General features: G+C 38.8%; 2 protein-coding genes across 2 annotated transcripts; both read right to left on the bottom strand.

The window, feature by feature from the left end:
- Window positions 1-36,768: 36,768 nt before the first annotated feature.
- On the bottom strand, window positions 36,769-52,527 carry LOC128640466 (uncharacterized protein K02A2.6-like). The gene is made up of 4 exons (XM_053692945.1): window positions 52,395-52,527; window positions 45,467-45,644; window positions 39,083-41,278; window positions 36,769-36,895 (listed from the first exon to the last, which is right to left on the bottom strand). The coding sequence occupies exons 1-4, from the start codon at window positions 52,525-52,527 to the stop codon at window positions 36,769-36,771; spliced, it is 2,634 nt and encodes an 877-aa protein (XP_053548920.1).
- Window positions 52,528-61,980: 9,453 nt separating this feature from the next.
- LOC128639581 (putative nuclease HARBI1) lies at window positions 61,981-119,187 on the bottom strand. Its single transcript, XM_053691716.1, has 3 exons — window positions 119,057-119,187; window positions 62,582-63,146; window positions 61,981-62,405 (listed from the first exon to the last, which is right to left on the bottom strand). The coding sequence occupies exons 2-3, from the start codon at window positions 62,838-62,840 to the stop codon at window positions 62,299-62,301; spliced, it is 366 nt and encodes a 121-aa protein (XP_053547691.1). The 5' UTR covers window positions 62,841-63,146; window positions 119,057-119,187; the 3' UTR covers window positions 61,981-62,298.
- Window positions 119,188-144,179: the final 24,992 nt, after the last annotated feature.

Raw genomic sequence — 144,179 nt, 5'->3', positions numbered from 1 at the left:
TTGGCTGATGGAATCAGCCAATCAGAATCTAGTTCAATCCGATTGGCCGATCCAATCAGCCAATCAGATTGAGCTCGCATTCTATTGGCTGATCGGAACAGCCAATAGAATGCGAGCTCAATCTGATTGGCTGATTGGATCAGCCAATCGGATTGAACTAGATTCTGATTGGCTGATTCCATCAGCCAATCAGAAAATTCCTACCTTAATTCCGATTGGCTGATAGAATCCTATCAGCCAATCGGAATTCGAGGGACGCCATCTTGGATGACGTCCCTTAAAGGAACCGTCATTCGTCGGGAGACATCGGAAGAAGAGGATGGATCCGCGTCGCCTGCTTCAAGATGGACCCGCTCCGCACCGGATGGAAGAAGATCGAAGATGCCGCTTGGAGAAGATGTTTGCCGGTCCGGATGTCCTCTTCTTGCCGGAGAGGAGGAAGACTTTGGACCCTCTTCTGGACTTCTTCAGTGGATGTCTAGCCCCCGCTTGGGTTGGATGAAGATATCGGAGCCAGGACCGATCGGTGATACCTGGATGGTGAAGACAAGGTAGGAAGATCTTCAGGGGATTAGTGTTAGGTTTATTTAAGGGGGGTTTGGGTTAGATTAGGGGTATGTGGGTGGTGGGTTGTAATGTTGGGGGGGGGGGGGGGTATTGTATGTTTTTTTTTACAGGCAAAAGAGCTGAACTTCTTGGGGCATGCCCCGCAAAGGGCCCTGTTCAGGGCTGGTAAGGTAAAAGAGCTTGTAACTTTTTTAATTTAGAATAGGGTAGGGAATTTTTTATTTTGGGGGGCTTTGTTATTTTATTAGGGGGCTTAGAGTAGGTGTAATTAGTTTAAAATTGTTGTAATATTTTTCTTATGTTTGTAAATATTTTTTTATTTTCTGTAACTTAGTTCTTTTTTATTTTTTGTACTTTAGCTAGTTTATTTAATTGTATTTATTTGTAGCAATTGTGTTTATTGAATTTATTGATAGTGTAGTGTTAGGTTAATTGTAGGTAATTGTAGGTAGTTTATTTAATTATTTTATTGATAGGGTAGTGTTAGGTTTAATAATATCTTAGGTTAGGATTTATTTTACAGGTAAATTTGTAATTATTTTAACTAGGTAACTATTAAATAGTTCTTAACTATTTAATAGCTATTGTACCTAGTTAAAATAAATACCAAGTTGCCTGTAAAATAAATATTAATCCTAAAATAGCTATAATATAATTATAATTTATATTGTAGCTATATTAGGATTTATTTTACAGGTAAGTATTTAGCTTTAAATAGGATTAATTTATTTAATAAGAGTTAATTTATTTCGTTATATGTAAATTATATTTAAGTTAGGGGGGTGTTAGTGTTAGGGTTAGACTTAGCTTTAGGGGTTAATACATTTATTAGAATAGCGGTGAGCTCCGATCGGAAGATTAGGGGTTAATAATTGAAGGTAGGTGTCGGCGATGTTAGGGAGGGCAGATTAGGGGTTAATACCATTTATGATAGGGTTAGTGAGGCGGATTAGGGGTTAATAACTTTATTATAGTAGCGCTCAGGTCCGCTCGGCAGATTAGGGGTTAATAAGTGTAGGTAGGTGTCGGCGACGTTGTGGGGGGCAGATTAGGGGTTAATAAATGTAATACAGGGGTCGGCGGTGTTAGGGGCAGCAGATTAGGGGTACATAAGTATAACGTAGGTGGCGGTCGGCAGATTAGGGGTTAAAATTTTTAATCGAGTGGCGGCGATGTGGGGGGAGCTCGGTTTAGGGGTACATAGGTAGTTTATGGGTGTTAGTGTACTTTAGGGTACAGTAGTTAAGAGCTTTATAAACCGGCGTTAGCCAGAAAGCTCTTAACTCCTGCTATTTTCAGGCGGCTGGAATCTTGTCGTTAGAGCTCTAACGCTCACTGCAGAAACGACTCTAAATACCGGCGTTAGAAAGATCCCATTGAAAAGATAGGCTACGCAAATGGCGTAGGGGGATCTGCGGTATGGAAAAGTCGCGGCTGCAAAGTGAGCGTTAGACCCTTTAATCACTGACTCCAAATACCAGCGGGCGGCCAAAACCAGCGTTAGGAGCCTCTAACGCTGGTTTTGACGGCTACCGCCTTTGTGTTTACCACCTTAAATGGACGTTTATTCCATGAATCCACCACCCTTTCTGTAAAAAAATGCTTCCTCAAATTTCTCCTGAATCTGCTACCCTCTAACTTTAGATTGTGACCCCTTGTTTTGGCATTTATTTTTTGGTGAAACATGCTTTCAGCTTCTATTTTATTAAGTCCCTTCATATATTTGAAGGTTTCTATCATGTCACCTCTTTCCCTTCTATCCTCTAAACTATACATATTTAGATCATAGTTTCTTTCTTTGTACATTTAAATTTTAGACCATGTACCATTTTAGTAGCCCTCCTTTGGACAACTTCTAGTTTATTTATATCTTTCTGAAGAAATGGTCTACAGTATTCCAGATTTGGTCTAACTAATGATCTGTAAAAAGGCATAAGAACCTTGCTATTTCTGCTACTAATACCTCTTCCAATGCAACCAAGTATTTGACTGGCCTTACTGGCTGCACTGCTGCATTGTGTATCAAAATTTAATCTTCTGAAATAATAATTCCCAAGTCCATTTCTTCTTTAGTTACAGTCAGTAATGTACCATTGAAACTATAATTGGCCTTTGGATTTTTGGATCATATATGCATAATTTTGCTCTTGGTAATATTAAATTTCAGATCCCATTTATTTGACCAGTCCTCTTACAGTTCATTTGATCAACCCCTCCTGGAACATCTACCCTGTTAAAAAAATTCTATCATCAGCAAACAAGCAAACCTTCCCCTAAGTCCACTCTGGAAAAGAAGAACAAAGATGATATGGACAAGGATAGATTGGTTTTGTCCACTACCTTTACACTAGAAAAAAATGTTTTTCCGAAGGCGATATGAGATCATTGGAAAATGATCTCCTCTGACCCAACATTACCCTTTGCGGGCATGGATGCCCCCATAGTGGGTTAAAAGAGAGGAAGATCGTTGATGGAGATGCTGATGTGTCCAGATGATAAACAGAGCTACACCACCCAACATGATTAAACACTACCAAGATGGGGTGCTTCCGATGCAGTGGATGCACTACCTGTAGTGGTATGACCCAGAGTAAATTTTTTGTACACCCATGGAAAAACAAAAGATTTGAGATTTGGTATAGGGTTACTTGTACTACCAAATATATTGTATATAAGCTACATTACACATGTGGAAAATGTTATATAGGGAAAACCCAAGCCGATTTGTGCACTAGGATGGCAAATCATAGGTCTGCAATACGACAGGCCCTGAAAGAGGGTAGTTCAAATCAACCAGTGGCCAGGCATTTTGTGTAAAATCAGCACAAGGTAGTAGATTTATGGTATATTATTATTGATCATGGAGGGGGGGGTAGGAGTAGGCTCTTGTTACAAAGAGAATCTAAGTGGATTTACATGCTCGACACCTTGAGCCCTAAAGGACTTAATGTGCTTCTGGACATGCATTGCTTCATCTAAACAGGGAGATAACATATCCTATTAATATTATAGGTACAACTATTATGATAATAAAAAGGTAGCAAAGTGACTAGGGTCAAAGAATTAATTATAGTTTCGAAGAAGAATTGTATATAGCATTGAAAGGGATAGATTAGGATAGGTGAGAATAGATTTTATGTAACAGTATGAAGTAAGTTGATATTATATGTCTTTTTTACAGAATCATGCTGCAGTATTAGAAGCTCAATTTTGAGAAAGGCTTAGAAGGGTTGTAGGATATTCGATCGGTGAGGTGAGTGAGAACGGATGTATTTAGTTTTATTGGGGTGAAGCCTCAGTAATTTTCTGTAGTAATATTAGATTGTTCTATGCCAAGCCTTTTTAAGTTTGACACGGTTTTGTTTTTGTCCAGTCCGGGATAACATACGCACCTACGCGCATGTGCAGTTGCGATGTGAGGACGCCGGAGCACCTAAGAGCTGATGGTGAAGGGAACATTATATTTAGAAGGTATTTATGTGTTTTATTTTAGTCAGAGGACAGACTCCAAAAACGTTCACTTATTAAAAGAAATTTGGATTTTGATACAGAGAAAGCATTGGTATATAATTATGTTGGAGTGCACCCCGGAGGCTGTTGATATTAAAGTGAGTGCTGGCTCTTTGTACAATATTTATTTATTATATCCCTAAATAACATATTGACACACTATACAATTATATCCACATGTAGAAAAGCTGTACCTGCTATGAAACTGAAGCAAGGCTCAAGGCATAAAATCGCAAAATAACCTTTAACAATAGTGTTAATAAAAGCTGTAGCTTGGATTTACCGTTAAAAACACATCAACAAGAGGAGTCAGCCCTTAGCAATAATAGACATGTTGACATGAATGATGTCCCTTGAAAATGAAGAGGGTCTAGTTTATTAATCAAAGAAGGAGAATCTAAAAGACCTATCTACCCAACAGCTATGTACAGTTCACCCTTCCTACCATAAGCCGTTATTTCTTAATATAGGAGTCACATAGGATCTTTATCATTTGGGGGACACATAGTGTATTGGCACACTGAACAGACATAAACAGTCTTAGATATGGACAGCCTTCCACACCACAGTTAGTCAGGTCTAGATGCTTGCTTATCTGAATCCTGTTTTATATTAAAAGGACACTCAAGTCAAAATGAAACTTTCATGATTCAGATAGAGCATGCAACTTTCCAATTTGCTTCCATTAACAAAATGTGCACGGTCTTTTTATATTTACACTTTTTGAGTCACCAGCTCCTACTGAGCATGTGCAAGAATTCATAGAATATACATATATGCATTTGTGATTTGCTGATGGCTGTCACATGATACAGTAGAAGTGGAAATACACATAACTGAAATAAAAAAAATAAAAAATCTAGTACTTATTTAAAGTTCAGACTAAGGGGTAGATTTATCAAGGGCCTTCAGGCTTGCCGGAAACAGCAATTATGAAGCAACGGTCTAAAGACCGCTGCTCCATAACTTGTCCGCTACCTCTGAGGCTGCGGTCTTCAATCCGCCCAATCATATATGCAAATCTGCAGGGGGCGGCATTGCACAAGCAGTTCACAAGAACTGCTTGTGCAATGATAAATGCCAACAGCGTATGTTGTCAGCATTTATTGATGTGCGGCGGACATGATACGCTACATTGTATCATGTCCACTCGCACTTCAATAAATCGGCCCCTAAGGGGCCGATTTATCAATGTCTGTCTGACATGATACGTTATAGTTAGGGATGGGCGAATGTTTCTAAAAATTCATAATTGAAAAATAATTTTTATACATTCGTTCATTCGAATCGAATTTCGAATGTTTTATATAACATTTTAACATTCTATTTTAGAATTTTTGCTTTAGAATTTTTCAATAACATTCGAAAATATTCGTTTGAGTAATAGAATGCTTAGCTATGTGTATTCATTCAATTTCGAAATGTAATATCCGAATTCGAATGTAACATTCAAATTCGAAATAGTATTTCTAGTCTACAACTGTGTTTAATAAATGTAATATTCGAATTTGAATGCTATATTCAAATTTGAATGTAACATTCAAATTCGAAATAGTATTTCTAGTCTACAACTGTGTTTAATAAATGTAATATTCAAATTTGAATGCTATATTCGAATTTGAATGTAACATTCAAATTCGAAATAGTATTTCTAGTCTACAACTGTGTTTAATAAATGTAATATTCAAATTCGAATGTCACATTTGAATTCAAAATAGTATTTCTAGTCTAATACTGTGTTTTATAAATGTAATATTTGAATTTGAATGTGACATTCGAATTCAAAATAGTATTTCTAGTCTAATACTGTTTCATAAATGTAATATTTTCAAATTTGAATGTGAAATTCGAATTCAAAATAGTATTTCTATTCTACAACTGTGTTTTATAAATGTAATATTTGAATTCGAATGTGACATTCGAATTCGAATGTGACATTCGAATTCGAAAAAGTGACATTCGAAATAGAATTTGTAAGAATATTAATTCTTATCAACATTCTATTATGTAAATTGAATTTCTACAATAACATTCGTTCTAACATTAGAATTAGAATATAAACACATTAGCCCATCCCTAGCTGTAGTGTATCATGTCCAACAGACATCACTGTCTGCATTTAATATTGCACAAGCAATTCACCAGAACTGCTTGTGCAATGCCGCCCCCCTAAAGATTTGCGGCGTGACTTAAGACAGCTGCTTCATAACTGCAGAAACAGATAATTCAGCCCCTCTGTGTTATTGCATTATCTTTTTATCATGTATATGTTGATTATGCAAATCTACTGTATTTACTGGTCCTTTAAAAAAGTGGTCGGGTATGATCAATTTCCACCAGACTCATATGTCACACATACGTTTGTCCCATGCCCTCTAAAGACTGTACTCAGTCTTCTTTTGGAGTAAGGCTTTCAAGGTTAGAAATTCATCCAGACGGAATGCATAACATAATTTCAACTTGTATACGTCCCAACCACTTATGTAGAGCTTGCTACTGCCATGATAGGAACATGGTCTGCCAGTTGTCGTCCACATGGGTTTCTTTTTCAAAGGTTTCCATCAGATTCATAGGAGATCAATGTTCCATCTCCGGGGTCCGACAGACTTTTGTACACGAAAAATGGCAAAAAAACTAACATGCTTACTTGTGTGCAAACCCGATTGTATTTTATCAAATGCCCTAACCCAACATGAAATATTAATATTTCACATTCCAATGTTCGTCACATTGGTAAAATATATAGCTATACCTATATATATATATATATATATATATATATATATATATATATATATATATATATATATATATATATATATATATATATATATATATATATATATGATTGATGCACCTGTCTAATTTTGTTTTGATGCATATTGCACATTTTCTGTTAATCTAATAAACCTAATTTCACTATTGAAATATTACTGTGTCCTTCAGTTATTTGATAGATCAAAATGAAATTGCTGATCCAAACACCCAATTATTTATAAATGAAAATCATGGAAATTGTCAGGGGTGCCTAAACTTTTGCATACAACTGTTTATCTATGTATGTATGTATCCATATTGCATTCCATTTTTCTAACACTTTTTTTATGCAATTTTTTAAAAATATATTTTTATTACATGGTGTTATTATAAATGCAACTTACTTTTAATGCAATTTTTATGTTTGTGCATTTTTTAGTTGACCTTAACAGTTAACCAGAGCTCTGAAGTTGCGCTATCCTGAAGCGCGTTAAATTAAATTGTGCTTGAGAGAACATGTTTACTTTCAACCTGTAATACGCGCACTACTTCTGATGTGCACAAAGAGCCATGTTAAACCCCCTTTTTGCTTGCTCGCAACTGTTAAAATGCCACTTGTAATCAAGCTCTCTATAGGGTATAGCTGTTTAGTGCTGAGTACACTATGCAAACTATATATATATTTTTAGAATAGCCCAAAAATCCAGACTAAAACCGGGAGTTGTCTCTGCCCCACATTTTTTTTCTTTTTAATATTGGTGTTTATGTAGTGTAGGTACCAATTTTATAGTGACTTGGGACATAAACTCTATTATAGCCTGTTACAGCCACCACTGAAGTAAGTCCTCTTTCCCTTCTCCCTCTGTATTTTTGCTGTATTTTTGTTGTTCTCTGTTTTTTTTAGCATCTACCCCCGCTCCAGCTTGCCAGCTAACTAGCCCGCCCACCTTCCTGCTGTATTTAATGGTGCTCCCAGCACCACTGAAGTAAGTCCTCTCTCCCTTCTCCCTCTGTATTTTTGCTGCTCTCTGGGTTTTTTTTAGCACCTATCCCCACTCCAGCTTGCCAGCTAACCAGCCCGCCCACCTTCCTGCTGTATTTAATGGTGCTCGCTGCACGACCATGCCACTGGCGTGCCAAAGGCAAGCCTGTCAGTGCCCGTCCGCGCCCAATGCCATGAACCTTGGCTCCAGAAACCTGCCACCATTATGACGCCAGCACCCTCCACACGCTCAACACCGGTAGATTATCCGCCTGCCACCACGCATCCCCGACCAACACCTTCGGACCCTTCACCTGCTGCAACTGCTCCTTCCCCTCCCTTCGGACCTCAACCCAGCCAACTAACCCACCCAAAAACAGCCGCAACTACCTCACCTGTATCCTTCTCAACACCCACTCCATCCACAAGCACAGCCTCAAAATCTGGAACCTGCTAGGCTCCACCTCCCCAGACGTCGCCTTCCTCACCGAGACATGGCTGAACCCCGCATCAACACCAGACATCGCCACTGCAATACCCAACGGCTACAAGATCTGCCACAAAAAACGCAGCAACAGACCTGGAGGAGGCATCGCCATCATCACAAACAGACCATCCAAGTCACAACCAGCTCCGATGACCACTCACCAGGCCTGGAACACCTAAACTTCAAGATCCAGGTCAGCCCCAACACCACCCTCCGCAGCACCCTCATCTACAGACCTCCCGGACCTCATCCTGCCTTCTGCGACTCCATCACCAACCACATCGCACCCCATGCCTTCGCGTCAATGGACTACATCCTCCTCGGTGACCTCAACTTCCATCTTGACAACCCCAACGATCACAACACCTCCACCCTCCTGGAAAACCTTGGAACCATTGGACTGAAGCAACTTGTAAACTACCCAACCCTTGCAGCCAGCCACACCCTTGACCCAAACCCCTCTGGACTGATCACCACTGCATACACTTCTCCTTTAACAAACCCACCACCCACATCCGGCAGTACCACCGCACCGCAGAAACTGGAACAACATCACCCAAGACCAAATGCACTTCACCCTAAACAAATCCTCCCCACCTACCTCCACAGATGCCAAATCCTCCGCCCGCAACCTCCACTGCTGGATCACAGACTGCTCCAACACACTCGCCCCCCCCTCAAGAAACTGTCCAGCCGCCAAACCATCAACAAGGCCAGCTGGTTCACCCTGGCCCTTCAGGACTCCAAACGCCACTGCAGATGATTGGAAAGAACCTGGAGATCCAGCAAGACCCTTCTGGAAAAAGCTGCCTTTAAGGAAGCATTAACCACCTACAACCACCTCATAAAAACCACCAAAAAACAGCTATCCAAGACAGAATCAACTCAATGCACACAACAGCAAGAAGTTGGTCTTAGTCATCAAGGAATTCTCTAAATAGCATCACTGCTGACATCCCACCCTCCCAGGACCTCTGTGATACCCTCGCTGCACACTTCCACCGCAAGATCTTCATAACTCAACCTCCACCACCCACCCCCCTAAACCCACCGACACCCCACCCAAATTCACCCCCCCCATACCCAACACGGACTATCTGGAGCCTCCTCACCACAGAGGACATGCTCAGAATCATGAAATCCATCCACTCTGGTGCACCCTCAGACCCATGCCCACATCACATATTCAACAAAGCAAGCGACACCATTGCCCCTGAACTCCGCCACACCTTCAACTGCTCCATCAAAACCGGCACCTTCCTGGATGTCTGAAAGCACGCAGAACTGAAACCCTAGCTGAAGAAACCCTCGATAGACCCCACGGATCCAAATAACTACCGCTCCATCTCTCTACTCCCCTTCCTAGCCAAAATCATAGAGAAGTCCATAAACTTGCAACTTATTGACCACATTGAGGCCAACCACACCCGGAACCACTCCCAATCTAGTTTCAGAAGCAAACACAGCACCAAGACCGCTCTCCTCGCCACCACAGACAATATCCGCGCCATGCTCGACCAAGGAGACACTGTCAACCACAACACTCTCTGCACTCGTCTACACAACGCTGGCATTCAAAGCAAAGCACTGGAATGGACCCAGAAAGTCATACTCCCACCCTTCTCCTCCAAACCCGCACCAGTCAACTGCAGTGTACCGCAAGGCTCTTCGCTGAGCCCCACCCTCTTCAAATCTACATGGCCTCTCTTGCCGCTATTGTCAGACACCACGACCTCAACATCGTCTCCTACACTGACAACACCCAGTTAATCATCTCACTCACCCGTGATTCCCCCACAGCCAAAAAGAATGTTCACGAAGGCCAGACAGCAGTCGCCACCTGGATGAATAACAACCGGCTCAAACTGAATACAGACAAAACTAAAGTTCTCCTCCTCTGACCCAATAAATCCGCATGGGACGACTCCTGGTGGCCCACAGCCCTCGGTCACCCTCCAATCCCAACCGACCAAGCACAACATCTAGGCTTCATTCTGGACTCCTCACTCTCCATGGACCGACAAATCAATGCCATCACCTCAACATGCTTCCACATTCTCCGCCTGCTACGGAAAATTTTCAAGTAGATCCCTACCGAAACCAAGAAAACTGTCACCCACACCCTCGTCAGCAGCCGGTTGGAATATGGCAGTGCACTCTACGCCGGCTCCACCATCAAACTCCAAAAGAGACTCCAACGTTTCCCGAACGCCTCAGCCAGACTAATCCTTGACATCCCTCACCAATGCCACATCACCGAACACCTAAGGAACCTTCACTGGCTCCCCATCAACAAGAAAATTACCTTCAAGCTCCTTACCCACGCGTTCAAGGCCATACACAACATTGGACCCGAATACATCAACCACGGCGTAAATTTCTACACACCCGTCAGACAACTCCGATCGGCCGACCAAGCACTCGCAGTCATCCCCCGCATCAGCAAATCCACAGTGGGCAGAAGATCCTTCTCCCACATGGCAGTAAAGACAAGGAACACCCTTCTGCTACACCTCAGACAATCCACCTCCCTTACAAAGTTCAGAAAGGACCTCAAAACCTGGCTTTTCGACTGAACGCCCATCTCCTCCCCCCCCTCCTCCTATCTGCTTCCCTTAGCGCCTTGAGACCTTCATGAGTGATTAGTTTGCTCTCTATAAGTACCCAATAGATAGATAGATAGTTATTAGTTAGTGATCCTCTAATATTGCCTGTCTCTAAATCATTGAGGGTCAAATATAATCCAGTAACCAAAAAGGAGCCACTATGAAAAATCTGGTGTCAAAAGAATTTTTCATGGTGTCTCCATTATTGCGACTTGCATAGGCTAGCACAATCGAAGACTTCTCGTAACTGGTTAGGGCTAAAATTAAAGTTGCACTAAACACAACATAAATACATTAAAATAAAGTGTTGCACTTATACAGTATAAAAATGTTCTAATAAAATGATTTGCTATAAATATTAATAAAAAAATATTAATATAATTTTAAAATGGTATATGGTATATGGTAAGGTGTTTGACTGGAAATGGCTATAGTGTGTATACATATCTAAATATGTGTATGCTGTATATATATATATATATATATATATATATATATATATATATATATATATATATATATATATATACAGGGAGTGCAGAATTATTAGGCAAGTTGTATTTTTGAGGATTAATTTTATTATTGAACAACAACCATGTTCTCAATGAACCCAAAAAACTCATTAATATCAAAGCTGAATATTTTTGGAAGTAGTTTTTAGTTTGTTTTTAGTTTTAGCTATTTTAGGGGGATATCTGTGTGTGCAGGTGACTATTACTGTGCATAATTATTAGGCAACTTAACAAAAAACAAATATATACCCATTTCAATTATTTATTTTTACCAGTGAAACCAATATAACATCTCAACATTCACAAATATACATTTCTGACATTCAAAAACAAAACAAAAACAAATCAGTGACCAATATAGCCACCTTTCTTTGCAAGGACACTCAAAAGCCTGCCATCCATGGATTCTGTCAGTGTTTTGATCTGTTCACCATCAACATTGCGTGCAGCAGCAACCACAGCCTCCCAGACACTGTTCAGAGAGGTGTACTGTTTTCCCTCCTTGTAAATCTCACATTTGATGATGGACCACAGGTTCTCAATGGGGTTCAGATCAGGTGAACAAGGAGGCCATGTCATTAGATTTTCTTCTTTTATACCCTTTCTTGCCAGCCACGCTGTGGAGTACTTGGACGCGTGTGATGGAGCATTGTCCTGCATGAAAATCATGTTTTTCTTGAAGGATGCAGACTTCTTCCTGTACCACTGCTTGAAGAAGGTGTCTTCCAGAAACTGGCAGTAGGACTGGGAGTTGAGCTTGACTCCATCCTCAACCCGAAAAGGCCCCACAAGCTCATCTTTGATGATACCAGCCCAAACCAGTACTCCACCTCCACCTTGCTGGCGTCTGAGTCGGACTGGAGCTCTCTGCCCTTTACCAATCCAGCCACGGGCCCATCCATCTGGCCCATCAAGACTCACTCTCATTTCATCAGTCCATAAAACCTTAGAAAAATCAGTCTTGAGATATTTCTTGGCCCAGTCTTGACGTTTCAGCTTGTGTGTCTTGTTCAGTGGTGGTCGTCTTTCAGCCTTTCTTACCTTGGCCATGTCTCTGAGTATTGCACACCTTGTGCTTTTGGGCACTCCAGTGATGTTGCAGCTCTGAAATATGGCCAAACTGGTGGCAAGTGGCATCTTGGCAGCTGCACGCTTGACTTTTCTCAGTTCATGGGCAGTTATTTTGCGCCTTGGTTTTTCCACACGCTTCTTGCGACCCTGTTGACTATTTTGAATGAAACGCTTGATTGTTCGATGATCACGCTTCAGAAGCTTTGCAATTTTAAGAGTGCTGCATCCCTCTGCAAGATATCTCACTATTTTTGACTTTTCTGAGCCTGTCAAGTCCTTCTTTTGACCCATTTTGCCAAAGGAAAGGAAGTTGCCTAATAATTATGCACACCTGATATAGGGTGTTGATGTCATTAGACCACACCCCTTCTCATTACAGAGATGCACATCACCTAATATGCTTAATTGGTAGTAGGCTTTCAAGCCTATACAGCTTCGAGTAAGACAACATGCATAAAGAGGATGATGTGGTCAAAATACTAATTTGCCTAATAATTCTGCACTCCCTGTATATATATATATATATATATATATATATATATATATATATATATATATATATATATATATATATATATATATATATATATATATATATATACAGGGAGTGCAGAATTATTAGGCAAGTTGTATTTTTGAGGATTAATTTTATTATTGAACAACAACCATGTTCTCAGTGAACCCAAAAAACTCATTAATATCAAAGCTGAATAGTTTTGGAAGTAGTTTTTAGTTTGTTTTTATTATAGCTATTTTAGGGGGATATCTGTGTGTGCAGGTGACTATTACTGTGCATAATTATTAGGCAACTTAACAAAAAACAAATATATACCCATTTCAATTATTTATTTTTACCAGTGAAACCAATATAACATCTCAACATTCACAAATATACATTTCTGACATTCAAAAACAAAACAAAAACAAATTAGTGACCAATATAGCCACCTTTCTTTGCAAGGACACTCAAAAGCCTGCCATCCATGGATTCTGTCAGTGTTTTGATCTGTTCACCATCAACATTGCGTGCAGCAGCAACCACAGCCTCCCAGACACTGTTCAGAGAGGTGTACTGTTTTCCCTCCTTGTAAATCTCACATTTGATGATGGACCACAGGTTCTCAATGGGGTTCAGATCAGGTGAACAAGGAGGCCATGTCATTAGATTTTCTTCTTTTATACCCTTTCTTGCCAGCCACGCTGTGGAGTACTTGGACGCGTGTGATGGAGCATTGTCCTGCATGAAAATCATGTTTTTCTTGAAGGATGCAAACTTCTTCCTGTACCACTGCTTGAAGAAGGTGTCTTCCAGAAACTGGCAGTAGGACTGGGAGTTGAGCTTGACTCCATCCTCAACCTGAAAAGGCCCCACAAGCTCATCTTTGATGATTCCAGCCCAAACCAGTACTCCACCTCCACCTTGCTGGCGTCTGAGTCGGACTGGAGCTCTCTGCCCTTTACCAATCCAGCCACGGCCCATCCATCTGGCCCATCAAGACTCACTCTCATTTTCATCAGTCTTGAGATATTTCTTGGCCCAGTCTTGACATTTCAGCTTGTGTGTCTTGTTCAGTGGTGGTTGTCTTTCAGCCTTTCTTACCTTGGCCATGTCTCTGAGTATTGCACACCTTGTGCTTTTGGGCACTCCAGTGATGTTGCAGCTCTGAAATATGGCCAAACTGGTGGCAAGTGGCATCTTGGCAGCTACACGCTTGACCTTTCTCAGTTCATGGGCAGTTATTTTGCGCCTTGGTTTTTCCACACACTTCTTGCGACCCTGTTGACTATTTTGAATGAAACGCTTGATTGTTCGATGATCACACTTCAGAAGCTTTGCAATTTTAAGAGTGCTGCATCCCTCTGCAAGATATCTCACTATTTTTGACTTTTCTGAGCCTGTCAAGTCCTTCTTTTGACCCATTTTGCCAAAGGAAAGGAAGTTGCCTAATAATTATGCACACCTGATATAGGGTGTTGATGTCATTAGACCACACCCCTTCTCATTACAGAGATGCACATCACCTAATATGCTTAATTGGTAGTAGGCTTTCGAGCCTATACAGCTTGGAGTAAGACAACATGCATAAAGAGGATGATGTGGTCAAAATACTCATTTGCCTAATAATTCTGCACTCCCTGTATACATATATATGTGTGTGTGTATGGTATATTTATATATATATATATATATATATATATATATATATATATATATATATATATATATATATGTGTGTGTGTGTGTGTGTATATGTGTATACCTGTGTATTTATGTGTTTATATATGTATATGCATACAAATATTCACATGCATACATATATACTGTATGTATACACTTTGGAGCTATTTCCAGTCAAATATCTGAACATATGAAAAACATTTTTATTAAATATAAATAATATTTATGCGTTTTACATGTACATATTTTATATTCGAATGTTCTTCGCATAGGAGAAATTTTTCTTTTTATTTCTATATATTTATTTCTACATATCTATATCTATCTATCCCTATACCTGTATATATTCATATAGATATATAGGCATAGATATATATTACAATAAATAAATAAATATATATAAATAAATAAGTATTTAAAAACAAAACATGTTCTTCTATGTGAAGAACATTGGGATGTAAAATATTAATAACTACCTTTGGGTTAGCACTGTAGGTCACGCAGGACACGCGGTGTCAGGTCAAACCATTAACTTTAAACTTGTAGCATGCGTGCTAACCCGAGCGTGTGAAAAAGTTTACTACTGGCTGTGTTTGCACACAAGCAAAATCGCTAAATGATGTGCCACTTGTAATCTGGCCCATAGCTGGGTAAGGTGGCCAATACATGATATTTTGCACATTAAACAAGAACTGCTAGCAATGTTTTTTTTTTTTTTTTTTTTTTAACAATGTCTACATTCTATAAACTTGATTCTAAAATCATGTCTCTTATAGGAAAGTAGTTTCAATGGAAATAATGGAACGTAACTCCAAGGGCTGGTCGTAGGCATTCTGGGGAGTTCTTGAGGTGTGGTTAGTATTTTTTACCTAATGTGAAATATCTCATCTCACGGTCATGTCTTGCTATTTCAAAGCTGACAAAGTTGTCTCTGTTGTATTTTTCTTTCTCTTTAATTTTTTTTTTAATTGCATTAGCAATTAGCGCTCCGAAAATTAACCAGAGATCTGATATAAAAAGTCAGATATAAAGTCATATATAAAGTAAGGCATTTTACTGTACTGTAACTAAATACCATGATATTTTACTGTATAAAACAACCTTAAAGTGACAGTAAACACCAAAAATAAAAAATAAATAAAAAGATAATCCCTTTATTTACCATTTCCCAGTTTTGCAAAACCAACACTGTTATAGAAATGTACTTTTTACCTCTGTAATTACCTTGTATCCAAGCTTCAGCAGATTGCCTCCTTATCCCAGATCTTTTGACAGAGTTGCATTTCAGGCAATTAGTGCTGACTCTTAAATAACTCCATGTGTGTCAGCACAATGTTATTTATATGAAACACATGAACTAATGCCCTCTAGCTGTGAAAAACAGTTAAAGACATTAAGATAAGAGGCAGCTTTCAAGGGTTTAGAAATTAGCATAGCAACCTACCTAGGTTTAGCTTTCAAGAGAACAAAGCAAATTTGATGATAAAAGTAAATTGGAAAGTTGTTTAAAATCACATGACCTATTTAAATCATGACAGTTTAATATGGACTTTACTATTCCTTTAAGATGTGAACAAAAACCCCATTTAAAAGTGTGACTCCTTTCTGAGATTTTTCCTGGGGTATGGAAACCTACTTGATAAATAGGAATGCACTATAGAATTCTAGGCGTTAGTGCAGAAAGTTAAAACTGCTACTCCCATTGTAATTTATGTACATAATCCTCCACTGTATGCCCACTGGGTCTAGGTAAAATCTGGGTAACAGATACTCAAATCATTCTTTTAAAACCCTACAATGTCTTAAGGTTAGCCTATAATTATTGCTGGTTATTCATAAACCTCTGGGTGAAGTAATAGTAGCGAGCTAATGGAAACTCTTAAAATAAGTTGACAAAAGATGAAGTTACTGTAAAAGTTACTCTTGTCACGCATTATTAGGTACTAATACAGATTACCAGAAGGGAAGCTCACACTATAAATCTGTTCTCCCATAATACATGCAATAATACTTAAGAAAAGAAAATGTAACACAATCGGGAACAGAAGATAGCTTGAGACTTAATAGTCACAATAATTGTTCACCCTGTGGAAATCACACAGTTCAGAAAGGACCTCAAAACCTGGCTTTTCGACTGAATGCCCATCTCCTCCCCCCCTCCTCTTATACGCTTCCCTTAGCGCCTTGAGACCTTCATGGGTGATTAGTTTGCTCTCTATAAGTACCCAATAGATAGATAGATAGTTATTAGTTAGTGATCCCCTAATATTGCCTGTCTCTAAATCATTGAGGGTCAAATATAATCCAGTAACCAAAAAGGAGCCACTATGAGAAATCTGGTGTCAATAGAATTTTTCATGGTGTCTCCATTATTGCGACTTGCATAGGCTAGCACAATCGAAGACCTCTCGTAACTGGTTAGGGCTAAAATTAAAGTTGCACTAAACACAACATAAATACATAAAAATAAAGTGTTGCACTTATACAGTATAAAAACGTTCTAATAAAATGATTTGCTATAAATATTAAAAAAAAAAAAATAATTTTAAAAAGGTATATGGTAAGGTGTTTGACTGGAAATGGCTATAATGTGTATATACATGTTTAAATATGTGTATGGTGTATATATATATATATATGTGTGTGTATGGTGTATATATACAGTATAAAAACGTTCTAATAAAATGATTTGCTATAAATATTAAAAAAAAATATTTAATTTTAAAAAGGTATATGGTATATGGTATATGGTAAGGTGTTTGACTGGAAATGGCTATAATGTGTATATACATGTTTAAATATGTGTATGGTGTATATATATATATATATATATGTGTGTGTATGGTGTGTGTATATATATATATATATATATACAGTATATATATATATATATATATATATATATATATATATATATATATATATATATATATATATATATATATATATATATATGTGTGTATATGTGTATACCTGTGTATTTATGTGTTTATATATGTACATACATACAAATATACACATGCATACATATATACTGTATGTATACACTTTCCAGTCAAATACCTGAAAATATGAAAAACATTTTTATTAAATATAAATAATTTTTATCTGTTTTACATGTACATATTTTATACTCGAATGTTCTTCGCATAGGAGAAATTTTTCTTTTTATTTCTATAGATTTATTTCTATATATATATATCTATATTTATCTATCCCTATACCTGTATATATTCATATAGATATATAGGTATAAATAAATAAGTATTTAAAAACAAAACATGTTCTTCTATGTGAAGAACATTGGGATGTAAAATATTCATAACTACCTTTGGGTGAGCACTGTAGGTCTAACGCGGTGTCAGGTCAAACCATTTATTTTAAACTTGTAACATGCGTGCTAACCCGAGCGTGTGAAAAAGTTTACTACTGGCTGTGTTTGCACACAAGCAAAAGCGCTAAATGGTGTGCCACTTGGAATCTGGCCCATAGCTGGGTAGCTAATACAGATTACCAGAAGGGAAGCTCAAACTATAAATCTGTTCTCCCATAATACATGCAATAATACTTAAGAAAAGAAAATGTAACACAATCGGGAACAGAAGATAGCTTGAGACTTAATAGTCACAATAATTGTTCACCCTGTGGAAATCATTTTATATGGTATGGTAGAGCAATATAATAGAATTACTCTCACATACCTAGCAACAAGCACTAAGGGTAATTTAAGGCAAAAATACTGAACATTCTCTCTAAATGGAAAAGTACAGAGGGTATCATAAGTGAAGTCTAAGAGGAATTTGTGATAACACTGCTATATGAGTGTGTATGACTATAGGTATATACATAGGTATAGTTAAACAATATACTAAAAATTACACTTATGGTAGTGACTGTCAAGAGCAGAAGTTATAGGAGCAAAATTAATTATCTGCAGATCCCAAAAGCATACACAATCAGTTGTAGGCTATTTTATTGTTCCCTAACAGATAACCACTAAAACTGATTATACAAGTAACTCTAAATTATATTGTACACCAACTATTTATTGAGGTCCTCAAATGTCACATTCAAGGCATCTGATCCTAAATTAGTATACTAGGAATCCTCCATGTCGACTGTAGGGTGATAACACAAGCAAAAGATGTTTAACTCACTCAAAGTACTTAAAATGTCCCATTCAGAAAATCTTTAACTGTACTAGGTAAGCTGGAAACACAATTAGCCCACTCCAGGCCTGGTAAATGGCATCAAAGTGAGGCACGGCTGGTATTTTTCAATCCTGTGTGGCTTTCTCTGGGGCCCAAAACAGAGGAAGAAAGGAAAGGGTCTCCAGCTCTGCATTTTAGGGAAATTTCCTGGAGGTCTAGAGCAATGGAAGATTAGGAAGGAACTGCGATATATGTATTTTCTTTGTTGGTATCTTGCAGGCATGCTAGAGTAGAACATAACTTGCAAGCTGTGCATTTCCTTTTTCCTCAGTCATCCCACATATGACAAAGTCCATTCTGCAGGGAGTCAGCCACACTACCCTGAGCGGCAACCTGGAGGCCGGAGACCGGAGGTTTAAGGGTTAATAGGTTTATTTAGTGGCGGCGATGTGGGAGGCTGGAGGTTTAGGAGTTAAAGGACCAGTAAACACAGCAGATTTGCATAATCAACAAATGCAAGATAACAAGACAATACGATAGCATTTACTCTGAATTTCAAATGAGTAGTAGATTCTTTTCTAACACATTTCAAAGTTATGTATATTTCCACTCCCCCTGTACTATGTGATAGCAATCAGCCAATCACAAATGCATATACGTATAGTCTGAGTTCTTGCACATGCTCAGTAGGAACTGGTGACTCAAAAAAAGTGTAAATATAAAAGACTGTGCACATTTTTTTAATGGAAGTAAATTGGAAAGTTGTTTAAAATGACATGCTGTATCTGAATCATTAAAATTTAATAAAACCTGAGTGTCCCTTTAATAACTTTATTATAGTGGCGGGGATGTGGGAGGCCAGATGTTTAGGGGTTAATAACTTTATTATAGTGGCGGCGATGTCGGGGAGCGGCAGATTAGGGGCTACTATATTTAAATAGTGCTGGCAATGTGGGTGGGCGGCATATTAGGGGTTATTAGGTTTATTTAATGGTTGCAATGTGGGTGGGTGGCAGATTAGGTGTTAATAAGTTTTAAATAGTGTTTGCAATGCAGGAGGGTGGCTGTTTAAGGGTTAATATGTAGTTTATGGGTGTTAGTGTACTTTGTAACATTTTAGTTATGAGTTTGGTGAAACAGTTTTGTTTTGCAAAATCCATAACTACTGCCCTCAGATGGCGGTAATACTCAAGACCTGTAATACCGGCGCTATGAAAATCCCACACAAAAACATCATTTGTGGAATGGATGTTGCGTTACAGGCTAAAATACTTGCGGTATAGCTATTCAGACACGACTCGTAATATGCGTTCCTGGCCATTACGCTGGAATAGCCATTTTTTCAGAGTTAAAAGCCGTACCGCAACAATTGTAATCTAGCCATCTGTTTGGTTTGGGAGGCATTTTGTGTGCCATTATCCTTAACAGTGACTCTTTCTATTCTCCAGGAGGTGAACAGTTATGAAATAGATTTACCTCCATTGATTATAAAAGAGCTTAATTTTCGACTGAGAACAGTATATAGGCTGCTATAAATTATTTTGAATCTAGGTCAATGAGTATGTAGATAATCAGAGTAATATATCTTTACCCATATGTTTATCTTTAATACCACATACTGTATATTTAGTGCTGATAATATATAATCTGCTAAAATTTGTATTTATTTCTCTATATGCCTTCAGTATGGTAAAGTAAAAGGGAGAATAGCTTACAATTAACTGTAATACCATATTTATTACTGGCCCAATACTTTTAATGTGAATAAATATAATCACTCATATTTCTATATTAATCAGTTATTTTTTACTTCATAACGTAACTTCACAGAATATTCTTTTTTCTCTCTCTGCAGGAGTTTGAATGGTGACGGAAATAATTTATTTTAGTCCCTGTGGATAACTGAGTCATTAAGATTTCTTAAAGGTGTGATTTTGCCTTGATAGAAACTAGGACCGGAACCATTTCATTGACCATAAATGGAAACATTAAAAACTTCAGATTAAATTTATCTTTAAGAACCTCTGGTATCAATTCTTTTGGCATTAAGTTCTATTAAATACTAATTAGCTTTCACAGAAATTATATATATATATATGTGTGTGTGTGCAAAGTAAAATTACAAAGAACTAAAAGTCTACCAATATTTATGTAGTCTAGTATAGAGTCTACTAAAAAAAAGGCAGAAGGGGGTTTTCTAATCTATTTTTCTAAGCAGGACCACATTGTGCTGTTTCTAGAATTAATTAACAACCTTTACCTCTGGAATTCAGTGCACAGACAACACATTATGACAGCACAGATGCCTCTTCTGCGGCTTTATAGTTCTTTAGTTACTTGGCGCACTGCCCAGCATTGTATTGTTCACTTGAAACACAGCTCACACTATTTAAGGAAATGTAAGCATCATTTTAAACTTAGTTGTTCTCCCCTACATGCTGCAAGCAGTTTCTGCTCCTTTCCCTTCTAACCTGCTAGCCATAATCTACATATTGTACCTGCTTGCCATTACTTACATATTGTACCTACTAGCCAATACTTGCATAGTGTACCTACCAGCCATTACTTGAATATTGTACCTACTAGCCATTGCTTGCATATTGTACCTACTAGCTATTACTTGTATAATATACCTACTAGCAATTACTTGCATATTGTACCTACTAGCCATTACTTGCATATTGTACCTACTAGCCAATACTTTCATATTGTACCTACTAGCCATTACTTGCATATTGTAACTACTAGCCATAACTTGCAAATTGTACCTACTGACTATTACTTGCATAATGTACCTACTGACTATTACTTGCGTAATGTACCTACTGACTATTACTTGCATAATGTACCTATTAGCTATTACTTACATAATATACCTACTAGCTGTTACTTGCATAATGTACCTACTAGCTGTTACTTGCATAATATACCTACTAGCTATTACTTGCATAATGCACCTACTAGCTGTTACTTGCATAATGTACATACTAGCTATTACTTACATAATATACCTACTAGCTATTACTTATATAATATACCTACTAGCTATTACTTACATAATATACCAACTAGCTATTACTTGCATAATGTACCTACTAGCTATTACTTACATAATATACCTACTAGCTATTACTTGCATAATATACCAACTAGTTATTACTTGCATAATATACCAACTAGTTATTACTTGCATAATGTACCTACTGGCTATTACTTACATAATGTATCTACTAGCTATTAGTTGTATAATGTATCTACTAGCTGTTACTTGCATAATGTACCTACTAACTATTACTTGTATAATGTACCTACTAGATGTTACTTGCATAATGTACCTACTATTACTTGTATAATGTACCTACTTGCTATTACTTACATAATGTACCTTACTAGCTATTACTTGTATAATGTACCTATTAGCTATTACTTTTATAATATACCTACTAGCTATTAGTTGTATAATGTACCTACTAGCTATTACTTGTATAATGTACCTACTAGCCATTACTTGCATATTGTACCTACTAGCCATTACTTTCATATTGTACCTACTAGCCATTACTTGCATATTGTAACTACTAGCCATAACTTTCATATTGTACTTACTAGCTATTACTTGCATAATGTACCTACTAGCTATTACTTACATAATATACCAACTGGCTATTATTTGCATAATGTACCTACTGGCTATAACTTACATAATATACCTACTAGCTGTTGCTTGCATAATATACCAACTAGCTATTACTTGCATAATGTACCTACTAGCTATTACTTACATAATATACCTACTAGCTGTTACTTGCATAATATACCAACTAGCTATTACTTGCATAATGTACCTACTAGCTGTTACTTGTATAATGTACCTACTAACTATTACTTACATAATGTACCTTATCAGCTATTAGTTGTATAATGCACCTACTAGCTATTACTTGTATAATGTACCTACTAGCTATTACTTGTATAATGTACCTACTAGCTATTACTTGCATAATGTACCTACTAGCCATTACTTTCATATTGTACCTACTAGCCAGTACTTGCATATTGTAACTACTAGCCATAACTTTCATATTGTACCTACTAGCTATTACTTGCATAATGTACCTACTAGCTATTACTTACATAATATACCAACTGGCTATTATTTGCATAATGTACCTACTGGCTATAACTTACATAATATACCTACTAGCTGTTGCTTGCATAATATACCAACTAGCTATTACTTGCATAATGTACCTACTAGCTATTACTTACATAATATACCTACTAGCTGTTACTTGCATAATATACCAACTAGCTATTACTTGCATAATGTACCTACTAGCTGTTACTTGTATAATGTACCTACTATTACTTACATAATGTACCTTATCAGCTATTACTTGTATAATGTACCTACTAGCTATTACTTGTATAATGTACCTACTAGCTATTACTTGTATAATGTACCTACTAGCTATTACTTGCATAATGTACCTACTAGCCATTACTTTCATATTGTACCTACTAGCCAGTACTTGCATATTGTAACTACTAGCCATAACTTTCATATTGTACCTACTAGCTATTACTTGCATAATGTACCTACTAGCTATTACTTACATAATATACCAACTGGCTATTATTTGCATAATGTACCTACTGGCTATAACTTACATAATATACCTACTAGCTGTTGCTTGCATAATATACCAACTAGCTATTACTTGCATAATGTACCTACTAGCTATTACTTACATAATATACCTACTAGCTGTTACTTGCATAATATACAAACTAGCTATTACTTGCATAATGTACCTACTAGCTGTTACTTGTATAATGTACCTACTAACTATTACTTACATAATGTACCTTATCAGCTATTTTTTTTTTTTTTTTTTAAATTTTTATTTATTATTTTATACAAACATGCCACACATCTGAATATTGAAACAGAAATTATGTTTAAAAATTAAAACAATACAAAAACATTACACATTTCAAATGATATGGTATACCTTTGCGCAGAGGCAATAATATATAAATACAAATATGAGACGGGCAAACACCTTAAAATAATACATTCCTAGGCCAGTCCGTCGAACACCCAAAAATACAACAAGTAGATTGATAGACATAAAAAAGCCAAAGACAAAACAATACAAAACACTCATACAGATACACAAAAAAACAACAAAAAAAAAAAAAAAAAAAAAAAAAAAAAAAAAGGGAGGTCCCCCCCACAACCCAGATAGTCCCCCGAGCTAAGCGCATTAGCTATTATCTAGGATAGTTCCGTGAATTTCCCCTCTCAAAACGGCATTTTGGATCCATAAAGAATTTTTGAAAGGTGAGATAAGTCTCCTTTGCAACTCTATTGATTTTGAAAATATATAATCGCACCACTTGTTAAAAAAACGTTCAATCTCATTTTCAGACCCTGATGGAATATCATACTGTTCCAGGATTAATTTATTATCTAACATATTTAGTACCGACGCTAGTGCCGGTCTCTTCTTGGATTTCCAAGAAGAGAATATTACATTTCTAGCACACAGTATTATGAAATTGATAAAATCAGTATTCTCACCCCTGTCATATTTTTTCAAGAAGATAATATCTACTGTGTCCAAAACCAGTTCCTGCTTTAAGACTTTGGCGATCCAATATCTTACTTTATGCCAAAACTGAATTACCTTGGGGCAAGCCCATATGCAATGCATCAAATTTGCATTAGGAGCATTACACCGAGAGCATACATAAATTTGAGCCTTATTCCATCTGCCTAAGTCGGCAGGGGTAATATATACTCTATTAATTAGCTTTATATGAGATTCCCTCCAAGAAAGTTGCGGGGTGGCTGCCCATGCTCTGGAAACACTTTTTTCTATTATCTTGATTTCTATACCAGGGATATCGATAGACCATTTTTCGCATAGACGTTCCATAGCCATATGTCCTTCTTTAAATAATGACAAATTATACCATTGCGATATAGAGGTTTTACCCTGAAGGAAAATATGCATGCCAGCATAAACTCTTTCCCAATTTTTGTGATAGCCAGTTAAGGGCTGAGCATTTAAAAAGTGTCTAATTTGAAAATAACCAAACATATCTCTATTAGAGAGATCAAATTTTTCCTTTAAGGTACTAAAAGAGTGAATAAGATTCCTATCTAAGTCTAAACATTGATAAAAAAATTCCAATCCCTTAGATTTCCATCTTTTAAAGATTTCTGAGTCAGTCCCTGCGGGAAATTCTGGATTGTTTTGTATAGGCTGAAATTTAGAACAGTGGTAATTAATATTTTGAGCCCGGCAAAATTTTTGCCACGCTATTATCGGATTTTTAAAGGTATACATTTTTTTAAGCAATAGAGGCCAGTCTTTGTGATTCATATGTACAAGTGCCTTGAGTGAACAAGGTTTAAAAAAGTCAGCTTCAATATCTCGCAGTGCTAATGCCCATTTATCCGTTAACCAGTCTGGAACGATCTTTAAAAGACATACAATATTATACTTTTGTATTGATGGAAGACTTAATCCAGCCTGCTCTTTTGGCTGGCTAAGTCTTTTTAATGAGAGCTTTGATTTAGAATTTCCCCATAGAAAACTACTAAGAGCCGTATTTAACTGTTTTATGTCCCCTTTTTTTAGGAAAAGTGGGATATTTTGCATAACATATAGCAATTTAGGCAATGCGATCATTTTAATTAAGTTTATTTTGGCCGCAAGTGTTAATGGAAAAAGTGACCATTTAGCCATATCTTGTAGAATTTTTTCAATTACTCCAGAATAATTTGACTTATACCACTCCTCCGGAGAGGTTGACACAAATATACCTAAATATTTTATATTTTTAACTTCTTTAAAAAGCGGAGTCGCGAAGGAGTCATTGGTGCGATTTAACCATATGATTTCCGATTTTTTGGAGTTAATTGCATAACCTGAAAAGGTTCCAAACATATCCAACAAATTCAATAACAACGGTACATTTTCCCCCGTATTAGACAGAAATACGAGTAGATCGTCCGCGTAAAGAGAGATTTGGGCAGCGGAGTTCCCTACTTTAATCCCCTTGATTGTCTTGCGGAGAGCAATTGCGAGAGGCTCGATGTAGAGATTAAACAAGAGCGGGGACAACGGACATCCCTGACGCGTGCCTCTAAATAATTGGAAAAACTCTGTACATTCACCGTTAACTATTAATGCGGATCTCGGATTCTTATATAGCGCCTGAATAAAAGATAGAAAAGGGCCTTTAAAGCCAAACTGTTCCAGGGTAAAACTTAGGTGTTCCCAGCTAATAGAATCAAAGGCCTTTTCGGCGTCTAAGGCGATAATTGCCTTATCCTCAGTTTCTAAAACCTTTAATTGCTTTCTTGCATTATAATACTCCACCGTCAACAATAATTTCCGCAAATTTAGGAATGATGATCTGCCTTTTAGAAAGCCTGTTTGATCCGTATGTATTAAGCTAGGGAGAACTTTCTGAAGCCTTGTTGCCAAGATACTGGAGAGAAGCTTATAGTCCGTATTCAATAACGAAATCGGACGATATGAGTCTACTTTTTCTGCATTCTTGCCCTTTTTCGGCACTAAAACAATTAATGAGGCGCTAAAATTAACCGATATTGGCTGATCCTGAACAAAATATGCATTAAATAAACCATGTAAGGGTTCTATCACTTGATCTGACAAGATTTTATAATATTCTGCTGGCAAGGTATCAGGGCCCGCCGCTTTATTAAGACTACATTCCTTGATCGCCTGGCTAATTTCTTCTTTATCAATTGGCGCCTGCATGGCTCCAACTGCCTCCGGTTCTATACGTGGTACCTTACAGGTATTCCAAAATGCTGTTTTATTAGTTTCATTGGTATCTCGCGCAAGGAAGATCTGTTTATAATATTCTAAGAATTCCGCACTATCTTTAGTATTAGTGAGCCTTCTGTCCTTAGACGTTATTACTGGAATATAATTCAGGCCCCGATTCTGTCTCACTAAATTAGCTAAATTCTTCCCTATCTTACCCCCATATTTATACATCCGTGCATGAGACCGAGTAAGATCACTTGCCGCTTTTTGTTGAAGAAAGATCTCTCTTTCCCTTTTAGATTGCAGATATTTTTGCCAGTTAGTCGGGGATGCCTCTTGTATATATGTACTATAAGCGTTAGATAACTGGTTTGAAAGCTGGACGTCCCGAATCTGATTTTTTCTCCATATTTTATGTAGATAAGCTTTTACTTCTCCGTGTAATACCACCTTTGAGGCTTCCCAATATGTTTCAGGACTGGAGACAGATCCAACATTAGTATATTCGAATTTCTTCCATGCTTCAATCAGCCAATTCTTAAATCAGCTATTAGTTGTATAATGCACCTACTAGCTATTAATTGTATAATGTACCTACTAGCTATTACTTGTATAATGTACCTACTAGCTATTACTTGTATAATGTACCTACTAGCTATTACTTGCATAATGTACCTACTAGCTATTACTTACATAATGTACCTACTAGCTATTAGTTGTATAATGTACCTACTAGCTATTATTTGTATAATGTACCTACTAGCTGTTACTTGGATAATGTACCTACTAACTATTACTTGTATAATGTACCTATTAGCTGTTACTTACATAATGTACCTTACTATCTATTACTTGTATACTGCACATACTAGCTATTACTTGTATAATGTACCTACTATCAATAACTTGTATAATATACCTACTAGCAGTTACTTGCATAATATACTAACTAGCTGTTACTTGCATAATGTACCTACTGGCTATTACTTACATAATGTATCTACTAGCTATTAGTTGTATAAGGTACCTACTAGCTATTATTTGTATAATGTTCCTACTAGCTGTTACTTGCATAATGTACCAACTAACTATTTCTTGTATAATGTACCTACTAGCTGTTACATGCATAATGTACCTACTATTACTTGTATAATGTACCTACTATTACTTGTATAATGTACCTACTAGCTATTACTTACATAATGTACCTTACTAGCTATTACTTGTATGATATATATACTAGCTATTAGTTGTATAATGTACATACTAGCTATTACTTGTATAATGTACCTACTAGCTGTTACTTGTATAAAGTACCTACTAGCTATTACTTACATAATGTACCTTACTAGCTATTAATTGTATAATGTACCTACTAGTTATTACTTGCATAATGTATCTACTAGCTATTACTTACATAATATATCTACTAGCTGTTACTTGCATAATATACCAACTAGCTATTACTTGCATAATGTACCTACTGGCTATAACTTACATAATATACCTACTAGCTGTTACTTGCATAATATACCAACTAGCTATTACTTGCATAATGTACCTACTAGCTATTACTTACATAATATACCTACTAGCTGTTACTTGCATAATATACCAACTAGCTATTACTTGCATAATGTACCTACTGGCTATTACTTATATAATGTACCTACTAGCTATTAGTTGTATAAGGTACCTACTAGCTATTATTTGTATAATGTACCTACTAACTATTACTTATATAATGTACCTACTAGCTATTACTTGCATAATGTACCTACTAAGCCGTGACTTGCATAATGTACCTAATAACTATTACTTACATAATGTACCTACTAGCTATTACTTGTATAATGTACCTACTAGATATTACTTGTATTATGTACTTACTAGCTATTACTTGTATAATGTAACTACTAGCTATTACTTGCATAACGTACCTACTAGCAATTACTTACATAATGTACCTACTAGCTATTACTTGCATAGTGTACCTACTAGCTATTACTTGTATAATGTACCTACTAGCTATTACTTATATAATGTACCTACTAGCTATTACTTGTATAATGTAACTACTAGCTATTACTTACATAATGTACCTACTAGCTATTACTTGTATAATGTACCTACTAGCTATTACTTATATAATGTACCTACTAGCTATTACTTGTATAATGTACCTACTAGCTATTACTTACATAATGTACCTACTAGCTATTACTTACATAATGTACCTACTAGCTATTACTTACATAATATACCTACTAGCTATTACTTACATACGGCTAGATTTAGAGTTTTGTCGGTAACGACCCGCGTAGCTAACGCATGCTTTTTTTTCCCCGCACCTTTTAAATACCGCTGGTATTTAGAGTTCACAGAATGGCTGCGTTTTCAGTGCGTTAGGCTCCAAAAAGGGAGCGTAGAGGCATATTTACCGCCACTGCAACTCTCGATACCAGCGGTGCTTACGGACGCGGCCAGCTTCAAAAACGTGCTCGTGCACGATATCCCCATAGGAAACAATGGGGCAATTTGAGCTGAAAAAAAAACCTAACACCTGCAAAAAAGCAGCGTTAAGCTCCTAATGCAGCCCCATTGTTTCCTATGGGGAAACACTTCCTAAGTCTGCACCTAACGCTCTAACATGTACCCCGAGTCTAAACACCCCTAACCTTACACTTATTAACCCCTAATCTGCCACCCCCGCTATCGCTGACACCTGCATATTTTTTTTAACCCTTAATCTGCCGCTCCGTACACCGCTGCAACCTACATTATACCTATGTACCCCTAATCTGCTGCCCCTAACATCGCCAACCCCTATATTATATTTATTAACCCCTAATATGCCGCCCCCAACGTCGCCTCCACCTACCTACAATAATTAACCCCTAATCTGCTGACCGGACCTCACCGCTACTATAATAAATGTATTAACCCCTAAAGCTAATTCTAACCCAAACCCTAACACCCCCCTAAGTTAAATATAATTTAAATCTAACGAAATAAATTAACTCTTATTAAATAACTTATTCCTATTTAAAGCTAAATACTTACCTGTAAAATAAACCCTAATATAGCTACAATATAAATTATAATTATATTGTAGCTATTTTAGGATTAATATTTATTTTACAGGCAACTTTGTAATTATTTTAACCAGGTACAATAGCTATTAAATAGTTAATAACTATTTAATAGCTACCTAGTTAAAATAATTACAAAATTACCTGTAAAATAAATCCTAACCTAAGTTACAATTAAACCTAACACTACACTAGCAATAAATTAATTAAATAAAATACCTACAATTATCTACAATTAAACCTAACACTACACTATCAATAAATTAATTAAATACAATACCTACAAATAAATACAATGAAATAAACTAACTAAAGTACAAAAAATAAAAAAGAACTAAGTTACAAAAAATAAAAAAATATTTACAAACATTAGAAAAATATTACAACAATTTTAAACTAATTACACCTACTCTAAGCCCCCTAATAAAATAACAAAGACCCCCAAAATAAAAAAATGCCCTACCCTATTCTAAAATTAAAATAGAAAAGCTCTTTTACCTTACCAGCCCTGAAAAGGGCCCTTTGCGGGGCATGCCCCAAAGAATTCAGCTCTTTTGCCTGTAAAAAAAAACATACAATACCCCCCAACATTACAACCCACCACCCACATACCCCTAATCTAACCCAAACCCCCCTTAAATAAACCTAACACTAAGCCCCTGAAGATCTCCCTACCTTGTCTTCACCCCGCCGGGTTCACCGATCGATCCAGAAGAGCCTCCGATGTTTTGATCCAAGCCCAAGCGGGGGGCTGAAGATGTCCATGATCCGACTGAAGTCTTCATCCAAGCGGGAGCTGAAGAGGTCCATGATCGGGCTGAAGTCTTCTATCAAGCGGCATCTTCATTCTTCTTTCTTCCGGATCCATGGTCATCCGGCCGACGCGGAACATCCATCTTCACCGACGACTTCCCGACGAATGACGGTTCCTTTAAGGGACGTCATCCAAGATGGCGTCCCTCGAATTCTGATTGGCTGATAGGATTCTATCAGCCAATCGGAATTAAGTTAGGAAAATTCTGATTGGCTGATGGAATCAGCCAATCAGATTCAAGTTCAATCCGATTGGCTGTTCCGATCAGCCAATAGAATGCAAGCTCAATCTGATTGGCTGATCGGATCAGCCAATCGGATTGAACTTGAATCTGATTGGCTGATTCCATCAGCCAATCAGAATTTTCCTACCTTAATTCCGATTGGCTGATAGAATCCTATCAGCCAATCAGAATTTTCCTACCTTAATTCCGATTGGCTGATAGAATCCTATCAGCCAATCAGAATTCGAGGGACGCCATCTTGGATGACGTCCCTTAAAGGAACCGTCATTCGTCGGGAAGTCGTTGGTGAAGATGGATGTTCCGCGTCGGCGGGATGACCATGGATCCGGAAGAAAGAAGATTGAAGATGCCGCTTGATAGAAGACTTCAGCCCGATCATGGACCTCTTCAGCTCCCGCTTGGATGAAGACTTCAGTCGGATCATGGACATCTTCAGCCCCCCGCTTGGGCTTGGATCAAGACATCGGAGGCTCTTCTGGATCGATCGGTGAACCCGGTGTGGTGAAGACAAGGTAGGGAGATCTTCAGGGGCTTAGTGTTAGGTTTATTTAAGGGGGGGTTGGGTTAGATTAGGGGTATGTGGGTGGTGGGTTGTAATATTGGGGGGGGTATTGTATGTTTTTTTTTAACAGGCAAAAGAGCTGAATTTTTTGGGGCATGCCCCGCAAAGGGCCCTTTTCAGGGCTGGTAAGGTAAAAGAGCTTTTCTATTTTAATTTTAGAATAGGGTAGGGCATTTTTTTTATTTTGGGGGTCTTTGTTATTTTATTAGGGGGCTTAGAGTAGGTGTAATTAGTTTAAAATTGTTGTAATATTTTTCTAATGTTTGTAAATATTTTTTTATTTTTTGTAACTTAGTTCTTTTTTATTTTTGTACTTTAGTTAGTTTATTTAATTGTATTTATTTGTAGGTATTGTATTTAATTAATTTATTGATAGTGTAGTGTTAGGTTTAATTGTAGATAATTGTAGGTATTTTATTTAATTAATTTATTGATAGTGTAGTGTTAGGTTTAATTGTAACTTAGGTTAGGATTTATTTTACAGGTAATTTTGTAATTATTTTAACTAGGTAGCTATTAAATAGTTATTAACTATTTAATAGCTATTGTACCTGGTTAAAATAAATACAAAGTTGGCTGTAAAATAAATATTAATCCTAAAATAGCTACAATATAATTATAATTTATATTGTAGCTATATTAGGGTTTATTTTACAGGTAAGTATTTAGTTTTAAATAGGAATAATTTATTTAATAAGAGTTAATTTATTTCGTTAGATAAAAATTATATTTAACTTAGGGGGTGTTAGGGTTAGGGTTAGAATTAGCTTTAGGGGTTAAAAAATTTATTAGAGTAGCGGTGAGGTCCGGTCGGCAGATTAGGGGTTAATAAGTGTAGGTAGGTGGAGGCGACGTTGGGGGCGGCAGATTAGGGGTTAATAAATATTATGTAGGTGTCGGCGGTATTAGGGGCAGCAGATTAGGGGTACATAGGGATAACGTAGGTGGCGGCGGTGTGCGGTCGGCAGATTAGGGGTTAAAAATTTTTAATAGAGTGGCGGCGATGTGGGGGGGCCTCGGTTTAGGGGTACATAGGTAGTTTATGGGTGTTAGTGTACTTTAGAGCACAGTAGTTAAGAGCTTTATGAACCGGCGTTAGCCCAGAAAGCTCTTAACTCCTGACTTTTTTCTGCGGCTGGAGTTTTGTCGCTAGATTTCTAACGCTCACTTCAGCCACGACTCTAAATACTGGCGTTAGAAAGATCCCATTGAAAAGATAGGATACGCAAATGACGTAAGGGGATCTGCGGTATGGAAAAGTCGCGGCTGGAAAGTGAGCGTTAGACCCTTTCCTGACTGACTCCAAATACCAGCGGGCGGTAAAAACCAGCATTAGGAGCCTCTAACGCTGGTTTTGACGGCTACCGCCAAACTCTAAATCTAGGCATATGTAAGTAATAGCTAGTTTGTACATTATCGCCTAGATTTAGATTTTGGCGGTAGTATCGCAGATTGAGCTCGCATTCTATTGGCTGATCGGAACAGCCAATCGGATTGAACTTGAATCTGATTGGCTGATTCCATCAGCCAATCAGAATTTTCCTACCTTAATTCCGATTGGCTGATAGAATCCTATCAGCCAATCGGAATTCGAGGGACGCCATCTTGGATGACGTCCCTTAAAGGAACCGTCATTCGTCGGGAAGTCGTCGGTGAAGATGGATGTTCCGCGTTGGCGGGATGACCATGGATCCGGAAGAAAGAAGATTGAAGATGCCGCTTGATAGAAGACTTCAGCCCGATCATGGACCTCTTCAGCTCCCGCTTGGATGAAGACTTCAGTCGGATCATGGACATCTTCAGCCCCCCGCTTGGGCTTGGATCAAGACATCGGAGGCTCTTCTGGATCGATTGGTGAACCCGGCGTGGTGAAGACAAGGTAGGGAGATCTTCAGGGGCTTAGTGTTAGGTTTATTTAAGGGGGGTTTGGGTTAGATTAGGGGTATGTGGGAGGTGGGTTGTAATGTTGGGGGGGGGTATTGTATGTTTTTTTTACAGGCAAAAGAGCTGAATTCTTTGGGGCATGCCCCGCAAAGGGCCCTTTTCAGGGCTGGTAAGGTAAAAGAGCTTTTCTATTTTAATTTTAGAATAGGGTAGGGCATTTTTTTATTTTGGTGGTCTTTGTTATTTTATTAGGGGGCTTAGAGTAGGTGTAATTAGTTTAAAATTGTTGTAATATTTTTCTAATGTTTGTAAATATTTTTTTATTTTTTGTAACTTAGTTCTTTTTTATTTTTTGTACTTTAGTTAGTTTATTTCATTGTATTTATTTGTAGGTATTGTATTTAATTAATTTATTGATAGTGTAGTGTTAGGTTTAATTGTAGATAATTGTAGGTATTTTATTTAATTAATTTATTGCTAGTGTAGTGTTAGGTTTAATTGTAACTTAGGTTAGGATTTATTTTACAGGTAATTTTGTAATTATTTTAACTAGGTAGCTATTAAATAGTTATTAACTATTTAATAGCTATTGTACCTGGTTAAAATAATTACAAAGTTGCCTGTAAAATAAATATTAATCCTAAAATAGCTACAATATAATTATAATTTATATTGTAGCTATATTAGGGTTTATTTTACAGGTAAGTATTTAGCTTTAAATAGGAATAAGTTATTTAATAAGAGTTCATTTATTTCGTTAGATTTAAATTATATTTAACTTAGGGGGGTGTTAGGGTTAGGGTTAGAATTAGCTTTAGGGGTTAATACATTTATTATAGTAGCGGTGAGGTCCGGTCGGCAGATTAGGGGTTAATTATTGTAGGTAGGTGAAGGCGACGTTGGGGGCGGCATATTAGGGGTTAATAAATATAATATATTGGTCGGCGGTGTTAGGGGCAGCAGATTAGGGGTACATAGGTATAATGTAGGTTGCTGCGGTGTACGGAGTGGCAGATTAGGGGTTAAAAAAAATATACAGGTGTCAGCGATAGCGGGGGTGGCAGATTAGGGGTTAATAAGTGTAAGGTTAGGGGTGTTTAGATTCGGGGTACATGTTAGAGTGTTAGGTGCAGACTTAGGAAGTGTTTCCCCATAGGAAACAATGGGGCTGCGTTAGGAGCTTAACGCTGCTTTTTTGCAGGTGTTAGGTTTTTTTTTCAGCTCAAACTGCCCCATTGTTTCCTATGGGGATATCGTGTACAAGCACGTTTTTGAAGCTGGCCGAGTCCGTAAGCACCGCTGGTATCGAGAGTTGCAGTGGCGGTAAATATGCCTCTACGCTCCCTTTTTGGAGCCTAATGCACTGAAAACGCAGCCATTCTGTGAACTCTAAAAACCAGCGGTATTTAAAAGGTGCGGGGAAAAAAAAGCATGCGTTAGCTATGCGGGTCGTTACCGACAAAACTCTAAATCTAGCCGATAATGTACCTACTAGCTATTACTTATATAATGTACCTACTATCTATTACTTACATAATGTACCTACTAGCTATTACTTACATAATGTACCTACTAGCTATTCCTTGTATAATGTAACTACTACCTATTACTTATATAATGTACCTACTAGCTATTACTTATATAATGTACCTATTAGCTATTACTTGTATAATGTACCTACTAGCTATTACTTATATAATGTACCTACTAGCTATTACTTGTATAATGTACCTACTAGCTATTACTTGTATAATGTACCTACTAGCTATTACTTGTATAATGTACCTACTAGATGTTACTAACATAATGTACCTACTAGCTATTACTTACATAATATACCTACTAGCTATTACTTATATAATGCACCTACTAGCTATTACTTGTATAATATACCTACTAGGTATTACTTATATAATTTCACATATTTAAACTTTTTTACTTTTTTTCTTATTTGTCTTTATACTGCAAAAATTGCCTTCTTAATATTTCAACATATTTTAAAATAAAGATGGGATCTTAGTCACACAATATGGCCATATTCTGCTCAGCCAGTCACCACTTTCAAGGTGTCCCATAAAAGACTGGTCCTAACTATATGAAATTAGCCAAACTAAGCTGAATAATGTAATTTTTAATATATCAAAACAAAATTTCAAACCTCTCATCCAGACTGCATGGGATGAGGCTTCCTGGCTACATATAATTTCACATATATCAAACATATCTCTTAATATTGCAAAAAATTGCTTTACAAATATATCCTAAAACTATAAAATTAGCCAAAACAAAGAGAAATTCCAAAATTACAATACTATACCACTCACCCAGACTGCATGGGATGAGGCTTCCTGGCTTTATATACACAATAGTATGGAACACACCTGAACTGGGTGGAGTACTTTAAATCAAAGGGCTTTGGTCAGTACCCTAGTGATAAATCAGTAAGAAATTATGATCAAGCACATCTAATGAAAGCATATGTTTTTAAATGAACATATGGTGGGAGTGCTGCCAAAGTGACCAAAATAAATATAAGCAATTTTTTGCAATATTAAGAGATATGTTTGAAATATGTGAAATGATATGTAGCCAGGAAGCCTCATCCCATGCAGTCTGGATGAGAGGTTTGAAATTTTGTTTTGATATATTAAAAATTACATTATTCAGCTTAGTTTGGCTAATTTCATATAGTTAGGACCAGTCTTTTATGGGACACCTTGTAAGTGGTGACTGGCTGAGCAGAATATGGCCATATTGTGTGACTAAGATCCCATCTTTATTTTAAAAAATATTGAAATATTAAGAAGGCAATTGTTTGCAGCATAAAGACAAATAAGAAAAAAAGTAAAAATGTTTAAATATGTGAAATAATATGTGGTCTCATGCGTTTGGATGTGCGCCAATTCCTGTGTCTAATTATATTTATTTTGGTCACTTTGGCAGCACTCCCACAATATGTTCATTTAAAAACATATGCTTTCATTAGATGTGCTTGATCATAATTTCTTACTAATTTATTACTTATATAATGTAACTACTAGCTATTACTTACATAATGTACCTACTAGCTATTACTTGCATAATGTACCTACTAGCTATTACTTACATAATGTACCTACTAGCTATTACTTGTATAATGCACCTACTAGCTATTACTTACATAATGTACCTACTAGCTATTACTTACATAATGTACCTACTAGCTATTACTTGCATAATGTACCTACTAGCTATTACTTACATAATGTACCTACTAGCTATTACTTGTATAATGCACCTACTAGCTATTACTTATATAATGTAACTACTAGCTATTACTTACATAATGTACCTACTAGCTATTACTTATATAATGTAACTACTAGCTATTACTTACATAATGTACCTACTAGCTATTACTTGCATAATGTACCTACTAGCTATTCTCTAAAGACATCTCATCTGCTTCGGCACCATACTCTTGAAGAGTATTGGTTGGAAAGGCTATCATTGGCTACAGCCCTTGCACTCCACTCTTCCACTTCCCCAGCTCAACTTCAGCTGTTTGTCCCAACTTCAAGGTGGTAGGTGAGTATTGAACAAACAGCTCCCTGTAGGTCCACAGCAGTTTCTTTTAACGCCATGTGAGATTGTGAATCATCTTGTACTCCATCCACTAAAAAGCTGCATAAAACACATCAAAAATACATTACAAAGTATAGTTACACTCATAACACCATCTAATAAAAATGATTCAAAAAGAACATTGCACACAAAAGTTATAAGGGATCAAAAATATAAAGTCTAAGGTGTTAGAAAAAAAGGTGCTTTAACAATGAGATACATATATATACATGTCTAAAGATGGATATATATGTATATTTATATGTGTATATATGTATTTATAGACATATGTACACATATACATTTTGCAGTATTCATTTAATAAAGTTTTATACTGTGTATATACTGTAAATATTTCACATTCCGATGTTCTGCACATAGCATAATAGGTTCTAAGTATTGTTCAATAGATATTCCTATATATAGGGCTCCATGTACTAAGCCGTCAATTAATCCGACATTGTAGACGTGGATAAACTCGCTGTTACTCGCCACGGGCAAAATGGTGTCCACTGTCACAATGTACAAAAAATTCACCCAGAAATAGACACGTCTAGCCTGCCGCGAGCAGTGGCGGATTATTGATAAAGTTGACGCCTCACTCGCCGCGACTAAGCTAATGTACTTAAATGTCAGTAGAATTGTATGGACAATTATTAACACGTGACATGCAAGGTGTCAGAATCGTCATAGTAGTCACGAGAACAGAATTTGGCTACTAAAAAAGTGCAACTTTTCTAAACAACTATTATTGTTCAAAATTTTGATCAGTACAGTGCGTTATTTTTGTAATATTTTTGTAATATTTATTTACAAATTTGATATGGCTTCATCTGGATCTGATATGACTTCAAAATCCAAGAATCCTCACTTTTCTCATCAGCTAAACATAGTTTTGATTGATATGATTATTGACTCTTATGATTATTTATTTGGATGTCGTGTCTGTAATGTCTTTACATAGCAAACATTAACTCTTTATATGAATGATGCACTTGCAACTTCTAAATGTAAACTGGCACTTTATTTACTGCATGACATAGCAAGGTGCTCCTGTAGATTTGCACACAGTAATATGGATATTTACACATATATAGTCCTTTATAATGAATGGCTGCTGCACTCCTTATATTAGCAGTCCTGTACACTGTGTATGCAGCACTATAGTAAACCAGGGTAACTGATGACTGTATAACTGTTAACTGTATAACTGCAATATAACTTATAATGTGTAACTGACAGTTCTTACTCTTCCTGACTGGCTGATGCTGTATCCTCTGCAGTGATCTGTAGCTGACATTACATTTATTAGTATAAGCAATTGTCCAAGCTCAGGTTCAATCCTTGTACTTTATAACTGCATCACAAACTGTCACAAGATGGCTTCTCTGAACTGTACTGATTCTAAGCACAGCCCACTTGATGACATCATCTTTGTATGGAAGCCTCAATGTGCCCTTTGACCAAACCAGGAAGTAAGCACAACACTACATCTCCTTTCCTACTTATTTTTTTTTTTATTTTTTTTTTAAATAAACTTAACTGCACAACAACAACCGTAAGATAAATCAGTCTTCTCCAGCATCCTCTTGTATTGTGGACGTGAAAGCTGCTTCTTGTTTCTTACGTTGATGAAAGTTTCTCTGATATGTTGCATGTTGTCTCCGGCGAGTGTCTCTGAGATTAACTTCAGGAGACCAACGAACAACAGGTGTTCGTTGCCTGGGAGTACAAGCATGACTATTGTGGTCCTGGATAGAATTTCCTGACTCATCATTACAAGGTTCTTCTACTGAGGCTGGTATTTCTGAGTCATCTTCTGTAGTTGAGTCGGAGCCTGTGTTTGGATCATGCCAAACACCACCCCAGATATCAAAGTCATTGTCTGATTGCATTTTTATGTGATGGTCCTCACCAGCCTGTTCTCTCCTCTCTAGCTGTGGTCGTAGTTGGTTCACATGGCGGCGACACACACCTGATGGAGTGGTTATAACATACATCTTTGGGCCCTCAACCTGGGCAACAACACCTGGTGCCCATTTTTCCTCTGTATGGTACACCCTATACCAAACCAAGTCTCCTTCTGTATAGGTCCGTGAAGGTTTTCCCACTCTCATTTTATCTTGCATGATGCGGACTGTTTCTGCTACATCTGGTGTGATTAAATCCAGCTTTGTACGGATCTTCCTGCCAAACAATAGTTGAGCTGGGGCATCTCCCGTGGTGGGGTGTTGAGTAACCCTATATTGTTGCAAAAATTGTAAAATGTTTTTAGTATTAACCTGCTTCTCTGCTTTTAGCGCTTTCAGTGCCCTTTTAAAGGTTTGGACAAATCTCTCTGCTTGCCCGTTGGTGGCTGGGTGATATGGTGCCGTCCGATGATGGTGAATTCCATTCGTATGTAAAAAATTCTGGAAGTCTTGTGACACAAACTGGGGACCATTGTCTGTGACCAGTTTTCTTGGCAACCCAAATACTGAAAACAGTCTTTCTAATACTGATATGACTTCAGTAGTTGTAGTCCTTGTCATTGGAATTACTTCTGGCCACTTAGAGTGTGCATCAATTATGATTAAGTATGAGATTCCTTCAATAGGACCGGCAAAGTCCAAATGTAGTCTCTCCCAAGGAGTAGTAGGCCAGTCCCATGGTTGTACAGCTCCTCGTGGAAGCTGTCCTTGAGCTTGAACACACCCTTTGCATGCCATAACATAGTTCTCAATGTCCTTATCAATGGCCGGCCACCAAACATGACCTCTAGCCTTCTGTTTCATTCTGACAATGCCTGGGTGTCCTTCATGAAGGAGTTTTAACGTAGCTTGCCATAGCCCATTAGGAACCAGAACTCTCTCACCCCATAAAATACATCCATTTCTGAGTGTGAGTTCTTTTGCTCGTAGTATGTATGCTCGCTGCACATCACAGCCAGTTCTTGGCCAGCCATCTCTCAAATACTTTGCCAGAAGTTGTAATTCAGTATCACAAGCTGTCTCCTTTGCAATTTGTTTGGCATGTACTATACCCGTAAAACACACACTTGGAAGGCTTTCTTGAACAACTGGTAAGGAATTCATTAGTGGAAGCCTGGACATGGCATCAGCATTGCCATGGAAATCATGGGCCCGGTATTTGATGCAGTAATGATATGCCCCCAAAGTTAGAGCATACCTTTGCAATCTAGCCGCTGTAGTGGTTGAAATTCCTTTCCTTGGATTAAAGATGGTCAGCAGTGGCTTATGGTCAGTTAAAAGAGTAAATTGTCTCCCATAAATATAGTTATGGAACTTCTTAACAGCCCATACAATGGCCAATGCTTCCTTGTCTAATTGGGAATAGTTCTTCTCTGCCGTCGTTAGAGAACGGGAAGCAAAGGCTACCGGTCGGTCTGTCCCATCTGGCATTGTGTGTGACAATACAGCCCCTAAACCATAAGGCGAAGCATCACATGCTATCATGAGTGGTTTCTGAAGATCATAGTGCATTAACATGCGGGAACACAGGAGTAGGTTCTTGGATTCCTGGAAGGCTTTATTGCATTCACTGCTCCACAACCAGGATCGATTTGTCTCAAGAAGCTGATGTAGTGGGTGTAACGTATGGGCTAGCTGGGGAAGAAAACAGTGGTAATAGTTAAGGAGACCAAGGTATGATCGTAGTTGTGATGCATTCTGTGGTATAGGAGCTTCTTGCAAGGCCTTGACTTTGTCATCAGCAGTGTGTAGACCATGACAATCTATAACATGGCCACAAAATTCTAATTTGTCACGCATGAAAGCACACTTCTCCAAGTTGACCTTCAACCCGTAGGTCATTAGCCGCTGCAGTACCCTCTCTACATTGTGTCGATGTTCTTCCTCCGTCCTGCCCGTGATTAACATGTCATCTAAAAGGCATTGGACATAGGGTAGTCCATTTAACAGTTCTTCCATGGTGCGTTGCCAGATGGCTGGTGCAGGAGCAATGCCAAAGACCATACGATTATATTGAAATAAACCACGGTGAGTATTGATGGTGAGTAACCTGCGGGAATCTGGATGTACTTCAAGTTGAAGGTAAGCATTTTTTAAATCAATCTTAGTGAAATGTTGTCCCCCAGCTAAGTTAGCAAAAATCTCTTCTGTTCTTGGTAATGGATACTTATCCACTGCTAACTGTTCATTCAACACCATCTTAATGTCTCCACATATTCGGATCTGTCCATCTTTCTTTCTTACCGGTACAATAGGAGAAGCCCACTCACTACGATGCACTGGGGTTATAATCTTTAACTCTTCTAACCTCCTCAGTTCAGCATCAACTCCTGCCCTTAAAGCGAATGGCACAGTTCGTGCTTTGAAAAACTTTGGCCTTGCTCCAGGTTTTAACTGTAACCGTACCCTTTTGTTCTTAACTTTTCCCAGAACACTTTCAAACACTGGGGCATATTTGGTCTTAATGTTCTGAATCCACTGGGCACGATCAACTCCAATATGATGAACTTCACTGTTTTTGAGTCTCTCAGGCATGCCAAGGGCCCGTATCCAGTCCCTTCCATAAAGAGGTGGGCCACATGATTTTAGTATATATAGTGTAAGATTGGCAGTTTTACTGTTTGTACACACAGATACAGATGCACACCCCAGTGGCGTCAAGACTTCTCTGAAGTATGTTTGTAGCTTCAAGGTAGTGGGCTGCAGCAATACTGGAATTTTCAGCTGTTTCCAATCTTTAATTGTCATAACTGAAACTGCAGCCCCAGTATCTAAGTCCATGGTCAAATCTTTTCCTTCAATATTAACATGAACGGTCAAAGGCTCAGACCCTGCTGTCATGGTGTATACAGTCAAACTCTGAACATTCATTTCCTCTTCTGAATCTGATGTGGCTCCCTTATAAGCCAGGTGGTAATTTCCCTTCTTATGAGTTTTGCTTGAGACACTCTGCTGAGATCCTCTGCAAGCCTTCTTTAAGTGTCCTATTTTACCACAGCCATGACAACGAGCATTTTTAAATCTGCATTCAGAAGCTACATGATTCTGTGCTCCACATCTGTAACAGTTAATAGGCGATGCTGCTTTTGCTGAATATTTACTGGCTGGTTTAGTCTGTTGCTTCACATTAGAGAAAAATACCTGTTCTTCCTTAGTGTGAGAATGCGTCTGCAGTAAACTAGTGTCTCGTGTGGCCTGTTCCAAAACAGAAGCAATCTCTAGTGCTTTATGGAAGGTCAGGCTCTCCTCTGTCAAAAGTCGCCTTTGAATAGATTCTGTACTGATACCGATAACAAACTGATCTCTAAGGGCAATATTCAGATACTCCCCAAAAGCACAGGTGCTGGCCAATTTCTTTAAACTGATTGCAAATGTAGATACAGTCTCTTGTACCCCTTGGCGCCTGCTATAAAACTTGAACCGCTCAGCAATCTCTAATGGCAGTGGTTGTAAATGTTGTGTTAAGATCTGTATTATTTCAGACAAAGACTTGGTGGCTGGCTTTTCTGGGTGTAGCAGATCTTTTAGAATCTCATATGTTTTAGCACCAATAGTTGTCAGACAGACAGCAACAGACTTAGTATCTCCAATGTCATTGGCAAGTAAATACTGCTGTAGCCTTTCAGTCCAGGAAACCCAGTTATCTGTGTCAGGGTCAAATTCTTTCAATGCTCCAAATACAGCCATTATAGCGTGAGTTTGTGGTAGTATACTCGTCGCCAGATGTAATGTCCTTACATAGCAAACATTAACTCTTTATATGAATGATGCACTTGCAACTTCTAAATGTAAACTGGCACTTTATTTACTGCATGACATAGCAAGGTGCTCCTGTAGATTTGCACACAGTAATATGGATATTTACACATATATAGTCCTTTATAATGAATGGCTGCTGCACTCCTTATATTAGCAGTCCTGTACACTGTGTATGCAGCACTATAGTAAACCAGGGTAACTGATAACTGTATAACTGTTAACTGTATAACTGCAATATAACTTATAATGTGTAACTGACAGTTCTTACTCTTCCTGACTGGCTGATGCTGTATCCTCTGCAGTGATCTGTAGCTGACATTACATTTATTAGTATAAGCAATTGTCCAAGCTCAGGTTCAATCCTTGTACTTTATAACTGCATCACAAACTGTCACAAGATGGCTTCTCTGAACTGTACTGATTCTAAGCACAGCCCACTTGATGACATCATCTTTGTATGGAAGCCTCAATGTGCCCTTTGACCAAACCAGGAAGTAAGCACAACACTACAGTGTCAAACAGACCCATTTTTCAAGGAGGAAGATGATCTGGCAACGGATAAGCGATGCAGTTAGTGCCCAGGGTCCCGGAAAAAAGGATGTTGAAGAGCTCAAGAAACGTTATAACGACATCAAACGTTTTGCCAAAGCAAAATTGGCCAGAAAAAAAAATTCTTCACGTGCTACCGGGGGTGGACCAGCATATGTGGCTGACTTGTTTAGCATCTAGGGCCTGAGATCATCACCGGCATAACGGACAACTGTGACAGTGATTTGAGAGGTAAATGTATTATAGTAATAATTGACGACAAATGCTTGTAAAATATCGATAGTTCTATTTGACCAATATTATGGATGACAAATAACTTTGTCTTCTTACAAAATAAATTAGCTACTTACAAGTCGCACATAGGCCCCAACGATTTGGATTAATAGAAATTATGACGCATTATTAAAAAAATTGTCATTACTTTCTAATTTTGAACTAAATATATATATTTTATAAATAAATTTAAAAAATTTAAAAAAAGGGATTATAAAATAATCTGGTTTCTCTAATTATCTGTTGTATGAAGCTATAACGGGAATATAAGAAAAAATTGGATATATATCTACTGTATTGTTCATGCATACAATAGTGTATTCAAAATCTAAACATTAAATTCTTACTCAATAGTAAAAGACCTTTTTATGACGCATATAAACCTTTTTTTATTAGTTTATTATAAATTACTATGTAATGTGATCCCTATAGATAACATTATGCTCACGCCGTGCCTTTGTAATAAAAATGTAACTAATAGGCCCAATTTAATTGTAATTGTTATGTAATTAAATGCCATGTGACCATGTTTATTTTAGAATATGCTTAGATACAAGTAAATAATATAATAACTTTGATCTCAGCATATCTCGACCGCCCCCTGATCACATGCCGTTTTATTTATTATCTTTTGACTTTCATTTTACACAATTAAAGGTACACTTATCCCAAAAAAATTCTTGCAGGATTCAAGTATAGAATACAATTTTAAACAACATTCCAATTTAGTTCTAATATCTAATTTGCTTCATTCTATAGATATCCTTTGTTGGAGAAATAGCAATGCACATGGGTGACGCAATGACACGTTATTGCATCACAGTTACTGAGTCTATCTAGATATGCTTTTCAGCAAAGTATATCAATTTAATGAAGCAAAATAGATAATAGAAGTAAATTAAAAAAGTTATTTAAAATGGCATGTTCTTTCTAAATCATGAAAGAAAAGAGTTTGGTCTCATGTCCCTTTAATGATTGTGCCAGCAGCCACTGGCGTCATCAGAGTATTACCAGTATTATCTCTCTTATTGAACTGTAAATTTAAAAAAAAAAAATTGTAATTGATGAATCACAATATTCTATTTTTTTGTTTTAATTTTCAAGCTACACCTACACCACAACCACAGGTTAGGAGGGGTACCAATGAAGCACCCACTACTTCAAAATCTTCTGCAGCTGTTTCGAGACCATCTACAAGTGCAGCTCATGGTCAAATTATAAGGTCGACATCTACTGTCACACACAGTTCTTCATCTGCGGATACACTCCTTGATGTAAGGACCAGCACTCCAGATACAGGTGTTGGAAGAGGAGCTGGTAAGTAAAGGATTCTTTCTAACAGAATTTCAAATTAGCACTATCATTTATCTATTTAAAAAAAAATGGCATTGGTCTTTCATCTATCAAATCCAAAAATTTAGATCAAAAATAATATATATTTTTTTCCAAAAAGAATTAAAAATGTAAAACAATGATAGTATTGACATTACATTGAATCTAGTTCTATATATCGTTTAGAGATAGGAATGGCAGGTGAATGACATATACTGATGAGCTGAACCTGACATTAATGTCAAATTTATTTTAATTTTAAAATTAATTTAAAGGGAATAATATCACATTATAATATGTCATTTATTAAAATTAACTCAATTTTTATTATACAATTTTTTTTATAGCTGATTTGGGACATTTGTTCGATTGTTTAACCGGACATTCATCGCCATTATTTGATGGTATGTATCAATGATACATCTTTGATTTCTCATTTACCTTTTTTTTGTGTTTTTTATTTACATGGGTTAATATATAAATTTTTTGTGATGACTGTATTATAATCTCTCTCTTTCAATTCCATCTATTAAACTGTCTGTTAATGCTTTTATTTAAAAAAAAATCTTACATTTTATATTGTTTGATCTAGAAGAAGAAAACTCATCAAGGGAGATAACCATAAATCTAGTACCAATAAGAGATGAAAATCCAAATTCAGAAGAAAATACAGGCCGTCAGGATGGCAGTCAGACTCCAGATTTTCTAGATAAATTTTTGAAGATGCCCAACAAATTGAAATACATACCCCAGAGAATCAGGAGGAACAAGTGGAATCACAGGCACCACCACCACAGGAACAGGGGATGTAAATCTTGCAAATCCACCAGCTGATGGACTATTGGCCGATGTTGCCTTAACTGAAATGTTGTCACTTGCCAGGCAATATAGAGAGGACCACAAGGAGATGCAGAATGTAATTAATACTAATATTGAACATTGGGCAGCAATATCAGAAAAAAGAAATGTTTCAGTGGCAGAGGCAGATGGACGAAGAAAAAACCCAGCAAATACATAGAGCCATAAGCCTCACTGAAAGGACACTCCAATCACTATTAGCTATTATAAGTGAAAGAGAGGGTACAACAGACCCAAAAAGACCAAGGCTACAATTAACTTTTTTTTTATACCCCCAAAATTTCAAAGGTTATATTTTATTTTGCTTTTTTGATACATATATATTTGCTATATAAAGTTTTATTTATTTATTTATTTATCCTTTATTTTTTATTTTTTTTATTTTAATTTTGTTAGTAAATAAATACAAATTTTGTTGAAAAAAAATATCCTTTATTCATAAAAACTCAAAATTTTCAATTATTTATTGATCAAAACAAAAAATATGAGTTGGCATTTTTTTAGCCTTTCTTAGGAAAATTATAATCAATACTTTTTTATAAACAAAATAACAGAATAAAATCAAATAACATATTTTCGGTACAGTACATCAACTTGCTCCAATAACATTCCCAAACTTGCCCTAATTTTAGAGATTTTTAGTTTAACATTATCTTCAAGACAACTCTGAGTGCTTTTGTCTTCAGTTTCAGTAGTTGATGTTGAAGATACATCTGTAGAATAACAAAAACAAAACAATGAGTATTTAACTTTACATATCCATATTCAATTTAAAATATGATTATCTGTTCAAAATTATTACCTCCTGCTGGTGTATTATCTATATCAAGGACTTTATTGGCTTCTACACTTTCTTTCATGTAATTAGCTAGAGTCCATGAGCTAGTGACGTATGGGATATACATTCCTACCAGGAGGGGCAAAGTTTCCCAAACCTCAAAATGCCTATAAATATACCCCTCACCACACCCACAATTCAGTTTTACAAACTTTGCCTCCGATGGAGGTGGTGAAGTAAGTTTGTGCTAGATTCTACGTTGATATGCGCTCCGCAGCAAGTTGGAGCCCGGTTTTCCTCTCAGCTTGCAGTGAATGTCAGAGGGATGTGAGGAGAGTATTGCCTATTTGAATGCAGTGATCTCCTTCTACGGGGTCTATTTCATAGGTTCTCTGTTATCGGTCGTAGAGATTCATCTCTTACCTCCCTTTTCAGATCGACGATATACTCTTATATATACCATTACCTCTGCTGATTCTCGTTTCAGTACTGGTTTGGCTTTCTACAAACATGTAGATGAGTGTCCTGGGGTAAGTAAATCTTATTTTCTGTGACACTCTAAGCTATGGTTGGGCACTTTGTTTATAAAGTTCTAAATATATGTATTCAAACATTTATTTGCCTTGACTCAGAATATTCAACATTCCTTATTTTTCAGACAGTCAGTTTCATATTTGGGATAATGCATTTGAATTAATCATTTTTTCTTACCTTCAAAAATTTGACTCTTTTTCCCTGTGGGCTGTTAGGCTCGCGGGGGCTGAAAATGCTTCATTTTATTGCGTCATTCTTGGCGAGGACTTTTTGGCGCAAAAAATCTTTTCCGTTTCCGGCGTCATACGTGTCACCGGAAGTTGCGTCATTTTTTGACGTTATTTTGCGCCAAAAGTGTCGGCGTTCCGGATGTGGCGTCATTTTTGACGCCAAAAGCATTTAGGCGCCAAATAATGTGGGCGTCTTTTTTGGCGCTAAAAAATATGGGCGTCGCTTTTGTCTCCACATTATTTAAGTCTCATTTTTCATTGCTTCTGGTTGCTAGAAGCTTGTTCTTTGGCATTTTTTCCCATTCCTGAAACTGTCATTTAAGGAATTTGATCAATTTTGCTTTATATGTTGTTTTTTCTCTTACATATTGCAAGATGTCTCACGTTGCATCTGAGTCAGAAGATACTACAGGAAAATCGCTGTCTAGTGCTGGATCTACCAAAGCTAAGTGTATCTGCTGTAAACTTTTGGTAGCTATTCCTCCGGCTGTTGTTTGTATTAATTGTCATGACAAACTTGTTAATGCAGATAATATTTCCTTTAGTAAAGTACCATTGTCTGTTGCAGTTCCTTCAACATCTAAGGTGCAGAATGTTCCTGATAACATAAGAGATTTTGTTTCTGAATCCATAAAGAAGGCTATGTCTGTTATTTCTCCTTCTAGTAAACGTAAAAAATCTTTTAAAACTTCTCTCCCTACAGATGAATTTTTAAATGAACATCATCATTTTGATTCTGATGACTCTTCTGGTTCAGAGGATTCTGTCTCAGAGATTGATGCTGATAAATCTTCATATTTATTTAAAATGGAATTTATTTGTTCTTTACTTAAAGAAGTACTAATTGCTTTAGAAATAGAGGATTCTGGTCCTCTTGATACTAATTCTAAACGTTTGGATAAGGTATTTAAATCTCCTGTGGTTATTCCAGAAGTTTTTCCTGTTCCTAATGCTATTTCTGCAGTAATTTCCAAAGAATGGGATTAATTGGGTAATTCATTTACTCCTTCTAAACGTTTTAAGCAATTATATCCTGTGCCGTCTGACAGATTAGAATTTTGGGACAAAATCCCTAAAGTTGATGGGGCTATTTCTACCCTTGCTAAACGTACTACTATTCCTACGTCAGATGGTACTTCGTTTAAGGATCCTTTAGATAGGAAAATTGAATCCTTTCTAAGAAAAGCTTATCTGTGTTCAGGTAATCTTCTTAGACCTACTATATCTTTGTCTGATGTTGCTGCAGCTTCAACTTTTTGGTTGGAAACGTTAGCGCAACAAGTAACAGATCATGATTCTCATGATATTATTATTCTTCTTCAGCATGCTAATAATTTTATCTGTGATGCCATTTTTGATATTATCAGAGTTGATGTCAGGTTTATGTCTCTAGCTATTTTAGCTAGAAGAGCTTTATGGCTTAAGACTTGGAATGCTGATATGGCTTCTAAATCAACTCTACTTTCCATTTCTTTCCAGGGTAACAAATTATTTGGTTCTCAGTTGGATTCTATTATCTCAACTGTTCCTGGTGGGAAAGGAACTTTTTTACCACAGGATAAAAAATCTAAAGGTAAAAACAGGGCTAATAATCGTTTTCGTTCCTTTCGTTTCAACAAAGAACAAAAGCCTAATCCTTCATCCTCAGGAGCAGTTTCAGTTTGGAAACCATCTCCAGTCTGGAATAAATCCAAGCCTGCTAGAAAGGCAAAGCCTGCTTCTAAGTCCTCATGAAGGTGCGGCCCTCATTCCAGCTCAGCTGGTAGGGGGCAGGTTACGTTTTTTCAAAGAAATTTGGATCAATTCTGTTCACAATCTTTGGATTCAGAACATTGTTTCAGAAGGGTACAGAATTGGTTTCAAGATGAGACCTCCTGCAAAGAGATTTTTTCTTTCCCATGTCCCAGTAAATCCAGTGAAAGCTCAAGCATTTCTGAATTGTGTTTCAGATCTAGAGTTGGCTGGAGTAATTATGCCAGTTCCAGTTCCGGAACAGGGGATGGGGTTTTATTCAAATCTCTTCATTGTACCAAAGAAGGAGAATTCCTTCAGACCAGTTCTGGATCTAAAAATATTGAATCGTTATGTAAGGATACCAACGTTCAAGATGGTAACTGTAAGGACTATCTTGCCTTTTGTTCAGCAAGGGCATTATATGTCCACAATAGATTTACAGGATGCATATCTGCATATTCCGATTCATCCAGATCATTATCAGTTCCTGAGATTCTCTTTTCTGGACAAGCATTACCAGTTTGTGGCTCTGCCGTTTGGCCTAACTACAGCTCCAAGAATTTTTACAAAGGTTCTCGGTGCCCTTCTGTCTGTAATCAGAGAACAGGGTATTGTGGTATTTCCTTATTTGGACGATATCTTGGTACTTGCTCAGTCTTTACATTTAGCAGAATCTCATACGAATCGACTTGTGTTGTTTCTTCAAGATCATGGTTGGAGGATCAATTTACCAAAACGTTCATTGATTCCTCAGACAAGGGTAACCTTTCTGGGTTTCCAGATCGATTCAGTGTCCATGACTCTATCTTTAACAGACAAGAGACGTCTAAAATTGATTTCAGCTTGTCGAAACCTTCAGTCACAATCATTCCCTTCAGTAGCCTTATGCATGGAAATTCTAGGTCTTATGACTGCTGCATCATACGCGATCCCCTTTGCTCGTTTTCACATGCGACCTCTTCAGCTCTGTATGCTGAATCAATGGTGGAAGGATTACACAAAGATATCTCAATTAATATCTTTAAAACCGATTGTTCGACACTCTCTAACATGGTGGACAGATCACCATCGTTTAATTCAGGGGGCTTCTTTTGTGCTTCCGACCTGGACTGTAATTTCAACAGATGCAAGTCTCACAGGTTGGGGAGCTGTGTGGGGATCTCTGACGGCACAAGGAGTTTGGGAATCTCAGGAGGTGAGATTACCGATCAATATTTTGGAACTCCGTGCAATTTTCAGAGCTCTTCAGTTTTGGCCTCTTCTGAAGAGAGAATCGTTCATTTGTTTTCAGACAGACAATGTCACAACTGTGGCATACATCAATCATCAATGAGGGACTCACAGTCCTCTGGCTATGAAAGAAGTATCTCGAATTTTGGTTTGGGCGGAATCCAGCTCCTGTCTAATCTCTGCGGTTCATATCCCAGGTGTAGACAATTGGGAAGCGGATTATCTCAGTCGCCAAACGTTGCATCCGGGCGAATGGTCTCTTCACCCAGAGGTATTTCTTCAGATTGTTCAAATGTGGGAACTTCCAGAAATAGATCTGATGGCGTCTCATCTAAACAAGAAACTTCCCAGATATCTGTCCAGATCCCGGGATCCTCAGGCGGAGGCAGTGGATGCATTATCACTTCCTTGGAAGTATCATCCTGCCTATATCTTTCCGCCTCTAGTTCTTCTTCCAAGAGTAATCTCCAAGATTCTGAAGGAATGCTCGTTTGTTCTGCTGGTAGCTCCGGCATGGCCTCACAGGTTTTGGTATGCGGATCTTGTCCGGATGGCCTCTTGCCAACCGTGGACTCTTCCGTTAAGACCAGACCTTCTGTCATAAGGTCCTTTTTTCCATCAGGATCTGAAATCCTTAAATTTAAAGGTATGGAGATTGAACGCTTGATTCTTGGTCAAAGAGGTTTCTCTGACTCTGTGATTAATACTATGTTACAGGCTCGTAAATCTGTATCTAGAGAGATATATTATAGAGTCTGGAAGACTTATATTTCTTGATGTCTTTCTCATCATTTTTCTTGGCATTCTTTTAGAATACCGAGAATTTTACAGTTTCTTCAGGATGGTTTAGATAAGGGTTTGTCTGCAAGTTCCTTGAAAGGACAAATCTCTGCTCTTTCTGTTCTTTTTCACAGAAAGATTGCTATTCTTCCTGATATTCATTGTTTTGTACAAGCTTTGGTTCGTATAAAACCTGTCATTAAGTCAATTTCTCCTCCTTGGAGTTTGAATTTGGTTCTGGGAGCTCTTCAAGCTCCTCCTTTTGAACCTATGCATTCATTGGACATTAAATTACTTTCTTGGAAAGTTTTGTTCCTTTTGGCCATCTCTTCTGCCAGAAGAGTTTCTGAATTATCTGCTCTTTCTTGTGAGTCTCCTTTTCTGATTTTTCATCAGGATAAGGCGGTGTTGCGAACTTCTTTTGAATTTTTACCTAAAGTTGTGAATTCCAACAACATTAGTAGAGAAATTGTGGTTCCTTCATTATGTCCTAATCCTAAGAATTCTAAGGAGAAATCATTGCATTCTTTGGATGTTGTTAGAGCTTTGAAATATTATGTTGAAGCTACTAAGTCTTTCCGAAAGACTTCTAGTCTATTTGTTATCTTTTCCGGTTCTAGAAAGGCCAGAAAGCTTCTGCCATTTCTTTGGCATCTTGGTTGAAATCTTTAATTCATCTTGCCTATGTTGAGTCGGGTAAGACTCCGCCTCAGAGGATTACAGCTCATTCTACCAGGTCAGTTTCTACTTCCTGGGCGTTTAGGAATGAAGCTTCGGTTGATCAGATTTGCAAAGCAGCAACTTGGTCCTCTTTGCATACTTTTACTAAATTCTACCATTTTGATGTATTTTCTTCTTCTGAAGCAGTTTTTGGTAGAAAAGTACTTCAGGCAGCGGTTTCAGTCTGAATCTTCTGCTTATGTTTTTCATTAAACTTTATTTTGGGTGTGGATTATTTTCAGCAGTAATTGGCTGTCTTTATTTTATCCCTCTCTCTCTAGTGACTCTTGTGTGGAAAGATCCACATCTTGGGTAATCATTATCCCATACGTCACTAGCTCATGGACTCTTGCTAATTACATGAAAGAAAACATAATTTATGTAAGAACTTACCTGATAAATTCATTTCTTTCATATTAGCAAGAGTCCATGAGGCCCGCCCTTTTTTGTGGTGGTTATGATTTTTGTATAAAGCACAATTATTCCAATTCCTTATTTTATATGCTTTCACACTTTTTTATCACCCCACTTCTTGGCTATTCGTTAAACTGAATTGTGGGTGTGGTGAGGAATGTATTTATAGGCATTTTGAGGTTTGGGAAACTTTGCCCCTCCTGGTAGGAATGTATATCCCATACGTCACTAGCTCATGGACTCTTGCTAATATGAAAGAAATGAATTTATCAGGTAAGTTCTTACATAAATTATGTTTTTGTCCACTCCATTAAAGCTTTCATCAGACCCAATTCCTAAAAATATGCAATATTTATTTTTTTCAAACAATATTTTTTTTAAAAGAGTATGAAACATACATTTATCTTCCATAACTTTTCTTAAAAATTCAATTCTTGACTGACTATCATCTGAACTTAACTCTTCACCTAATGGCACCCTAGCAGGAGTTTGAAAATCATCTATTTCAGCCATATTTTCTAGGTCTTCCATGGTAATATCTATGTTACAGTAATAAAAAAGATATACATAAACAACTATGAAGCCAAAAACTATTTTAAAGATATTAATTAGATGTCATCTAACCATTACCTGTCTGGGTGTTTACACTCATTTGTTGAAAACCTTGATATGGATTGGGAGATAATTCAATATCCAATAGTGTTAGTGACATAGGTGGAGATACAGCTTCACTCCTGGGTGTTTCCACCAACATTGACCGAAGGTAGTGTGGTGGCTGTTTACCCTTTAATTTCTTACTTGCTTAAAATTGAATGCTGTTTCTGATTCAGGAAATACATTTTTTTGGTTTAGTTTCCCTTTAAAGCATGTTCCTTTTTTCTGACTAACTAAAATTTTAATCTAAGAACATAGTTGTGCATGTATTTAGTTAACAAAAACAAAAGATATTTCCATCTACTAACACTGTTAAGCATGCTTACATTATTAGATAGTTATGATCTATACATTTATGTTTAGTGTTCTATGACAGTAAATTATTTATATTCTGTTCATTATAAATTAAATGAAAGGGACACTAAACACAAATTTATTATGTAATGATTCCGATGGAGCATGCAACTATAACCATCTATACAATTTGATACTACTAACATAATGTCAGTGTTTTTCCCCTGTTTTGTTTGCCATGTGCTGCTGGCAGCCATTTTACTCACCTCTCTTGCTGACTATGGTGCATTGTGGGGGATGCTGCTCATTGCCTGCACTTCCTTTTATGGCCAGACTGGTGTGCATCATCCGTGTGAGACAGAATGCAGTCTCAGAATTGTGATGTCATCACTTATTATTTAAAGGGCCTCTGTTCAGTATGCTTTGCCTTTGCGTTGTCTCAGACCCATTTGTGAGAGTTCCTGTGTATTACCTGGCTGCCTGACGTCCTTCCTGGTTCCTGATCCCTAACTTGTTCCTGACTCTGCTGTTTTCCTTGTTCCTGATTCCGGCTTGTCTGACTATTCGCTTTGGCTCCTAACTCGGCTCGTCTGACTACCAGCTCTGGTTTTGACTCCTGGCTTGTTATTTGACTTGTGGACTTTTTATTATTTTTTGCTATTAATAAAGGTGTGATTATTTTTGCACTTCTCGTCTCAGTCTGAATCCTGGCACCCTGACATTACGCTGATGGTGCTAATAATCCACCTTTACCTGCCATCATTTCCAGGATGGATGTATAGGATCACCTCTTGGATCAATTTGCACTAGCCCTGCAAACCCAGCTGACTCGCACTGCACATTTGGACCAAAGTGTCCTGCAAGTTATGGCTGCTCCTGTTTTCGCTGCTGCACCTATGCCTACCAGGAGCATGTCCGGTTCTGCATCTCTACCTCAGCGATATGGAGGTGATCCTATTCAGTGCAGAGTGTTTTTGAACCAGGTGGGCATTTACTTTGAGATGTTACCTCAGGTGTTTCCCTCTGACAGAGCTAAGGTGGGATTTCTCATCTCGTTACTCTCTGACACAGCTCTTGCCTGGGCTAATCCCTTATGGCCCATAAGGGATTAGCCCAGGCAAGAGCTGTGTCAGAGAGTAAGTTATGGGAGACTAATAAACCTGTGATTTCAAGTTACCCTGAATTTGTGGTCTCCTTTCGAAGGATATTTGATGTTCCAGCTCGCTCCTCCTCTGCTGCTAAACGACTTATGTCCATTCAGCAAGGTACAAGATCTGCTGCTCAGTATGCTATTGAGTTCCGTACGCTTGCCGCAGAGGTAGGTTGGAACAATGAAGCCCTTGTTGCCGCCTTCTTTCATGGGCTCTCTGATGCGATTAAATACGAAGTTGCTGTCAGAGATTTACCAGAGGATCTCAAGGCATTGGTGTCTTTTTTGATCCTAATTGACATGAGACTCAGAGAGAGGCCCTCTTTCAAGGAGCGCTTGTGGAAGCCTCCTGTTCCATTGTCTCCTACGTGTTCATTCCCACCCATGCCTCCCTTTCCTCCCATGCCTCCTGGTCCCGAGTCACCAGGTACTGCTGAGCTGATGGAGTTGGGATTCAAGCGTCTCTCCGCGGTGGAGAGGGCCTTTAGGAGGAGGGAGGGGCTCTGCCTCTATTGTGGGTTACAGGGCCACCTTTTGAAGTCTTGTCCTACACGGCCGGTAAACTCTCACATCTAAGGTCCTGTCGAGGGCAGACCTTGGGTGGTTTATCCTTGTCCCCGGAACCGCTTAAGGAGAAACCTTTGGTCACGGTTGTCCTTTCCTGGGTGGACTCCTGCATAGTCACTCAGGCTCTTGTTGACTCCGGTGCTGCGGGCTATTTCATTGACAGTGCTTTGTATCAAAGCACTCCATTCCTGTTTTGCCTCGGTCCGTTCCTCTTGCTATTGAGGCAATTGATGGCAGGCCCCTTCAGCCCGCACTCGTTACTCACGAAACTGCTCTGTTGTCCATGGCTGTTGGGGCTCTCCATTTTGAAACCCTCCAGTTCCAGGTGATAAACTCTCCGCATTTTCCAGTTGTTCTGGGTTATCCCTGGCTCCAAAAGCACAATCCCAGTCTCAACTGGCGCAGGTCCGAAATTTTGTTGTGGTCCCCGCAATGTATTTTCACTTGTCTTCGGAACCAGTTAAAGTTTTGTGCACTTCTTCGGTATCTCAATTGCCAGAGGAGTACCAAGAGTTCCTAGACGTTTTTGACAAGGTGTGTGCCACTACATTGCCTCCTCACCGATCTTACGATTGTTCCATAGACCTGCAACCCGGAGCCATTCCTCCTCGGTGCCAGGTGTACCCTCTATCTGTTACAGAGAATTGTGCTATGGAGGAGTATGTTGCCGACGCTCTGTCGCGGGGGATCGTCTGCAAATCCTGCTCTCCTGCAGGGGCTGGCTTCTTCTTTGTGAAGAAAAAGGGTGGCGAGTTAAGACCATGCATTGATTACAAGGGTCTTAATCGTCTTACCATTAAGAATGCTCACCCTATTCCGCTCATTACGGAACTCTTTGACCGCCTCAAGGGAGCTACGGTCTTTACTAAACTTGATTTGAGAGGAGCGTACAATCTCGTTAGGATTAAGGGAGGCCTTGAATGGAAAAAAGCATTTAACACCAGGAGCGGGAATTATGAGTATCTTGTAATGCCCTTTGGCCTATGTAATGCTCCTGTTGTTTTTCAGGAATCTATTAATGATGTCCTATGAGATATGTTGCAACAGTGTGTTGTGGTGTACTTAGACGACATCCTCATACACTCACCCACACTTGAGGCTCATCGTTCTGATGTTACACGGGTTCTTCAGAGACTAAGTGAGAATGGCCTGTTTTGTAAACTCAAGAAATGTAAGTTCCATCAGACTCAAGTAACCTTACTAGGTTATGTTATCTCCGTTGCAGGGTTCTCCATGTATCCTGACAAGTTATCTGCAGTTCTGCAGTGCCCTCACCCAGTTGGTCTTCGGTCTATTCAACGTTTTTTGGGGTTCACCAATTACTATATAAAGTTTATTAAAAACTTTTCTTCCTTGGTCAAACCTATCACAGACATGACCCGTAAAGAGAATGATCCACTCCATTGGTCACCTACTGCCATTAAGGCCTTTGATAGTCTTAAGACTGACTTTGCTGCCGCTCCAGTTCTGGCTCATCCTAATCCTGTCCTGCCTTTCATTCTTGAGGTTGATGCCTCTGAGACTGGAGTAGGTGCCCTCTTGTCTCAACGTCCTACGCCTGATGGTTCCTTGCATCCGTGTGGTTTCTTTTCTAAGAAATTGTCTCCAGCGGAGTGCAATTATGAAATTGGCGACAGGGAATTACTGGCTATAATTTTGGCACTCAAAAAATGGAGGCATCTTCTCGAGGGTACTAGGGTGCCAGTGCTCATTCTTACAGATCACAAGAATTTATGTTATCTATCTGAAGCAAAACGTTTGTCGCCCCAACAGGCCAGATGGGCGCTATTTTTGTCTCTGGTTAATTATGTGGTCTCCTACCTGCCTGGTAGTAAGAATGTTAGGGCTGATGCCGTCTCTCGACAATTTTCGCCTCTGTCCAAGGAGGAGTCTGTACCTACTCCAGTTATACCTCCTGACCATATTTTGGCTACCATACGTACTAATTTGACTTCTCCCTTGGGGGAGGAGATTCTGGCTGCACAAGCCAATGCACCTCCTGAGAAACCTAGTGGTAAGTGTTTTGTTCCTGAGAATCTTCGAACTAAACTTTTGCACACTTACCACTATCCTAAAGCCGCTGGTCACCCAGGCAAGAACCAAATGATTTGGTCTGTCACTCGACAATTCTGGTGGCCAGGTCTTCGTTCTGATGTTGCTGCGTATGTTGCCTCCTGCTCAGTTTGTGCACAGAATAAGACTCCTCAACGTCTTCCTGTGGGTCTTCTTCAACCTATTGCTAATGGTGAGCGTCCTTGGACACATCTTTCCATGGACTTCATTGTCGAGCTCCCTGTTTCCAATGGCAATACTGTTATCCTTATGGTGTTTGACCATTTTTCTAAAATGTCACATTGCATTCCCTTGATGAAGTTGCCTACCGCTCAGGAGCTTGCTTCAATTTTTGCCCGGAAGGTCTTCCGCTTACATGGGTTACCCAAGGAGATAGTGTTGGACCGGGGGTAGCCAGTTTGTCTCCAGATTTTGGCGTTCTTTTTGTGCTCAAATGGGGATCCAGCTTTCCTTCTCCTCGGCATATTACCCTCAATCCAATGGGGCTGCGGAATGGTCTAATCAAGCTCTGGAACAGTTCCTCCGTTGCTATGTCTCAGATCACCACAATAATTGGTCTGAACTGTTACCTTGGGCAGAGTTTGCTTGTAATAGTGCTATTAATGCTTCCTCCAAGTTATCCCCGAATTATGGGTTTCAACCATCCTTCATGTCTCAGGGTATTCCGGCTTTGGAGGAGCATCTCCGGCAACTCTGTTCCACGTGGGTACAGATTCAGGATTGCCTTCATCGTTCTATGCAGCGCCAAAAGTTCCAGGCTGATCGTAGGCATCTGCCTGCACCTTCCTACCAGGTTGGTGAGAGAGTTTGGCTGTCCTCCCGCAACTTGAACCTTCGTGTGCCTTCAATAAATTGGCTCCCCATTATGTTGGTCCTTTTTGAATACTCTAACGGGTTATTCCTGTGGCATACGCTCTTGACCTCCAATGTTTTTCATGTCTCCCTCTTGAAACCATTGGTTTGTAATTGGTTTACCACTGTGTTGCCTTGCCCCCGTCCTATCTTTGTTGACAACCATGAGGAGTATGAGGTCAGCAGCATTATTGACTCTCGTATGTCCAGGGGCCGTGTACAGTATTTGGTTCACTGGAGGGGCTACGGTCCGGAGGAGCGTTCTTGGGTTCCCTCCTCTGATGTTCATGCTCACGCCCTCCTCCGTGCCTTCCATGCCCGTTTCCCCAATAAGCCTTTTATCCTCCTGTGGGGGAGGGGTCGTTGAGGGGAGGGTACTGTCAGGGTTTTTTCCCTGTTTTGTTTGCCATGTGCTGCTGGCAGCCATTTTACTCACCTCTCTTGCTGACTATGGTGCATTGTGGGGGATGCTGCTCATTTCCTGCAGTTCCTTTTATGGCCAGACTGGTGTGCATCATCCGTGTGAGACAGGATGCAGTCTCAGAATTGTGATGTCATCAGATTATTTAAAGGGCCTCTGTTCAGTATGCTTTGCCTTTGCGTTGTCTCAGACCTGTTTGTAAGAGTTCCTGGGTGTTTCCACCAACATTGACCGAAGATAGCGTGGTGGCTTTTATTTTCTTACTTGCTTAAAATTGAATGCTGTTTCTGATTCAGGAAATACATTTTTTTGGTTTAGTGTCCCTTTAAAGCATGTTCCTTTTTTCTGACTATCTAAGAACATAGTTGTGCATGTATTTAGTTAACAAAAACAAAAGATATTTCCATCTACTAACACTGTTAAGCATGCTTACATTATTAGATAGTTATGATCTATACATTTGTGTTTAGTGTTCTATGACAGTAAATTATTTATATTCTGTTCATTATAAATTAAATGAACGGGACACTAAACACAAATTTATTATGTAATGATTCCGATCATGCATGCAACTATAATCATCTATACAATTTGATACTACTAACATAATGTCAGGGTTTTTTTTCCCTGTTTTGTTTGTCATGTGCTGCTGGCAGCCATTTTACTCACCTCTCTTGCTGACTATGGTGCATTGTGGGGGATGCTGCTCATTGCCTGCACTTCCTTTTATGGCCAGACTGGTGTGCATCATCCGTGTGAGACAGGATGCAGTCTCAGAATTGTGATGTCATCACTTATTATTTAAAGGGCCTCTGTTCAGTATGCTTTGCCTTTGCGTTGTCTCAGACCCGTTTGTGAGAGTTCCTGTGTATTACCTGGCTGCCTAACGTCCTTCCTGTTTCCTGATCCCTGGCTTGTTCCTGACTCTGCTATTTTCCTTGTTCCTGATTCCGGCTCGTCTATTTGCTTTGGCTCCTGACTTGGCTCGTCTGACTACCAGCTCTGGTTTTGACTCCTGGCTTGTTATTTGACTTGTGGACTTTTTATTATTTTTTGCTATTAATAAAGGTGTGATTATTTTTGCACTTTTCGTCTCAGTCTGATTCCTGGCACCCTGACACATAATCATTTTAATAAATCCTCAATATCACAATAGGATAGATAAGAATGAAAAATATGATTGTAGATTAATCGTCAATAATAATGCAGTTACAATTACATTATATGTTTCAATTAAAATAAATAAAAAAATAAAAAAATCTTTATATATATATATATATATATATATATATAGACTTCAATTTAGTGCACTCTCACTTGCCAACCCAGACACAGACCAGGGTGCTTAACGAAATGTACAATTTAGATAGGAATAAGCACTCACTGGATTTCAATACAACAAATATTTATTCGGCAGTGACGTTTCGGGGCATTCGTCTGAGGAAGGGGTGAATGCCCCGAAACGTCACTGCCGAATAAATATTTGTTGTATTGAAATCCAGTGAGTGCTTATTCCTATCTAAATTATATATATATATATATATATATATATATATATATATATATATATATATATATATATATATATATATTAAACTTACATGTCTTTATCAATTTTCTAATAGATTTGCAGTACTTAGGTTTGCTTCTCTTCAAGTCACTATATTTTCGAAGACATTGACGTCTTGTTCTTTTAATTTTCAAAATCTTATGCATTCTTCGAAGCATCTCGTATATTATCTTGTCATGGCATTCCTGTTTCACTGCGCTTACACCCCCAATATGTATTGGAAAATATTATCCATCCAATAAACTAATATTACCAATTCCCCAGCACTAAAAGGTTTAGGACGCGACATGCTTGATGATGACGTCATTAATCGTTAAATCATTAGCGCAATGATCGTGAGATTTAGCAACTAAAGAAGAATGCCAATGTTTCCAATACTAATATATATTTCAATTTATCTATTTATTTAATGTTTAAAAACAATAATTAGTAATAGAATGTTCAATAATACAACATTGCTTTGTTTATATTGAAAGGGATAATAAAGCCAATTTTTTTAATGAATAATTTGTTTAAACAGCATTAAATTATAAAAAAAAATAATTTACTCCGATTGTCAAATATAAATTTTTATATTTATAACTTTATTTAAAAAAAACAGGAATGAAAGATTACTAGACAGCCAAATTTTGTTTCAGCATCCCGGATAGCGCTTTATTATTGGTGTGTATATTTAACCAACAATAAGCAAGTCCTACCCAGATGCTGAATCTAAAACGGTCATGCTCTTAATCGTTCATTCCTGCTTTTGAACTAAAGATACCAAATAGAACTAAGAATTAGTGCTAATAGAAGTAAATGATGAATTTTATCTAAATTTCGGCTCTGTCTAAAGTAATTCAATAATAAAATTGTTTTTAGTATCTCTTTAAGTGTTACATATGTATATATATTCTATTTTCTTTGGTTACAGTACATTTTGAAACTTACAAATTCTGCTTTTTTTATTATTTCTTTTTAAATATTTTAATAAACAAATATATTTTACATTATTTGTTGTCAAATGTTTTTTTTTTTTTATTTACAATTTGCAGAATAACAATTGTCACTATTTGCTTCCTCCAAACAGCTAATTGGATTAATGTTGCATAAATTACATGTACAATGACAAAGTTTGATCTATATGAGCCACAAGAACTTCACAAACTATTGAAGGGAAAGTTAAGTTAATAAATAATAAGTGATAAGAGTAAGCCCTCAAGGATTTAGGAGTTTGAATATGGCCATACCTAGGAGCTGTTACAACTTTAAATTACACTAAAACAAAGACAATTACCTTGTTAAAGTCTTTAGAAAAATTGGTTTCAATTACAAGTCCTATCTGAATCCAGAAATTTTAATTTTGAATAGACTATCAATTTAAGTAAAAATTCAAAAACCAAAGAGCAGCTGTCCCTTAGTACACCCATACAAAACGTGGTGATGCGAAAGTTATCGTCACAATTATAACAATTCTTGATATTGCTAAAAACTCAGATATTGCCAGTGTATACAAACATTCCCATGATAGGCATCATACAACACTTATGATTTGAAGGCATCACTGATTGACGATCACATAAAGTATTCACTTTCCATCCAGAGCCATGCTCCACAGAGAGCGCTTTCAGCGTCTCACCTGATCTTTACAGCTTGCTGTTCCTCGACACAGCCTGACCGCTGATTGTGTGCTGACTCTCCTTGAACACAACTTCATGCGCCCTATGGGTATCCTTGTTGAACGAAACAGTAAATAAACGAAAATCACCCAGACCGGCTCCAATGTGAGTGTGAGTTGATATGATTACGGGGTTTACCTGAAACACGTCAGTGACGTCATTAGGGCCGAAGTCGTAGCCTTTGTTTTAAGTATGGCAGGTTCACTTGCTAGTGGTCTTATCGTTGTTTTAAATTTTTGGAAATTATAATAAAGATTACCCTTTTACACACTCACATTGGAGCCGGTCTGGGTGATTTTCGTTTATCTACTATCAATTTAAGTCTCCAATTCAATGAGACAGTTAAATGGATTAACACCAGCTATTGAGGGATTAAATAAACCAAATAACATTATGTAAAAGAGTTATAGAACCTATAGACAGTACTGTTATGTCACAAAGACAACATATTGCCAAGAAAGAATTGTTTTTTATGACTTATTATAAAAATGATATAAAATTACTATTTTAAACCATTTATAATTAAATATAAACAACTTTATATAATTAGATGTTTATCAATAGTCCTTCTTAATACCCTTAACTATAAATCTCATTTGACATTTTTTGGGTTAGTTGTTGGATACCAAGATTTGTTACCATTTTTTTGTCTGTTGATGAGAACCATGATTATTTTTTGTCTTTTATATGTTCTTTTACATCATTTTATATTTAAAAAACAAAAAAAAATCAGTCGAATCATTAATATATAAAATTTTTTTTTTTTTATTAATCAACTTATGACATAAAATTTAATCATCAAAATATTGTTCTGACACCATGTCCCTTGTTGCCATACCACACCTATAAGGTTGTTATCTACATAATTCTTCTTCTTCGGCCCAATGTTAAGCAGATATGGTGTTTTCTTCCTCTAATGGACAGCCTCTTTAAAATGCTATATTATGTAGTATGCAGCAAACCAATATAATTCTAGCAACTTTCTCAGGTGCATACTGCATTGCGCCGCCAGAATGATCAAGACAGCGAAATCTCATTTTCAAAAGACCGAAAGTCCTCTCAATTATCCCCTGGTAGATTGATGTGCTTCATTGAAACAAACTTGATTTCTGGTTTGTAGGTTGTTATAGGGAGTCACCAGCCATTCTGTACATGAGTACCCTCCATCTCCTAATAGGAAATACAAAATATAAATATTAATATTAAAATAGTAAGAATGATTGATAACTAATATGATAGTAATGAAAAATATACAACACATTATAGTTTAATTACAGAAGACAAATTTGGTGCAATTTAAGTACATGGAAATTAAAAAAGACAAATTAGACACCACTTATGCTTACCTAGAAGCCATCCTTTGGGCATATCTCCGTCCTTGAACTTACGATATAAGCCAGTTTGCCTTAAGATGTAAGAATCATGACATGAGCCTGGGTAGTTTGAACGGACACTGATTATCCTCATGTTGGGGTCACAGATCATCTGAACATTCAAGGAATGGAAATGCTTTCTATTCCTATAGATCTCCTCACGAGCTTGAAGTGGTCTTACTGCAACATGTGTACAGTCGATGGTCCCTAGGACATTGGGCATTGCAGCCATCTTATAGAAATTTGATTTTAAAGATTTTCATTCTTCTGGGGTAGATGGTAAGCAAACATAGCAAGGAAAAATAATCATCTTAGCCTCTATGACTTTTGTTAAGTGACGTGAAAATGCAGATTGACTTATTCCAATAATGATGCTAGAAATTGTCATTGGCTCCAATTAATCTTCTATCTCTCGATACAGGTGTAATATGGATTCACGATCAAGCCAGAATCTTTGTATGATCTCTCAGTCAGAAAGGCGGTGCAAACCAACCCATGGAAGGAATACACGGGGGACACAAACTCTCCTTCTTCATAGCTGCAGAAATAAACAATGTAAGTACAATGATGATATTACTGCCTTTTATATAGGTCTAGACTGGCGTCTACATTGACTTTCCTATTGTTTTGTACCTTGCCCACCACCTAAAAGGTGGCGAGCCAAAAATAATGAGGTGGGAGCGGAAAATGTAGCGAGCGGATAAATAGATTTTTTAGTACATTAGTTTATTGCGAGTTGGTGGTCAAATCTGTCTATTTACAGTGAAAAATTGAGAGGTAGCGAGGTTTGGCGGATAAGTATGCTCGCAATTTTAAAAATGCGGTTTTGAACAAAGTTGATGGCTTTATACATATCAGTGTGCGAGTTTTGATGCGAAAATATTTATGGACAGCTCGCTGACTGCTTAGTACATGAAGCCCATAATCATGTATACATATGTACTGTGTATATATATATATATATATATATATATATATATATACATATATATATATATAGTACCAAAAAATCATCTTATATATGTAGAAATAAGTATTTATAAATAAATAGAACATATTCTGCTATATGAAGAACACTGGAATGTGAAATATATTTATATTTTCATGTCGGCTTGAGATTATGCAATCGTGTTTGCGCGAATGAGGGGTGTTTTCTCTCCTATTGACTTCTATGGGAGGAATATGTGAACGTGCATGCGATGTTCTAAGTTCATCTTTTTGTGCTCGTCCGGTTAGTGTGCGAGCAAAAATAATTTACTTTCAACGCATAATATGAGTGCAACCCGAAGAACGCAAAAAGCTTACTTCTTGCATAGTTAACTCTCGAGCAGGAGTGTTAATTAGTGCTCCACTTGTAATCTGGCCCATAATATTTATCCAACTCAATAAAGCATATAAAGCAGGTTTCGACTTTAGGGGTCATCTTCAGCTATCTTGTCAAGAATTCCCATCAACCCTCACCGTAACACTGTCGCTATCATCATTTAGTGGAGTACAAAAATCTTCTCAGCAGTCATTGCACAACTTAAAGGTCATTTTCTATGGCTACTCATAAAAGCTGCCGTCCAAAATGTGTGTTTTTTTATGTATGTAGTATAGGTGAATAAAAATATTTTTTACTGCAGGCTTCTGGGTGTATTTCTATGAACGCCAATGGAAAAAAAACAACCTTTCGTCTATCTAACATTAAAAAACTGCTGTATAACTTGTCAGGCAATAAGCACAGCTGTAAGTAGTGTGTGTTGTCAGCTAATACGAATGAAAAGAGATTGTAGTAGGATTTCTGTCTCCGAACCAACACATTTTAATACAAAATTAGGGCTAGAAACCTATAAATAGTATAAAATATTTTAGTTATAAGCCAGCAAGTTCTAAAGCAGTTGTGTGTTATATCTATCAACCAAGGAGCATTAACATAAAAATATGAATTGTGCCTATCAGCTAATGAGCATTAAAATAAATCTAGGCGTAATTTCACCCAGCCAATGAGCAATAAAAGACGTTTTAAAACAAATGTAGGAGTTTTGCCTTTCAGACTATGGGGCCGATTTAACAAATGTCGGACGGATATGATCCGCTGTAGCATACACTGTCGGCATTTAACATTGCACAAGTATTTCTGGCGAAATGCTTGTGCAATGCCACCCACTGCACATTTGTGGCCGCTAGCAGGGGGTGTCAATCATCCCGATCGTATCTGATCGGGATGATTGTTGTCCGCAACCTCAGAGGTGACGTATGAGTTAAGGAGCAGCAATCTTACGACCGCTGTCTAAAGGCTTGCGCGGAAACAGCTGCATTCGCAGCATGTTAAATTGGCCCCCATGAATACTAAAACAGATTTAGGAGTTGTGTACTAACATGTATATTCTGCATTTTTTAAGGATTTCCGCGTATGCTTTCTATTTACAGCTTTTTTAAAACATTCAATACCCAGTTGTCAAGCATCTTTTTAAACTTATGATTGGACTTTTACTGAAATTTATACCTGATACAGGGCTACATTACGAGTGGGGTGGTAGTTTGCGCTCCTGCTCACAAGTTAACGATGCTGGAAGTTTGGTAGGGCGTGTGTTACAAGTTGAAAGTAAAACGTTTTTGCACTAAACTGACTAACGCAAAAATCCAAACTTAGAATATTGCGATCGCTTTAACTTCTCCTATAGACTTCAATGAAGCATGAAAAGTGAAAAAAACTAACACCCAGCAAGTCATGCAAACCCAACTGCGTTTAATCAAGTGCACTAACCCTATGTGAAATATGAATATTTCACATTCCAATGTTCTTCACATAGAAGATTGTTATTTATTCATAAATACTTATTTATATAATTATTAATGATTTCCTTTGGTAATATATACATATACCTATATATGTACAGTATATATTTCTGAATATATATATATATATATATATATATATATACATACATATAATTTTATATAGGTATAGATATTAGACATGTGCAGCCAACAAATTTTTGTTGTGGACGATAATTAGTTTCCTCTAATATTCGGTGGCTGCCCTATTCGGTATTCAATAAATGAACTTTTGTTGAACATTTACATTAGTTTTTGTTAAAAATAATGTAAATGTTTTAAAGCTACAGGTGAAAAGTTATCCTGTAGCTACACTACTTACCTTATTGTGCCTCTGGAGAGTATGGAGAGCATGCTAAGGTAAGTATTAACCCCTTAAAAATTTAAAGTAAACGAATGAAAACTAGTGATTTTCGCCAGTATTTTTTCATTTTCTTTAATTTTCATTGGTGTATTCATTCGGATATTCATTTTGTTAAAATTAAATGAAAATCTGAGTTTTGTCATCATTGTGCATTCGTACTAAAACGAATGCACATCTCTAGTCGATATATACAGATATATATAGAAATAGATATTAAAAAATACTAAGAACATATTCCCTTATGTGAAGAACATTGTAATGTGAAATATTTTCAATAAATACGCAATTAAACACTTTGGGCCAGATTATAAATGGAGTACAAACATTTGCACACAAGTGATCTGGTTTGCACGCAGGTTAAATTGCGCTTGTATTAAAAGTTAAAGTAAACACGAAGTTAATGATTGTCAGGTTAGCGCGTCCTCAAAGCTGTCGTTAACTGTTTTGAGAATCAAAAAAGGTCACAAAACACTTAAAAATACATTACAAAGTACAGTTATACTAATAATACTGTCTAATTAAATTATTTAAAAAAATGTTGCACAAAAAAGTTATACGGGCTCAAAGATATGAGGTCTCAGGTGTTAGAAAAAAAAAAAGCAGGCAAAGGGACTAAACAGAGATACATACATATGTCTATATATGTGCACTTATGTATTTATATGTGTATATATGTATTTACAGATATAGACATAGATAAGTGCATTGGAGTTATTTGCAGTAAATTAGATGAAAACATGTAAAGGCATATTTATGCAATATTCATATTTAATAAAGTGTCATACTTTGTATTTACTGTAAATATTTCACATTCCAATGTTCCGCACATAGAATATGTTCTAAGTATTGATAAATAGATATTCCTATATATATCTGTATATATCTATACCTATATAAATATATATTGTACCAAATACAATTAGATATATGTAGAAATATGTATTTAAGAATAAATAGAACATATTCTGCTATTTGAAGAACATTGAAATGTGAAATATTCATATTTTCACGTCGAGTTAGCGCACATGAGAATATGCAAATAGGTTTGTGCGTGAGTTAGATGTTCTTTTACCACTTTTTTGCTCCATTGACTTCTATATGGGAATAGGTTATTGCGTGTTATTGTAAGTTTGGCTTTTTATGCGAGTAGCGTTAGCGCAAGAGCGATAACTTTTTACTTTAAACTCGTATTACGAGCACAACCCAACACACGCAAAAAGTTTATTTCTTGTGCAATTAGCAAATAGTGTTCCACTCATAATATGGCCCTTTATTAGATATTGCATAAATAGGATTTTTCATGTTTTCAGCTACTTGAATGCAAAAGGCTCCAATAGACTTATAAATACATATATATGCCTGTACATATGTATTTATGTGCTTACATGTGTATATTTGTCTGTAAATACATATATACACATATAAATACATATACACACACACATACATACATATATATATATACACATTTATATGTATTTAGATGTATATATATGTATCTCTATGTCAAAGCCATTTGAGTCCTTATAACTTTTTATGGAATATTTTTTTATAAATAATTTTTATTAGACAGTCTTAGTATGAGTGTAACTGTACTGTGAAATTTATTTTTGATGTGTTTTGTGCAACTATTTATTCAAGCTAACCAGACGAGTGTAAATCGCAATTGCTCACGTGTTTGCACTTATTTTCAACTTGTAATATGTGCACAAAGAGCCACTATAAAACACTTTTCGCTCGCACACAAGTTAGCGCGCTACCCGTAGTCTAGCCCACAATTATTCTGAATGATATATATATATTAGTCCAATATTCTTGTTATTTTGAGATATATATATATATATATTTAATATATATATATATATATATATATATATATATATATATATATATATAAAATATATTTGTTAAAGTTTATTTACAATTATATATTTACATACATACAGTCCAGTTTCTCATGCAATATTGTTAGTTCTAGGGTCTGATGAACAAAAGTTCAACAAAACACTGGATTATTTTAGCAGTCATCTCAACAAACATTTAAACATAATCTAAAGTATTGGAGATCATCTTTTCATGTGCACATGCCGACCTACTTCAATTTGTCTGTGCAGGAAATACCAGCAATACATATACCCATTATTTAACTGAAATATCTTTACCATAGGAATCATATTTTTAATAAGGAATGAATTGTGTATAGTAAATTAATTGAAACTTACAATGTAAAATGCAAAAAAAATCCAAAATCTGGAACTTTTTAAGAGTTATTTTCCCAAACAGCTGCAAGACATGGCTTGTTTTTCTCCCCAATGTAGAGAAACATGTGTATGCTGTCAGTTTAGTAATAATTATATACAGACCCTACTATACCATAGTGACACGTGCCTCTCAAAAGAACATGCTCTAACATGACTAACAAGGCTTCTGTTACATGTAATTATAGAAAGCAAAAATGAACATATCTCAACATTTTCAAATCATGTCATTGTTTGAAATTTTTTGAAGTGGATGTCACATGGTTAATATGTTTAAATGTACAATAACAAACATAACCTCATCAGCTCTGCTCACATCTGCATTTTTAAAGGAATCGCATATTGTATCATACAAGATTAGCAGACTTTTCTCATCTTTAAAGTATGGATTCTCTTTGGTAGTTGCGGCATTAAGTACTTATTTTACTTTATTCAAAATAGTTGTATTACACAAAAGATCAGCAGTGAGACACAAATTATTTTGTGATTCAAATGTTTTATTGCTATTAATATGTTTTAAAGGGACAGTCAACACAAAAATTGTTATTGTTTAAAAAGATACTGTAGATAACGCTTTTACTACCCATTCCCCAGATTTGCACAACCAACATGGTTATATTAATATACTTTATAACATTTAAACCTCTAAAGACAGCCCATGATCACATGTTTTTGTTGTTGCTTTTCACAACTAGGGAGTGCTAGTTCATGTGAACCATATAGATAACATTGTGCTCATTCCCATGGGTTCTAACAACACAGTACTAATTGGCTTAAATGCAAGTCAATAGATAATAAATAAAAAGTCATGTGATCAGGGGGCTGTCAGAAGAAGCTTAGATACAAGGTAATCACAGAGATAAAATGTGTATTAATATAACCATGTTTTCTGTGCAAAACTGGGGAATGGGTAATAAAGGGATTATCTATCTTTTTAAACAATAAATATTTTGACTGTCCCTTTAGTAAATAAAAACAAGTGGCTTCCTATATACCGCTAGCATCTGTGCGCTTGTATTACAAATTTAATTATTTTTTTTTTAACTTGAGCGCAAATATTTGTTATACACAAAATATCAGATGAGCATGTAAAAGGTTTTTCTCACTATTAAAGGGACACTAAACCCAATTTTTTTTTCTATCATGATTCAGATAGAGCATGCAATTTTAAGCAACTTTTTAATTTACTCCTATTATCAAATTATTTTCATTCTCTTGGTATCTTTATTTGAAATGCAAGAATGTAAGTTTAGATGCTGGCCCATTTTTGGTGAACACACTGTGTTCTTGCTGATTGGTGGGTAAATTCACCTACCAATAAACAAGTGCTTTCCATGGTCCTGAACCAAAAAAAATAGCTTAGATGCCTTCTTTTTCAAATAAAGAAAGCAAGAGAACGAAGAAAAAATGATAATAGGAGTAAATTAGAAAGTTTTTTAAAATTGCATGCTCTATCTGAATCACAAAAGAAAAAAACTGGGTCCAGTGTCCCTTTAAGTTTCCAGAAACCTACAAGTTTCAGACTACACCAATGCAATACACTGATACAATGGTTATTTAGAAGGTGTATCCCTTACATTACAGTTATTTGGATTGGTACCTTTGTACAGTGTACAATTAACCTTTTCAGTTGCAAAAGAATGGTGAAATTTGTAAATTATTAAGGCCAGATTACAAATGAAGCACTAAATATCGCTTTCATGAAAGTAATATTCAAACTCCACTGTGTAATACCAGTCCACGCTAACGTGCGCTGGTGTTACAAGTTCACAGCAATGCAAACGCGACCTCATATTCACACTGCTGAAAAGCATTGTGCTCATGAGAGTGCGCTTCCACAGTATCCTATGGGAACTTCGTTCTGATGCTGTCAGAGACCGCATCAGAAAGTCAGCGTAGCAAAGGGGGTAAATAGCGCAGCCATGGCAGCAATTTTAAATATATATGTATATGATTATTTACGTATATATTGTATTTATGTGTTAATATGTTTAGATAATACAGCAAAACGAACAAGGCAGGAGCACCAGCTTAGAAATCTTTAAAACATAAATTCTTTATTACAAACATTAAAAATGTCCAAAGCTCACAGTGGATAGTAGAAGGGGTCAGCAAACACAGCTGACGCATTTCAGGCGATAGCCGTACTCAAAAGCTGTTAGATATCTTTAAAAACATGCTTCCTTTAAAGGTCTAGACCTCCTTCTACTGGTCAATGCATAATGAGATGAATTATTCAATTAACACACATAACAAAGATTTTAATATTGTCTCAAATCACCTATACATACTTAATTCTCTATTTTATATTTACATTTACAAATCATTATACTAACAGTACATAACTCCAGTGTTTCAAACGCACAAACGTATAAAAAGAGAGTAAGAAGAAAGGGAAAACAGTAAGAGGAAGGGTGTCACTTCTGTAATATATCACATTTTAACAAACCCCTGAAAGTATTATATCCTTTGCTTAAAGTAGAAAATATTTGAAAGGGTTATTATTGCATACAATGTATATTGGTTCTATAGAATGAATACAATAAAAATATATGCTGATTGGAGAGCCAAATGAATATTTAAAGCCCTACCTACTAATATGCAAATAAAGGCGCAGGGAGCTATCATTCATTCCCAATTCAAAGTCCCTTATGAAAGGAAAAATGTAATCTTTAGCAAAATGCTGCCTAATTTATACATGATATAGATCTAAATGCAAATACAGACAGAGTGAGGAAGAGGAATTGTATACTGCAATTACAGTTAACTTCATCGACCTTCACCAAAAGTTTATTAGGTCATAGTCAGAGTTTAGGCCTTTTGGACACCTTGTTTGTGATTTAAATATCCAGAATACCTCTTGTTTAGCCATTATTTTTCTCTATACTCTCCACTGGGAGAGGGGGGGCACAACCCTCTCAATTGCTGTTCATCTGAATGTGTCTGTATTTGTATTATGTGTATTCACAAAATGTTGTACCAGGGGTGTGCTAGCTGTACCTATTCTAATGCTAGACAGATGTTCCCCAATTCTTGACCTGACCTCACGTGTTTCTACCTTTTCACACTATAAATAGCATTTATACATTCCTTTCACAGTTAGCCAAGATGATTCTTGAGACCTAGGGTAGCGTAATTTTGTGGGGGAAACCATGTTTCCTATTGTCTTAGAGAATAAAAAACACAGTGCAGTTCCGACTCAAGTGAATTTATTTATAAACAAGGTGAGTGCACAATAACATAGATTGCACTCACCAGATAAAAAGATAAAACACGCCTTTAAGTCAGTGGATAGTGTAGATCACACTTGGCAGCAATCCGTAAACAGGGCACTTGGAGCGCAACAATAGTTGAATAAATTACAGTCCCCACTGGAACAGATGGCCTCTCCAGGACGTCAGGCGAGTGGTTTCCCTCAACGCGTTTCTCCCGAATAGCAGTCGGGCTTTCTCAAGAGGACTGAGTAATCAGTAGTCGGATGAAAACGGAACATCCGACTGCTCTTTAAATTGTCCACAATTAAAGTGACAGTAAGTATCATAACACCATTCGCCAATATACACAGAATTCAATGCATATAACATAAAACATAAATGATGAAATGGCTAATTAAAAATAGTATTGCATAAATAGAACACATTTAAAATATATGAATAAATAAAAGAAATGGGATCATAAAAATGTATGATAATCTCACATTATTTCTAAAAACTATAGAGACATGGAGGTCTTGAAAGGAACGTAGAGAGCATGAAAACATGCATATTGGGAATGTACATTAAAAGCAAATAACTTTCAGCTAGATTACGAGTTTGGCATTATGACTCAAAAAGCATCGTTATGGCCCATAACAATGCTTTTCCCCTACCGCTGCTATTACAAGTCTTGTCAGAATAGGTGTACCGCACACTTTTTTGGCCGTCATGCAACGTCAATACTGCACTTTAAGAAAAGTCCTTTTTCAATGGAACTTTCATAGTGCGGGTATTGCGAGTTTTGCTGTGAGGCCAAAAAGTGAGCGGTACAGCCTAAAATTACAAGATCTTTACCGCCATCTAAAGTCAGTAGTTATGAGTTTTATGTTACAATGCTGTAGTATAAAACTCATAACTAAAGTGTTAAAAAGTACACTAACACCCATAAACTACCTATTAACCCCAAAACCTCTGCCCTCCTGCATCGCAAACACTATTTAAATATTATTAACCCCTAATCTGCCGTCCACCCACACTGCGGCTATAATAAACCTATTAACCCCTAAACCTAACCCTAACGTAACCCTAACCCTAACACCCCCTAACTTAAATATAATTAAAATAAATCTAAATAAAACTTACTATTATTACCTAAATAATTTCTATTCAAAACTAAATACTTATCTATAAAATAAACCCTAAGCTAGCTACAATATAACTAATAGTTACATTGTAGCTATCTTAGGTTTTATTTTTATTTCACAGCTACTTTTGTATTTATTTTAACTAGGTACACTAGTTAATAAATAGTTATTAACTATTTACTAGCTACCTAGTTAAAATAAATACAAATTTACCTGCAAAATAAAACCTAACCTGAGTTACACTAACACCTAACATTACAATAAAATTAAATAAATTAAATTACTAAAATACAATTATCAAAATTACAAAAAAAAATAAACACTTAATTACACAAAATAAAAAAAAAGAAATTATTGAAAAAATAAAAACGAATTACTCCTATTTTAATAGCCCTATCAAAATAACCCCCCCAAATAAAAAAACACCTAGCCTACACTAAACTGCCAATGGCCCTTAAAAAGGCCTTTTGTGGGGCATTGCCCCAAAGAAATCAGCTCTTTTACCTGTAAAAAAAAATACAAACAACCCCCAACTGTAAAACCCACCACCCACACAACCAAACCCCACAAATAAAAACCTATCGAAATAAACCTAAGCTAACCATTTCCCTGAAAAGGGCATTTGGATGGGCATTTCCCTTAAAAGGGCATTTAGCTCTTTTACATTGCCCAAACCCTAATCTAAAAAAGGGCATTTAGCTCTGTTACATTGCCCAAACCCTAATCTAAAAATAAAACCCACCCAAAAAACCCTAAAAAAACACTAACCCCCAATGATCCACTTACAGTTTTGGAAGACCGGACATCCATCCTCATCCAGCTGGGGAAGTCCTCATTCAAGCGGGCAGAAGTCCTCATCAAATCAGCCAGAAGTCTTCATCCAGACGGCATCTTCTTTTTTCATCCATCCGGCGCGGAGCGGGTCCATCTTCAAGACATCCGGCGCGGAGCATCCTCTTCTTCCGATGGTCAACGAAGAATGAAGTTTCCCTTTAAGGTACGTAATCCAAGATGGCGAACCTTACATTCTGATTGGTTGATAGAATTTTATCAGCCAATAGGAATTAAAGGGTAAAAAATTCTATTGGCTGTTGCAATCAGCCAATAGGATTGAGCTTTCATCCTATTGGCTGATTTAATCAGCCAATAGGATTGAGCTTGCATTCAATTGGCTGATTGGATCAGCCAATAGGATTTTTTCACCTTTAATTCCTATTGGCTGATAGAATTCTATCAGCCAATCGGAATGTAAGGGATGCCATCTTGGATGACGTACCTTAAAGGGAAACGTCATTCTTCGTTGACCATCAGAAGAAGAGGCTGGTCCGAGCAGAATTTCTTGAAGATGGACTCGCTCCGCGCCGGATGGATGAAGATAGAAGATGCCGTCTGGATGAAGACTTCTGCCCGCTTGGATGAGGACTTCGCCGACTGGATGAGGATGGATTCCAAAACTGTAAGTGGATCGTCGGGGTTAGTGTTAGGTTTTTTTAAGTTTTTTTTGGGTGGGTTTTATTTTTAGATTAGGGTTTGGGCAATGTAAAAGAGTTAAATGCCCTTTTAAGGGCAATGCCCATCCAAATGCAATTTTCAGGGCAATGGTTAGCTTAGGTTTATTTAGATAGGTTTTTATTTGGGGGGTTTGGTTGTGTGGGTGGTGGCTTTTATTGTTGGGAGGCTGTTTGTATTGTTTTTTTACAGGTAAAAGAGCTAATTTCTTTGGGGCAATGCCCCGCAAAAGGCACTACTACAGAAGGGTCTCAATATTGACATTGATATACAAGCGCACATGTAGATCAATCTTTACCTACAATATTTAGGATGTCTCCGTTTTAATTTTTAACTATTAACTACTAATTTTTAATCTTTTAACTTGTTCCAAACCTTCAATTATTGTTCATCACATCCTTTCACTAAATGTGAATTCACATGTTTTTTATCAATTTTTCATTTTTAATACTATTAAAGTTATTTGCTTCTAATGCACATTCCCAATATGCATGTTTTCATGCTCCCTACGTTCCTTTCAAGACCTCCATGTCTCTATAGTTTTTAGAAATAATGTGATTATCATACATTTTTATGATCCCATTTCTTTTATTTATTCATATACTTTAAATGTGTTCTATTTATGCAATACTATTTTTAATTAGCCATTTCGTCATTTATGTTTTATTTTATATACATTGAATTCTGTGTATATTGGCGAATGGTGTTATGATACTTACTGTCACTTTAATTGTGGACAATTTAAAGAGCAGCCGGATGTTCCATTTTCATCCGACTACTGATTACTCATTCCTCTTGAGAAAGCCCAACCGCTGTTCGGGAGAAACGCATTGAGGGAAACCACTCGCCTGACTTCCTGGAGAGGCCATCTGTTCCAGTGAGGACTGTAATTTATGCAAGTTACCAACTATTGTTGCGCTCCAAGTGCTTTGCTTACGGATTGCTGCCAAGTGTGATCTACACTATCCACTGACTTAAAGGCGTGTTTTATCTTTTTATCTGGTAAGTGCAATCTATGTTATTGTGCACTCACCTTGTTTATAAATAAATTCACTTGAGTCGAAACTGCACTGTTTTTTATTCTCTTTCAGCTTTATTCACTACAAGACCGGTTCAAGAAAACAGCAGTCTCTTCACAGCTGCGCTCTGTATCTTGGAGTTTACACCTGCACTGTTCCAACAACCATTACCTGAACAACTCTACACAGGACTTAATCCCTGCGAGTCTATTACGGTTGGTAACGTTATACCACCTTTTGGTTTAATCCACAAGACTTTATATCTTTGCATATAACATACACTTTTTCTGTTTTGGGAATCTTTATCTGAGGAGATTTTCATCTGAGGACATTATTATTATTATTAATATTGTGTCAATATTTTAGTTTTTTTATTGAATCACTTGATCTGTTTGAATTGTTTTCACATTTTTATTCACACATAAGCATTTATCTTTGGTTGCCCATAAAACAGCAATCAGATTCACCGATATTCAACATTTATTATTTATTTTTCTTTATTTTTGATATTATTCTTCACTTCCACACAAGCGCTGATCGCAACCTAGTATTTCCTATTGTCTTATTTTGTTTGTATGCAAATCTGCATCCCTTTGTTGTAAGGTCTGATAAGTCATCATCAGCTTTCAAAATGGGAAAATGCTGTTTCACTATATCGCAAATTTGGTTATATTGTTCAGAGTAGCCTGTTATAAACATGGGATCATTAACTCTAAGGTTATCTGATGGCCTCCTTACTGATTTTTGTTTTTTGGAGAGATACCGATCTTGTCTACTCATCTTAGTTACTGACTGTTCAGCTATCTTTATGGTTTTCTTAGGGTAGCCCTCTAGTCTGTCCGCTAACTGCAAGGTTTGTTTTTAAAAGTTATGATTATCCTAACAATTTCTTTTGAGATGTAGTGGTCCCCTCAGTTGCCCTGGAAAAATGTTTTTTAAGAGTAATCTTCCTAATTAGTTTTTTTTATTTCTTTTTATTAAAGAGGGTTCAGGTTTACAACATGTGGACGAATACAAAGAAAATGAAACTTCAAAAATTGTTCAATATCACATTCAGCAGCAATAAGAGACCTGCAGTGTAGAAGCAAAAAACATACAAAATATAATCTTTAGGATATAACAGAATGCACCCTGCAAAGCTAATGCATAAATATATATGGATAAAGGTCGGTTTCTCTTATACATACTAGAAACTAATTTGAAAATGGATAATAATTAAGCTCAAAACCGAAAAAAACTTTAATTAATCACATTTACCAAGGTTTCCTCATAACCTGTTACCCGAATCCTCTTAATTTTAACTTTATTACACTAAACTAAACATTTCCCTATTAATCTTTACTTTGAGTTGTCAAGAATACTAAACATGAAAAATTGAATACCCATACATTAGCTACAGAAGAAACCAATAATCCATTTCCTACTTTTTGTACGTATTATAACAACAGTTGGAAAGACAGGAACATCCAGCTTTCACTGGGCATCATGAAAACTTACGGCTAGATTTGGAGTTCTGCGGCCAAAGGGGTGCGTTAGCTACGCGTGCTTTTTTTTCCCCGCACCTTTTAAATACCGCTGGTATACTGCCTTGCGCCCAAAACTGCCAAATAGGGCCCCTCCCAGGGACATAATAATCAAATTTTTATCATTCCGGGACAAAGAAGAAGTACTCAAACTGGCAAGAACAAGGCACCCAATCACCTTCAGAGGCACGGAAGTTCAAGTGTACTCGGACTTATGTCCCACAACATTACAGAAGCGGAGAGACATGAGATATATTACCTCAGTGTTGAAGGATAAAAAGATCACATACAGGTGGGGGTTCCCCACGTGCCTGATCGCTACAAAAAATAATATCTCATACACCCTCAGGTGTCCGGATGACCTTCCTGGCTTCAGCCAGGCCTTGGGCCTAGTTATTGAACCCCCACGCCACGAGGACTCTGCACGCAGAGCTCCTGTCGACATGGACAATGGAGATGCCCAGCAACACCATGGGTGAAATAAAAAGATAAAAAACTCCAGAGCTTGTGTGCTATCTTTCTCTCTCCCTTTTCTAGGATGCTCCTGTCGGACTTGTAAAAACATTGACACCTATTGGACTTATGTCTAATTCCTTATGCTCTTCTGAAGAACTTTCAGGTCGTATTTAACATGTTATCTTAATACTGTTTGAATTACTTGTATGTTATGTTTTTTTAAATGTGTCCATAGAAGATGCCGCCTTACTTTAATAACTGAAGCTATTATACTGAGATAGTGTTCCTGCATGCTTTCTGTTTGCTCTCCCCCGCATACGCCCTCAAATTATTTACCATTATTTAAATTTTTACTGCTGCAAGGTTGATGCACAAACTTGCTTATATAAGGGGATAGGGGACTTAATGACATACAAAAGGTTAACCCTAGACCAATAGCATTGTATAACCCTGACAGACAGCCTGAAGAGGATTAAGCTAATAACGACCTAAATCCTCCAATACAGGGAACAGCAAAATGCGCTGAAGTTGGCTATTACTAAATACCTAAAAACACATAGTGGCTAATATATCATGATGCATTGACCTAACCAACACTTCAACAAAATGACTGTAAGAGACAACTCAGAACTAACTAGCCGTAGGATAGAACGGCAATGCAAGTTATGTAGGGTTCTTAATATTACTGTTTAATTTGCTTGTGTTGTTATTAATATGCTCACAGACGGAACCGCCTTAGTCTGATGGAAGTAAATATCATACTGTTATAGCATTCCTGCATGCTTTTTGTTTGCCCGACTCCACATGCATGCTTAGATTATTTATCAATATTTAAATTTTTACCATAGTAAGGATTATGGGTAAGCCTGCGCAGGCGAGAGGATAAGGGATTTAATGACGAACTGGACAGGCAGCCTGAAGAGATCCACGCTGACAGCTACTTGAATCCCCCAATATAGGGAACAGCAAAATGAACAGGAGTTGGTTCTTATTAGTTACTCACAACACATAATGCCCAATAGGCTATACTGCATTGACCGCACCTACCCTTGCAAGAGTAGTCACAGGATATTCCCCTTCCTTTTTTTTTTTTTTTCCCTCATAACCAACACACTAACAGACCGACTGTAAGGGACAATCCAGATGCTAACTAGTAATGAGATAAGACGGCAGCACAGTTACGTAGGGTTCTTCTACAGATAACAGCACAGGGAGAGTGCTTTAATAACTTTAACTAGAAACTAAGGGTCAGTTAGATTTCTACGAATTTTGTTAAATGTTTATATTTCCATGCGATACACACAGGGACAACTACCCCTGAGATATTTAAGTAGTTGTTGTAGTATTTGTTAACGGTTGAGCTGTTATTGATTGTTTCTGTTGCTCTCAAATTTGTTGTACAGTTCACAATAAGCAATACTCAATAATTGTTGTTCTAGTCTTGCTAGGCAAGACTTTCCTCTTTTTCTCTCTTCTAACCTTTTCTGCCCTACCTCTTGCCCCTCCTTTTTTTTTTTTTTCTTTCTTCCCCCATCTCCCTCTGCACCTTCCCTACCCGACCTATAACAGGGCTCCTGGGGGATCATGGCGAATCGGAGCACTAGACGTAAATCGCATCCGATAGAACTCCTAACGATTAACGCAAAAGGACTTAATAGCCCCTCCAAACGTGCTATAGTGCTAAGAGACTTATATAGAATGGGTGGGGACATAGTTTTCATACAGGAAACGCATTTTGACGTTGCACACAAACCTAAATGGTACAGCCGACAATACCCCCTAGCCTTTTTTGCATCGGCCTCTAAAAAAAAAATGGAGTTGGGATCCTCTTTGGTGCAGGGGTACCCTTTCAACTTACAAAGAGTTACAGTGACCCTGAGGGTAGATTCTTAGTACTCACGGGCACCATACACAGCAGGCCCATAACAGTAGCCAACATATATTGCCCGAACACCTCTCAGCACCTCTTTCTTCAAAAGGTCTCTAGAAAAGTCCTTGAAATGCAAATGGGAATTCTGTACCTAGGAGGAGATTTTAATGCACCTCTTAGCCCCACTCTTGATACCTCTAATGGCCTCTCCAGTGCCCCGCACAAAACACTTAAGCGGATGTCCGCCTCATTGGCAGACCTGGGGATTCATGACATCTGGCGTACACACCATCCAACGGACAAAAACTTCACTTTCTATTCTCACCCACACCGTAAATACTCCAGGATAGATTATTTATTCACGGACTCCATAGGTTTAACCATCACTAAAACTAGCAAAATATCTTCTATCACATGGTCTGATCATGCCCCAGTGGGTTGTTCCATTCAATGGCCTAACACCCCAATTACTCCCTTTGTGTGGAGACTCGTCGATACGCTTCTAGATGACCCTGCGTTTAACACGGACATCAGGAAGTCCTTGATCGAATTCTTCCGCTTAAACGCGAACGAAGAAATAGGTGGTCCCATTATATGTGAAGCGCATAAATGCACCGTGAGAGGCCTCCTGATAGAGCGTAAAGCGAGACTTAAAAAAATGCGGAGAGAGCGATATGATAATCTCTTGAAACAAGTGGAAGACTTAGAACAATATCATAAACAGTCCCCACATGACGAACTGGGACTAACGCGTCTAAATGCAGTTAGGAAGGATCTCCTGCAGTTCTTACAAGAGGATTATCAAAAGCAAGCCCTTCAGCTGAGACAGCTGTACTACGAACAAGGCGATAAGCCTGGGAGATTGCTCGCCAGGGCAATAGCCAGGAAAAGAGTAAAGACCTACGTCCATCACATAGTAGATGCGGATGGAAGTACCCGGGTAGATGCAGACTCTATCGCTGCAGGTTTCAGGAGATACTATGAATCTCTATACAACCTGGAAAACCTTGCGGGGGATGGGGAGGCCCTCTCCGCACACCTGCGAGAAGATGATGGCATTCGTGACTACCTTCAGGCCGCTGACCTCCCAGTGGTCTCGGAGGAAGATAGGAGGCTTCTAGAGCTTCCAATCACAACAGAGGAGGTTCAGAAAGCTATCAAAGACCTTCCATCGGGCAAGAGCCCTGGACCCGATGGCTTTGGTCTGAAATATTACAAACTCTACTCTGATGTCCTTGTCCCGGAATTGACAAACATGTTTGCCTCACTGTCGGAGTCTCCTGGGCTCCCGGGCTCAATGTTAGCAGCGTATATTGCAGTAATACCCAAGCCTGGGAAGACCCCTGATAGGCCTGAAAATTTCAGGCCTATTTCTCTCCTCAATTCTGATGTGAAAATCTTGGCGAAAGTTATGGCTACGCGTTTGAATAAACTCCTCCCTGAGCTAATCTCGGCTGATCAGGTAGGCTTTGTACCTGCCCGAGAGGCTAGGGACAATACCCTCAAAGTGCAGCAATTAATAACATATGCCCATATACATAACCTGCCGCTTGCCCTGGTCACAACTGACGCAGAAAAAGCGTTTGATCGGGTTAGCTGGCAGTTTATCCGACTCACGCTGGGCAGATTCGGCTTCAGACCTGGTTTTATTAATGTTGTCATGTCCCTTTACTCGACACCAAATGCGCGTGTGAGAGTGAATGGCACCCTCTCGGAGACATTTTTGATCAAGAACGGGACAAGACAGGGGTGTCCCCTGTCGCCTCTCCTGTTCGTCCTCGCGATTGAGGTCCTTGCAAACAAGATCAGGGCCAACTCGGCAGTAAGGGGTCTGAGCGTGGGCGCCACTGAACATAAACTCTCGATGTACGCTGACGATGTCTTGCTAACATTAGCGGATTCGGCCACATCATTAGACGCGGCTCTAGCAGACTTTAGTGAATATGGAATTAGGTCTAACTTTCGCCTCAACCTCCTGAAGTCTGAAATCTTAAACATCACTGAGCCCCCGGACAAATTTGCTATATCAACCGCAAACTGCCCCATAAGAGTCGCAACACACAGTATCAAATACTTAGGTGTTATTGTCACGCCCAGTACCCCTGAAATCATCAACCTCAATTATAAAAAAATCAGCGACGACATCCTTAGGGACTTATCCAACTGGAAAAAAAAATCAATATCTTGGTTAGGAAGAATAGGAGTGGTCAAGATGAATGCACTACCTAGAATTCTTTATATTATGCAGACCATCCCTGCGGTCTCGGCTTCTCACTATCTTCAACGCATGCAATCAGGTATTGAAAATTATATTTGGAATGGAACCAGGCCCAGGGTTCGAAAGTCCACAATATATATGCCAAAGGAGAGAGGCGGACTGGAAGTTCTGCTCTTAAGGGAGTATCAAAGAGCAATATTCCTTCAGAGGATAGTGGAGTGGTGTCAAAACTCCCACGATAAACTATGGATACAAATTGACAATGATATCTCACAGCGTGGCAACACTGGGGCCTTGGCCTGGATATCTGCTCGGAACCACCCAGTCTCGCTCTCTTTATATCCAATGATTAACGACACCCTGAAAGTGTGGGACAGGGTCCTAGACGAGGGCACCTTTGTGTCCACTCGCATATCAACAAATATCCCTGTTCGGGATAATCCTGACATGGGAATGGAGCTTCCAAGACGCGCTGTAGGGACAGCTTATACCCTAGCTGAAACTGCTTTTTCTAATGTTCTGTTGAATAATAAGCTCAAAACAAACGGGGAGCTAGTTGAGTGGGACCAGGTGACTTTTGCGTCCTGGTACAGGATGGCACAGGTCACGCATTTTTTTAACACCTGTAGAGATCGAGAAGCGCTGGCTAGACGCAGAACACCCTATGAAGCACTGTATACTATGCAGCAGATACCGACTCACTTAATCTCTCACCTCTATCAGCTCCTGCTGAATAAGGGTGGTACCGACCCTCCTGTTGTATGCTTCCCTATGGCAAGCGGAGTTGGGGGTGGATATTTCCACTGAGGAGTGGCTGAAGATCCTTAAAAAGATCAAGAAGGCCTCTGTTTCAGCGAGAACACTGGAGATGCACTATAAGCTACTTAGCAGGTGGTACCTAACACCTCAACGATTGCGGAAGATTTACCCTAACACTGACGGAAGGTGCTGGAGGGGCTGCGGAGAGGAGGGATCTCTTCTTCACGTATGGTGGCACTGCCCACGAATAAGGCCATTTTGGGAAGGGGTGCTGAGAGAAATGAGCAAAATTCTCGGACTCATCATACCCCCCAAACCTACATACTTGATCTCTCACGAATTGCCTAAAGTGGTGGGAGTGGATAGGCACATACTCTTCCTTATAATGTTGGGAGGCGCGAAGGGGCTCATTCTGGCACACTGGAAGTCTCCTCAGGTCCCGACTGTGCAGGAATGGAAACACAAAGTGGGAGACCTGCTCAAGCTAGAGCGTTACCACTTCCTTAAAACTGGGAAGCTTGCCACCCATGAGATGATGACATTAACTTGGGAGGGTAAAAAACTGTGACCGCCATTCATACAACCCTGAAACAACATCCAGAAACAGAGAAAAGAAGGATAGAAAAAACCCCTATGCAATTTCCCTCCATTCTCCTCCCTTCACCTCCCCCCTATCCCACCCCCCCTTTTTTTTTTTTTTTTTATCTCCTCTACTCGCTTCCATCTCTCTAATGTGACTTTCCTTACCTACTAAGAGTCCTGCTGTGACTTTCCCTTTCCTACTAAGAGTTCTGCTCTTGTTACTCTGCATGAGCAAAGACGTCAGACCTTGGGATGTCCTCAGCCACATGACACAAGCGCGCTGAGAACAAACTTGTTTAAATCTGTCTAAATATCTGATGTCAAATTCCTAAGTTTATGTTTTAGCTGATTACGTTATTTATATAATACCATGAGCTGTTAAGCTCATCGAAACAAGCTCAAGACCATGACACTGTTCCCAAAGTTAAGAAGGCAAGAGACAAAGAGAACTTTCAGACCACTTTACTTACAGCACTTTCTCTCTGAACATAATGTACAAAACTCTTACTGTTGGTATTGCTAAGGGAAAGTCTGCTACTTTGTACTGTGTACAAGACCTCTGCTAAATGATTTACCAAACAATGTACATTGACTAATGTTGAATGTTTCTCTTGCCAATCTTAATAAAGCTTGTTTTAAAACTTAAAAAAAAAAAAAAAGAAAGAAGCCAATCAACCCCATACCGTGCTAATATAGCGATATTATAAACCCTTATATCAGGGAATGCTAGACCCCCAAATTCCTTAAACTGTGATAATTTTGCTATCGAAAGCATATGTCTGGTCTTATTCCAGAAAAAAAAAGCACATGCCTGGTTGAAGATCCTAATATCTTTATCCTTAATATATAAAGGGAGATTATTCATGATATATATTATTTGGGGGAAAAGAATAGTTTTGACCAACATTACTTTAGCTGATAGTGGAATCGGGAAAAAAGACCAACGTTGCAATTTCGATGTTATATGTAAAAAAAAGGTGTAAAATTCATTTTATACCACAAATTCGGATCCCTATGTAATTTAATTCCTAAATATCTAAAGCACTCAACCTCTTTTAAGTTGTGATGTTTCAGACTATCTTTGTTTTTATAGATCCATAAAATCTCCGTTTTTGTAGTGTTAACCTTATATCCTGAGATTGCACTAAAGAGATTCAATGACCTCAGAGCCATTGGTATATTTACACTAGTATTGTCAAAATATAATAGCAAATCATCAGCGTATAGTGATAAAACACATTTTTGACTCCCAAAATGTATTCCTTCTAGTTCTTGCCTTAAATAAATTGCTAATGGTTCTATGGCTATGTTGAAAAGGAGGGGGGAAAGTAGGCATCCCTGTCACGTCCCTTTTTCTAATTTAAAGAAAGGAGACTGACTGTTATTGACCAAAATCGCCAAAATCGGGTAATTATATATGGTTTTAATAAAATTTATCAGGTTTCCAGAGAAGCCAAAATTTGTCAAGGAGTTGTATAGATGTTCCCAAATTATAGAGTCAAAGGCCTTTTCGGCATCAACCATCACCATGGCAAGATCCTGCTTAGGTATAAATTTATCTCGGTATAACCTGATCCAAAAATATTGCAAAATCATATATCATATATATTTCCGGATGTTCTTAGTGGGGGATCTATTGATCATAAACCCTGATTGGTCTGGATGAATAATTTCCTGTATTGGGACTTTTAATCTATTAGCTATTATAGAAGTAAGTAATTTATAGTCTATGTTAATCAATGAAATAGGCCTGTATGACCCAGGATCTGAAGGATTTTTATCTTTTTTTAGGATAAGGGTGATGATTGACGCCGAGAAGAAACGTGACATTGCCTTCCCACCATGAAAGTATTCATTAAACAAACATGTCAACATAAGAACAATCTCCAACTTAAGTAAACGATAAAACTCTGCCGGTAATTGATCCGGTTCTGGGGCCTTACCTAATTTAGTTTCCTCTATGGCTTTAAGAACTTCGTCTGGGGATATGGGTGCGTTAATTAGTTCAAGCTGTTCTGGTATGACCTTAGGACATGTAATCTTCCCCCAAAAGAGCGTGTTACTATGAGCATCAATTGTTTTGGCGAAATATATATTCTTATAGTAGTCTAAAAAAAACTTTTGAATATCAATAGATTGGGAATAGTTCTAACCACCCATGGTAACATTCTCGATTATATTGTTCTTCTTTCTATTCGTATCTAATCTTGCAAGATACTTAGCAGACTTACCATATCGACCGGCATATAATGCGTTCATCTTAATCTCCTCATTATTTATTTTAGTACTAAGGAATATATCCCTATCTAGTCTAGCTACTTTATATTTGTCCCAGTATTTCCTAAGTGGGGTGTTTATATATTTATGATAAACCTTTGTTACCGTGTTTGCCAATTGTAATTCGCGTGCCTTAAACTTATTTTTAAGCGTAATCATGTGGGCTTTTATCTCCCCCCTAAAGTATGCTTTTGCAGCTTCCCAGAACACCTCAATTTTATTAGCATAACTTTGGTTATTAATGCAATATTCTCGCCATTTATTTTGGAGCCAGTTCTGAAAAGGTACATTATGAATTAGATGTTTTGGGAAATAAAAATTGTTTGATAAAGCCATCTGCTCTGAACGAGCTCCAACCACCAATGACACTGGGGCATGATCTGATAGTGCAATCTCATGAATCTCTGCCTTAGTATCATCTCTGAGAAGAAGATCGGAGACTAGAAAAAAATCTATCCTTGAGAAAGATCTATGCGAGCGCGACTCACAGGTGTAACCTTTGCTATCAGGATGCTGAATGCGCCATATATCATGTAACTTTAAATTTTTGCATATTTGAAAAAAGATCTTAGATTTCTGGGGAGCCAAATTCTTCTGTTTGGGTGAAAATCGATCCAGAGAAGAAATTGGTACTAAATTAAAATCACCGGCAAGTATTACATTTTGTTCAGCTTTCACACAAAGTCTACCTATAATATTATCCCAAAAAGACTGGTCTGTATTATTGGGGCCATAAACATTACATAATATATACTTAGCCTTAAAGGCTTCAATTGAGAGAGTAATCCATCTGTCATTTGTATCTATTTGAATTTTCTGAATACTATACTCAAACTCTTTGCTAAATAAGACAGCAACACCCCGCTTCCTCCTGGAGCAATCCAAAGCTATAACCTGGCCAACCCATTTACATTTAAGTTTTTCTGCTTCTGCCTTTTTTAAATGAGTCTCCTGTAATAAAACAATATCGGGGGCGAAACTTCGCCAAGTGCTTAATTATCAATTTCCTTTTTCGAGGTGACGTTATTCCCCCTATGTTCCAGGAAATAATCTTAATTTTCCTCATCTAATCTTGCAGAATACTATTCTTTACCGCTATTTGTACCTGTTGAGAAACACCAGATTAGGCCAGGGCTGGGGAAGAAGGAGAAGGAGGGGAGGAGACGGAGAAAGAGAGTAAAAAAAAAAAAAAAATATTAAGGGGAAAAAAGGAACCCAACATACACCGACTCGCTCATCAAATCCAAAATTAACATTTATGATACCAACACCATTACATTTACATAATTTTTTTATTTCTGGAGTGTTCCAGAACCAATAACTAACCCCTTTCCCTAGTTTAAACATGCATGTCTTCCAATTTTGTCTAGACAAAACAACGAAAAGAAAAAAACACAAATAGATTAAAAAAATTCAGATCAGTGAAATATTTGTACCCAAATATCAAGGATATGATATCCTAACCCCAATTTAAGAGACCCTCATTTTTTTAATTAGTTTATTAACATCAAGTAAAGTATTGAACAGATTTAATGAATTAATGAAATAATAGGTACAAAACCAAACCCTAATCCTAATACCCTGCATTCAGTGTCATTAAGTGGGTATATAGATAAATTAATTACACTGTTCATTGATAGTGTGTCTGCTTCTGATTCCTCCTCAGATAGTATCTTCCTTTTGAGGCTCCCATTGTGTCTCCCCCCCCCCCCCCGAGTCTGTTTTTTATTGAGGAAAGGAAAAAACCTGATTGAGGTGCTATGATTTCCTGCTTTTTGTGGAATCTGTTCTTCCTGGGCACTATATTTAGAAATAGAAGTGGTGTTCTAGATAATGGATACTGAATATTCTCTTTAGGCATGACAATCTGTTGTGTTTGGCTAATACTAGGAACACTTTGTATGTGTTCCATATGTTGACTATTTACTAATTCCTCATCGCCTGATGCTGAGCTGTCCCCAAAGGATTCAACCTCACTATATGAAAACTGAATTTTCCTGTTTTGCCTCCCTCTATTCTTATATCTATTACCACATCCCCTGTTCTCAAATCCATTCCTCTGATTGAATTCTTTCCTTGTTTGGAATCTTTTCCTCCTGTTCCAAATATACACTGTATTGTTAGTATAATCCTATTGATCTCTTATATATTTGGAATGCTTTATTTCTAAAAGGAGGGTTTTGGCCTCTGCCACAGTATCTTGAAGGATTTTGTCAAACTATTGGCTAAACAAGAGGTATTCTGGGTATTTATATTACAAACAAGGTGACCAAATGGCCTAAACTCTGACTATGACCTAATAAACTTTTGGTGAAGGTCGATGAAGTTAACTGTAATTGCAGTATCCAATTCCTCTTCCTCACTTTGTCTGTATTTGCATTTAGATCTATATATATAAATGTATTTTGGGGCCATTTGGGGCACATTTATAAAATTACCAGAGATCTTATCTCTGGTTAATTATATAAGTGCTAATTGCTACCACAAGCTTGCGGTAGCAATAACCAGTCACTTGTAATGGCTGATTAATTATTGCGCGCATGCAAACAGCAAATTTCTCTGTTTGCGGGCGTGTGATAATTTAGCGCTCCACTTGTAATCTAGCCCTAACTATTTAAGTTGGAGCATTGTGGGTGTTCTGGGCATGTGTGTAGGATGTGTAATTTATATGTATCATAGTATAAAATTGTATTGTATTGTATTGTATTATACTTTTTTAAACTCCTCCGTTAGATGGCTTTTTTCCCTACTAGTTGCATTTAGTATAGCACGTCACTGCAGCAGTCATCTTTATTGCGGGCCTCATGTTTGTGCAAGATTACGACAGCCATATTTGATTTAGGCCTTCTTGAACACTGCTTCTCCTTGTGGCCATAATCCCCATTATGCATCAATTCCTACAGCTGCTTTCAGACAGCCTCCCTTTCACTGTCCAAGTGTCAGGGTGTCATGTTCCGGTGTATATGTGCTCAGGACACAGACCCTCGGGGCAGTGGTAGGGAATTGGAGACACCGACCCCTGAACCGGGGAAGAGTATCCTGGACGTGGATAGATGATATTCTGTGATTCATAGTTGCAAGAAGTTATTGTAAAATTCATGGAGAGTGATACATATTTACAATATATTCTAGCTTCAATGGAAACATAAATTGATACTGTGACTTATAGATGCAAAGGTTTGTTGCAGGTTCACAGTACATAATATTATAGAGAGCTGTATGTCAGTAATAAGCAGAGCAGCATAGGTGATAGACAAGTTGCAAGTTTAAGGCATTAAATACTGTTTGTGCATATATTGGAGAATCACAGGAAAGCTGTTTAACTGAACACATAGATGCAGAGTTCTGAATAAATTAACATATTTGGAGGAGGATATTTCAGCTATGACAACTTGTAGCAGAGAAAAGTTATAAAGTTCTGAATAAGATGCTGTTGTAGTAATTAGAGAGTGATTATAAACAAATGCATACTTTAGAATAAGTTCAGAGTTTGTTAAGTAGCAGTGTCCAGGAAACAAAATGGAAATTATAAGGATACTTGCGATTAGATGATTTTAAGCTTAGCTAAAAGGAAAGGCTGTAGTCACAGTCACAGACCTCTGTTGTTCGGGAACAAAACTTCAAAGTTAATGCAATGCACATTAGGCCTGAGATTATTTAAAAAGAGGCTGAGGGAATCAGGTGCATGAATGATTAATTTGGCAGGTAAGTTGAATGCAGATACTCCCCAAACAGTATAATTGTCAGTAGCAGGGAAGGCAGTCTTAAAGGCACAGTGATATCAGGCAGGCATATGTTACAGAACCCCTCCTTAAAGGTGACCTCTGGGTGCCCAAAACAATCCAAATGGAGAGAGAACAACATTGAGAGTCGGTAATAGCTGCATGGAGGTAGTGAGTTCAATCCAAAAATAAAAAAAGGAGGGTTGGAGATCTCTTGAAAAAGCAAAATGACAATGCAAAGGCCATGGATTTCAGGCATCAAAAGATCTTGAAAATAATGAGAGCAAAACTTGAAGTCATCTTTCTTGTAGTCATCATGAGAATGCTTGAACGTAACATACAATGAGCTTCCAACTATGGAATTATCCATAGGGTTGATAGGCAAATGTACTTCATGACAGATGACCATGTACATAGCCAATGAAAAGGCACCCAGTCCTAGATATATGAATAGGCTTTCCTCCACTTCAGAAATAGAGATGCAGCATTCTGGATTGTAAACCAGATTATCCACATTTGGATCAGAGATTTGAGTACCCTCAGAATTAACCTCTTGGCTGAGGATTATATATACTCCAAAATAAAAAGCTATAGCCACTTCTAACCCAATAGCAGGGCTTTCTTCAAAGTAGGAGATAGGAGTGTAGAGTGCAAGATTTGACCAGTTCTTGCCATCTTCTGGTTCAATATCAAATGTGTCCTTACTGGATTCAGAATCAAGAGTGTCCTCACTAGGATCAGGTATATGAATACCTATTTTGGGGCCAGGTTCAGGAATGCCCTCACTAAGATCAGGTGAAGGAATGCCCACACCAGGGCAGGGTTCAGGAATATCCTCAATAGGATCAGGTAAAGGAATACCCATATCAGGGCAAGGTTCAGAAATATCCTCAGTAGGATCAGGTACAGGAATGCCCACTCCAGGGCAAGGTTCAGGAATGCCCACACCAGGGAAAGGTTCAGGAATATCCTCAGTAGGATCAGGTACAGGAATGCCCACTCCAGGGCATGGTTCAGGAATGCCCACACCAGGGCAAAATTTGAGGACAGAAGAACTGAGGACAGGTGTGCCAACATCAATGCTTTGTTCATGGACACGAGGCTTGAAGACTGGTATGCCCTCATTAGGGTTAGAAACATGAGTCCAAATTTGGGACAGTTGCTGAGATACTTGTACTCTGATCAGGTTCAACTATAGAAAAAGAACCCACGTTAGAGCCAGGAACCATACTCTCTACTTAGCAGAGGGCAAGGCTTTCTTCAGGGTTCACAAACAAAACATTTACAAGACCCACTTTAGAGACAAGAACCATACTCGCTTCTGAGCAGAGAGCATGGCTATCTTCAGGGTTAAACAAAGGAATACCCATACCAGGGTCAAACACAGGAGAGTGCACTTTGATGCCAGGTTTAGTAGTATCATCATGGGAAACAGGGACAGGAATGGCCACTGGGGAATCTTGTTGAAAAATTGTAGGACATGTTTCAGGGTCAAGAATGTCCATTTGGGGACTAGGTTCAATAAATTTAGCAAATGATTCAGGGTCAAGCACGTCCACTTGGGAACTGGGTTCAATAATATCCTCCCAGCAATACTGAAGTAAGTCATCTCTCCTTCTCCCTCTGTATTTTTGCTGTATTTTTGTTGCTCTCTGTTTTCTTTTAACACCTACCCCCTCACCAACTTGCTAGCTAACCAGCCCACCCACCTTCCTACTGTATTTAATGGTGCTCCCAGCACCACTGAAGTAAGTCTTCTCTCCCTTCTCCCTCTGTATTTTTGCTGTATTTTTGTTGCTCTCTGTTCTTTTTTAACACCTACCCTCACTCCAGCTTGCCAGCTAACCAGCCTGCCCACCTTCCTGCTGTATTTAATGGTACTCCCAGCACCACTGAAGTAAGTCTTCTCTCCCTTCTCCCTCTGTTTTTTTGTTGCTCTCATTAGACCCAATAAATCTGCATGGGATGACTCCTGGTGACCCACAGCCCTCGGTTACCCTCCAACCCCAACCGACCATGCACAAAATCTAGGCTTCATCCTGGACTCTTCACTTTCCATGGACCGACAAATCAAAGCCATCACCTCAACATGCTTCCACATTCCACACCCTCATCAGCAGCCGGTTGGACTACGGCAACGCCTCAGCCAGACTAATCCTCGACATCCTTCGCCAATGCCACATAACTGAACACCTAAGGAACATTCACTAGATCCCCATCAACAAGAGAATCACCTTCAAGCTCCTTACTCACGCGTTCAAGGCCCTACACAACATCAGACCCGAATACATCAACCACCACATACATTTCTACACCCCAGCCAGACAACTACAATCGGCTGACCAAGCACTCGCAGTCATCCCCTGCATCAGCAAATCCACAGCGGACGGAAGATACTTCTCCCACATGGCAGCAAAGACATGGAACACCCTCCTGCTGTACCTCAGATAATCCACCTCCCTTAAAAAGTTCAGAAGGGACCTCAAAACCTGGCTCTTTGACTGAACGCCCATCTCCTCCTATCCTCTTCCCTTAGTGCCTTGAGACCCTCACAGGTGATTAGTTTGCACTCTATAAGTACCCAATAGATAGATAGATATCAGGAATTCCTGTACAGGGAACAGATGTAGTAGAAAATGTAGGTTGATGCCAAGTATCTCCCTTGGAAAATGTTTTCTTAGATGCAGTAACAGAAGAACATTCAGGTAGATGCGGAGGAATTGTGACACAAGATTCTGACTGAGAAATTTTCTGGGGTACAGAAGGCATACTTATTTGAGTTTGAATTTCAGGGCTAAATTCTCCAGGGGCTACCTCTGGAAAACTGAAAGGTTGTATATCTGGAACAGAATTCTTTTGCTTCTAGCACAGGGTTTACAGACATTGAGGCGGCATAAGAGGGATGCAAGGAATCAGCAGTTGAAAGCAGGGTTTGTAATTGTAGAGTTTGAGAAGAGAAACCATTAAGTGCTTCAAAAACAGACTGATGGCGACTAGAGACAAACTCCAGCTTGGTGTGAAGAGTATCATGAGGCAAGAGAGGATCTGGCACAACAGGAACTGAAACAGGAGATTCAGGCTGAGTTTCCTCGTTACACTTATGAGTTTCTTTAGGCAGAACGATTTTCTTTGTTTTGTTTTTTTAGAAGGCTTAAATAACTGATATTTCTTCCCAATATGAGGCTTCTTAGGATGGTGCCACTGTGGCCTGGAGTACCTTATATCAGTTTGAGAGCAGAAATCCTGTTCATCATTGGATGCATAATTATGAAGTAAAAATTCAGCATAAATCTTGAGGGGACAATTTCTCCAAACAGCAGTCTGTAAACCAGATGTCTCTTCTTCCAGCTCTGAATCTGTCCAATCTACAGAATCCCTGGGAATATCATAAATAGGAAGATCAGTATTTCCATGAGAGGTTTCATGATAGGAGCTGTCTGCAGCATCTATAGTGTAAATATAGCAGGATGTCATTATAGCCAATAGGTTGAGGTTTTGTCTGATTTTGTGGTGAATTAAAGTTGCGCTGATACAAATCTAATCCCAGTTCAGCTGGATCTGTGAAGTCATCCTCATTGACATATTCAGGCTCAGAGTCAGTATCACCAGGATGGGAATCACAGACAGGAGGAGTAGATGGTATTCTGGAACAAACAGTAGTCCTGTCTCTTTAAATCTTTAAAGATCTGTTTGAATACATTCTTTTCAGTTACATAGTTAGACTCAGAATTAGTTTCACCAAAATGGAAATCACGAACATGAGAAGTAGATAAAATTCTAGAAAAGTGGTTCTGTCTCTTTAAATCTTTAAAGATCTGATTTTTTTCTGCTGAATCTATGGATACACTGGCCTCTAGTTATCAAGCCGTCAACCGCAAATACGCTGGAATTCCGCAGCGTATTTGTGGCGAGGCTGATTCGCCATAGTTATCAAGCCCTACAGACCTGCAAAAGTAGAAATTAGTGACGTAACATACGATCCGCCGGACTCAGTGCGACACAGATCGATGGTTACGTCACTCCAGATGTTCCGAACGCAAGTTTGGCACAATCTGACTACTTTTGGAAGTTATCAAAGAACAACCAAGTACGCTCGCCACTATTCCGGCCCAGCGTACCTGGTGTTCAATCCGCCGCCCTGGAGTCAGCGGATCCCATAGAAATCAATGGGAGTCTGACAGCAGCGAGAGCTCATGTTCGCTGCTGTCCGATATCCCATTGATTCCTATGGGAAGTGTCTGCACCTAACACCCTAACATGTACCCCGAGTCTAAACACCCCTAATCTGCCCCCCCTACACCGCCGCCACCTACTTTATACTTATTAACCCCTAAACAGCCGCTCTTGGACCCCGCCGCAACTATAATAAATTTATTAACCCCTAAACCGCCACTCCCGGACCCCGCCGCCACCTACATTATACCTATTAACCCCTAATCTGCTGCCCCCTATACCGCCGCCACCTACATAAAGTTATTAACCCCTATCCTGCCGATCCCGGACCCCGCCGCAAATAAATTAATTGTTTAACCCCTAAACCGCCGCACCGGGAGCCCGCTGCCACCTACATTACATTTATTAACCCCTATCCTGCCCACCCTACACCGCCGCCACCTACAGTACATTGATTAACCCCTAATCTACCCCCCCTACACCGCCACCACTATATTAAATGAATTAACCCCTAAATCTAAGTCTAACCCTAACCCCCCTAACTTAAATATTATTTAAATTAATCTAAATAAAATTACTATCATTAACTAAATTATTCCTATTTAAAACTAAATACTTACCTATAAAATAAACCCTAAGATAGCTACAATATAACTAATAGTTACATTATAGCTAGCTTAGGGTTTATTTTTATATTACAGGCAACTTTGTATTTATTTTAACTAGGTACAATAGCTATTAAATTGTTATTAACTATTTAATAGCTACCTAGCTAAAATAAATACAAAATTACCTGTAAAATAAATCCTAACCTAAGTTACAATTACACCTAACACTATACTATCATTAAATAAATTAAATTAATTAACTACAATTACCTAACATTAAATAAAATTAACTAAAAATAACTAAAGTACAAAAAAAACCCCTCTAAATTACAGAAAATAAAAAAAATTACAAGAAGTTTAAACTAATTAACCTAATCTAAGCCCCCTAATAAAATAAAAAAGCCCCCCAAAATAATAAAATTCCCTACCTTAAACTAAATTACAAATAGCCCTTTTTGCGGGGCATTGCCCCAAAGTAATCAGCTCTTTTACCTGTAAGATAAAGAAATACAACCCCCCCAACATTAAAACCCACCACCCACACACCCAACCCTACTCTAAAACCCACCCAAACCCCCCTTAAAAAAAAACTAACACTACCCCCTTGAAGACCACCCTACCTTGAGACGTCTTTACCCAGCCGGGCACAAGTCTTCATCCGATCTGGCCAGAAATCTTCCTCGAATCCGGGCAGAAGGGGTCCTCCAAGCGGCAGAAGTCTTTATCCAAGCGGCATCTTCTATCTTCAATTAACCGGAGCGGAGCGGGTCCATCTTCAATCCAGCCGACGCAGAGCCATCCTCTTCAAACGCCGTCCTAACACTGAATGAAGGTTCCTTTAAATGACGTCATCCAAGATGGCGTCCCTTGAATTCCGATTGGCTGATAGGATTCTATCAGCCAATCGGAATTAAGGTAGGAAAAATCCGATTAGCTGATGTAATCAGCCAATCGGATTGACCTAGCATTCTATTGGCTGATTGGAACAGCCAATAGAATGCAAGGTCAATCCTATTGGCTGATTGGATCAGCCAATCGGATTGAACTTCAATCCGATTGGCTGATTACATCAGCCAATCAGATTTTTGTAGGGGGGGTAGATTAGGGGTTAATCAATGTACTGTAGGTGGCGGCGGTGTAGGGGGGGCAGGATAGGGGTTAATAAATGTAATGTAGGTAGTGGTGGGCTCCGGGTGCGGCGGTTTAGGGGTTAAACAATTAATTTATTTGCGGCGGTTCCGGGATCAGCAGGATAGGGGTTAATAACTTTATGTAGGTGGCGGCGGTATAGGGGGCAGAAGATTAGGGGTTAATAGGTATAATTTAGGTGGCGGCAGGGGTCCCGGAGCGGTGGTTTAGGGGTTCATATATTTATTATAGTGGCGGCGGGGTCCGAGAGCGGCGGTTTAGGGGTTAATATATTTATTATAGTTGCGGTGGGGTACAGGAGCAGCGGTTTAGGGGTTAATAAGTTTATTTAGGTGTGGGGGGCTCCGGAAGCGGCGGTTTAGGGGGTAAAACAGTATAGTATAGTGTGGGTGCTTAGTGACAGGGTAGCAAGAAAGCTGCGAATAAGCCGATGAGCAGCAAGATCGATGACTGTCAGTTAACAACAGTCCGCTTTCTTGATAAATTTGGTGAAATTTAGGTCTGCGGCGGCAATGTTAGGCGAGCTTAGGTGAGCGTATTGGGGCCGGTGAATGCAGGTAAGTAGATAGGTTGATAACTAGAGGCCCCTATCTTCATTTACATAGTCAGATTCACTGTGTACTGTTTCTTTAAATTTTTAAAAGTATGAAAATCTTCTATTTTTCCTTTAGGGATAGCTTGGGTCTGAGATAGCTTGTAATTTTTTATTTTTCTTCCCGGGTCGGAGCATCAACTACAACTGTGGAGTCCTTTTTTAGGCATTAGCTTTCTGTCATGTTCCGGTGTATATGCGCTCAGGACACAGACCCTCGTGGCAGTGATAGGGAATCAGAGACACCGACCCCTGACCCGAGGAAGAGTATCCTGGACGTGGATAGATGATATTCTGTGATTCATAGTTGCAAGAAGTTATTGTAGAATTCATGGAGAGTGAAACATATGTATACAATATATTCTGGCTTCAATGGAAACATAAATTGATACTGTGACATAGTTAATAGGAGTAGCTGCAGGATTCATGAGTGAGAAATATAGCAATGTAAGATGTTCAGGCTTGAGAGTAAACTGGTAGAAGATTGACTCATAGATGCAAAGGTTTGTTGCAGGTTCACAGTACATAATATTATATAGAGCTGTATGTCAGTAATAAGCAGAGCTGCACAGGTGATAGCCAAGTCGCAAGTTTAAGGCAGTAAATACTGTTTGTGCATATATTGGAGAATCACAGGAAAGCTTTTTAACTGAACACATAGATGCAGAGTTCTGAATATATTAACATATTTGGAGGAGGATATCTTAGCCATGACAACTTGTAGCAGAGAATATTTATAAAGTTCTGAGTAAGATGCTGTTGTAGTAATTAGAGAGTGATTATAACCAAATGAATACTTGTAATTTAGAATAAGTTCAGAGTTTGCTAAGTAGCAGTGTCCAGGAAACAAAATGGATTTATATGGATACTTGTGATTAGATGATTTTAAACATAGCTAAAAGGAAAAGCTGTAGTTTGAATATGCTGGAACAGTCACAGACCTCTGTTCTGGAACAAAACTTTAAAGCTAATGCAATGCACATTAGGCCTGAAAAGATTTAAAAAGAGTGAATCAGGTGCATAATGATTAATTAATGTGGCAGGTAAGTTGAATGCAGATACTCCCCAAACAGTATGATTGTCAGTAGCAGGGAAGGCAGTCTTAAAGGGACAGTGATACAGGCAGGCATATGTTACACAGGGTACCAGGAATCAGACAGGAACACAGGAACTCACAAATAAGTCTAAGACAACACAAGACCAAAGGCAGACTGAACTTAGGCACTTTAAATAGTAAGTAATGACATCATAATTCTGGAACTGTAACCTGTCTCTCACTGGTGATGTTTTCCAGTTTGCCCATAAAAGAATGCCTAGAGGTAGTGAGCAGCGTTACACACTCTGCAGCAGGCAAGGAGAGTGACAGGTTAGTAAAAATTGCAGCCAAGCAGCAAATATCAAACAAAAACAGGGTGAAACCTGGACAGTACCCTCCCCTCAACGACCCCTCCCTCGAGGGAAGACAAAAGGCTTATTCGGGAAACGGGCATGGAAGGCACGGAGGAGGATGGGGAGCATGAACATCAGAGGAGGGAACCCATGAACGCTCCTCTGGACCATAACCCCTTCAGTGAACCAAATACTGTACGTGACCTCTGGACATACAAGAGTCAATAATGCTGCTGACCTCATATTCTTCATAGTTGTCAACAGAAGTAGTATGGGGACGAGGCAACACAGTGATAAACCGATTACAAACCAATGGTTTCAAGAGGGAGACATGAAAAACATTGGAGGTTCGCATTTCAGAAGGAAGATCAACAGCGTAGGCAACAGGATTGAACCGTCAGAGTATTCGAAAAAGCCCAACATAATGGGGAGCCAGTTTATTAGAAGACACACAAAGGTTCAAGTTGCGGAAAGACAGCCAAACCCTCTCCCCAACCTGGTAGGAAGGCGCGGGTAGATGCCTATGATAAGCCTGGAACTTTTGGTGCTGCATAGACCCAACAAAGACAATCCTGAATCTGCACCCAAGTGGAACGGAGTTGCCAGAGATGCTCCTCTAAAGCTGGAATACCCTGAGACATGAACAAATCGGGCAACAAGGATGGTTGAAACCCATAGTTCACATTGAATGGGAACAACTGGGAGGAAGCATTGATAGCACTATTACGAGCGAACTTCGCCCAAGATAACAGGTCAGACCAGTTATTGTGGTGATCTGAGAAATAGCAACTGAATAACTGTCCCAAAGCTTGGTTAGACTGTTCCACAGTCCCATTGGATTGAGGGTGATAGGCTGAGGAGAAGGAAAGCTGGATCCCCATTTAAGCATAAATGTAGCACCAAAATCTGGAGACAAACTGGCTACCCCAATCCGAGACTATCTCTTTGGGTAACTCATGTAAATGAAAGACCTCCCGTGCAAAAATTGAAGCAAGATCCTGAGCGGTAGGCAGCTTATTCAAGGGAATGCAATGTGACATGGTCAACAACCATCAGGATAACAGTATCGGCATTGGAAACAGGAAGGTAGACAATGAAGTCCATGAATAGATGTGTCCAAGGATGCTCACCATTAGCAATTTGCTGGAGAAAACCCAGAGGAAGACTTTGAGGAGTCTTATTCTGCGCACAGACTGAGCAGGAGGCAACATATGCAGCAACATTGTAATGGAGACCTGGCGACCAAAATTGACGAATGACGGACCAAATCATTTGGTTCTTGCCCGGGTGACCTGCAGCTTTAGGATAGTGGTAAGTGTGCAAAGTTTGGTACGAAGATTCTCAGGTACAAAGCACTTACCACTAAGTTTCTATGGAGGAGCATTGGTGTGTGCAGCCAAGATCTCCTCCCCCAAGGGAGAAGTCTAATTAGTACATATGGTGGCCAAAATATGGTCAGGAGGTATAACTGGAGTGGGTACAGACTCCTTCTTGGACAGAGATGAAAATTGTCGAGAGAGGGCATTAGCCTTAACAATCTTACTACCAGGCAGGTAGGAGACCACATAATTGAACCGAGACAAAAATAGCACCCTCTGGCCTGTCGGGGCGACAAACATTTAGCTTTGAATAGGTAAGTCAAATTATTGTGGTCAGTGAGGATGAGCACCTGTATGCTAGTACCTTCGAGAAGGTGCATCCATTCCCTGAGTGCCAAAGTTATAGCCAGTAATTCCCTGTCACCAATTTCATAATTTTATTTAGCTGGGGATAATTTCTAAGAGAAGCACGGATGCAAGAAACCCTCAGGCATAGGAAGTTGAGACAAGAGGGCGCCTACTCCTGTCTCAGATGCATCGACCTCTAGAATGAAAGGCAGAGCAGGGTTAGGATAAGCCAGAACCGGGGGGGGGGGGGGGCAGCAAAGGCAGTTTTATGACTCTCAAAGGCCTTAATTGCAGTAGGTGACCAATGGAGTTGATCCATCTCCTTACAGGTCATGTCCGTGATAGGTTTGACCAGGGAATAAAAGTTTTTAATAAACTTTCTATAGTAATTGGTGAAGCTCAAACATTTTTGAATAGACTGAAGACCAACTGGCCGAGGCCACTGCAGAACTGCAGATAACTTGTCAGGATCCATGGAGAACCCTGTAACGAAAATAACATAACCAAGAAGGGGTACTTGAGTTTGACAGAACTCACATTTCTCGAGTTTGCAAAACAGGCCATTCTCACGTAGTCTCTGAAGTACCTGTGTGACATCACAGGTAATGGTGAACCTCAAGTGTGGGTGAGTGTATGAGGATGTCGTCTAAGTACACCACAACACACTGGTGCAACATATCTCGTAGGACATCATTAATACATTTTTGGAAAACAGCAGGAGCATTGCATAGGCCAAAGGGCATAACAAGATATAAATAATGCCTGCTCATGGTGTTAAATGCTGTTTTCTATTTGTGGCTCTCTTTGATCCTTACAAGATTGTAAGCTCCTCTCAGATCGAATTTAGAAAAGGCTGTAGTTCCCTTAAGGCGGTCAAAGAGTTCCGTGATGAGCAGAATAGGGTAAGCATTTTTAATGGTAAGGCGATTAAGACCCCTATAATCTATACATGGTCTTAACTTGCCACCCTTCTTCTTTACGAAGCAGAATTTGCAGATTATGCCCCTTGATAGGTCATTGGCAACATACTCCTCCATAACACTATTCTCCGCAACAGACAGAGGGTATACCCAGCCCTGAAAAGGAATGGTTTCAGGTTGCAGGTCTATGGCACAATTGTAAGACCGGTGGGGAGGCAACGTACCGGCACAAACTTTGTAAAAAACATCTTGGAACTTTTGGTACTCCTCTGGCAATTGAGATACCGAACAAATGCACAAGACTTTGACTGGTCTCTGGAGACAAGTGGAAATACATTGCGGAGACCCTGACAATATTTCGGACCTACTTGAAAAAAGGATCTCCAGCCTTGGCAGATTTCATAAAAGAAAGACCTTTATTATACCTTGGTCCATACAAAAACAACAACGTTTCAGACCTGTGCTAGGTCCTTAGTCATGTCTGCAAAAGTATACAGAGAGGCTACCTTTATACCTGTACTCAGGTGTAGTTCAACACCCATTATTTCGGACACAGCGCCACCTATTGGATATTACTTATATCACTTTACAAAGAAGTATTTTTTGTCTTAAGGTGACAGTGCTAAATGGGTTATATAAACAATTTACAATATACAATAATAAAAATACATATAGCCACAATATATACAATTTAAAAAAATGGGAAGCAGCACTACAGAATATGATTCCACAGTAATATATATAGAATATTGGAAGCAGAATATTAGAAAATTACCAACAGGTATGGTAAGATAAATGAACTATGTAGTGTTATATAAAGCATTCTCATAACTAGTTTGTAAGCTTTCATTTAGGATGTTATCAACATTTATATGAAGTAATACATTTATCTAAATAATGATCAGTCAAAGTCCTTATTGAGGCCCCTTGGTTTTAAGGTTTGTAACTTATTTATCCAATAGATTTCTTTAACCTTGAGAAGGTGTTCTCTGTCGCCACCCTTTCTAGGTATATCTACTCTCTCAATGATTTGAAAGAGTAATTGACTGATATTATGGCCTGCTTCTAAGCAATGAATGGAGACAGGGACATCTTTGATGTTGCATCTTATGTTAGATTTGTGCTCAGTAATATGCTCCCTGGCTTCTCTACAGGACTTGCCAATATAATTCAGGCCACATGGACATTTGATAAGGTATATTATGTACTTAGATCTTCATGTTAAACATTGTTTTATTCTGTATTTTGTTCCATGTGTGGGATGGTAAAATAATTCTCCCTTTATCATGGAGTTGCAGTTACTGCAATTTAAGCATGGATAGCAACCTGTCTTGCCTGGGCCTATAGTTTTTTGTATGCTGACTCTTTCACTACCCATATAAATAGAACAAAAAGACAGTTCTCCTTATGAATAATCTTCAAACTTTATTCTTCCATAACAGGAGCAGAAAAAACCACAACGTTTCGGGGCCAATGCCCCTTAATCATGTGATCTTTCACTACCCATATCAGCATAAACTAAAAAGTAATGTATGTTCTTATTTCTCTTGTATGCTGACATAGGAGGATTATCAAAGACACTGACCAATGGATTGAGATACTTCAAAATGTGCCAGTGTTTTTTTTAAGGATTCTGTTAATTTTGTTGCTCATGTTGTTATATTTACTTACAAAAAATAGTCTCTCATTTTTCTTTTCTTTTTTTTATTTCCTCTATTTGTGTAGTAATAGCATTGTGTTTTTGTTTATCTATCAGATAGTTTGGATAACCTCTTTTTCTGAATTTGGTTGCCATTTCTTCTAATCTTTTGTTACACTGTTGGGGGTCACAAACTATTCTTTTTGTCCGCAAAAACTGGAGTTCCTATTTCAAGATTTCCTTTTTATCCAAGGCTGGAGTTCCTTTTTTCAAGATTTTTTAATACCGAGGGGTAGCTGACTCCTTGCTCCTGTGCCTGATTGTTTTGGTTACTGTTCCCCACATCTTTGCTTCAATATTTCAGACCTACACCAGTTGAGACTGGGATTGTGCTTTTGGAGCCAGGGATAACCCAGCACAACTGGAAAATGCGGAGAGGTTATCACATGGAACTGGAGAGTTTCAAAATTGAGAGCCCCAACAGCCATGGATAACAGAGCAGATTCATGAGTAACGAGTGTGGGCTGAAGGGGCCTGCCATCAATGGCCTCAATAGCAAGTGGAGCAGACCAAGGCAGTACAGGAAAGGAGTGCTGTGATACAAGAGCATAGTCAATGAAATAGGCCGCAGCACCGGAGTCTACAAGAGCCTGGGTGACTATGGAGGAATCAACCCAGGAAAGGACAACCATGACCAAAGGTTTCTCTTTTAATGGTTCCAGGGACGAGTATAAACAACCCAAGGTCTGCCCCTGACAGGACCTTAGGTGCGGGCGTTTCCCGAATGTGTAGGACAAGACTTTAAAAGGTGGCCTTGTAGACTGCAATAGAGGCAGAGCCTACCCCTCCTCTTAAAGTCCCTCTCCTCCACGGAGAGGAGTCTGAATCCCAACTGCATAGGCTCAACCGTACCTGGTGTCTCTGCACCAGGAGGAGAGGGAGGCATGGGTGGGAACAAAAACATAGGAGACAATTGTACAGGAGACTTCCGCAAGTGTTCCTTGAAAGAGGGCCTCTCTCTGAGTCTGATGTCAATTAGTATTAAAAAAGACACCAAGGCCTCGGGATCCTCTGGTAAATCTTTGGCAGCAACTTCGTCTTTAATCGCATTAGAAAGCCCATGAAAGAAAGCGGCAACAGGGGCTTCATTGTTCCAACCTACATCTGGTGCAAGCATACAAAAGGAGGAGGAGCGAGTTGGAACATCAAAAACCCTTTAAAAGGAGGCCACAAATTCAGGGTAATTAGATATCACAGGTTTATTAGTCTCCCACAAGGGATTAGCCCAAGCAAGTGCTGTGTCAGAGAGTAATGAGATGAAAAACCCCACCTTAACTCTGTCAGAGAGAAATACCTGAGGTAACCGCTTAAAGTAAATTCCCACCTTGTTCAAAAACCCTCTGCACTGATTAGGATCACCATCATATCACTAAGGTAGACGTGCAGAACCGGACATGATCCTGGTAGGACTAGGTGCAGCAGTGGAAACAGGAGTAGCCATAACTTGTGAGACACTCTAATCCAAATTTGCAGTGCGAGTCAAAAGGGTTTGCAGGACTAGTGCAAATTGATCCATGCAGTGATCCTGTACATCCATCCTGGAAAGGATGGTGGAAAAAGGTGGATTATTAACACCGTCAGGATTCATAGCCCTTGCGTAATGTCAGGGTACCAGGAATCAGACAGAGATGTGTAATGCAAAAATAATCACACCTTTATTAAATAATAATAAAAAATAATAAGAGTCCAAAAGCCAAACGACAAGCCAGGAGTCAAAGCTAGAGCTGGTAGATGAGCTGGGTCAGGAGCCAAAGCGAGTAGTCAGACTCAGCAACACAAAGATCAGCAGAGTCAGGAACAAGCCAGGGATCAAGAACCAGAAGTGAAATCAAGCAAGCCAGGTTAAACACAGGGACAGGAACTCACAAAGAAGTCTGAGACATGACATCATAATTCTGGGACTGCAACCTGTCTCTCACTGATGATGTTCTCCAGTTTGGGCATATGAGGCCATAAGAGGGTGTAAGGAGCAGCGTTACACACTCTGCAGCAGGCAAGGAGAGAGACAGGTTCGAAAAAATGGCAGCCAAGCAGCAAATAACAAATGAAATTAGGGTGAAACCCTGACACCAAGCTGTCTGTACCCAGCCCAAAGGGTAGATTTACTAAGCAGCGGATGCTGCAATCTACCCCCGTAGTTCCTGGCTCTCCGGAAACAGAAGTTAAGTAGCAGCGGTCATAAGACCATGGCTCCTTAACTTCTCCACCACCTCTGAGGTAGCGTATGGCAATCATCTCAATCGGAAATGCTTGTGCAATGTTAAATGCCGACAGCGTATCCTGTCGGCATTTAACGATGTCGGGCGGACAAGATCCGCTACAGCGGATCATGTCCATCCAACAGTTGTTAAATCTACCCCTAAGTGTCTACTATCCTAAATATCACACTTATACAGAAACTGGGGCTGTCAGCAACATCTCTTCACACTAACAGAGCTTCATATTGCTGCTCATTTGCTGTGTCCTATTATAGTATGGGTCATCTCAAGGAACATTCAATAACCACACCCCTAGCCCACCATCTTCCCACACTGAGGAAGATGTCATGTAGATTGCTGTTTCTAGAGTAGTTGAATCAAGTAGATAAACTCTTTGCCTCCCTCTTGGCTCGAAAATAGCATTTTGTACCGATGGAGCTTTCAACAAACCTACCAAGCCAGTTCAGGTGAGAAAGAAAGATGTCCTTTAAGTAATTCTCAATTATACTGGAAATTTCTTGTTTGATCACAAGAAGCTGCAGAACCCACCCCTCGGCCTGAGAGAGCTGTCACCAACATTTTGTAAATTTTGTTGAAAAATGGGTAAAACATCCAACTAAGAATGAAACCTATAATAAACACAGGCCCTGAATACATTGGTCTTAGATATAATACAGTATATCCATAGTCTTGGAACTTCTAAAAGGTGGAATCAGGTACAGCTTACAAAATAAAGACAACATTTTTTAAAGACACAAGATAAAAAAAAAAACTTGCAGTAAAGAATCTATATATCTAATATGTTGTTATGTTTTTTCATCTATGTACTCACCTCAAGCAAAAAAGGGAAAACGAATTTGGGGAAATATGTTATGACTCCCCTTAATACTAAAAGATTACACTCACAAGAGATTGGCAGAATGTAAATTATGTTTATATTCCCTTAACTCAGATTATAATGTATAAAGGGACATACAAGTAAAATTTAAATAAAATGATTTATACATTCTACAAAAGACATGGTGGGATGATCTAAAGGTACATTTTACATTTCTGTATATAATCATGAGATACATACATACAGGACATACTAAACACTTTAAAGCTTCATTGAATGCACGCGGTTAAAACTGGAATTGTAAAATTTACTTTATGCCATCCAAATGGTCCTTAAATTACTCTGAAACAAGCAGATATAGAGCCACATTTATCAAGGGCCCAGAATGACAAGATACACTCCTGCGAATATGTCCACCTGGCATCACAGCCAGTCACATTTAACATTGATGCTTGTGCAACGTTATGCACAAGCAGGGGCTATTAATCACCTCAGTGGGACTTGTCCAGGGTTATTATAAACTGCGACCCAGAGCTGGTGTGTAGATTAGGAACAATCGGTCTAAACTATCGGCTGCAGGTTCGCTCAATGGAGCCCTTAATGTAAATGTTAAATTAATTTTTTTAAAAAGCAAAAATTGTAAACAAGGGGCCAATTTATCAATGCCTGTCCGACATGATACGCTGTAGCGTATCATGCCCGACAGACATAGCTGAATGCCGAAAGCATACAATATCGGCATTTAACATTGCTCAAGCAGTTCACCAGAACTGCTTGTGCAATGCTGCCACATGCAGATTCGTGGCCAATCGGCCGCTAGCAGGGGGTGTCAATCAGCCCCATCGTATAGGATCAGGCGGGTTGCAGACTGCAGCCTCAGAGGCAGCGGATCAGTTATGGAGCAGCAGTCTTTAGAACGCTGCTTCATAACTGCTGTTTCCGGCGAGCCTAATGGCTCGCACGGAAACAGGGGCTTCGGAGCTTGATAATTCGGCCCCAAGATGTAAACATTTGCTTTCCCCTGTGGAGATCTGCATTCTAGTGAGTTTTTTTTTTGTCATGTATTTTTTATTGTTGTCATTTACAAGGAAGCATAGATATTAACATAGACAGTATCTTTAAGACACACACTTCAAAGAGAAAAAAAAATAAAAAAAAATAATAAGAGATATGTACACCCTGAGATAGATGTCACATAACATATATAACAGTTTTGGGTAGGGTTTGACATATCTTTGAAGCATATTTAGTTAACGATATCTATATCATTTAACATACAATATCGCCAATATTCTCCAATGATAGCAATTACAATAGTTCTGATAGATAACCCAAAAAAAAAATAGGGAACAGGAATATTTCACCATATAACTTGTCACATCTGAGATATTTTCCTAGAGAGAAGAAAAGAAAAAAAAGGTGCTTATATATAATGGCTTCCATAATATATGAACCGGAGCGATATAGAGATATCTCGACCTTAAATTTATGAGAAGGTTACAAGAAACCACTGAGAACACTTGATGATTTCTTGAGAGAAAGAAGCAAATTAAAGTTAAATTATAACCCAGCTGATTAAAGTGGAAGAGGGTTGAAGGGAGGGAAAAAAATTACATTGTCTAGTGAGTTTTGTTACTTCCTATAAAGGGAAGTTTGCAACTTGCCGAGAATTCCTGGTTTAGCCCCTCTCTCTTAGATAAGTCCGGGAGCTCTGCCCAAGCAAGGGTCAGTGTGGTATTTCCCACCAAGCAAACAAGCTTTAGAATATTGGGTCATTAGAAGTAAGTATAGCTTTAACATATTAGACCAAATTCCATTCCCCCTTTATTTATAGTGACCAAATTGATAAAATAATGTAGCACTAAAACAATTAGCAGAATTACTGTGAGTTATTTAATTCCACTACATGTAGCCTCTCTGCAACATTGTCTTGGTTAGGAAGAATCTGGAGACTTACTTTGGGTTACTAGTCTTTGCAAACTCAATTCTTTTTCCCATCATTTCAAAATGGGAGGCATCTACCTTCTTCAGGACTTTCTAAACCCTGGTGACTGGATGGTCCACCCAGACCTAAATATTTAACTCATTGCCCACATTTATTCCCCATACAAAATTTACCTCCACCTCTCCTGGGAGGGTAAGCATATGCAGTTATTCTCTGTTGCATTTGGTCTCCCTTCAGCTACTTTGTGTTTCACTAGGGTTACCAGGCTAGCTGGGGGTGTCAATCAACCCAATCGTATTCAATCAGTTTGATTTCTGTCTGCGGCCTCAGAGCAATCAAACAAGTTGTGGAGCAGCGGTCTTCATAACTTCTGTTTCCGCCGAGCCTCCATATGGAGCTTGATAAATCGGCCCCTATAACTGCAGTGGGAGAGTTTCTTCATTCCAGAGGCTTGATTCCAGAAGATTTTCCTCACTGTCTGCCATTATAAAATTCTTAAAATGTTGTAAAACTAACAAACCCCTCTCTTAATCAATTCTTTGCTATCATTTGCATTAACAGTTATGTTTTTTTAATTAACATAGAGGATCCTGAGCTTTCAATTTCCTGGGCTTCCTGACACATTAAAGGACCACTGAATACAGTAGAATTTTATAATCAACAAATGAATATTAAAATAAAAATGCAAAACCCCCATGTGACAGCCATCAGCCAATCACAAACATACGTATACACTGTGAATTCTTGCACATGCTCAGTAGGAACTGATGCCCCAAAAAGTGTGCATGTAAAATGTTTGTGCACATGTTGATAATGGGGGTGAATTGAAAAGTTATTTACAATTGTATATTCTATCAGATTCAAGAAAGTTTAAATTTGACTTAAGTGTTTCTTTAAGTTCCCAGTTATAAACTGGATTAACCCCTTGCACCAATTGGACGTAGGTACTACCTTACACAGTACTTTGCCCAGCCTACTGTTTTGACGCAGTGTAGTAGTGAAAAAAAATGTTAGGCTGGGGAGAGGGAGCGATGAGACCCTATATTTGGAGGGGGGAATCTACACTACGGAATATATATATATATATAAATAAAAAAAAGGAATAATTTGTTACTGGCAGACTGGCTGTTAGTAACAAATATGACGGTGAGCAGTGGGAGGCTTGAGGGTTAAAGAGCTGTTTGGGAGGGGGAATCAGGGAGGTGGGAGGGTGGGGAAATATTAAAAAATAAATAAATAAAAGTCCTAAGCTGAATATTTGAAGACTATCTGCCAGCACCAAAGATGGTGTAGACCAGTGAGGGGGAGAAGGGAAGAGAGATGATTTGGAGGGATCAGGGTGTGGAAGGGTAATCCCTACACTAGAGCAAATATTAACCTTACAAGCTAACTGATTATCTCCTTCACTGTCGGGAATTTCAGAAGTCTGGTGCGCAATTAGTGGCCCTCCAATGACAAAATACCAATGGTAAAGCTTTTACAACCATTTGTCTTATGACTGCAGTAGTTGTCTGTAAAAAATTTCAGTGAGAAAAGTTTGCGAAAAAGTAAATTTTGTCATTTTAAGATCGTATTTGGCACCCAAATAGTGGCAATACCTTGGGTTGTCTACTTAAAAGATATACTGCATCATAGCTAAATAAAACAAACAAACAAAGGCTCTGTTTCTGTTTAAATGGAGTGATAGAAAAAAATCTAAGAAATTTCTGGTACTTTGGGCATGTTTTTCTCTGAAATTCCCGATAAAAATTAGATAGGCCTTCTATGTTAATGGTTTTACAAACTTGATTATCCTGTGAGAAACAGAAAAAAATAAATAATTACATATCAAAACAATTTCACTCAAATGTATGGCTTCAGGTCTGATTTGCTGAAGATAGTTAATAGAAGGAGTATTCTATAAAAGTTTGGAACTCCAGTCAGTTATCCTTAATTTTTTATGAATTGCTTCTGAGGAACACAGAGGAGGACTGCTGAAAAGAGCAGACTAAGATTATTGAGGATGTACTGGGCTTTTACATATTCATATCTGTTTTGTTACATTAAAGTAGTCTTGCTGGATAGAACAAAATTTGTATCTGAAAACACGCAAACCCTAAAATGGGGAGCATTTTGAGGTGATTCAGGGCATAGTGACTCGACATTCATGATTTAGAGACTTGATTACAAGTGTAAATACAGATGTAGATGAAAGTATTGGTACCCTTCCACTTTTTATGAAAACGCACATTTTTCTCTGAACTAAGAAAAAATTTACAAAAGTATCCACCATTCGTTATTTCAAATGTAATAGAACAGAAACTTCTCTTTTGATTTATGACTTCACATATTACTTTAAACAGTAAAACAAATGTTACTGTTACATTTAAGTAATTTACTCTTGGTGTAGCTTTTTGACACTCACATGTGGTGCCTCTCTGTCTGATTTTCATTTTTAGGATTGGATCAGTACAAGTGGAATGAGTTGTACAGCCGGATTATGACATCATCATTATGGGTCATCATTGGACTTTACTTGTATTGGTAACTGTCTTGACTTTTCAAATGTATTTTTGTGCATATATCCATTGTCCTATTGTTCACAAGATATTTAGCGCCCACTAGTAGTAGTTGTTGGTATTATTGTTACACAGCCTTTGGAGACACATTTATTATGATGTGGGCGGACATGGTCCAATGTTTTCTTCTCATCCATTCAAAGGTGCTTTTGAGGTGTGTTTTGGGTCATTATCCTGCTGGAGGACCCATGACCTACAGCTGAGACACAGATTTTTGACACTGGACAGTACGTTTTGCTCCAGAATACCTTGCTAGTCTTCTGATTTCATTGTGCCCTGCACAGATTCTAGGCACCCAGTGCGAAAGGCAGCAAAGAAACCCAAAACATAATTGAGCCTCCTCGATATTTCACGGTAGCAATGGTGTTCTTTTCTTTGAAAGTTACTTTTTTCCTTCTGTAAACATGGAGCTCCTCTTTTGTTTCATCTGTACAAAGGATATTCTCCCAGGACTGTGTCTTGTCAACATGCATTTTGGCAAACTACATTCGAGCATTTTATTGTTTTTATTTTAAAATGCAAGGTTACCTATACTTTCGGTCACATCTGTATTTCATTTCCCGGTTGTGTCTCACCATGCGAGCCTGCACTGGAAAGCACTACATTCACAGCTTATTTCCACTACTCGTCTCCCAGGCTACTCAACGTCGATAAAATGCTGTTTATTTGTTACCTCTTTCCATTCAGCACCTCCCTCCATCTAATGTTATATTCCCTTTGCATTGGTAGGTATTAACTGCTCTTGGGGCCCATATTTTCATTTAATGATTTTATTTCAACCCCTTTGACCATGCTTTCAGTTTTGTTTATTAGACATAATTAAGCATGACTCAAAGTTCATGGCTATCAATAAAACAATTATTTTCTTACTGTAATGAAGGAATAACCCAAATTGTATTAAACCAAGTGTTTAAAAAAAAAATTCAAATTTATTTCTGTCTAGAAAACTTACACAGAGATTACGAGTATTGCGGTAACAGGGGTGCGTTGCTAACGAGCAGTTTTTTTCTCACCGCTTACTTAAGACAACGCTGGTATTACAGGTTTTTTTAACCCGGGCGTTATCCGCAAAAAGGTGAGCGTAGAGCAAAATTTAGCTCCACATCTCACCTCAATACCAGTGTTGCTTACGGTAGCGGTGAGCTGGCAAAACGTGCTCGTGCACGATTTCCCCATAGGAATCAATGGGGCAGAATCGGCTGAACAAAAACAAAAAAGCAGCGTTCAGCTTCTATCGCAGCCCCATTGATTCCTATGGGCAAACAAAAGTTATGTCTACACCTAACACCCTAACATGAACCCCGAGTCTAAACACCCCTAATCTTACACTTATTAACCCTTAATCTGCCGCCCCCGACATCGCCGACACCTACATTATAATTATTAACCCCTAATCTGCTGCTCCGGACACCGCCGCCACCTAAATTATCCCTATGAACCCCTAATCTGCTGCTTCCAACATTGCCAACACCTACTTTTTATTTATTAACCCCTACTCTGCTGCCCCAATGTCGCCGCCACCTACCTACACTTATTAACCCCTAATCTGCCTCCCCCAACATCGCTGCCACTATAATAAAGTTATTAATCCCTAAATCTAAGTCTAACCCTAACACCCCCCTAACTCAAATAGAATTTAAATAAATATAAATAAAATTACTACAATTAACTAAATAATTCCTATTTAAAACTGAATACTTACCTACAAAATAAACCCTAAGCTTGCTACAATATAACTAATAGTTACATTGTATCTAGCTTAGGGTTTATTTTTATTTTACAGGCAACTTTGTATTTATTTTAACTAGATACAATAGTTATTAAATAGTTATTAACTATTTAATAACTACCTAGCTAAAATAAATACAAATTTACCTGTAAAATAAAACCTAACCTAAGTTACAATTACACCTAACACTACACTATCATTAAATTAATTTCTAAATTACCTACAATTAATTACAATTAAATAAAATAAACTAAAGTACAAAAAAAAAAAAAATACAAAATTACAGAAAAAAAAAAATAATTACAAGAATTTTAAACTAATTACACCTACTCTAATCCCCCTAATAAAATAAAAAAGCCCCCCAAAATAATAAAAATCTCTACCCTATACTAAATTACAAATAGCCCTTAAAAGGGCTTTTTGCGGGGCATTGCCCCAAAGTAATCAGCTCTATTACCTGTAAAAAAAAAAAGACAATACCCCCCCAACATATTGAAGTTCAATCCTATTGGCTGATCCAATCAGCCAATAGGATTGAGCTTGCATTCTATTGGCTGTTCCAATCAGCCAATAGAATGCAAGCTCAATCCTATTGGCTGATTGGATCAGCCAATAGGATTTTTCCTACCTTAATTCCGATTGGCTGATAGAATCGGAATTCAAGGGACGCCATCTTGGATGACGTCATTTAAAGGAACCGTCATTTGTCGTGTAGTCGTCAGTCTGGATGGATGCTCCGCGTCGGCTGGCTTCAAGATGGACCCGCTCCGCTCCGGTCGGATGAAGATAGAAGATGCCACCTGGATGAAGACTTCTGGCCGTCTGGAGGACCTCTTCTGCCCGGATCGGATGAAGACTTCTGCCCCTCTGGAGGACCACTTGTGCCCGGCTGGGTGAAGACGTCTCACGGTAGGCTGATCTTCAAGGGGTTAGTGTTAGGTTTTATTAAGGGGGGAATGGGTGGGTTTTAGAGTAGGGTTGGGTGTGTGGGTGGTGGGTTTTAATGTTGGGGGGTATTGTCTTTTTTTTTTACAGGTAATAGAGCTGATTACTTTGGGGCAATGCCCCGCAAAAAGCCCTTTTAAGGGCTATTTGTAATTTAGTATAGGGTAGGGATTTGTATTATCTTGGGGGGCTTTTTATTTTATTAGGGGGATTAGAGTAAGTGTAATTAGTTTAAAAAAATTGTAATTATTTTATTATTTTCTGTAATTTAGTGGGGGGTTTTTCCCCGTACTTTAGTTTATTTTATTTTATTGTAATTAATTGTAGGTAATTTAGTAAATTAATTTAATGATAGTGTAGTGTTAGGTGTAATTGTAATTTAGGTTAGGATTTATTTTACAGGTAAATTTGTATTTATTTTAGCTAGGAAGTTATTAAATAGTTAATAACTATTTAATAACTATTGTACCTAGTTAAAATAAATACAAACTTGCCTGTAAAATAAAAATAAACCTTAAGCTAGCTACAATGTAACTATTAGTTATATTGATGCTATCTTAGGGTTTATTTTATAGGTAAGTATTTAGTTTTAAATAGGAATAATGTATTTAATTGTAGTAATTTTATTTTGTTTTATTTAAATTATATTTAAGTTAGGGGGGGTTAGACTTAGGGTTAGACTTAGGTTTAGGGGTTAATAAATGTAATATAGTAGCGGCGACGTTGGGGGCGGCAGATTAGGGGTTAATAAATGTAGGTAGGTGTTGGCGATGTTAGGGACAGCAGATTAGGGGTTAATAAAATTTAACTCGTGTTTGCGAGGCGGGAGTGCGGCGGTTTAGGGGTTAATATATTTCTTAAAGAGGCGGCGATGTCCGGTCGTCAGATTAGGGGTTAACAAATTTGTTTAAGTGTTTCTAATGTGGGGGAGGCTCGGTTTAGGGGTTAATAGGTAGTTTATGGGTGTTAGTGTACTTTTTATCACTTTAGTTAAGAGTTTTATGTTACGGCGTTAGCCCATAAAACTCTTAACTACTGACTTTTAAATGCGGTAGGAGTCTTGACAGGAGAGGGTGTACCGCTCACTTTCTCCAAGACTCGTAATGCCGGCGTTAGGCAAATCCCATTAAAAATATAGGATACGCAATTGACGTAAGGGGATTTGCGGTATGCTCGAGGTGCGGAATAAAAGTGAGCGGTACACCTGTACCTGCAAGACTCGTAATACCAGCGGACATTAAAAAGCAGCGTTGGTACCTCTCAACGCTGCTTTTTAGGGCTAATGCAAGACTCGTAATCTAGCAGTTAATTTTTTTGTATTTTTTTCTATTGTCTTTAAAAGCTACAGTTAGGTGAATGCATTACTGTATATATATATATATATATATATATATATATATATATATATATATATATATATATATATATGTTTGTTCAGTTACTATTTTAGTTGTTCTTTGTTTTGTATGACTGTTTTGTATATGCTGATGATGATTTCAGTAATGAAATAAGTCAAATCATGCTCCGATTCATTAATGCACGTAGGTTTTGCATTATTGATCCTTGTGGGTATTAAACACATAGGTAATTTTCTTCTTGACAGCTGCAAGCATTGCAGCTCTTGAGTGGCTCAGTGGCGGTCTCCTGCTTCAATGCTTGCTACACCCAAGTGGACATTACCTAAGAGTTTAAACAATTAGTAGGAGTTATGCACACAGTTTGCTGCACGAAAATTGCATGATTTAGCAAACTACAGAGTTCCCAACCAACAGTGTGGAAGTTGTAACCACTGTCCCTACCACAGCAATAAAGTCTAGGTTTGTTGAGGACTGTCTGACCACGTCCCCTCTTTATCCAGCAACACTTTCTCCCCAACTAGTTCTGCCCATTTACTAACCAAGACTCTATCTACAACATGATGTAACTCCACTCCCAGTTTGCCAAAACTCTCTGCTGGATCTCCCTGTCTCAGCCGCCATCCTCTTCTATACACGTTGTTTTAAATTTTTTTTGGGAGCTATGAAATTAGAGCATGTAGTTTTAGCATTATACTGTCTCTTTATTCATAGGGGCTCCGGACAAACATGATCAGTTGTAGCGATCATGTCCGCTGCACATTGATAAATGCCAACAGCATACACTGTCGGCATTCATCATTGCACAAACATTTCACAAGAAATGCTTGTGCAATGCCGCCCCCTGCAGACTTGCGGTCAATCTGCTGCTAGCAGGGGGTGTCAATCAACCCAATCATATGTGATCGGGCTGATTGCTGTCCGCTGCCTCAGAGGTGGCGGACAAATTAGGGACCAGCGGTTTTAAGACTGCTGCTTCTTGACTCCTGTTTCCGGCGAGCCTAAAGGCTCGTGCGGAAACAGATGTAATTGGCTAAATCGGCCCCATAGTATTCACTGATATTATTAAAATCAAAATAATTAGCCATTATGCTAGAAATTCACAATTATAGCATAATGGATGTATTATTGACCTAGATGCCGAGGGGCCTCATTGTAAATCGAGATCATGTTCAACATTCATTGATATTCAAAATTTAATATCCCTTTACGTATTATGGAAAGTGACAATTTACAGATGTGACAAGGAGTGGGTACAAATCTATGGGAATTCAGCAAATTTTGGAGTGCTTCCTGTAAGATATAAGTTTCAGAAATGGGTTTTATTGAATCCAAATAATAAAATAGACTGTGTGACAAGCATGAGACGTATTGCCCAGTTTTGTTTCTCGCACATGCATATGTAAATAGCTAGAATAGTTGCACTAATATTAATTGACTCAGGAACACAGGAAGCTTTAGAATAATTGTGCACCTGGAAGCTATGTTCTGCTGCACTGTAATATAAAAAAAAAAGATTGCCTAAATAAAGGGATTAAAGGCACGAACAGCAAATAATTACACAATAAACTGTTTTATGAATAGCCTATTAGAAGTTGAAAACACAAGGGACAAAACAAAGAGCTTTAGAATTCTTTAGTCTTTTTGTCTATCAAAGTACTTTGCCTTGATTTGCCAAACTGTACAGACTGGTTTATTCTTTCCCATAGTAACAGACATTGAATGCAAAAAAAGGACAATAGAGACCAGAAAAGTAGGAAGACATGTAATATTCTATGCTTTACTATTGCAAACGTGTGACATCTGAGTTGCCATAAATAGAGAGTAAATAAATAGATTGTTTTCTACCAAAATATGTTTTTATGGTATGTGTTTCTTTCCAAAAAATGTTTATTTTTATAAAAGTGTTATGAGATATAATCCAAGAAAAAAAGATTCATGATATAATAAGAAAATAAAATAAGCTACTGTATACAGTATGTGTTGCAGTCATATACCACCCCCTGGCTCCTCAACTCAATTTCTAGATCACTTTGCTGCCTGGCTACCTTATTTCCTTTCCTGACACCCCTTCCCTCATTCTTGGCAACTTCAATGTCCCTGTTGACAATCCCACTGCCTCCTCTGCAAAACAACTTCTGCAACTCACTTCCTCTTTCGGCCTGTCACAATGGACTGACTCTCCCACTCACAAAGATGGTCACTCTCTTGATCTGATTTTCAGCTATTGATGCACTATTTCAAGCTTCACAAACTCCCCTTTTCCTCTTTCTGACCATCATCTCCTTACTTGTAACATCACTTCCCTCCCTACAACTCTCCCTCTTCTACCCCTCACACCAAACTTCCCAGAAGCATTAAGTCATTAGATCGACAGCAGCTTACTAGCTATCTTGGACCTCTCCACTCTTCCATCTCCTCCTTTTCCTGCCCTGACCAATCTATCTGCCAATAATTCCACCCTTACATTGGCCCTTGACTATCTGGCCCCTCCTACCATAGCTCAGAAATCACTCACTCATCCTCAGCCCTGGCATACTCCTCTAATACTGTACCTACGCAGATGTTCCTGTACTGCTGAGCAACACTGGAGAAAATCTCAGAGTTCAGATGACTTTCTTCACTACAAGTTCATCTTGAACTCCTACTATTCTGCCCTTAATCTTTATAAGCAACATTACTTATCTACTCTTATCTCTACTCTTTCTTCAAACCCAAAACATCTGCTCTCCACTTTCAATACTCTTCTCCGCCCACCCCCACCTCTTAATACAACTTCTCTCATAGCTCAAGATTTTGCCAGCCACTTCAATAACAAAATCGACTCCATCAGAAATGAAATCAGCTCTCAAAATACTACCAGTCTTCCACCCCCTCAAAAGCTTGCAATCAACCTATCCACTTGCCCCCATCCCCTCACAGCTACACCCCTGATTCTCTTCTACCCTTACCCCTAAACTCACACACATCTTCAACCTCTCCCTCAGCACCGGTATATTTCCCTCATCTCTAAAACTTGCACTGGTCACACCTATCCTCAAAAAACCTTTTCTTGATCCAACCTCCCCATCCAACTACCACCCTATTTTCCTGCTCCCTCTTGCCTCAAAGCTTCTTGAAAAGCTAGTATATGCACGCCTATCCAATTTACTTAAATTAAACTCCCTCCTTGACCCACTGCAATCTGGATTTCGCCCCCATCATTCCACAGAGACAGAAATTCTTAATGTTACCAACAACCTACTCACAGCAAAATCGAAAGGCCACTTATCTCTGCTTATCCTCCTTGATCTGTCTGCAGCCTTTGATACTGTTAACCACCTTTTTTTGCTCCAAACCCTCCAATTATTTCACACAGCTCTCTTGTGGTTTTTTTCCTACCTGTATTACCGTTTCTTTAGTGTAGCCTTCTCTGGGGCATCCTCTGCCCCGTTACCACTTTCTGTTGGGGTACTGCAAAGCTCTGTCCTCGATCCCCTTCTCTTCTGAATCTTCACGTCATCATTAGGTTTCTTAATAAAGTCCCTCTGGTTTCAATATCATTTGTATGCCGATGACACCCAAACCTACCTCTCTTCACCAGACCTATCTCCTTCCTTGCTAACCCGTGTCACTAACTGTCTTTCTTATACCTCATCCTGGATGTCCTCTCACTACCTTAAGCTAAATCTCTTCAAAACAGAGCTCCTTATTTCCCCCCTTCTTCCAAAACCTCCACCCCCCATTTCTCTATAACTGTTGATAACTCCCTCATTATCCCTACCCCACATGCCGAATGTCTGCCACTTCTACCTTAAAAACATCTCTAAAATTACAACTAAGATTTTAATCCACTCTTTCATCCTTTCCCGCCTCAACTACTGCAAATCCATTCTCTCTGGTCTCCCTAGCTGCCACCTAGCTCCTTTACAATCCATAATGGCTGTCTCTGCCAGGCTCATCTTCATCTGTTGCACTTCTCTGTCAATCTCTTCACTGGCTTCCTCTTACCTCTAGGATTCCTCTAGGATTAAACACAACATGCTGACATATAAAGCCCTCAACTGCACTGCTCCCCTTATATCTCAGACTTTGCCTCCAGATACTCTCTCTCCCATCCCCTTCGCTCTGCTCATAATCTCCTACTCTCCTCATCTCTTGTTACCTTCTCACATTTCCGTTTACAGGACTTCTCCAGGACTGACTCCCATCTTGTGGAACTCTCTGTCATTGGCTCACCTGATGGGTTTAGCTAGCTGTCAGTAGTATATTGTTACTCCTTTAATAACAGATACCAAGATAATGAAGCCAATTTGGTAATAGAAATACATTGGACCTCTAGATTTAAGTTCTTTTAACAGACTTGCATTTTAGCCAATTTCTGCTGGTTCCTGCATAACTCTACGGGAGTGAGCACAATGTTATCTATATGGCACAAATGAACGAGCACTGTCTGGCTGTGAAATGCTAATAAAATACACTGCTACCCTGCAGGGGAGTAGCAACAGGCAGAGATTTAAAAGGTGATAAAGTATATTAATTGAACAATGTTATTTGTGTAAAGCTGGGTAAGAGGTAATAAAGGCATTATCTATCTTTTTAAACAATAAAAAAAAATCAAGTAGAATGTCCATTTAACTTCTTAAATAAATATTGTTCCTACAGTAAACAGATCAATTGGAGCAAAAGTCCAGAGTCCAAAAAGAGTACACAAACTATTATTATTATTATCATTTATTTGTAGAGCACTCCCAAATTCTGTAGCACAGTATACATAAGTACAAAATGGGCTAAATTCATTGATGCTTGTTATGCTTCTTATTGTTCAGGAGAAATCATGTTCAAAGTGAATTGTGGCTCGTTTTACTTATCTTTTCTAGCCAATCACTATTGGGGGTTCCTGTCATTAACATACAGCATATAGTTGTGTTAATGGCCCACCACACAATATCTTGCACAACAAATGTGTACTGCTAGCAATGTAGAAAAACAATATACTGTACATACATCCACAACACTTTGGAAACACATTTGAAAAATGGGATCTGTAAGTAGTCTTGCTGGATAGAATAGTATTTGTCTCAGCAATCTCGCAGACATGAAAAAGGCACTGGCCTAGGCAGTAGTGGACCTACTCAACAGAGGGCCTCCCAAATGTTACTCAGTAGAAAGAAAGAGCAATAATATAGATAGATCTGCAACCTGCATTAGGATTGTACACATTCTGCACAAGCCTAAGTATAGACTGGCTGCTTTGGGCCCCCCAAGAACTTGGGCCTTTGTGCCACTGCACTGCGGTAGTTCCGCCCACAGGTAGGCCTAGGGTGTTCTGTGCTGTTCTCAAGACATGGAGGCCTACTTATCAAGCCGTCAACTTACTTGCATTTGACGGCACCAATACGCTCGCCTGACATCGCCTAACATTGTGGCCGCCGACCTGAATACGCTCTCCATATTTATATAAAAAGCTGTCAAAAAGCCACGCACCATGTATGGGGCGATGAGCAGCGGACAGTTGTTAACTAACAGTCATCGATCTCACTGCTATTCGGCTTTTTCACAGCTTTATTTATATACTGTCACTAAACACCTCCACTATACTAAACTGTTTAACCCCTATCCCGCTGCTCCCTGACCCCGCCGCAACTAAATAAAGTTGTTAACCCCTATCCCACTGCTCCCGGAGCCCACTGCAACTCTAATAAACTTAATAACCCCTATTCCTCCGCTCCCTGACACCGCCGCAACTAACTAAATGTATTAACCCCTCTCCCTCCGCTCCCGGAGCCCACTGCAACTAAATAAATGTATTAACCCCTAAACCCCTTGCCTCCCACATCACTACCACTTACTAAACCTATTAACCCCTAAACCGCCAGCCCCCATCGCCATAAACTAAATTCACCTATTAACCCCTAAACCGTCAGCCCCCCACATTGCCATAAACTAAATTAACCTATTAACCCCTAAACCTAACAACCCGCTAACTTTATATTAAATATTAACTCATCCCTATCTTATAATAAATTAAAACTTACCTTTAGATTTAAAATAAACTATATTAAACTAATAATTAACCTACCCTAACTATTATACTAAAATTACATTAAACTATATTAAACTAATAATTAACCTACCCTAACTATAATACTAAAATTACATTAAACTATCTTAAACTAATAAGTAATCTACCCGAACCAATGTTCCCTCTAATTTTTTTTCTGTGTGTGCAATTATTTTTTTCTATGTGCAGGTTTGATAGGGCTTGTGTGCGGCATTGAGTATATATATATATATATATATATATATATATATATATATATATATATATATATATATATATATATATATATATATATAGATATATATATATATATATATATATATATAGACACACACAGACTCATACATATACAGACACACATATAGCTAGGCAACACTGCTTAAATAGATCCTCATGTGAAAGCAGCAATAGCATTACACAGTACTACAGACATTATTGCTCAAACTGTATATAAAAACTGGTTTGTGACATAGACAAGCCTCAGTCTCCTGCATAATCTCTTGAGATGCCTAGACCAACTTGTGGGCATAATTTAACCCCATGCCTGCCAAAAAGGGCTACAGTGCATTGCATAAGAATACACTGCAATCCTCTCTGGTAGCCAAGGGGTTAAATAGTGATCTGCATGTTATAAATTTGACTGACAGCCATGCTCTTAGAATGGGAGTATGGTGATAAAGGCTAACATGTTAACACAGAAGAATAGTAAGATGAACTCTTTGTATTTGCTGCACTGGGCTATTAGTATTATTTATTAGTAAATAGAGTGGATAACAAAGGCTGCTTTAAATTGTAGAAGCCAGGAATATGACCTGTAATTCAACTATTGTACAGATCTCTATGGTACTTGAGGGCTTTACAGTCATTGTGGGAAACAGAATTACCTGCAGCAAAAGCTACCATCATGCCAACTGTAAAACTTACGGCATGTGAGGAAGATCTCCAGCCCTCACCTACTCGGCTGCTTCCAGTATCTGCTATACGGAGGAGGAGGGGGGCTGCACTTCGTCTACTGACATTCTTTTGAACTTTCCCTGAAAGTGCCTATTGCCTGCTGCCCTCCGTGTTTGTTCTCTCCCGCTCTCTGACAGCGCTGTGGGATTTACACACACAGCTGTCATTCAGCTTAGGTCCTCCCCCTCAGTGTAGCACACAGGAAACAAATCAAGCTGTGCTTCACCGTAGGGACCTTTTCTTTTAACAGTGCCTCTGTCATGCCGTTTCCTGGAGGCTAGCAGTGCTGAAATAAAAAAAATAAAAAAAACGTTCTACATTCCTCCTGTGTTTTGCGCGGCCTTATGTACTGCCTGCGCTACACAGAGAGGGAAGGTGTGCGCCCACGCTGCCGCGCACCTTAGAGGGAACATTGACCCTAACTATTATACTAAAATTACATTAAACTACAAATTAAATTAACTATATTATATATTTAAAAACCTAACCCTACTCAAATAATTTAAATCTACTATTAAAAATTACAAAGTTACAAAAAACTAACTACTAAGTTACAAAAAATAACAAACACTAAGTTACAAAAAAAAGTAAACACTGTTACACAAAATAAAAAATAAATTATCAAATATTTAAACTAATTACACCTAATCTAAGAGCCCTATGAAAATAAAAAAGCCCCCCCAAAATAAAAAACACCCCTAGCCTACAATAAACTTCCAATGGCCCTTAAAAGGGCCTTTTGCGGGGCATTGCCCCAAAGAAATCAGCTCTTTTACCTGTAAATAAAAAATACAAATACCCCCCCAACAGTAAAACCCACCACCCACACAACCAATCCCCCAAACAAAAACCTAATCTAAAAAAACCTAAGCTCCCCATTGCCCTGAAAAGGGCATTTGTATGGGCATTGCCCTTAAAAGGGCATCTAGCGCTTTTTCAAAAGCCCAAACCCTAATCTAAAATTAAAACCCACCCAATAAACCCTTAAGAAAACCTAACACTAACCCCCGAAGATCCACTTACAGTTTCTGAAGAGCCGACATCCATCCTCAACGAAGCGGCAGAAGTCCTCAGCGACGCCGGCAGAAGTCTTCCTCCAAGCATGCCGAAGTCATCATCCAAGCCGGCAGAAGTCTTCATCCAGACGGCATCTTCTATCTTCATCCATCCGGCGCGGAGCGGCTCCATCTTCAAGACATCTGGCGCGGAGCATCTTCTTCTTCCGATGTCTTCTTCAACAATGAATGTTCCTTTAAATGACGTCATCCAAGATGGCGTCCCTTAGATTCCTATTGGCTGATAGAATTCTATCAGCCAATCGGAATTAAGGTTGAAAAAATCCTATTGGCTGTTGCAATCAGCCAATAGGATTGAGCTTTTATCCTTTTAAGGGCCATTGGTAGTTTATTGTAGGCTAGGTTTTTTTTTTATTTGGGGGGGGGGCTTTTTTATTTTCATAGGGCTCTTAGATTAGGTGTAATTAGTTTAAATATTTGATAATTTATTTTTTATTTTGTGTAACTTAGTGTTTATTTTTTTTGTAACTTAGGGTTTGTTATGTTTTGTAACTTAGTTGTTAGTTTTTTGTAACTGTAATTTTTACTAGTAGATTTAAATTATTTGAATAGGGTTAGGTTTTTAACTATATAATATATTTAATTTAATTTAATTTGTAGTTTAATGTAATTTTAGTATAACAGTTAGGGTAGATTAATTATTAGTTTAATATAGTTTATTGTAATTTTAGTCTAATAGTTAGGATAGATTAATTAATAGTTTAATACAGTTTAATGTAATTTTAGTATAATAGGGTAGATTAATTAATAGTTTAATATAGTTTAATGTAATTTTAGTATAATAGTTAGGGTAGGTTAATTAATAGTTTAATATAGTTTAATGTAATTTTAGTATAACAGTTAGGGTAGATTAATTAATAGTTTAATATAGTTTAATTTAAATCTAAAGGTAAGTTTAAATTTATTATAAGATAGGAATGAGTTAATATTTAATATAAAGTTAGCGGGTTGTTAGGTTTAGGGGTTAATAGGTTAATTTAGTTTATGGCGATGTGGGGGGCTGGCGGTTTAGGGGTTAATAGGTTTAGTAAGTGGTAGTGATGTGGGAGGCCAGCGGTTTAGGGGTTAATACATGTATTTAGTTGTGGTGGGCTCCGGGAGCGGTGGGATAGGGGTTAATAACATTATTTAGGTGGCGGCGGGGTCCGGGAGCGGCGGAATAGGGGTTAATAACTTTATGTAGATGGCGGCGGTGTTGGGGCGGCAGATTAGGGGTTAATAAGTATAATGTAGGTGGTGGCGATGTTGGGGCGGCAGATTAGGGGTTAATAAGTATAATGTAGGTGCCGGCGGTGTAGGGGGTGGCAGATTAGGGGTGTTTAGACTCGGGGTACATGTTAGGTGTAAACGTAACTTTTATTCTACCATAGGAATCAATGGAATATCGGGCAGCAGCGAACATAAGCTTTCACTGCTTTCAGACTCCGATTGATTCCTATGGCATCCGCCGCCTCCAGGGCTGCGGATTGAAAACCAGGTACGCTGGGCCGGAATAGTGGCGAGCGTACCTGGTAGAAAGTTGATAACTAGCAAAAGTTGTCAGATAGTGCCGAATTTGCATTCAGAACATCTGTAATGACGTAAGCATCGATCTGTGTCGGACTGAGACCGGCGGATCGTATGTTACGTCACAAATTTCAACTTTTGCTGGTCTGTAGGCTTTGATAAATAAGGGGAATCAAGCTCTCCACAATTACGCTGCTCAATTTCAGCGTATTTGCGGTTGACGGCTTGATAAATAGGCCTCATGGGGGCAGATTTATCATGGCCCGATGGGGCCGAATACATTTTTCTCCACGCAAGCCTGAAGGCTCGCCAAAAACAGGAGTTAAGAAGCAGCGGCCTTTAGACCACTGCTCCTTAACTCGTACGTAAACCACCTCTGAGGCGGCGGACAGCAATCTGCCTGATCGCATATGATCGAATTGATCGACACCCCCCTGCTAGCGGCCGATTGTCCGCAAATCTGCAGGGGGCGGCATTACACAAGCAGTTAACAAGAACTGCTTGTGCAATGATAGAGTATGCAATCATTTCTGCCAGACACATGATAAATCGGCCCCATAGTCAGGATATCTCTCCTAAAATGACACACCATGCGGTATTTAAAAAGACGTGTTTGCCCGTGCAAAGTATCTTCTCTCACGGTTGTGTCTCACTATATCAAATATGACAAGGTTCTCTGTTTTTTATTTTTAGTTTCTTTTTCAAGTTTTCTTTTGTGCATATTTTAGAATGTTTTATAGATGCTGGGTTTTTTTTGGTAATATTTTATAGGGACACTAAATTCAAAATTAAAGTTTCATGATTCAGATAGAGCAGGCAATTTATAGAAACTTTCTAATTTACTTCTATTAACAATTTTTCTTCCTTCTCTTGGTATCTTTATTTGAAAAAGCTGGAATGTAAGCTTTAGAGCCGGCCCATTTTTGGTTCAGAACCTAGGTAGAGCTTGCTGTTTAGTGCCTAAATGTATCCACCAATCAGCAAGTGCTAGCCAGGGTTCTGAACCAAAAATAGGCCGGTTCCTAAGTTTATATTCCTACTTTTTAAAATAAAGATAACAAGGGCGAGATTACATATACAGTGTCGCCCGCAAAAGCCGGCGACGCCAGTTTTTAGTCAAATCAATCACATATACGGCGCAGCACACAAGTTACGCACGTAGATTTTACACTTCACCCGCAGTTTATAATCCCATAGACTAACATAGAACTGCCATAGCAAGTTGGTATCTCATATGCAGCGCAGAATGGATAGATTCTACTCATTTTCATCTCGCCACACATAGGCAGATGCAGCAACCCTTGTGCAGTGTTAAAAAGCACTGTAACTCCCTGGAAGGCCTAACAAACACCTAACGCATGCGCAATCACATACATTACAGCCACAAATTTCAAACAGTTAAACCTTTTCTGAGCACTTTATTATTACAAACAGTATCCTCCCTCTGCAAGTGTGTCAAACCAATCACAAACAGCACAACCTCTCACCTGCAGCCTTAAAACACCTGACAATGCACACCCTCATTAGCCACCATGTTTCCCCTGCTTTATTTGCAATGGTTAAACAGACAGCATCGTGGGGCACAAGGGGTGTTGGAAGGCCTACAAGCCCCTGCTGCTGCACTACCTGCTGTGGAGGATAGACCTGCTGCTGCTGTGGAGGATAGACCTGCTGCTGCTGTGGAGGATAGACCTGCTGCTGCTGTGGAGGATAGACCTGCTGGGGATTCTCTCCCTGCTGCTGAATTACTTGCTGCTGATCTACCTGCTGCCGCTGTCCCTGCACCTGGTGCTGCCCTCGCTGCTGTTGTTGCTGCCGCTGGTCAGAGGCCAGCAGGGCCTATAAGACGTCGGAATCAGCAGAGGGGGGAGAGGAAGGGTACCAAGGATACACAGGGTTAGGGTCACCCTGTTGGGAATGACAGAGGAGGAGGTCAGGGACAGGTATCGCTTGACTTCTGCAAGCCTCATTGACCAATATGAGGTCTTGAAGGATGATATTGACCCTTAAGCGAATAGGAACCAACCTCTGACTGGTATGCGGAAGCTGTTGTGTGTTGTGCACTTCCTGGCATCCAGATCATTCCAGTCAACAGAGGGCTATGTGACTGGCTTAGCGCAGTCCACCTTCTCCAAGGTCCTAGGGGAGGTTTTGACTGCTCTAGATAACCAGATACAGCTATACATTCATTTCCCCCATACCCCCCAGGATTGGAACAGTCTTAAACAAGGCTTCTATCGACTGGGGGGTATTACCAATGTCATGGAAGCAATTGATTGCACACATGTGCGTATCGTGGCCCCACATGAGGAGCCATTCCTCTATATCAACAGGAAAGGGTTCGACTCCTTGAATTGCCAGATGGTCTGTGATACCACTCTGAAATTCACACAAGTGTATGCAGGCTTTCCAGGGATTGGCCATGATTCCTACATCCTGCGCAAGACCTCCTTATTCAATCTTTTTGAATCTGGAACACTCTCGGGAGGTTGGCTGCTTGGTGAGATTGCACTACCTTCATTTTGTCTGTGTTTTTCTCTTAAATTAATTTTTTCATTTAAAGGGACAGTCTACACCAGAATTTTTATTGTTTAAAAAGATGGATAATCCTTTTATTACCCATTCCCCAGTATTAAAATAATGAAAACAGATAACACTGAATATATGTTAAAGGAATAGTCTATTCCAAATTAAACTTGCTTTATTCAGATCGAGCATGAGATGGCCCTGGCAGTATATGTTTCCCCCTACTCTCCAAACCCCCCCCCCCCCCACTGCTTCTGTCCTCATAAGCACCATCTGTCCCTCTCCTTGATGTGCCTGGTCTCTGGGGCTCTTAGGATTCTCTCCTCCCATCATCCCTTCTGGTTCTCCCTCTCCCCACTCCACTTACTCCCTGTTGGGGGGCTCACTGCTCCTCCTGTCCTCTCCTATCCTCCTCTCCCTGACACTCCCCTCCCCTCCTCTCTAACTCTCCCTGCCATCCTAACACTACTCACACCACACACACTCCCATTCTGTTTGCACACCACATCTCCCTACTAACATTCTCCAAACCATATTTTTGAATCCAACATTCCACCCTTACATAAAACCACGGAACAGCAAAACATACCGGTTTCTTTCTATCAATCTCAAATAAACCATATCGTCTTAAAACATTTCCACAAGCATACTTTACCATACAACCAGCCATGCTATCCTTACCACTCAGAACCACACACCTACTAACATATTTCACAGCCAAAAATCTCTCCACATTTGGAAAACCCTTACCACCAACATTCTTACTCTTAACAACAACATCTCTTTTCAAACGCTCCATACCAGAACTCCAGAAAAAAGAAAACAACACTCTCAAAATTCTCTGAAAAATCCTCTCAGGTGGCGGAAAAACTAAAGCCAAATATAACATAATAGGGATCAAAACCGATTTAATAACTAACATTTTTCCTTCCAAAGATAAAGTCCTTAAAGACCAAAACTGAAGTTTTCTACTCACATTCTCCCAACTTTCCAAGCCTTTCAAATCCACATCAAATTTCACACCCAACACCTCAATTGCACCTTCAGTCACAGGCCATCCACAGGAATCAATCTCCCTATCATTACCAAAAACTTTAACTTTACACTTATTCCAATTAACTTTGAAACCACTTGCCATACAAAAACATTCAACTAAAGTTTTCACCCTCCTCAAACCAGCCTGAGTCTCACATACCACACTCACATCATCCATATACCCAATCACTTTTAAACACCTTCCATTACTACCAGGAACACTCACACCTCTAACTAATTTTTCCTTCCTCAAACTAGTTAACAATGGCTCAATGACACATACAAATAACACAGGAGACAAAGGACATCCTTGACACACTCCAGATTTAACACAAAATTCCTCAGTCAAAAAACCATTAACCTGAAATTGACTTACAATATCACAATACAAACATTTAAACCATCCAATAATCTTACCAGAAAAACCTAAATGTTCTAAAACATGAAACATAAAATCATGCACTACCCTATCATATGCTTTTTCAAAATCCACAATAGCAACAGCAACAGACCTCATCCTGTCCCTCACATACCACAGTACATTGCATAGTAACAACAAACTTTCAGAAATCTGACGCCCAGGAATAGCACACACTTGCTCTTCACCCACAACCTTAGCAATCACTCCACGCATTCTATTTGCCAACACCTTTGCAATAACCTTATAGTCAACATTCAACAACGTAATCAGCCTCCAATTCCTCAAATCTCTCTTATCACCCTTTTTAAATAACAAAACAATCAAACCTTTCCTCATTGAAACAGGCAAAACATTCATTCTAAAAACAAACTTACAAACATCCAACATATCCACCCCAATCAAATTCCAAAAACAAGTATAAAATTCAACAGGCAAACCATCACAACCAGGTACCTTCCCATTCTTAAAACTCCTCCTAACAACCTCTGCAATCTCATCCAAACTTAGATCCCTTTCTAACAAATCATTATCATATTTTTCCAACTTAACCTCAATGTCTTCCAACAACTCATTTTCCAATAAAACATCTCTTGTTTTTTCTTTATACAGCTCACTGTAAAACTCATGAACTTCACGCAAAACACCATCCGTACCATTAACTTCACACTCAAACTTATCAAAAACACTAACAAAACCAGTCTTTCCTTCAAAAGCTTTCTTAAAAAAATATAGACCTTCAACCATTCCCACCACATAAGCACATTACTAAAATCACACTTTCTTTCACGCTACCTTTCATACATCCAAACAAACTGACCCTTAATCTTCTCATCTTCTAACAAATCCACATTCAGCTTCCAAACACCCTTACCATACTTGATCCGTAAAGGGCATCCGCTTTAAAGAAAAATCATCAACACATAGAAATTTAAATAAAAAATAAAAATCAATTCGAGATTTTATCCCACCACTATCACTAAAGAAAGTAAAACCCTCCCCTGAAAATGAAACAGACCCGAAGGCATCCTTCAAACCGAAAGATTTAAGCAAATCAACTAAAAACTTCCCTGAGCTATCCACCCTACAATCACTCCCACCCTCTCTGTCCCCATTCTTAATAATACAATTAAAATCCCCAACCAAAAAAGTTGGCTCTCGACCTGGCAAAAAAAACTTTTATGTTTCAAAATTAAGCAAACGTTCTACCCTATTTGGAGAAGCATATACATTAAACAAACGAAAAACAGTCCCACAAAAACTAAAACTAACCAAAAGAACCCGACCTGGGACAATATGAACTACATTAAGGATAGAAAAACAAAACCCCTTAAACAAAACTCCCACCCCCCATTCCTATCAGAAGAACAAGACCATACTTTAGGACCATATTCCCAGTCAGCACATTTAGGATGTTCAGAGAGACCACATTCCTGCAAACAAAAAATATTAGCAGAACATACAGATAATAACTTAAAAATTGCAGCTCTCCTTGCTAAAGTTTTCATACACCTGACATTAAGGGAAGAAATGGTCAGAAACATCATACATTTTTTTGAAAGAAAAAAAAAAAAAACAGGGAAAAAAAAAATTAACATCAGGACTTTTTCTTTTCTTTCTTTTTCTTAGGACTCAAAGGAGATCCTTTAAATCTGCCTCTGTGACGTGCCTACCTCCTAGGCTCCCCCTTGCCAGCCTCATAACCAGTAACTTCAGCAAGTTGGTTCACATCTCTTTTATCTAGATAGCCAACAGAAGAGGTATCAGAAAACTCACCTATACACTGGCTTGAGTCAGAGGGAATGTCTTTAGTAGAGACAGAAGCAAACTCTGAAATTAAAGAGTCAGCATCACTTGCAGTATCTGGATCTACACTCTTAACTACTGGTAGATGCAAATCAGGACTCTCCCATCCATCGGAATCCGCACCTTTTTTCCGCTTGGAGGCAGATTTTTCTCCTGCAGTGTCCATATCCTCCTCAGAACCAGAGGAAACAACAGCAGACCAATCAATGTTCTCCCCTTCACCAAGAACAGCATCAGGAACAGGATCACAAGATGACTCAGTGAAGGAAAAATTCTCTGTTCCAGGAACAGCAACAGTATCATCCACAGAAATGGGCAACAGGGCTTCAAGAACATCGGAAGCAGCTATCACATTAGATGTAGCAAGATCCACCTCCTGAAGATTAGATTGGGCTTCCTCCACCTTCTCAGCCACAGGAACCACCACAGGAGCATCAGACACCTCTCTGACAGGGATCCCAACTGCAGTTTTCTTACACAAAAGAGGTAATATAGAGATCAATGCCTCATCAGAGACCTCCTCATTCACAGATGGCTCAACCGCAACTGAAGATGTTTTTTTTGCAACATCAGCATAGGAAGGCTTCACTCTATGAAGCCCCTGCAACATCATCAAAGGACACATCCTGCACAGATGACTTGAAGAACCACACAGGTCACAGGTCCGGCGTTTACTACAGTGGGCAACAAGATGATCCCCCTCACCGCAATTTCGACATCTGGCACCTGGGCAATTTTCAGCAATGTGAACAAACAGGTTGCAACTACGGCAAAACAGAGGCATGTCATCATAGTATAGGAAACCTCTATTTCCACCAATGGCGAAAGTCTGTGGAGGGTGTTTCTTTCCACCAATACCTAATTCATCTGGCACAAACCGTACCCAGAACCTGCGCTTTCCATTGAAAGTCCCAAATTGATTCTTCAGCTTGCTACCTCCTTGAACATCATCAAAGTAGCGACAAAGAAACAGATGAATTTCCACATCAGTGACCCAAGGGTTGTACATATGTACTGTCACCGGGATTCTTCTCTCCCTCTGCACACAGGCAACAAATCTCATGCCCTCCAACTCTGGAGCAGAAGCCATATCAATAGTCCGTTGATAGCAGGTCTGTAAATGATGCTCATCGGTGAAAGCCACATCAAAAATCCCTCTTGAAGGGAAAGACTGAACGCAATGCAAACTTGCTCTTAGCATCTTCAAAACACCCTCCAAAACAACCTGCTGAACATGAGCCAAACCAATCTTCTCTAGGAAGTCCTCAGAAATCAACACCCGAAGTGTATGGGGAACGTTTGGCACATTGGTAGCCATAATTGTCCTATTGCCTCTTTAGACTGGATTTCAGAGCGCCCCCCCAAAAGCAGCATGTGGCTGAAGTCCAGGGACGATGCCACAAGGCCAAGGGGACGGACCTACTACCTAGTTGCTCTACGCCTAAGGAGTAGCCACCCCCCCAATAGCAGCAGGAGCCCAAACCCCGAAGGGAAAGGACCCCAGGCCGAAGGAGCAGGTCTCCAGGCAGCAAATCTTTCAACCAAGGTTTCAAACTGGGATACAATTCACCAACGTCACTTACCGCACTTGTGGGCGTGTCTAAGGATCGACACGGGACTTTGTGTTTGGCGCTACCCCTAAACTGACGAGCATTGGCAGCGGTGTCTAAAGAGGTACTTTTATTCTGCTTTGAAACTGTCTCTTGAATAAAGGTACGACTCACAAAGGATTAGACCGAAAGGCTATTTGTGCTGAGAATCTTCCATACGGATATTGGGGTTTTGAGTAATAACCCTCTTTACTATCATCATATGCTGACCTATTGTTTATACTGCTTACTCAGACTTTGAAACAAGAGAGGATTACTCTATTTAAACAAAAAGGATATCTGAACATATGCTTAAGCCAGACTGTAAGCATACTAACTGCTGAACTATTTCTCAGGAGAAGTATTCAAAGTTACTTTTTTTTAAGTTTTTTTAGAAAACTAAATTTTAGATAACTTTTAGCTAGTCCTTTAGATTACTATTTATATTGGATTGTCTAACTATTTATGTATTTTAACCAGAAACACCACTATTAATCTAGCTCTCAGATTGGTACCAATAGGGAGAAATAATATTATTATATTGCTTTTGTATATTTTTCGTTTATTTTATATATTTTTTTCTGAATTAATAATTGATATTTTAAATAAATAAATTTATTGATTGTTCAACCTTTTAGTACAAATATAATCATTTTTATATATTTATTGTGAATTTCATACTATCAGCACTTTATGGACTGTTTGCTTTAGAAATAAGAAAATCTATTGAATCAAAATAGACAATTAAATAGAAGTCATTATTAAAAAAGATCTATTGCCATTTGTGTTTTACACAATATTGGCGCACACATATATACCCATTTTTTTGCACCTCTGATCATTTTCAGGCTTAGGGATTGCCTGTTTTCTATGTGTAGCTCAGATCTTATCTAGCGCATTGTTTTCATATAATTCCCTTTAATAAATCTTTCAACCAAGACCAGAAAACTGCACTTGATCAAAGCCAAAGACCCGAGAAGCAACCTCAGCTGATCGTTTCGGCCTCCTTTGGGCCTCGTCAGTGAGGTGCAGCCATATCCCTCTAAGCACATTGGGCAAGGAGTCCACGTCTGATTTCCCCCATCACCCTTAGGGAGACTATCCCCAGGGTCATATTTACATATGCAAAACAGAATGAGAAGCAGTCTGCCAGGAACGAACAGCAGCATCAATAGCTTGTTCTATGGCCCGGTTGCCACCTGGTAGTAGCTCCCTTCTGCCCAATTGTGCTTTTCACAGAGGAAAACTTTCCTGTAGTATATCAGTCTGATCACGCCAACATGGTCAGTCCAGCCCCGAAATACCAGGCAATTCTCCGCTGAACAAGGAACATGACAACCCCAGACGATCGTTTCGGCCTCCTTTGGGCCTCGTCAGTGAGGTGCAACCATATCCCTCTAAGCACATTGGGCAAAGAGTCCACGTCTGGTTTCCCCCATCACCCTTAGGGAGACTACCCCCAGGGTCATATTTACATATGCAAAACAGAATGAGAAGCAGTCTGCCAGGAACGAACAGCAGTATACAAAAATACAGTGCTAAGTACCTAAAGTATTTATCCTAGCCAATCCCACATCCACTTTCCCCAAAGTGGAGTTAAACGCATAAACAAGATATATAAGATGGATGGGATGGCGCTAAAAAAGCTGGATAAAACACCACACCTATTACTGTATATAAAAAAGACTAAATGGGGAACAAATATATAGAAACACTGGGCTAATAATATAATGAAATTATTTATTATCTAACATGAAATCGGAAGAATATTATCATATACAAATAATATAAAATCTTAAAAAACACTTAATTTATAGTAGGGACGTCTCCCCAATTTTAACCAAATTGCCACCTTATGTCCGTAATGTAAATTCGTGTCAACTTTGTGTTGTGTTATCCCCGGATAAAACAATGTCTCAATTTGTTTCAAAGATGATAATTAAAGGCACAGATGAGACTTCAATGACTGTACTCATAGACATGTATAATGTTAAAAACAATCCCAGGATTGTAAACAGCCAAAATGTACCAGGTTCACAAGGCTTCGGTTATAGCTCACTTTATCGCTCTTTCTTATACAGCTTTATTGGTCTGTTCAAAAGTCAGGAGCTGATCTTACCTGCATCCAGCAGGTCCGTGCTTACAGTACAATTTTTTGCTCTGCTGGCTGTTCAAAACCAGTGTTACCTTTTTTGGCATGTATCCGTGACTGCCGTGGTTCAATCTTTATCTGGCATTTTCCTGCGTCTGTTGCAGGTCTCTCCTTCCGACTTGGTTGTGGTCCTATAGAAGGCTCAGAAGCCTGGTGGTCTGTGTCTGGTATTTACCTGTATCAGTAGCAGGTCTGTCCTCCCAGCACAGCTATATTCTTATGGACGGCTCAGAAGCCCGATGGTCACCGTGGGCGTGTGTTTGTATTCCAAAAAGCGGATACATACAAACACACGCCCACGGTGACCATCGGGCTTCTGAGCCGTCCATAAGAATATAGCTGTGCTGGGAGGACAGACCTGCTACTGGTAAATACCAGACACAGACCACCGGGCTTCTGAGCCTTCTATAGGACCACAACCAAGTCGGAAGGAGAGACCTGCAACAGACGCAGGAAAACGCCAGATAAAGATTGAACCATGGCAGTCACAGATACATGCCAAAAAAGTAACACTTTGGTTTTAAACAGCCAGCAGAGCAAAAAATTGTACTGTAAGCACAGACCTGCAGGATGCAGGTAAGATCAGCTCCTGACTTTTGAACAGACCGATAAAGCTGTATAAGAAAGAGCGATAAAGTGCGCTATAACCGAAGCCTTGTGAACCTTGTACATTTTGGCTGTTTACAATCCTGGGATTGTTTTTAACATTATACATGTCTATGAGTACAGTCATTGAAGTCTCATCTGTGCCTTTAATTATCATCTTTGAAACAAATTGAGACATTGTTTTATCCGGGGATAACACAACACAAAGTTGACACGAATTTACATTACGGACATAAGGTGGCAATTTAGTTAAAATTGGGGAGACGTCCCTACTATAAATTAAGTGTTTTTTAAGATTTTATATTGTTTGTATATGATAATATTCTTCCGATTTCATGTTAGATAATAAATAATTTTATTATATTATTAACCCAGTGTTTCTATATATATGTTCACCATTTAGTCTTTTATATACAGTAATAGGTGTGGTGTTTTATCCAGCTTTTTTAGCGCCATCCCATCCATCTTATATATCTTCTTTAGGAACGAACAGCAGCATCAATAGCTTATTCTATGGCCCGGTTGCCACCTGGTAATAGCTTCTTTCTGCCCAATTGTGCTTTTCACAGAGGAAAACTTTCCTGTAGTATGTCAGTCTGATCCCGCCAACATGGTCAGTCCAGCCCCGAAATACCAGGCAATTCTCCTCTGAACAAGGAACATGACAACCCCAGACGATCGTTTCAGCCTCCTTTGGGCCTCGTCAGTGAGGTGCAGCCATATCCCTCTAAGCACATTGGGCAAGGAGTCCACGTCTGGTTTCCCCCATCACCCTTAGTGAGACTATCCCCAGGGTCATATTTACATATGCAAAACAGAATGAGTAGCAGTCTGCCAGGAACGAACAGCAGTATCAATAGCTTGATCTATGGCCCGGTTGCCACCTGGTAGTAGCTTTTATCTGCCCAATTGTGCTTTTCACAGAGGAAAACTTTCCTGTAGTATATCAGTCTTAGAGGGATATGGCTGCACCTCACTGATGAGGCCCAAAGGAGGCCGAAATGATCGTCTGGGGTTGTCATGTTCCTTGTTCAGAGGAGAATTGCCAGGTATTTCAGGGCTGGACTGCCATGTCGGCGGGATCAGACTGATATACTACAGGAAAGTTTTCCTCTGTGAAAAGCACAATTGGGCAGAAAGAAGCTACTACCAGGTGGCAACCGGGCCATAGAACAAGCTATTGATGCTGCTGTTCGTTCCTGGCAGACTGCTTCTCATTCTGTTTTGCATATGTAAACATTAAAAAATGAAATCTGAAATCAGGTGTAAAGGAAAAGGGTATTGGTAGGACGAAACAAACGTGGGATCTGGGAGTGAAAACAAGGGATCCAGTAGCAAACTGGGTTTAGACAATCCTGGGCTGGCTCTAGGTATAGCAGAACAGGATAGTTTTTTTTTTTAACAGGAGTCAGGACACAAACAGGAAAAAGGGGCAGCAGAACAGAGCTCCAAAATTAGAATTACCCTGCAAATTGTGGTGCAAGGGGCGGCACAAACACAACTCTGGTGGTATAGAATAGTACCAGAAAAGCAATAAATCACAATTGCTTAGGCACTTAAAGGGACACTAAGGTCAAAATAAAATTTTCATGATTCAGATAGAGCACACAATTCTAAACAACTTTCCAATTTACTTCCATTAATAAAATGTACACAGTGTTTTTATATTTACCCTTTTTGGATCACCAGCTTCTACTAAGCATGTGCAAGAATTAATAGAATATACGTATATGCATTTGTGATTGGCTGATGGCTGTCACATGATATAAGGTAGTGGATATACATAACTTTGAAATTTGTCAGAAAAAAATCTACTACTACTATTTGAAGTTCATACTAGGGGGCCGATTTATCAACAGCCGGACGGACATGATCCGCTGTAGCGGATCATGTCCGCCCGACATCGCTGAATGCCGACAGCATACGCTGTCTGCATTTATAATTGCACAAGCAGTTCTGGTAAACTGTTTGTACAATGCTGGCCCCTACAGATTTGCGGCCAATCCGCCGCTAGCAGGGGGTTTCAATCAATCCGATCGTATCCGATCGGGTTGATTGCTGTCCGCCGCCTCTGAGCAGAGGTCTTAAGACTGCTGGTTCTTAACGGCTGTTTCTGGCGAGCCTGAAGGCTCGCGCGGAAACAGGGGGGATCAGGGGCCATTAGGCTCTTGTTAAATTGGCCCTTAAGTGTAATTACATTCGGCCAGATTACAAGTTTTGCGTTATGAGGGGTGCAGTGCTAACTTGCACGTTATTGTCACCGCTCACTTCCCTACAGCTCTGGTATTACAGGTTTTTATAAACCCGGCGTTAAAAGACAAGAAGTGAGCGTAGAGCAAAATTGTGCTCCATACCGCACTTCAATACCAGCGCTGCTTAAGTCAGCGGTGAGCTGGTTGTACGTGCTTGTGCATGATCAATGGCATCAATGGGGAGAGCTCCGTAATGCAGCCCTATTGATTCCTATGGGGTAACACATTTTATGTTTACACCTAACACCCTAACATAAACCCTAAGTTTAAACACCCCTAATCTTACACTTATTAACACCTAATCTGCCGTCCCCGACATCGCAGACACCTGCATTATACTTATTACCCCTAATCTGCTGCTCTGGACATCGCTGCCACTATAATAAACATATTAACCCCTAAACTGCCGCACTCCCGCATCACAAACATTAGTTAAATATTATTAACCCCTAATCTGCCGCTCCTAACATCGCCGCCACCTACCTACAATTATTAACCCCTAAACCTAAGTCTAACCTTAACCCTAACACCCCCTTAACTTAAATATAATTAAAATAAATCTAAAAAAACCCTACTATTAATAACTAAATAATTCCTATTTAAAACTAAATACTTACCTGTAAAATAAAGCCTAAGCTAGCTACAATATAACTAATAGTTACATTGTATTTAGCTTAGGGTTTATTTTTATTTTACAGGTAAGTTTGTATTTATTTTAGCTAGGTAGAATAGTTACTAAATATTTATTAACTATTTACTAACTACCTAGCTAAAATAAATACAAATTTACCTGTAAAATAAAACCTAACCTTAGTTACACTAACACTACACTACAATTAAATAAATTATCTAAATTAAATACAATTAACTTAATTTAATACAAATACCTAAATTAAACCCCCCCCCTAAATTACACAAAATAAAAAACAAATTACAAGACATTTCAACGAATTACACCTAATCTAAAAGCCCTATCAAAATAAAAAAAGCCCCCCCCCAAAATAAAAAAAACCCTAGCCTAAACTAAACTACCAATAGCCATTAAAAGAGCCTTTTGCGGGCCTTGCCCCAAAGAAATCAGCTCTTTTACCTGTAAAAAAAAATACAAACAACCCCCCAACAGTAAAACCCACCACCCACACAACCAACCCCCCAAATAAAACCCTAACTAAAAAAACGTAAGCTCCCCATTGTCCTGAAAAGGGCATTTGGATGGGCATAGCCCTTAATTGCATCAGCCAATAGGAATTCCGATTGGCTGATAGAATTCTATCAGCCAATCGGAATCTAAGGGACGCCATCTTGGATGACGTCACTTAAAGGAACCTTCATTCGTCGGGTAGTCGTCGGCAGAAGAGGATGCTCCGCGCTGGATGTCTTGAAGATAGACCCGCTCCACGCCGGATGGATGAAGATAGAAGATGCCGTCTGGATGAAGACTTCTGCCCGTCTGGAGGACCACTTCTCCCGGCTTGGATGAAGACTTTTCCCGGCTTCGTTGAGGACTTCTTGCCGCTTCGCTGAGGACTTCTCGTGGCTTCGTTGAGGATGGATGTCGGCTCTTCAAAACTGTAAGTGGATCTTCAGGGGTTAGTGTTAGGTTTTTTTAAGGTTTTATTGGGTGGGTTTTATTTTTAGGTTAGGGCTTTGGGCTGCAATAGAGCTAAATGCCCTTTTAAGGACAATGCCCATCCAAATGCCCTTTTCAGGGCAATGGGGAGCTTAGGTTTTTTTTAGTTAGGGTTTTATTTGGGGGGTTGGTTGTGTGGGTGGTGGGTTTTACTGTTGAGGGGTTGTTTGTATTTTTTTTACAGGTAAAAGAGCTGATTTCTTTGGGGCAATGCCCCGCAAAAGGCCCTTTTAAGGGCTATTGGTAGTTTAGTTTAGGCTAGGGTTTTTTTATTTTGGGGGGCTTTTTTATTTTGATAGGGCTATTAGATTAGGTGTAATTAGTTTAAATATCTTGTAATTTGTTTTTTATTTTGTGTAATTTAGTGTTTTGTTTTGTAATTTAGGTATTTGTATTTAATTTAGTTAATTGTATTTAATTTAGGTAATTTATTTAATTGTAGTGCAGTGTTAGGTGTTAGTGTAACTTAGGTTAGGTTTTATTTTACAGGTAAATTTGTATTTATTTTAGCTAGGTAGTTAGTAAATAGTTAATAACTATTTACTAACTCTTCTACCTAGTTAAAATAAATACAAACTTGCCTGTAAAATAAAAATAAACTATTAGTTATATTGTAGCTAGCTTAGGGTTTATTTTACAGGTAAGTATTTAGTTTTAAAAAGGAATTATTTATTTAATAATAGTAGGTTTTCTTTAGATTTATTTTAATTATATTTACGTTAGGGGATGTTAGGGTTAGACTTAGGTTTAGGGGTTAATAAATATAGTATAGTGGCAACGACGTTGGGGGCGGCAGATTAGGGGTTAATAATTGTAGGTAGGTGGCGGCAATGTTAGGGGCGGCAAATTAGGGGTTAATAATATTTAACTAATGTTTGTGATGCAGGAGTGTGGCGGTTTAGGGGTTAATATGTTTATTATAGTGGCGGCGAAGTCCGGAGTGGCAGATTAGGGGTTAATAATTTTATTTTAGCGTTTGCGTTGCGGGAGGGCCTCGGTTTAGGGGTTAATAGGTAGTTTATGGGTGTTAGTGTACTTTTTAGCACTTTAGTTATGAGTTTTATGCTACAGCTTTGTAGTGTAAACCTCATAACTACTGACTTTAGAATGCGTTACAAATCTTGCAGGATAGGCTGTACCGCTCACTTTTTGGCCTAAAAAAAAAAGCTTGTAATACCGGCGCTATGGAAGTCCCATTGAAAATAGACATTACGCATATTGCGTAAGTTGATTTGCGGTAAGACCTAAAAAGTGTGCATTGCCCCTAAACCTGCAAGACTCGTAATAGCAGCAGTAGTAAAAAAGCAGCGTTATGAGGCTTAACGCTGATTTTTTACTCATAACGCAAAACTCGTAATCTAGCCGATTGTCTTTTTATAATGCAAATCTACTGGTCCTTTAAAGATTCTAAGATTTCCTGAACTCATCAATCTGAACCTAGTATGTATAATGAATTTTCCATGAATATCCAGGTATAAACCCATCCATCAAAATAAAAGGGCTCTGTGTTTTATCAAATGGATGAGAATTAAAGACTGTATTACAAATACTCATGTATTAGTTTCCATCAGACAATTTGCAGATTTATTACTAAAACAGTTGAATTGAATCAAAATAGCTGGGATTCCATCAACTATTCTGAATCCTGTCCAAGCAGTGTCTGATTTCACTGGGGGAAGTATTAGATGAACTCCAAATCAGTTCTCTACCACAGAGCACCCAGCCATTGGGTTTACACTGCAAACAAAGTTCTAGCTTTCTCCTAGTATTCAGATTAAAAGCGTTTTTTTTTTTTAATGTATGAGATTAAAATGTTGTATTTTTCTAGTATTTGTTTGAAATCTATGAAGCAATCATAATTATGCTGAAAAACTAAAAACTTAAATTATGCTTACCTGATCATTTCCTTTTCTTCAGATAAAAAGAGTCCACATCTTACTTTTGGGAATTCAGAACCTGGCCACCACGAGGAGGCAAAGACACCCCAGCCAAAAAGCTTAAATACTCCTCCCACTTCCCTCATCCCTCAGTCATTCTGCCGAGGAACAAGGAACAGTAGAAGAAACATCAGAGTGAAAAGGTGCCAGAAAACAAAAATAACAGATGCCACACAGAAAAAATACGGGCGGGAAGCTGTGGACTCTTTCCATCTGATGAAAAGAAAATGATCAGGTAAGCATAATTTAAGTTTTTCTTCATAAATGGAAAGAGTCCACAGTTGCATTCATTACTTTTGGGAAAACAATACCCAAGCTGTAGAGGACACTGAATGCAAAAATGGTAGGGCACAAGAGGCGGCCGATTCTGAGGGCACCAGGCCTGAAAACCCCTACACAACAAAATCCTGCTTCGTTCAAAGCCGAGAACAACTTTGAAAAAAAGGAAAAGGCCCAAGGACACTGACCCACAGATAGTCCACAGCCTTCCTAGAGACATTGTCACCCAGCAGTGGGTCTCCAAACAACACACCCCTTACTAAAGAAAGGGAACAAACTACCATATTCTTCCACAAGAAAAAAGGCACTGAGAAAAACATGATTGTAGTTGTAAAGCGCGGCTAATTACCCTTAAGGGACTCATGGCACTGCTCATTTTATCAACCTCGAAAAGAGGAAAGGCTGAGGAGACCTCGCTGAGGAGACCTTGCAGAGTAGCAGAGTAGCTACAGTGCATTAGTATGCTGAGCTAGCTTCCAGCTAGCATAATGAACTCCAGAAAAAAACCCTAAAAAGGGCACAAACACAGAGCAAAAAACCAGAGAAACCGGGTCAGGCTAACAGAGACCCAACCAGTCTCATAGAAACAAGGGGAGGCAACGCCCAGACCCCAGAAACAGAAACCACGGAAATAATGCTGGGAATCTGAAACAGAGAGGATCTTCTCCTAACACAGTGCAACCGCACTCTAAAAGCAACTGAAGACGAAGGTCCCCCAAGTCGCAAAAAGGTAGCTCAGAATACCGAAATATTCAGAAACGAAACCTCGTGCAGCAAGCTCAGATAGGTCTGACGAATAACATCTGAAGCAAAAACACTGCACGCTGCAGTCATTAAAAAATTGCTCTGAAACTTAAATACTTGCAGGGCAAGCAGAAGCAGCTGAAGATAGGATCCTTCAGATTGCTAAGTATCCACTAACCAGTGGCTAACGTTGCAGGCTATCTAAGATCCAAGAGCCGCCAGTACTTTCCACAAATCTTGAACATGGAGAAAGGAGAAACCTCAAGAGGCTTACCATACCTTGACTGCTCTGAGGATGAATTTAGCAGAGCAACAGATCACAGATCCTGCTCCAACACCGGACCAGCCCAAGCAACAGACATGTCTGATAGACAGGAGGGACAGAATGACCCCAACCACAAGCCTCCAGGGAATGGAAAGAAAAAGGGGGGATTTACCCACCCCAACAGAACTCGGGTGTCAACCCAATCTGCTCCTCCAAAATAAGGCACTCCCAAGGAGAACCCCCTGGGACCTGGAACAGAGATAAGAGCAATAGATCCGTAGGAAGACCTGTCACAGCTCTCTTAGATAATCTCTATGTAGAGAGATCAAATTCCAACAGGTGGAACAGAGCCCACAGAGCAGCAGATGCTACCCCTTACAGAAATAAGCCACCTGATCCAACCTCCTACACACAGGGCAGGACAAAAGACCCTCCAGAGAGAGGAAACCCCAGCTCATAAGGAAGACAAACTATCCCCTCAAAAGGGAAGGGCACAGATAAGAACAGCGTACATGTCCAGAAGACATGAAGCCATAGTATGATCAAAACACGGACTGAATGAATAATCATCCAGACACCACAGTTGACCCAACAGAGAAAAAACTCCCCATAGAGGAGCACACTCCGTCCGAAGGACAAGTCAGGCATTAAAGTTTATAACCAGTACCCGAAGGTTGATGTGAACTCTGGCCTTCCTGCTAGCAAGCCCAAAGAGCTAGCCCCTATGTCGCAACATAGGCTCCCTGAAAAAAACTGGGTCATCCAGAACCAGTCCACAGGATCGTAAGTCTCCAGACATCCAAGAAGGATCCAAGACAAGAATCCTGGACCCGGGACCCAGAATCACCCTTGAATGAACAACACCCTCAGGGAACACAAGATACCCTGTTTGAAGCAATCAGACCTCACAGGGGATGAGAACCAGGAAACCCAGAGAATGGGTACAGGACTCATTTGTAATTCCCAGCCCAAAGGGAAGAGAACACCTTTAGCCAGGTCAACACCCCCCCAGCAAGGTACTAGGCCGTGACAAAATCACGCAATTTCTCTAGAGCCCAAAGGACCCAAGGGCAACACTAAGGGAAATGAGAACGAGAACAGAGTCACCCGAAAGAGAGTAGAAAGAAAGGCTAGTCTCCATAATCCTTTCAGATTAACGTTCCAGAGAACCACACCCAAGGGAGAAGAATGCAAAGCATCCGAACCCAGGCAGAAAAACATCCCCTAATCAAAAAGCTTGGAAAAAGAGACAACACTTCCTATCGCCCCTGATATGGAGACAACTAACTCCCGAAGGAAGACAGAGCCTCACAGCCTTCACTTCCTAATTAAGCGGCCAAAGCCCCCAGAAAAAAACGGATGAAGTCCAGAAAGTCTCGACCCAAAGGAAGAGAACCTCTAAAAGGATTAAGACCTAAAAGGACACTTCCAAAGAGACCATGAAAGGCAAAGCCGTAAGAACGGCGGTATGAAGGACCTAAATCCTCCAAGCCTCCAACTCACAATGGGAAGGAGCACTCTAGTTCCTGAAAAAATCGGAAACGACTGAGCATGATTCTTCCGAACCAGGAGATTTCGTCATACCTTCTGGAACACAGGTCCTTTTGGAGTTGCGTGAGAAAGGTATGGAAGTTCTTGGTTAAAACTATGTCAATATCATGGGAAAGAAACACCCCGAGGTGTTTGAGGCCTGATAGGGACCATTGAAGTTTATACCTCTTCATGAGGGAGTTTAGCATGGATTCAGATAGGTTTAATGGATAGGCTTCTGTTTTACTGAGGTTCAGTTTGTAGTAAGAAATACTGCCAAACCTGTCTAGAAGGTCAAACAGTGCGGGAAGGACATCCTCTGGCTCTGTGATAAAAAGAGTCAGATCATCCGCATAGAGGGCTATTTTTTGGGGGGTGTCGTGGAGGACTAGACCCCTGATTTGGGTTGAGAGCTTAATTGCTGCAGCTAGTGGCTCGATGGCAAGGGCAAACAGCAGGGGGGACAGGGGACAACCCTGTCTTGTACCGTTTGCGATCCGCACCTTGCCTGACCAGAAGTCCAGACCTCTCAACTTTGCTATGGGGAAAGAATAAAGGGATCCTATTGCTGTAATGAAGGGCTTAGGGAGGCCAAATGCCACTAAAGTTGAGAACATATAGTCCCATCTTAACTCTTTTTCTGCGTCCATTGACAGGGCCCTGTCTGCCCGGAATAAATCCAACCTGATCCGGACCGACTAGTTCTAGGAGAAATCTATTTAATCTGGTGGCCAATATTTTGGCATATAACTTTATGTCAACATTTATTAGGGAAATCGGCCTATAGCTTTCGCATAAAGAATGATCCTTCCCCTCCTTAGGTATTGTAATGATTTAGGCCTCTAGAAATTCTGGGCGTAGTCCACCTGAATTAAAGGCAGAGTTAAAAAATCTGGTGAGGATAGGTATCAGTTGCGAGGAGTGAGTTTTATAGAATAGAGTGGTGAACCTGTCCGGTCCCGGGGCCTTATTTAACTGTAGCGAGGAAATCGCTTGTTTCAGTTCTTCAGCGGTCGGTGGACCAGAAAGGTCCCGGGCAGCCTCTTCCGATAGGACAGAAAGGGGGAGGGAGGACAGGAACTGCTCAATCTGCAGTTGTGGGGCCTTAGAGATCATGGGGGAGGAATCCAAATTGTATAATGTGGTATAACAGTGAGCGAATGCATTCGCTATGTCCGTTGGGGCATGTACAGGCCCTCCTTGGGTCTTAAGGGACAGGATACGATGTTGCTGTGCGCGGATACGGAGCTTATGTGCTAAGAGCCGTTCGGCTCTGTTACCCTTATAGTAGTACAGTTGTTTGAGGGCTAGAAGATTCGATTGTACCCTTTTGTCCTCGATTATGTTAATTTTAGATCTAATGGCTGCTATCTGTTCGGCTATCTGTCTCGTGGGGTCATCTTTGTTGTGTTTTTTTAGGAGTGTAACTCTGAATATAATTGAGCAAGGGGTTTTCGCATAAGTTTGCGGTTTGTTGATGCTTGTTTTATGAAATGGTCCCTCATAAAGGCCTACAGGGTTGCCCATAGTATGGGGTCGTCAGTCATTGCATTGTCGTTGATGAAAAGAAAGTCTGAGATGACCTTGGAGACATCTGCTCCAGCTGGTCCGGAAAATAAAGAGGGGTGCAGTCTCCAGGTAGAGGGGTAAGGTCCCTGAGGATGAGGTTTAGCAAGAACAATGAAGACCATGTCATGATCTGACCATGGGCAGACCTGAATGGAAGGGTGGGAAAGTCTGTCCAGAAGGGTAGAATTACACGAGAACAAAACAATATTAGGAGCACTCAAAAGGCTAAAGGTTTGCAAGTGAAACTAGAGTAAATCTATTAGTACGTGCAAATAGTTCTAACTTCAAAAAAGATGGCAGAAATAGTTAAAAATAGAAGTTTAATTAACCTCAATAATAGAAAAATTAAAACTACAGCAGATATCATAAAACAAACAATGTTAGGAATATAAAAATCTGACGTCTCTGATATAGAAACAAAGTTGAAAAAATATAAATGATATTGCCACCACCTGATCCTAAAAAGTTCCGAACAGATCTGTTAAAATGTAACACTCTCCAAAGTAATGGAACTCCAATGCTGAGTGTTCGTTAAGCTAGCAGTCCCAGAGAAATAAAGTGCATATTACCTTGCTCCTTCAGGACGAAGTTAAACACAGGAAACACCAAACTTACAGTACTGCTTTACCTCTGTAAAGGCTCAAATCCCCGATTGTTATGATCACAATCACATGTGTAGGGGTTTGTCAGAGTGCCTAGTGCTTATTGGCTGGTGTCGGTTTTCTTTTTCATAAAACTTTCCAGCTAATTATTCAGTATAATCCTAATGCAATAGATGAACGTATCCGCTCTTTAGTGCATTCAGCACGCAGAATACTCAGAAGATGCTTGAGAAGTCCTATGGAAATCTTACTTCAGCAAATGAAGGTTAAACTTCAGCACCTGTATAGTGCAATGGCTTGGTGAGTTTAAACACAGGCTTCAGGTGTATGTGTCGATTTTTCGGATATAAGCCTTTAGAGTGTCCTCATCAGCAAGTCCCAGCCAACAATTTATAATCCCAAGAGGGACTGTTCAGAGTTCAGGATTATTCCTACTGCAACTAGTAAAATAAACATCAACGCTTTTCTCCCTTCGTGAGGACTTTTTCAAGATCTTAGAGGGATTCAGGGTCTTGTAGAGGTCCAAGAGCAGCTGTAAACACTTCCTGTAGATAAGTTTGCAAGTCCTTGGGGGGGACGCTCTCAGGTATGCCCCTCAGGTGAACATTGTTGCGCCTGGAGCGGTCTTCTAAGTCCGCCAACTTAGATTCCAAAGCTGTAATTTGCCTTGCTAGATTTTCCGAGTATGAGATTAGGTTGGCATGGTTGACCGTAAGGTCTTCCTGCTTGCACTCCAGGGTGTCGGTGCGTTCCCCAATCGTGGCGATATCTCTCTTTAGTTCTGAACAAGACTTGTCTAATCTTTTGCAGTTGGATTCGTGATGGGACATCAGCATGGTTTTTATCTGGTCCATCATGTTGTTATTGGCTCCAGCGATATCTGCTAAACTTGCCGGTAGGAAAGTGGCGTTAAGGCCTCTCTCATTACTTGGTTCTGAAAGGCAGGTTGAGTCAGACAGGGCATCCTCAGAGCATTGTTCCAAATCTCTTCGGGGTTGCTGAAAGTGTTCTCTCATTGTTTTTTTCGGGCCTGGGAGGCCCTTGGATTTTCTCCTCTGGGCTTGTGCCATTTCCCCGCCAAAATTATGCTTGTACTGAGGCAGCTTGGTGGGTGGTGGACACTTTAGGTATGGATGAAGCGAGATTGCGTGGATTAGGTAACCCCCTCAAGTTGCTGTAGGATTACTCTGGTTCACCCAGTGTGCCCCAGCCTTAGAACATTTTCTATCTTAGCCCGCTACCATTTTATTCCTGTGCACACAAGTCCCAGACAGGGTGGATTGTTGCTCCTATGCGTTGTGGGCCGCTGAGCTCAAGGTTACAGTGATACTGGCCAACCGCATCTGCTGCAATGTCCTGGAATAGAGAGACAGCCCCCACACGCCACTCCCCTGGGAGGATGTCCTCACAGGACGATCACAGGCAGGGAAAGTGGGGTATGACCCACTGTCACTGTGGGCAGCGGGAAAGGGGGGGGGAGCGTTTGAATATTTTCTGAGTCCAAGAAAGTAAGGCAATAGATTTATGTTCCAGAAAGCATATTAGCACTCTTTGTACTTCAACATTAACTG

This window comes from Bombina bombina, chromosome 9 (assembly GCF_027579735.1).
Source record: "Bombina bombina isolate aBomBom1 chromosome 9, aBomBom1.pri, whole genome shotgun sequence".
Classification (NCBI taxonomy): domain Eukaryota; kingdom Metazoa; phylum Chordata; class Amphibia; order Anura; family Bombinatoridae; genus Bombina; species Bombina bombina.
This window is presented reverse-complemented; position numbering and strand designations above follow the sequence as displayed.

Bases quoted from the DNA above. Each gene is read 5' to 3' on its own strand.
- LOC128640466 (XM_053692945.1), bottom strand. From the start codon at position 52,527: ATGGAAGACCTAGAAAATATGGCTGAAATAGATGATTTTCAAACTCCT. The intron at 41,279-45,466 runs GTATGTATTTCA...TGCCCAGTGGAT, and splicing joins GTTCCTCCTGATTCTCTGGG to TCAGAACATTAAGACCAAAT. The intron at 36,896-39,082 runs ATATAGGGTTAC...TGTTTTATGCAG, and splicing joins ATTTTACAATTTTTGCAACA to CTTTTTAGTGGATGGAGTAC.
- LOC128639581 (XM_053691716.1), bottom strand. From the start codon at position 62,840: ATGGCTGCAATGCCCAATGTCCTAGGGACCATCGACTGTACACATGTT. The intron at 62,406-62,581 runs GTAAGCATAAGT...ATTTCCTATTAG, and splicing joins GCCCAAAGGATGGCTTCTAG to GAGATGGAGGGTACTCATGT.